This window comes from Ixodes scapularis, unplaced genomic scaffold (assembly GCF_016920785.2).
Source record: "Ixodes scapularis isolate PalLabHiFi unplaced genomic scaffold, ASM1692078v2 PGA_scaffold1__304_contigs__length_218370807, whole genome shotgun sequence".
In the NCBI taxonomy this organism is placed as follows: Eukaryota; Metazoa; Arthropoda; class Arachnida; order Ixodida; family Ixodidae; genus Ixodes; species Ixodes scapularis.
In genome coordinates, this window is record NW_024609846.1 from 47170551 (window position 1) to 47314729 (window position 144179).

Sequence of the window (144179 nt, forward strand, 5' to 3'; positions counted from 1 at the left end):
TGCATGGACCGCTTAATGTACTACTGATGGAGCATTTGATGAATCGCGTAATCATTGAGTCACAAAAAGATGGGAATGAAAGCCTAGATCTTTCTATGTGCCTTCGCAGTTTCCGCTTCGAGTATCGCTGATTTCCAACTCACAAATATAGTCTAGCAATATCAATTTCACAGGTGATGGAATGGGTAATCGTGCAAAAAGATGTTTTGCACGAGTTTTCCCGCGAGTGAGCCCGTGCCTTCCTCTACTCAGCCGTATGTGATTGTCTGGTGAATGAAGTAGAAATCACGGATTCGAAACTGCTTGGGAGTAATGTCAAACCGGTCATAATCTGCAATTAATTACCTTACAACTGTGTTTGTTTTTATTTGCATCTCCAATAAATGTAAATAAAAATATCGACCGTTTTTGTGAGTGTAGCCATGTTGAATTCTGGCGTTGCTGGTTTGGGGCAAAACACCGAACCAATTTATTTTCTGATTGCGATGCGCAAAACTTTAAGGGACTCGTGTCACTAGTTTTCTCTTTGCTCCTGACATAATTCTTTTTAATTATAGTTATGTCTAAATTATTTACTTCATTCTTTGTCGCCCAACTCAATTGCGCCGTATTTCAACATGGAAGCCGAGGCACGAAAACGATTTACATAAAGAATGAAAACTTGTAGTTTTGCGATCCACAGATCGGATATATTTTGAATGTAGCTCCAACATTACCCGAAAAGTCGTCTCCCGGAACTAACGCGAATTTCGCTTCTATTTCGAAGGTTCCACCTAACCGCCGAAGACGAACTTGGGAGCAGTTGTTACGCTCCTCTCTAGAAGATGGGGTCCCTCTGCATGTCCGGATTCTCCGATGCTCTGGACTGGAGGCCCCTCTTCTTCCAAGAGTCCTTCGTCGCACACAGCGCATGCGCCCTCTGTGGCCTGCTGTCGAAGAAAGCGGTCAGAATGCCCTGTGCCCACACGCTCTGCTTGGAATGTCACGAGGAGTCCGCGAGGCAAGGGGGGTCTTGCCCGCTCGATGACGATCCCTTCAACGACGATGACATTGTTCGACTCAATATTTCGGGTGGCTACATAGAAAAAAGCACGGTAAGAACATCTTGAGATTACGTTTGAGCAAACATCGATATAGTGTTGTTACTTTATAAACCCTTGAATAGCCGACTGCACTTCAGACTGTGACTTTAAAAAATTCGTAATTTAAAAAAACCTTTTTTTATTTGGCCAATTTACATCCCAACTCGTCATTTCTTTCGCCATTTTTTCTCCACAATAAGTGTAAACAACAACGGTGAAAGCGTTTAGCAGTGTCGGGTCTCAATTATAGATCATTCTTTTTTTTAAGTCGATCTTTTTTAAGCCAGCGTGTAGAGCGTCAGAGCTGTGCAGAGAGCGAGTCCTCTGCTTCCAGCGCAGAAGTTCCGGTGAAGTCAGAACGACGCCGAGCTTTGATTGGCTTTGATTGAATGGATAGTCGGTAGACCAAGATACCTTAAGGCCTACCCACTGTTTTTTTTTTTCAATCAGCCAATAAAACTAGGTGTTTTGACATCATCGCAACCTCTTTGCAAGAAATAAACATGCGCGCCGCATAAGAATGAATGGATGCTAACGGCTGTAAATTTTATATCCGGCGGTAGCTTGCGCCACCTAGCCTAGAGGTTAAGAACGAAAAGTATGATTTCTTTTCTTCGTCGATTTCTTACCCTCTGCAATTTCGTAACTATCACCAGGCGGTGTGGGATATCACCAGGATGACTTTCACCAGGCGGTGTGGGACATCACCTCCCCCCCCCCCCTCTTTTCCTTGACGAGGGGTCGACAATTGTTCTCATGTCAAACCTAGTCGGCGCTATCCCCAAACCGGGCCTACTGGGAGGCTGGGTGTTGACTTTAGGCAGGAGGCACGCGGGAGGGAATCTTAATTTTCCTCTGTCCCTGTCCCCAGCTATGTCAGTTAGTTGTACGCCATTCAATTCCCTTTAGATGATTTCCACAGTCTTCCAGTCCCCTCTTTGTTATTAAAATGCACTTATTATTCATTTTTCGACGGATTCGATGGATTTGGCAGGAATTAACGCTGTGGTCTGCAAACTCCTGCGTTCCGGCCAAATTTGTCGCCCACCCGGGGGGGGGGGGGGGGGGGGGGGGTGCGAGAAAGCCCTCTGCACCTCAACACCACATGTTCTATTGTCTCGTCTTCACCTTGGCATGCGGCACACCTCGTATCCAGTTTCTCATACTCCGTCCTATATGTCCTGGTTTTCTATACTCCCGTTCTAACCTCGAATAACAACGAGCTCCCCCGTGAATTATCACCAATGTTGCTTCCTTATTTTTTTGTTTGTTTTCGTCCCAAGTACATAGCTAAAGCTAGTTTTCTCTACATTCTTTACTCCCTCGTCTTTTTCTGGACTTCTTATACTTCCCTCTTCACACAGGTAGTCTGCTCTGCCCCATCACTTGACCGTAAGTATTTGAGTTTCAGTTTTCGAATTTGGTTTGTCCATTTAGTGTTCAAACTTCTCATGTATAGATACTTATATACCTTTCTCGTCCATCATTCACCCTCAATTGTGTCTAGCCTTTGTTAGAATTTCAACAAACTGACCGCCTCTCTTGACCCCGAAAGATGCCCAGCACATGTCTCCCTGCACTCCTCATTCGGTGTATTCCCATGTGCCCCCAGTGCCAGTCTGACCACGCTCCTCTGCCGGGTATCGAAGCACGACTGGACCTCAGATTTCCATGCATAATACCGCATGGCTAAAAAAACAAGCCCGGCACCATAACTCGTTTTTGTATCCCCCTAACAACTTATGTCTATTGTAGCCCCATAGAGTCTTTTGCTTCATAACTGCTCTATTCCGTTTTCGTGTTTTAGCACATTTTCTTCCTGCTCTTCTAAGTATTGTTTTCCCTCACTCAGCTAACCTCCTTGGTATTTATACTTCCCTAAGTGTTTTATTAAAATGACGAATTTTCAGTGGGTCCCCCATTCTCATCGTTATAAACAATTATCCCCGACTTGTGGGTACTGAATCCCAGGCCCATAGTCTCCTTCCTCTCCACAGATCTTAATCAGCTCCTGTAACATACCCCGGCTATCTTTTAACAGTACGATGTCGCCTGCGTAGAACATTCCTCACATAAATTGGTTTACTTCTCTCCCTCTCTCTATATGTGACAGATCAAAACCAAACTTGCACTTGTTTAATTTCTTTTCCATTCTACTGACAAATATTATAAAAATAAGAGGTGATGGGGGACGATCTTGCCTAAGTACTCTTTTTAATTCGGCCGGTTCAGCTATTTCTGTTTCCTATGTTATAACAACCTTATTATTTGTTTATACCTGCTGTAACAGCCTAAATTTATGTGCGCCTAACTTATACTTTCTCAACTGTACCCAGAGTTTTTTTCTGACTTACATAGTCCTACCTTTCTTTAATGTCTAGGAAGGCTACTGATAACGGTTTTGTACTCACCTGTGCCACCTCTATACATTGAGTGATAAATAAGTTATCACCTAATCGTCTCTCTTTTTGGAACCCGTTCTGTAGTTCATCTAATATATTTTCTGCCCATTCTTCTATTATTATTTTAGTATCTCCATCGCTAATCTGTACAGGACTGAAGTTTCTCTTATTGGGCAGTATGAATTTATGTCATCGTTAATTTTCTTGTTCTTATATAATCATTTCATTCTGCTTAGTTTCCAATCATTGGGTATTTCACCCCTGCCCAACCCCCTTAATATTTAAACAGTTGCCTGTCTTAACTTTAATTTTTTCGTTGTTCCTAGTGTCTTGACTAGTCTCATTCCTAGGCCATCTGGGCCTGTCGCCTTTCCAGCAGTTATTCTGCTTTCTGCTCTTTTCTATTTCCCCGTGGTCGTCTCAGTTGTCTCGTTAGTGTTCTCGTTCGGTTCAAGTTCTGCAAATGCTGATGTTGCCTCGATTGCTTGTCTAATAAATTCCCTTGCCTCCTCGCACTCTACACTTATCCCCTCGTGCCTTCGCGCGCGGTCAATGAACAATGGAGCCCTTCTGTTGTTCTCCCCTGCGCATTGATGGGCTCCTAGATTAGCACCTTTTTGCATCTTTCCGATCATTTTGGTTTAAATCCACCATTTACTGCACTTCAGCTCTATCAATCTTGGCCTGGATAAAAACAGATTCCTCTCTTTTTCATTCCTGGAATGTATTCCATTTCGATGCTACCTAAGCGGATGTGTCCCCCCTTTTCTTCGCCCATCTGTGTTCCCTTATAACCTGTTGTCGCCTCACTACGGCTGCCTTAACTTCACTGTCCTACCAGCTTTTTGGTGTATGTTTCCTCCTTCTTTCTCTTTGTTTGATTTTTGAACTTCTCGAACACTCTTTTAAAAGTGCTTAATAAATTCTCATATGTCCATTATTTCTCCAGTTGTCTAAATACTACAGTCTCGATTCGTTTTGATACTTATTGTAGTTGGGCACCGTTTAGAATCGATATATTTTCTTGTTCAAGAATTTGTGTCTCAGGTTCTGCTGTACCAAACTTTATTTTAAGGCGTTTATGATCACTTTTTAAGCTTTTCGTGTCTTCCTCATCCTGCTCCGTGCTTCTTAATCTGTTATACAATTTACTAGACATCAAACAGTAATCGATTGTTGAATCCAAATTGTTTTTTTCCCATGTTATTTTTCCACCGAATTTTACTTCTTCGTTAACAAGCGCTAGATCAAGAGTATCGCAAAATTCTTGTAGCAGCCTCCTTGTGAAATCTGTATATCCGTCGAAGTTTTCTAAGTGTGCAATCATATCTTTTAAAATAGCTATTTCCCGATTAGGGCCAATTTCTCCAACACCTTTGTAAATAGACGTCAAATGCTGTGTATTTTCCTCTCTTTAATCAGTTCCTGTTTTCACATATACAAATGCTATGAGCATGTCTAAATTTGTATTACCTTTTAACCACATATGTTATCTGCACCTTCCAACAATATTTCCCAGCCCTGTCCTTTTACTAGCACTCCCAGTCCGCTTCCTTTCCGTTCAAGTTCACATCGATTGCATTCCACCCGAAAATAACCTGCCAAGTAGGGTGGTTCCTCCATATCTCTAAGATGCGTCTCCGCCAATTCATACACAACAAAATCTTTATCAGTTTTTTGTTGCACAATATCTTCCCATTACATTATATTTATATCTCCCCTGCATGTTTATAAATTGATTATCAATTTTACATTGAGCTGCGTCTTATTTCTCTTTTTTTTGCGAGGCTTCTTGCCACCCTTCCTCTTTGCATTTGAACTTTCAGCTACCGGTGAGCTCTGTCGGCTCCTAAAAAAGCCTTTGCCATACAACCAATCCTCCGCCCCATCCTCGTCCACGTCAGTTCCCCATTCATAGTGGATGCCGTCTCGGCTGAACGGGTGGATCGGGCTCTCCTATTATATATTATACCACCCTGTTCACATTCATGACCTGATACTAGTTCTTAGAGCTCAGTCTCACGATAGTCTTGTTAGCCGCCTGGGCTGCTCTCTTTGTACCTACTCCTCGTCCCCTGACCTCCGGTGCACCATCCCAAAGGTTATGTCCCTCATCTGCTTCACATACCCTCGATATGTGTGGCCAGGTCCCTTCCCCTTCTACCTAGGACGTCATTCAATACCGCAAGTACCACAACAAGGTTTTCCTCCCCCTTGTCCAGAGTCACCATGTATTCTGCCGTGTCCATCACCTCCTTAGTCCCCCTGCCTGGTAAGGCTGCATCTCTTACCCTCCCATCTTCCCCGACATTGCTGGTGATCCCCGCTGTGCTCCTAGTCATATTAGAGCTGCCTTTGCGCCGTTCCCTTTTGTTTTTCCTGCATCGCAGGTTTGGCAGCTGTCGGAGTAGGGGTCTGCGTTGCACCACCGTACAGTACAACGCCCCGCCGCCTTTGCCGTCAGACTAGTGTATCCGTCCTCTAGCCTCTCGATCTCTACAAGCGGCACTGCATCACTTTATTCTCCCTCTGTCCCATGTCTTTTCATTTCCTGCATGTCACATCCCACCCTTTCTAGCTCCTTTTCCACTGCCTCTCGCCCTTCCTTCTCCTTCGTTGACCTGACCTCCAGTCGCCATTCTATTGCTTCATGTTTATTTTTGTTGGATTTTTGCGTCGCCTTCACCTCCTCCAGCTGCCCTTTCCAGGCCTCCTCTAGCACCTTTCGCTTTTTTCTCTTTCTGTTAAAGGGCCCATGAAAGAAATGTTGGGCTGGAATAAATCAATTTATATTGGGATTTCACTAATAGCACATCGTTCAGTGGGCCAAAAGAAAAAAGGTAGAAAGTCAAAGGCCTGATTTTGGTACAAAATTTGAAAACGCTGCGGACTATATCGTACCGCCTTCCCTTCGTAAGCTCTCTGCCTTTTCACTGGGATACATCCGCGGACCCCGCAGCGCGTCACCGACTCCTAACGCACGACACACGATACCGGACCTCACTTATTTTCTTCACCCCTAAACCGACATTGTGCTGGAAGCTACGCGCTTGCCGGACCAATCAGCCGCCCCCCTGTCATCACCTGACTTCATTCTCTGCGCGTGGGTATGCGCGAGAGAGCGAGATCACGTTGCAAAAGTGTGGCTGGCACAAGGAGCACGTAGCTTCCACAGCACTGTCAGCTTCGGGGTGAACGGGGTGGGGAAAACAACTTTTGTTTGAATTTTGAACGACGGGCTAATCTTCTAGGGGGAGAATGGCTAAATGGAACAGCGCGGAACATAGGACAGAAAGAACAGGACAACACGAGCGCTCGTGTTGTCCTTTTCTTTCTGTCCTATGTTCCGAGCTGTTCCATTCAGTCATGAACCAACTAGCCCATCAAAGCACACTGCTCGGGGAGAATGGATGTGTCCGGATTACAGACACGAGAGTCCGAGCGAGTGGAGACTCCCCCTTTCCGTCTTCTTGAAATGTTTGGTAGAATGCGCGATTTAGGAGTTGAGGAAGAAAGTTAAACAGAAAAATGTTGGAAAAGCGTTTCATGACTTCTTTAAGTTTCGCCTGCACGACTTTTAATTCCTCCAACTTAACCGCCCAGTTTCTTTTTACCCTCTTAAAACCTGCCCCTAGATTGTCGAGCTCGGCCCACTTTTCCCGTTCCTGCCTGAGCTCATTGTTCAGCTCTTTGATCTGCATCTCGAGTACAGCCCGCTTATCTTTCTCTTTCTTGAACTTTCCCTTAAGCCCCTCAAACTTAGCCGCCACTCTCCTTCTACCCTCGTGGAACCGACCTCAAGATTCTCACAAGGATCGCAAGGGAAGCTACCCTCCACCCCGTCAGCTAAGCTCTCCCAGTCGGTCTCTAATGTACTCTTCACAATATATCAACTCCGCTTCCCCCTTACCCTTTCATTCTTTGCGACTCATCTCCCGCCGGAATCTAAGAAAAGCCTGCCCACCTCCCGGCTGCCGGTGCCTCAGCTAACCTAAACAAAGCTGGTAGATGCCCCACCGAGTGACCTTCCTACCGCCTATCGCTTTATTGGGCACACAAGACCGTCCGATGAGGCAATTTACACAACTACTGACGCTGCCAGTTATCCCGCCAAATATTAAAAAAAAGAAACTGCCACGTGATATAAAGAACACGAGAGGTAGGAACTATAAGCTATTGTAACTTACTATCCCTAACGTTATATATATATATATCTATATATATCTGTATTTACTATCACATTTCCACGTAATCACGCGAGAAACGAAAAAAAAAAAAAAGAGAACGAAATTTAGTTTCGGAGATTCGGCGAGCTTCCAACAGCAGGTCCGATTAGTCCGAGAAGCGCTAGCCTCGTCGTTGCCGGTGATGTGTGTTTGGCGTTACTTTCTTAGGTGCTCACTTTTTCAGCAAGAGCGTCATTTTTTTTCTTCAACTCTCCCTGAATTAATCTTTATGTACGATGTATTCTTTCCCCAGGTATCCTGCTGGAATGCACCCAATGGTTGTCACTTCAAGGGTCCGACTTCTAGGCTCCTGGAACACTACAAGCAGTGCATTTTCCACACCGTGTCCTGCCCTAGGTGCCAGTTGTCAGTGTTCAGGAGGGAAATTGTATGGCACTACAAAGTAAGGTGCAGCGTCTCTCACACTGCACCTGCGGCTGATACAATCTCTGGCAATCTGGATTATCATGATATAAAACAGGCAAGTGTGGATCTGAAAAGAGGAATGCTCAAGATATCCGAGGAACTCTCCTGTCTGCAAACTAGTTTTAATCAGTGCACTCTTAGAAAAAAGGGTCAGTATAGTCCTCCCTAAAGGGAGGAACGCTCTTGACACATATGTTCCTTCAGAAAGGGAGAAACCTTCGTCCCTTAAGCAGGGGAGGAAAAGTTCCTCCGTCGACTGCATCTCATTATGGCGGCCACGAATCGAGCAAATCGAGCTCGGTAAGGCTTAACGAGAACACTAAGTCTATTGCACGAAGCGAGAGGAGCAGGAAATAAAAACGTAACACGAGCTTTCCGCGAACTGTATTTATTTCCGAAGTTTCTTTACCCCTGCAGGTAAAGAAACTTACGTTTCGAAAGCATGCAGTCACTCAGTCTTCTCATCGTCAGCACTGCGATGTTCAACGGAGACAACCGGCACTCAGTTCGCGCACTTTATGTCCTACCTTTGCTATTCCTCGAGCCACAATTCCTTCGTCAACCGTTGCGTCAACCGCACATCACGGAGGAGTGAAAATCATTCGCCCGCAAAACCAAAAGCCGCTCTCAAAAAAAAAGCAAATCCGAAGCAACCTCTTGGCTTATCTCAGCACGATAACACGAAATTATGGCGTAGCCGCGTAGCGTAAAAGGATGTTAAATCGCTTGCCACCAGATGGCAGGGTCAAGCAGAGTAATCGCACGTAGCTATGCTAGGTGGCGCTAGGTACCGCCCAATTCATGTTTTACAAAAAAATATTTTTATTTCCTTACGCCGCAATTGCGTTTTTTTTCTTCGGAATCTCTAACACATGTAGACACGTTGCGCACACTACAAACATCAGGTCAACATATATTGAACGCATACACAGGCATCGCACATACAAACATCAATACAACACACTACCCCAATCACTACTACCGAGCCCTGCGTTTCCGTCTTTTATAGTGGTCGTTTTGAACGTACGGAATTTTTCGGTGACTCCCTAAGCAAAAAAAAAATATTCCGAACATGCTTATTTTTTTACAGCAATGTCATACATCTGAAGCTATTTTTAATGGCTCAGGGGATGAATCTCTTATTAAAAAAAAGACGCTCGATCATGCCATAATTATTTGAAAGCCAATAAATTGAGCCGCTCCAATGTGGTTCCAAGCCATGAGTTTGTTTTCCCGCATGGCCCTTCGTAGCCAGTATTTATATTGTAGTGTTCGTTTTTCTATTTGTGCTGTTCGCGCAAAGCTGCAATTGCCGTCTTGAGTTAATCTCTGTAGAGCAGATATCCACTCAGCTGGAAGTGATGCTTCACGGGCACAGAAATCGCTTTTCGATCAACTTGAATGCAGTCAAAGCCGTGACTTGCGACAACTGTTAAGTGTACGGAGCTGCGCCGTTGCGAGCTCGAAAACTTCTAGCGCTCATCCCAGCGCGCCGCTTAGAGGGCAGTTTCTGCAGGAACCGTAATATATTTAAACAGTAAAATAAAGGATAGCGTTTTTTTTTTTTTTTCGATTTTGCCTGTTTTTTTTTTTTTTTTTATGCTAAACTTCCATTATAAATATACGTACTTTCCCTCATACTTTCGTAGTGTTGTCTTTTCCCCAAAGCGCAATCGCTCTCGGGGACCGACAGTCACATTGGCCACTGTACGATAGGAGCTTACCGTTCAGACCAGCGTTCCAACATGACTATCCACACGTCGATCGACTGCACCTAATCCCTCAAGTGGTTTTAAACTCTTTAATGTAAAGCGGAATGTCATCCTGCGACACTCCGGCCCCTCCGATAACGGCCCGACAAGCGGCATCAATGCCCGACAGTTTACGTCATCTCATCTTGTTGTTACACCACTGATACGCGAACACACGGTCACATCGGCGATAATTCCAGTCTTCTGTTCACAACCCACAACACTGCCATCACGATGTCGCTGACACGAAGAAATACAGAACCACGTTGACGATGTTGCTGACACGCAGAAGAATCACGTTGAACGCCGGTTGGCACTCGGCACGGGACAACGGAACCGAACTCAGCACGGAAGGCACCCAGGCAGCCGGCAGGAAAACCTGCCTTCCTTGGACGCAGTTCCCGCGATTTCCATAACGTCGAAAACGTCGAAACAGTTCCTCGTGGTTTCGCTGCTGTAGTTCCGCGTGTGTCTCGCAAATTGGAGACGGCCGTCTTACCCAGTGTATGTAGCGCTGCTGGCACTGCTCCGGAACTTCGCTGTTTCTAGCGGGTTCGTTAGCTCGTTTGATAAAATTAGTGGTAAAAACGTCAATGCAACCGAAATGTTCTGCACGTTTGGACTAGAAGACGGAATTACAGGCGGCCTTCGCTGCCGCTGAAGCTCAATCAACTCAACATTAATTTATTAAACAACGTGCGCGATGTTCTCGAAAAACGAAACCGAAAGAAGATGGGTCGGGAGGGCGAAAGCTTTCTCCGGTCTGCCTGGAGGAGGAAAACGTCTCGGAGAATAATAAGGACTTTAATTTTCCTTTCATCGGTCTGGGTTTGTTTATATGTGTTTTGGTAAACAAAAATAAAAAAAAAAACTTTACAAAAAAAAAAAGAACACTCTTCTGGGAATTGAACCGTCGACTACTTGGTCACTAGCGCGATGTTCTACCCCTGCGCCAACTGAACAAGGAGGAACTCGCCCTCCTCCTTTCATCTGAACTGCCGTTCCTCCCTTCTCTGGGCAACTTGTCCGCAACAAGGAGGAACAGTCGCTTTTGCTACCTTTCTCCTCCCTTTTTTCTTAGAGTCCCTATTGAAAAAGGCCAATATGAACTCGGCTTATTGGAAATATTGTATTCCAATGAAGTTGATGGAAACCAATAAAAACTTATTGTTATCCGATTAACCCAATACGCACGATGGGAATTCATATCGGAGCACAATATCCCGATATAGTATGTGGTTATTGGTATACAACAGGATATTGGAGCACAATATCCCGATATAACTTGCGGTTATTGGTATACAACACGATATCGAAGCACAATATCCCGACAGAACTTACGGTTATTGGAATAGAATACGACACCGCGTGCATATTGGTGACCGACATGGACATACTGTGCGGCCACACGATATATAAATATCGGTCGTCGATCACGGGCCCAAAGGAGAATACAATATCGCGTGGATAAATCTCAGAACGAATTCCAAGTTACCAACATGAATTACGTCGGCATATACCGCGGACTAAGAGGATACGTAACACAGTATTGATCGCCCGTGAAGCAACATGTGGATATCGGTACGCCCACATATACGACATCGCGTGAATGATATCGTAGAACAGCAGAAGTTACCATACGGCAATACGAGAGAGAACGATATTGGAGGTGGATACACACAGAACACAAACGTTCCGCGTTGCAAACAGATTCACATTGATCGAAAGCGCAAGTGTACGTACGGCACACAGTACACACAGCCTCGAACGCTTGAAATGCTAGACAACCACCAAACCATTCAGAATAACTAGCTGGGACACCCGCGACCTACCTTTCAATGAGAAAGCCCAATAACGACGTGCTCATTGGAGTGATCGTTTTCAAACAAATGTTTATTGCAGTTTTAATGCAACAAAAGTTAGGTTACCGATGTTGAAACCCAAATCGAACGCGATACGTGACAATGTCAGTTCGCACGATAAAATAATGAGGATTAATGGGCTTGACAGGTCACGTGCTTCTTACCCGCACATTTATCGATATTGACCCACCTTTCTGGGTAATCCTACGTCGTACACAAAATCCACAACCACACTAGTACACCATAACCACACACGAGCACATTTCACCCACCACTCTTCGTCGCCTGTTTCGCAAGATTCACACACTGTAAAAAACGACGGGAAAAATACGTGCATTTGCGCCATCAAACGATACGTTACAGACTCGTTTTATGAGAAAAGTTTCCATCGTCAACCCGCGCGCGCGAAAGCTCGAGCGCTCGAGCTTCGGAGGCAGTTCGAATTCCGAAGGGAGGCGAGCCGAGCGAGCCGCGAGTGGCCGAATCCGCCGATCCAGCCAAGCCTAGCCAAGCCGCCGAGATTACGCCATTGCGCAGCGACCGCGACCGCGCCAACCCGGCGAGACAGCGAGACGGCGAGACAGCGGCCAGCGGCGATGGCGGGACCGACGGATAACGGCTCGTCAAGTTCGTCGCGCACTTTGCTTGTGGATTCCAAGTGAAACCAACGCACTTCCAATCGCTTCGAAAGGTACTTTATTACTTGCAGCATTGAGTGCTTTGGTATACACAGAAAGTGAACACTGAAGGACAGAAGGGATACATGATGTTTTGAAATCGCAGCTTATTTGAACGCATGCGTCCCCTGCTGAAAGCGTCTGGCTGTGCTCTGTTGCAGACGTCATTTCGACTGCGTGTACTCTGATGTAACTTCAGTCAGTGTTTACACTCGGCTAGCTATCACTCGGCTTGTTATCTCGTGTGCGAAATAGACGTAGAAACCAGCGCCTCGTCTCTTTCGGATATTCAACCTCCAGCCCCCTGGCTCCCAGCGTGCTTACCGGCGCAAACCGTTCGACGTGTTGGATTCGTGGGCTCGTTCGAAGAGGCGTTGTTAAACGCTCACGAGTCGCCGAAGTGTTACCGGAGCTTCTCTTTACGAAAGTCGCGATCGACGCTGGGCTCTGAGCTCGTACTTTTTTCTTCCCTGGTAGACTAAGAGTACCGACCATTCATCTGTGGTGCCGACTGGCGCCGTACGAAGTTGAGAAAAGCTAGCGAGTCTGTCAGATTTTCGTGACGCCGCCCAACTGCTCTGCTACCGGCTGCGCTCAACAATTAATGTAAAAAAAAAAAAAACGCGTTTTCTAATTTTCAAATTTTTTTTTTGCCATGTTTCATTTTAGTCGCCGCAAAGTAAATCGCGGCCGTACGTCGGTTGACTCCCGATTACTGTCTCTACATCGTAGATTGTCTCACCACAATGGTGCCTCGTTGGTGTGATCTTATTCTGGTATCATTACATCTTGCTTTTTCATTTTGGCACACTTCTAGACGACCTTCTACACGTTGCACTCCTTGTCAACATGTCGCTGGTGTTAGAGACAAATCTGAAGTCGCTGTTTGCTCACTCCTTGGTGCACATATTTCATGTTCAACATCAGGTATCTGAAGGAGGCGCCATAAAACCCTGGAGTTTGTTTAAAGGTACCTCAACATACTGTATTCAAGTGTCGTTTTGTGTGTTATAGTTTCCTACAAAACCAAATTGCACTTTGTTCGTAAAATACCCTATAACTGTTCACTACAATTAAAGTTGCTATGAAACATTGGCCACGAGAGGTGACTCGGCCAACGCAGCCTGAAAATTCCTCGCATAATTTTCTTCATGGGTCATTTTGGACATTGACAAATTTTCTTGTGAATAATGAGTGTTATGCACATGTGTTCTACTTTTCGCACAGGTACTTCAGTTAGATAAACCCGAGCAAAGGCAGCAAGACAGTCTCATGGGGTCACACCAAGGGTAACTGCATTCCTGCTCGAGTCCCGAGTCTTGTCACCAAACTTCACTGAACATAATGGTACATTCCGTTTCCTTAACTTTTTCTTCTGAAATGTTTTTTTTTTTTTTATTGTTGCTTTTTTCTATTGAAAAAGGGGTAGTACAACGTTTAAACACCCAATGTTTTTTTTTTCTTTTTGTAAAATGTGTAGTACATCGTTTAAAAACCCAAGCGTTCATAAATGGTCTCTGTACCAGACAATAGGGTGTCTTATACTCTGTTTCATACTTAGCGTGCAACGCTGTCAAAGGTACTAAAGTGGTGCGCATGAAAAAATAGAAAAAGTTACTCCGCGCGTTTCGTAGACGAGTGGTAGAAGGCGCTGCTCTGGCGATATTGACGTCTCGGTGGCCGTGGCTTGAACCCATTTTACGCGCAAAGTCTTTTTGGTATTTTTTTTTTTTTCTTTTTTAGACATACTTTTTGTGCAAGATTGTGCGCATTGACGAAGTGCATATTTCAGTTCCTCCTTCTTGATTTTTATTTATAAGTCGCCGAGAGGCCAGATTTCTACCATCTGGTCTGCCGCTTTGTAAGTGTTATTTGCCTCCAGCACCGAGTTATATTTTCTTTCGTGCAGCGTGGAATGAGGAATCGCCCTGATAGCGGCCTTGTCCCAAAATTTATAATAAAACGTTAATCGACAATAGTTGTGGCCTGTACAGTTTATTTTGAAATAGCTGTCAAGGGTAGGAATCTCCCTCTCGGAGCACTTGCGATGCACCTTCAGGCGAATGGCGTTCTGTGTGAACTCGTCATGCTTGACGGTCCCCGTGCTCGAAACTTTCACGTTGTGAGGTCTTTGCTTCGGGGACGCCACCTTGCCAGATGGGCACTGCGCCTTGCACTTTGCGACAGTACAGGGCACACTCCAGTGTCGTTACTGGCCGTCTCCAGGACTTCACGACCGAATTCTCCGGGGAATGTGTTCTAATACTCCCGTACACATTGGCGATCATCTGCTTGCACTCTTTCAAGATTTTCGCACAACGAATCTTCGAAAACATCCGAGCAGGAGAGGTACTTGAGCTTGCTACATAAGACGCCATCTTCTCAAAACCAGCCAGTGCCACACAACCCGAAAACCCACAGCGGCTGCCACACGGATGAACACGAAAACAATTTAAGGTGGTTTACATTATCTTTTCCTTTTTCTTGAAAAACATTTGTGCTCCGTTGAAATCATAACGCCACTATCAGTTACTAGCCCCGAGGAGGCACATTTTCCGACTTTTAAAAAATTTTTTGCAGGGGACGCACTATCTTATGCGAACGTAGGCACGGTCAGCAATGCAAACCGGTGCGCTAGCTTTGACTGCGTTGCACTCTATGTATGAAACAGAGTATAGGATCGCTTCAGACGGGGCAACCTTTCCAGCAATTTTGGGGCTGCTGGCGGGTTGTTCCCTAGTTTTCCCTAGATCGACACGAATTGCTGAGATTGGGTCCGGCTCGAAGCGGACGAGCAACTTTGACTACTCAGAGATGTTTGAAGCGGCAGCAGCCAATCAGGAATGCAATATTTTCACGTGACACCCCTGTGGTCGTGATGATGAGAACTGAGGACTTAGTTCAGGTTTGAAATGGATCATTTTTGAAAATAAACTGTTTCAAAAAGATGAGTTAGTATTCTCAGCGCAATTTAAAGATATAAAAACATGTTTTTAGGATATAACTGTGCGTCTAAATACTGTAAGAAAAATAAAATTTTATGATGATGATGGCAAGTCGTAGCAATTTGGTTGCTGCATGTGAACGCGGGCGGCCCGTGTTGCTGGTGTTGCGACATGAAGTTGCTGGGCGAAATTGTTCTGTCTGAAGCGGGCTTTAGGGAACTGAATTCAAGGGCCGTGGAGCTCTGGGTGCAAGCCCACCTGGAAACATTTTTTTTCCTTTTTTGCCTTTTTTAGTATTTAAATAGATATATATACATATATACTTTTTTTTAAGTTTTAACATATAGACCGACACGCGGAGCGTCTCTGTTTACCAACACGGCCGGAAGGCCGCGCATGCGCGGTAGCTATGTGGGCAAAAGCAGCTCGGCTCTCCGTGTTTTCGCCATTGCGCTCTATGGCGTGCGCTCGTTGTTGACGTTGTAGGGACGCTTGTATCTTTATTTGTGCGTCGTATTTCCTCACAACGTATGTCGTATGCTATGCCCGACTATTTGAGCTCGTTGCCCGAGCCTGAACGGCAGCGGTATCGAAACAAACTGTGCGCGGACGGCGTTGACTACGAGGATCCGTGCGCCGTATAAACAAGACCTGCTGGACTTCCGACGTAAAGTTGCTGCCACCGACGTCGATGGCTCACGTGGTCGTTTATTTTGTTTTGTCGCCAAGCCAGTTCACGGCCGACACGGTGCAGGCGTACACGTCTCTCGAGGTCTACGATTACTTCGAGTTGGTTTCCGCACTGCCGGCGGGATCAGCAGCCTGTGGGTCCGCGGAAGTGTGTGTATTCATTCATTGATTAAATACCCACAGCGTCTTCAAGTCAAGGTATGATATTTTCCCTGCCCTCATGACCACAAGGCGTTGTTGGTAAGGCGTTACTTTTTTCAGTAACGTAGTAACCCACTCGTTACGTTTTTGACACAGTAACGGGTGACGTACTTATGTTACGTTACTCGTTACTACTTCCCAAGTCTTAAAGAAATTACACTTCAATTTTTTACGTGTTTTAGGCGTCAAGCCATGATTTTCTGTGCGTTTTTTCTCGTAAGTATTTATGTGAAACCGTAACAAGAGATAAAGTAATTATTTTCAGTTTCTGCATGAACATAATGTTTCTTGATATATTACCTGTATCGTCAAAACCGTAAAATGTGTTAAATCATAATTTAAATAAGTAACGCAGAATCAGAAGTAACGTGCGTTACTTTTTATCGGTAGCGGTAACGCGTTCCTTTTATTTTTAGGTAACGTAGCTCAGTAGCGCGTACCTTTTATTTGCAAGTAACGAGTAACGTATTTCGTTACTTTTTTTCGGTAACGCCTACAACACTGCCGTTCTGTCGCCGCTCCCCTTCTGCTGGGTGGTAGCACAGGCGTAACGAGCCTCCGACGAGCGCTTGGCCGGTGCTTTGTGCGCGAACACCATGGGAACAAAATCCGGGTGGTCTCGATCAGACAACGGTTTCCCTGCACATAAGCAAGCCTCGGGACGGAGATTGAAATGGAAGCCGCACTTGCCTTCAAGAACGTGTTTGCTGCACAAACGGTCGTTCGCGCGAGGCGACCATACTTTTCGATCCACGGATATTATCCACCTTCTATGCCTTTCAGAGTCTGCCGGGAACTTGTGGAGACTCACTCTGCTGCTTTTCTTGTACATTTCGGTGCAATTAACGGCAACACAGCTTCGCGGCATGCTGAAATGCTATGACGCCCATGCGAAACGTGCGCGCTTTTGCCCACACCCCCCGGCTCCGGCGCGATCGCAGCGCCGCCGCAGCTCCGTGACGTCAAGCCCGCGTGTCGGTCTATAGATGCATAATTTACACACTAATTCATTTTCAGAAGCGCTTTTATTCACACTCTGTGGCTTTCTAGTGCTTGCAATAGCTTCTCGGTGAGCTAATGCCAGCTCTGCAAAGGGAGAGGGATCTTCCCACGCTTTGCAGGCTGTAAAGCTGTGGCTTGCACAGCTCTAGTGTGTCACACCTCGCTCACTGGCTCCATCGCGAAGCATAGGTGCTTCATGAGTCGCGCCACACCGTAAGCCCAAAAAACGGTCGGGTGACAAACCTGGGACCATTTGTCACTGCACTCGGCTATGGTATGGTGGCATGGTCGGGGCATGAAGCAGGGGTACAGCTTGGAAATGCTGATCTTCATGACATTTTAAACACATTTTTCATTACTTTTGTGTCAAGTTGTCAGCATTCTAAAGGTGAGAAAGCAAGCAGCAGCGACAGCAAGAAAGGAAAAATTTAAGACCGCTTTCACCAAGAATCAATTACGAGCACTAGAAAGGCATGGAGTGTAATTAAAACGCTTCTAAAGGTGAATTAGCGTATAAATTAAGTACTTGTGCCTCAAAAATACAAAAAAACAATGTAAATATAGTTATAAGAATAAAAATATACACCAGGAGGACTTAAACCAAAACTACATTCTGTAAGTTTGAAATTTGACACCTTAAACCACTTGGTCACCACCCAATTTTATTTCCAGGTCGTTCATCGAGGTATATGAATTTTGTTTGCAGCTGTCGGCTAGAAGAGAGGTTGCCTTATTTTCATTTACTTTACTATTCCCACCAAAAATGACAAGTGATAAAGAATAGAACCTCATTTGGTTGGCCGAGGCACTGTGCTTGCATCAAGGCAAACTAGCCTGTCTTGCTGGGTTCATATTTTGTTTCATCACCTGTTTAGGATTCTGTTGTCGCTCATCAAAAGAAGAAAAAAAAACTGACTAATTCTGACTTATTCTGGTGTGCAGGTACCCTTGGCAGTAAACTCTGCTAAATGGGGCAAAATATAGATACTTTTTTTAGCAAATATGCATCGTTTTAGCAAAATGAGCTACACTATTTGACTAACGTGAAACAGAACGAGTCTCTCCACTTGGGTCTTTTTTCATCTCTCGCAGACACTATTTCCTGCTTTTTGTGGTTTGTATCAGACTTTTGTATTCTGTCCGGCCAAAGCATCTGTGTTACACTAAGACTGGGTTGTTTAGGATATCTACAGGTATTCTTTGCAGCAAATGGCTTCCAATCAGGAACACGAGTTTGTTCTCGGCCACCGAGAGCAAGTATTTTCAAGGTGAGCTATTGCCCGCCTATATGAGTTTTGTATTTCATTCCTCTTGAATGCCATAACCTATGTGTAGTGGTCTTGCACTAGTATTTTGTTGTCTCTCTTCTGCAAAAGCACCCAAGTTTAATTAAGACCGGGTTCTTTCTTACACATGCAGGTCTTGGTGGCAAGAACCAGCCAATCAAGGCCAGAAGTTTGTTTTTTGCCGCGCATGGCAAGTGTTTTCAAGGTGAGTGATTGATGTCTATCTGAGTTGTTTGTTTCATTCCTCACAGACACCCTATTTCCTGTCTGTATAGTGGTCTTGTTTCAGGCTTTTGTGTCTCTGTCCGGCCAAAGCATCTGTGTTAGACTAATCTTTAGGATATGTGCAGCAATTCTTGGCAGCAAGTGGGTGCCAATCAGGAATACGAGTTTGTTCTCGGCCACCAAAAGCAAGTATTTTCAAGGCGAGCTATTGCCCACCTATATGAGTTTCAGCATTCATCAAGGAGCGCAAAATCAAAGCCCGGGGGTTGTCCATTGCAAAAATGTTGACTCGGAAGCGCATAGGGAGGAAGCTTTATAAAAGTATCCACCTGCTTCTACAAGACAAACCAAAACTAAGAATGTGGGTTCCATTTGAAAAAAAAAAAAAAACACAACATTGTCGGCCCGCATTAACTAGGGAGCGGCACTGAGCAAACAAGCCACGGTACGAGTATGCTTGGTTCAGGCGTTTGTAAAGGTGGTAGATGACTCCGTGTTTTCTAAAAAAAAATATTTTTTTTTCTAAAAGTGTGGTGGTCGAATATTCAGGGATGGGCATTGAGTCGGGATGTTAAGGTAAAAATTTCATCCACATGCCGGGATTCATGTGCCTTGTCCCCCTAGCGAGCGGGACAAGGCCTTCAAAATTTTGGGTTCGCAAAAGGGGTGCGTCAGTATTGACGTCTCATTTTACATCATTCGTCTCAATTTAAAACGCACTATAAATGACATGCCTGAGATTTGTTTGGGTGTACTTCCTCTCAGCAAGTATATGGTTCTGTCTCAAAAAGGTCTAATCTGATGTTGACCGCTCCTCAGGTCTCCACCGACGATTCATCAGGACGAGACCCAACCGGGACCCTAGGGAGGAACGGCTTAAGCAAGGGAGGCTACATATATGACAGCTTCTTGCGGACAAGAAACGAAAATAGATAGATGGTGGGTGTTTCATTTGCTATGCCTTTTGGCGTGCACATTATGTTTGTTTTGTTTCAAGATTCCTGCAGAGTTCGGTTTCAACTATTGTAAAATACCGAGCATGCGCCCAGGTCGCAGAAGCGCCTACCCTCCGATTCGGAACGATCCGCAAATAAGCAAAGGGCATACCAGACACCCATCCACCTGTTTTGAGCCGTGCTCAAAATATTGAAAGAGCACATCAAGCGCCGGGTGCTGTGGCGTCTTTGCCACAATAGCGCCAGTCGCAGAGCTGACAGATCCGTGACTGGCGCAAGCCATGGCATGGCCTTTGGGAACCAGGGAATCGAGATTAAAGAAGTAGCGCAGAAATTGGAGGCGAGTGGTGAAGGTGAGCAGAGTTAACAGAAAACAAGGACGAAGGGAGTTCCGTCGCATGAGGCATCTGTGTCCCGTGCATGTAATTTTGAGTGTGCTGTAGGTGGCTACCCAAAAAAATTGTTACTTGGACGTAACTAATCGCAAACCTCTCTTGCAGTTTCCATGGCTTACAAGCCAGCCGGCGCCAGTTCGTTCTCGTTCAAAGGTGAGGATTCTAGATTTTCTAGATTGCTCTGAAGCAGCAATACTGAAGCCAGACAAGCGGTACGGCATATTTAATTGACAGAACGACTGGGGACGCTTTCACTGAAGCTTGTTTTGCTGCAATACACGTGTGTATTGCAGCAAAACAAGCTTCAGTGAAAGCGTCCCTACTCGTTATGAGCTCCGTCAATTAAAGGTGCCGTACCACTTGTCTGTCTGGCTTCAGTGTTGCTGTAGGCGACAAAACGTGTGCCCAGTTTTGTCACAAGAGGCATATTATGTCACGCACATGTAATTTTGAATTTATCCGGCTTAGTGTGCTGTAGGTGGCTGGTCAAAGAAATTGATACTTGGACGCAGCTAATCGCAAATCTTTCTGGCAGTTTCTACAGCCTAAGAGCCAGCAGGTCCCAGTTTGCTTTTCTTCAAAGGTAAGAATTCCAGATTCCCGAAGCAGGAATACTGAAGCCGAACGACTGGGAGCTCCTGCATGGAAGCTTAGTTTTCTGTAATACAAGCGGGCGACATTGACACGTGCCCAGTTACGTCGCAAGAGGATATCTATATCCCGCGCATGTAATTTTGAATCTTTCAGACTTAGTGTACTTTACGTGGCTACTCAAAGTAACTGCTACTTGGACGCAACTAACCGCAAATCTCTCTTCCAGTTTCCACGGCCTACAAGCAAGCAAGCACCAGTTCGTTTTTCCTCAAAGGTGAGCATTCCAGATACTCTAGTTAGGTGCGAAGCAGGAATAGTGAAGCCAGACGAGCGGATACGTATATTTAATTGACCGAGCTCAGAATGACCTGTGGCAGTGGGATTGAAGCTTATTTTTCCACAATCAAACGCAGACGTAATTTTGAGTCTACCCGCTTGGTGAAGGATTGCTACTTGTCGCGAACTAATCACAAATTTTTATTTTGCAGTTTCTATATGGCTACAGCTAGCAGGTGCTGTTTTCATTAAGGTGAGGATTTCACATTCTGTTTTCAAACATCAAGTTTTTGAATGAGAGTCCTAAACAATTAACTTTCTTTTGCAGTAAATGCCAGATCCTCCAGTTCAGGAATATGTTAAATATATTTGGTATGGATAAGTCCAGTGTTTTGCTTCTTTATTCACAATTTCACAACAGCAACATTTTTTTTAATTTATCACTCAGAAATACACACAAGAAGAGGCTGCGTTGCAGAGAAATGTTGCGCTGAACGTGATATTCCAACTCGTTTATAGTTTTATTGGTAGCCGATATAATATATTGGATTCCAATATCCATAATACGCTGAGTATATTGGAATCATAAACCCTTATTGGATCCCCATACGACACATGGGGATCCAATAAGGGTTTATACGGTATTGGATTCCAATATTTTCAGCGTATTATGGATATTGGAATCCCATAACAAATCCTTATTGTAATACAATACAATAAATGTAATGTTTTCCAATACACTGTCTATATTGTATTGCAATACAATAAAAAGATATTGTTTACCAATATCCATAATACGCTGTTTATATTGGAGTTTTCCAATAGGGGTGTGCCGTGAAGATCTCCGAACAACGGAGCGAAAGACCAACGAGCAGTTAGCAGCACAATCGGCGATACTTTCCGACCAGTTCACCAGAGCCTTCAATCAATGCTCCACCCAGCTGACTGGCGTCAAATCTGACATTGTAACCGCAATGAAGGCCCACGTGGCCGAAGATCTGCGTGCACAGAACGAAAAACTGATGAGCGCCACGCAGAGTGCGTGTGACGGAGCGATTAGTTTTTATAGGCCTGAGACGTATTACTGGTACTTTAAAGATTGGGAAGCCCTGAAGAAAAATGCGTCAAAAAAGGGAAAAGACGATGCTAAAAGTTCCCCCATGTATGCATGTGGCTACAGGTTCTTTCACTCGATCATTCTCATCAAGAACGATAGGCAGCTGTGTTTGGGAATTTACCTCGGTATAATCCCGGGAGCCAACGATTCGAGACTTGAATGGCCCTTCAGAAAGACTTACACGCTCGGTATCGTCAATACCAAGGACAAAGCAAGGAATATATTTCATAAGGTAGAGGCTAGTAAATTTCCAACAAGTTCCTCCTTTCAGAAGCCAGAGGCAGCGGCCAATCTTTATTTTGGGACTGGGGGCTTGTATGCCGCTGACAAGATTGAAAGTGATGGGTTTGTTAGCAACGACTCTCTGGTCATTTTCTTTCAAGTCGAACCGTAGGGGACTAACCAGATACGCCACTAATTATCGAGACAAAAACCAAACTTCAACTAGGATCGACGTTTGTTTCTTGTATAAATATTAAAGTAGGAACTACGATATAAAGGAGTGCAAGTGTTTTGTTCTTGTTTTTTTTTTTCTTTTTCGAAAAATAACAACGTCAAAGAACGCGGTGTTTGTGTTTTTGTTTTTTTCACTTTGTATATTTAAATATTCAAATAATAAATCGAAGCAAAGTGTCTTGACACTACGACGGAGCATGTCTGATTTTAAAACAGCGTGTAGTTCCACGAACGATCACTCGCACGGCGCGTTGAAGTGTTCATTGGCACGGAACTCCTGAAATGTGCAGCACCCTCTGCCGATGTGCGGCACGACAAGGCGCCCTCGCGAATAAAAATATCGATTCACGTTGGTCTGTCCTTTTGCAATTTTATACCACAAAAAAAGGCCGGATATGACGAAGCAGGGTACGTATCGGCTTTATGTATTCGCTTGGTTTTCTTTCTTTGTTTTTTTATTTTGAACTCTCAATGGTTCGAGAGAAGAGGTCGCTCAACTTCCAGAATGCACGGAGCGTCCTAGTCGGCTCGAGCGTACATCCGAACTGCCCCACAATTCCCCGCGCCGCGCACGGTTCATTGTAAGGACGCTGAGGGAACGTTGTGCGATTTTTCGAAAGGGTCTATCACGATGCGCGTCGAGTTGTGCATGTTGTGTATTGCCTCCTCAGATGAAGATAAAACCGCGTGTCGGTGAGAGCGACGGCAGTTGGCGACATGCGCGAGGATCGGTCTCTTCATATTTTCGTATCCCAATACTTGAGTATGAAGCCATTGTACGACCTATTCTAGAATATACGAATACAATGTGGTATTCCCACGTAGCTAGGAAAAGAAATCAAGGAACTTTATTGCCCGCAAAAGCTTTGCTGGCCGTTCTATATTTAATAATTTCCTATATGGCGTTTGTTCATCAGGTTTACTTGCAGAAGCAGATATAGAATCATTGCGGATTAGAAGAAAAAAAGGTTATGGCATTTATATTTTGTTTACAGAATCGTTAATGCCAATCATAACATATACATAATCTGTTTAAGACATAGCATAAGTCATGCAATGACTATAAAACAAAAGTTTAGCTATAATGTGTTCAGAGATTTCTTTTTTTTTTTTGCCCCTTGCAAAATATTTTATGGGACTCTTTTATAAGGAAAATAAACGGTAACCGTTCCGTCACAAGACATGATAGTTTACGCAATACCGCAGCCACGAGTAAAAACTGCTGAGTTAGATATGTAATTCTAAAGAGTCGTATCTATGCATAACCAGTGTTGATATGACTTTACTATACTATACTTAGTTTCAGCTTAAGTTTAGACGCAGCCGTCGCTACGAACTGAGGTCAATCAAGCAACGCGAAAGTCGCAAGTCAGTGGGCATCTTTTTATGATTGGTTCAGCCATGATAGAAGACGTACATAAGCCTAGCGGACACCGTGATGGTGCGCCTTTGGCGCTGTCTGATTGGTCCTATCAGCTCGTAGCGTCAGCTGCGTCTGGACTTAAGGTAAAACGAAGTATAGTCACTATTTTTATTCTTTGTTTTATTTACTTTGATTTGTCTTCAGGTCTTCGTCATTTTATGGCACTTTTTATAATATATTGAATCAAAGTCACTTTTTCTATGCTTTCTTCTCTACTTTGCTTCGCAATAAGTAAAAGCGCAGTCGAAAGCAAGATGACATGCAAACGCGGACAGGCGCACTAAGAGTATGAATTTTTGTCAAAAAAAGAAAAATCGCAGGAGCACGCTTAAGCTTCGCCTCTAAGAATGGAACGCGATAGCTAAACATGTAAACCCCCACTCGATCCCAAGTCTTGCAAGTGTTAAAAATTAAAAAAGAAAAAGCAGCTCAAAATGGTCAGGATAACGGACAAGCAGAAATTTAATTTTTATTGCCCAACTTAGATTCTTGTATAAACTAAAGTCAGACAGTCACGTGTTGTATTTTCTTACTAATCTGGGCACATCTAGTGTCTCAGTCATAAAAACACTTATAGTATCCTCAATCATCCGCACTGGAGCGTACCGGGGCACCGAGGTGCGCCCCGTCGCCTCCTGTGCTCCGCCGCTATTCGTTTTCAAGGGCCGCTCATTTCAGTGCTTCCCCGCCATTTCCTTTCAAGGGCTGCTCCAGACACGGGACTCGCGCACTGGCGCTTTTGACGCTACTTGCAAGACAAACGCAAACACGTCTAGGGGCTTTACGCAAATCAAGAATTTAGCGAAAGGTCCATATTGTCGGTCACTTCCGAACCGCCAAGCATCATCGCAGGCTTCCAGCGCCCTGAAAAGCGTGCACGACCGCAAGGCGACTCCTAATGAGGAGAAGCCGAACCGCACTGAACCGTTGGAAAATGAGGCGAGCGAGGTCGACCAATGGATTCCGCATTCCAAACCGCGATCCCACGTGCCGGAACGATGCGCCCGACGCACGAAATATCCGGCTTCGGTAATAGGGACGCCGCTGTAATGGCGTTCCCAACTCCCTTCGAGTACGGGGCACGGGAAATTGGCTGGGAAATTCTAAACGAAGCGGTGAAATGTATGTAGCTGTCCGAGACAGGACGCCCGACAACGATGTTATCGATGACTGCGGGCAAAACGTGCACTCTCCGCTGATTACTGAGGCCGGCCGACCCTGAGAAGTATTATTTCGGATGAGCAGGGAAGTGCTGGATCTCGACCCGCTACAAATGCGGGCGTGATTTCGATCGCGCAAGCCGCGCTTAGCAGACATGGGGGTGGGCTGTGGATGCATGCACGCGCGTTCGAATGAATACGCCTTGATTTGAACGCAACGCCGGAACAATTTTGAAATGGTGGAGCAGGCCCACGAACATCGATCGGCGCAATACAGCGTTTCAATAAAGGGCCTCAGGCTGGTTGCATCCTCAGAGTTCGTACATGCGACGAAAATATTGCTCGCTTTTTTTTCCTTTCTTTCTTTTATTTCAAATCGACGCAATAAAATTGTTATCTTTTGGTTCGAAATGTTGCTGAGAATGGAGTTAGAATAAAATGCCACTATTCACTGTCACCGTATGGTGTCAGCCTATTTCCTAGCTCTGCGTACCGGAGGCACTCCATGCGGTGTTTTATCAAAAGTATTGGGGGCCAGTTGAGCTAGTTCACATCGCCCAGGCACGTAGCCAAAAAAAGGGGGGGGGGGGGGGCTCTTCTTGCCCTCCCCCGGAATCTTTCATTTTGCTGGGACCTGATCCCCCCTCCCCCTCATACAGCATTTTGTCATGGGCACCCCCCCCCCCCTCCCCCCGAATCAAAAAGAAAAATCCTGGCTACGTGCCTGATATCGCCCAATGTAAAAATGCGGAATGCAAGGAAAACACTACAAACATTGCTTTCCTATGCCAGATCCGGTTAATGAATCAATGTGTCCTAGTACTTTGTTTTAAAATAAAGCGCGTACCTTACCGGGTAAGTTAACGAATTAGCGTAGGCACGAATGAGCAAGATGCTGGTGACAAAATTTTATGTTTTACCTTCCAACTTTAAAAGTGACGGCACTGAGGCAAATTCTCGCCTCAGTGCTGTCACCTCCGGTGTTCCCCAGGGGTCTGTTTTGAGACCCCATCTGTTTCTGATTTGTACTAATGACTTACCAATATTTGTATCATCCCCTATTAGCTTATTCGCAGATGATTGTGTAATATATCGTGAAATTACTAATGAATCCGACGCGGCACTTCTTCAAGCTGATTTAGGCGCAGTATCGGAATAGTGCAACTTATGGCAAATGACTCTCAATACTAACAAATATAAAACTATGAGGGTGTCTCGTCGTAACACATCACCATCATCATACTCAATATGTAATATTCAGCTGACATCTGTAACCTCTTTCAAGTATCTCGGTGTTCAGGTCACTTCTAACCTGTCATGGAAAACTCATTCTGATCATATAATCGCTAAAGCAAATTCAATGCGTGGATATTAAAAAAAAAACTTTTCCTTAACCCCTATGTCGCTAAAACTTCTTTCTATAAGCCTTTAATACGTTCAAAATTGGAATATGCCGCAGCAATCTGGGATCCAGGTCACTCAACGCTTATAACAAACATCGAAACCCTGCAAAATCGCGCCGCACGATTCATAGTCTGCAGCTATCATCCCACCGCAAGTCTCTCATCTATGAAAACCACCCTAGCCCTGCCTCTTCTTTCCTCACGTCGGAAAATATCTCGTCTATGCCTTTTCCATGAAATCTATCATTCCAACCCTTCACTGAAAAACAAAATATTCATTAGCCCCCCCCCCCCCCCCCTTTCATTTCTTCCCGCATTGATCACAAAGTTGGCATACCTCATTGAGAAACTTCAGCTTACACAAACTCATTCATGCCGAGGACGTCATCTGAACGGATCCACCTTCCTGTATCATAACTATTCCATCAATAGATTTATTTAGAAAAGCTGTAACTACTCACTTTTGTTAGGATTATGCCGTGATAACATTTATAACCAAGTTGCATTGTTGTTTGAATTTTATGCAGAGCCAATATTTTATGTCTACCCCCTGTGTAATGCCCCTGGACCCTGGGGGTATTGAATAAATATATAAATAAATAAATCACTAAGATTATTTGGAACCTCGGGTACTCACGGGCTCCCCTACATCTCCAGCTCGAACCAGAAGGGTCGTGTTATTCCAGTCGGTGGTCTCCTCGGGACGATTTGTCTTTTTCGCGTCCTGGGATCAACAAAGAGTCTGAACGAATAAAAAGGCGACGTCACCCAGGATTACTTTTTTTTTATTATTATTTTTTACGGAAATGAATCGACGACAACCGTTGTTCTGCACTTTATGTATTCACTAAGAATGACGCTAAACTAAAATTATAGATATATTTTAAAGTGCCGCAATAAAATACGTGTCTCAAAAAATCAAATTAAAAAGAAAAAACTTTTACTTCCAATATTTACGTCGTGAGGCTGATTTTCACTTACGAGTGCTTCCGAAACAGTACTTAATTGTGGGGTCAATGTCCTATAAGAAAAGCGTGTTTTGAAATTACTCATTAATCAAAATGTGTCTTGTAACGTAATCATCAAGCTAAATATTTTTTTTGTAATGGAGGGGGGGAGTGCCTGTCCTATCTACGCGCTTCAAAAAAATATTTCGTGATTTCAGTTTTTTCTTTAAACGAACTGTAAAAAAGAAAACGTCGCGAAACAAAACAATCTCGAAAAAAAAAAAAAAAAAGCAACGGAAATTATTTACGCATGTCTTCCACGCACTATATCAGATTGCCTGAAACGGATGAAGTCGAAACGTTGACAGCCGTAAAACTAAACTAGAATATGCGCGACACGGTTAAATGACTGACAGTGACCGTAAATTACATTGATTTGCTGGCTGTCGTTCCTAATTTCCGTTTTCGCGCACTATTTTCTATAAGCATTATTTGTGTGTGAAACACAAACACCGACGCGCGCAGAGTTACTGTATGAGTTAGATCCAGACGCGGCAGTTTTTCTATCGAACGAGTATACAAGTCCTACTAACTACCGCAAAGCAACGCTGAGCGACGTTGACAAGCTCGTACGGAGTCAGTACGTCCTCGCTAAGACCGATAATTAGAGAGGAAGAGTGAACTCTCGCTCAGTATATACTTTAGAGTGTATGGAGTATTCGTTGGCCGCCATATAGCCTGCGTGATTTCCCGTCGTATGAGTGCTGACAGCCCGAGTTCACCTAATTTATTTCGCACCGTCGAAGTTGTTACGTTTTGCGGAAGATAAGTTACTTAGACGGCAACTTGCACGCTTGACACCTTAGACGCCGAGATCTGTCAAGTAGAGAACAGCCCACTACGCTTCACGAGAACCAGTGACTCGAGACGTAACGACGCTTAAAGTGGTACTTCGGCGATTTTCCCAGCTACGCCCAACTAACTATATTTTCTGAATTCCCGGCGTTTACCCTCTCTGGTATGCTATTTAGTATCGCGAAATTCATAATAGTTGTCGTGAAATCGGCAAGCCAAATTGCTACAGAAAGCAACATTTAAAGATACCCTTACTTTTTAGTGCCGTGACGCCAGTGGAAGGCACGTTTGCCAGTCGAGCAAGCACAGTAAAAAATAGACTATGCCAAGCGTCTGTTCCCTGCTTGTGCCCAGGTACTGGAACGAGCTTTCAAATTAATCATTTGGCACCATTAAATTGTTTAGAATCAATTCGAAACAGAATCTACACTCCAAAAAGTGAACCCATGGCTTCCACTGGCGTTACTTTTTTGTTGTTGATAATAGAGACTTTCAGTTTGAAAAACACGGTGAAGACCAAAATTTTAAATTCAATAACTTCGCAAAAATATAAATATTTTTACCAAGTACTTGGGATACTACTTCAGCGATGTTCATATATGTGTTTAAAATTTTTCAGACATATCGGCGACCATAAAGGAAACGTCTGAGTACCCCTTTAAATATCTTGAAACTTGAGATCGTTTTGTACAATTACCTTAAGTTTTATCTGAAATCACAAGGAATTGTGTTCCGTCCTCCAGCAATGCTAAAGCAGTCGGCCACAGAGCAAACGATATCACCTGAGTTTCTCCACACTGCGTTTATAGCTCAGGATGTCGCATTTCGAAAAGTAACGGTCGCTAATTGCATCCACTCTGCACTAAACACCAAACAAAGTGGCGCCAAAATAAAAATTGGGAAAGAATATACGGATACTTTCAACGGATCCTATTCAGTGGCTCTAGGTGCCACTAAAGTCACTGGATCTTTGGAAACTAGAGTCATTGCTTTCCCTGACTGCTGGCCGTACGAAAACAGATGCTGACATACAGACGACGAAACCTCGCAAGGTGACTGGCCGATCGGTTTCTGTTGCCCTGGAAATCGCCATTTCGATCTATTCAAGTCTTCAAAGTTTCGAAAGGGTCGTTTTAAACCAGCCGCGCCAAGATAGCTATCGAACATCATCGTACTGAAAGCGTTCTTCGCCAATATTAGCGTGTTTGGCCCTGTGCACGCAATCTCCTTATCAGTCATGCTCATATCCCGAAATCTCTTACGATGATATTTTTCAGCGATAGCTGTAATGGGTTCTTCCGACCATTGAAAGTGACGTCCGTTGTTGATGTTGTAGTTACAGTTATTGTAGTTCGCGTACTATATTCCGTCTCATCCTACAATGAACCAAAGCCCTGTTCTACAGGTCGCCGGGTCCAGTCACGAGCCTGTAGGAAACCACGTGCTATATTTGCTCCGTCATACGTATCAGTGCGCCAAGACGCGTCATCCGGAGGCGAGATTTTCGACTGCTTATTGAGCACTCGCGGCGGCTCCGTCTGTTTGCTACTACTGAAGGCTACTGAAGGGATTCAATACCATCTGGAAGCGATGGGGCGAACAGAGCCCGGGATCAGAACCAAAGGCCATCAATCAGAAATGAAGATGAGTCGGATCGAATATTCGACGTTAGTTCGTATGCACGCACCACGTGCGAAAGCGAGATGCGGGTCGCGGTATGTGCACAAATATCGGATTGGAATGGATTGTTATGGCTGAGGCGAAACGACTTTATGTCAGTGTTGCCTGCGCGCCTTCCAACTTCTCCAAACAGTTGACATGCTTACGAAATATGGCCATGCATGTTTATGAACCTAAATACTATGTATGCGAAGCGCAAGTTCGTCTGCTTCTTGTGCAGGTTTTCCGATGATGTCAGGACGCCATCTCTTATTGGCAGATTAGAAAAAATAGTGAGTAGACCTCAAGGTATCTAGCATTGAGTCTACCCACTATCTTTTTAATCAGAGCCAATCAGAACTCGGTGTCATTCTGACGTAACCGCAGCCCCTGCGAAACAAGCAGACGACTTGCGCTCCGCATACCTTCACTTCACCAATGTTAAATAGCGCGTTATCACAACAGAGAACCATATGCGTAAGATTAGTGTTCTTCTTGCACTGCGTATCCTGATTTCTCTCGCGCACTCTTTTGCAATGTGGATGCACGTTTTTTTGTAGTGGTGCTCCGTCCGCCATCCTTGTAGTCAGAGTTTATCGTGGAGTGCGAGGGAGTATAGGGCGTCTGTCGTGGATGCTGCCAAGGTCTCGAGAAAGTTCGCCCGCCGCCCTCGGGAATCGAACCTGGGTCCTCTACGTGCGATGCAGAGGCGTTACCAGAGAGCTACGCCACTCTGTTAAAGGAGTGGTAAAATGAATTTTGGGATGATATTTCTTTTTAGGTTGAGATTTTACTGTTCGCTTATAGTTTAGTGGACAAAAAAATGAGTGTATAAAGTCAATAGCCCGCTTTTCAGTACGAAATTTTGAAAATATAGCGGACTATTTCCTACCTCCTTTCCTTGGAGAGCTCTCCTCCCTTTCATTATAATACAGTTGAATCTCGTTAATTTGAACTCGAGTGGGACCGAACATTTGTTTTAATAAAGCAGAGTTTGAATTACCGGGAGTTTCCGTCCATAGAGACGCATAGGATGGGACCTGCATGTTAGTTTGAATTATCTGCAAGTTCGAATTAAGAGAGTTTGAATTAATAGGATTCAACTGTACATTCGTACTACCCAAAGCACATCAGTCGGCCCAAACTCACGCAATGAACACGAGCACTGCGTCACTGGAACGTACGCGCTCGTCAACAATCAATCAGTCGACGGATATTTGGATTCGCTTTCTTGACCAATCAATGAAGTAAGGGCACTTATCATTTCTTGCGAATAACAACTTTCACAGTGTGCTTAAAAAAAACACGGTGGGAGCTTGAAGTCATCACACTTGCTGAACTACTAGGTCAAGACGACGTGATTTCTCATTTCTTTATTGAGTTAAGAAGGAAAGCTAAAGAGAAAGTAGTCTAAAATCCTTTCATGACCCATTTAACGGCCCGCTGTATAATTATTTTTTATAGTATCCGATGTTAACTGCACGCGTTTTTTTTTTTTTTTTTAAATCAACCGATTACAAAATGTCGTTATAGCATCGTCAATGCCAAGAGCCCTTGTCGGAAGACCCGCTTGCACGCGCTTCGAAACAAAAAAGACACAAAAGCGTGCGGAACCAAATGGTCAGATGTCTGTTTGTTCTGAACGATTTTGTTCATGCACCCCGCCGTGCGTTAAAGCGACGCCGATGACCAACGACTTCGCCTTGACATGTCGCAGTTATCGCTGTGACTCTACTGTGGATTAACACAAAGCTGCTAAGTTTTTTTTTTTTTTTTTCTTGCGTGTATCGGGACAGGAAAATTTATTTTTCAATGCCGGCAAACCGACGCCACATAAGGTGGCGGTTGCGAACATTTGCGCTTGCTTCGGCGGTGTCTGGATGGCAAAAATCATGGTATACAATAAAATTCTTTATAAAAAAAACTGTCATTAGGAATTCGAATCGTCTCACCGACAATGTAGAGGTCAAAAAGGAGGAACTGCTCATTCCGTGGACCGAAATGGCGATCACATGGGGAGTTTGCGCTACTTTCCGAGTATCCAGAAACTTTAGGTGCTACATGTCAGTGATAGGGGAAACATTCTGAAGGAAGACTAGTTTAAGATAGCGGCAGTGGTAAACATCGCGGGTGCGACGACTGAAGGTACGAGACCTCTAACGCACGCATTCTGACCGCAGATTTGTTTACCGCTTTGAAAGGTTGTGTTTCCCGCCAATGTCGACGTTCGTCCAACGTAGGGGTATGATGCTCACTTCGACACCAATGTCAATCACGTACTGAATTTGGTCTTCTGCTCAGTGGCGAGGAACAGGCAGATGAATTTGAGTCTCGCGAGTTGGCCGTACTCATTGAATAGGCGAAACGTTTTCCGAGAACCAATAGCATAGTTTATGGCACCTTTGGGCTTTGTATCCGCACTTCTGGTGGTACCAACATCACTTGTGAAATCTAGTTTCTATTATTTCTCACTTGCACCTCGCTGGAAGTCATATGGATACTTACAACGTAAATAAAATGCATTTATGGACAGGCACGTGAACCGGCGCGTCCCTTGGTTTTAAACTGGTAACGAGTGCAACAGTGGCGTATCCAGGGTGGAGGCTTATAGGGCTCCCTCCCCCCCCCCCCCCTTCCCTAAATTCAGCCGACCCTATAATATATAGATGCACTTTGACCCCCTCTCTTCCTCTCAGCGCCCCAGTTCATGGACATCCCAGTTACATCAACCTCCCCCCCCCCCCTCCCCCCGAAAAAAATTTCTGGCTATGCACGAGCATCTAAAACATGCCCGTGCGTTTGCTTTCCCGCACAACACTCGGAGAGCCAATCACCGCAACTTACGGAGGCAGCTCATCGAATGACGATGCCGAAACATACACTCTGAAAAAAGCCGGTAAGTTTGCTTTCCCGCACAACGCTCGGAGAGCCAATCAACGCAACTTACGGAGGCAGCTCATCGAATGACGATGCCGAAACATACACTCTGAAAAAAGCCGGTAAGTTTGCTTTCCCGCACAACGCTCGGAGAGCCAATCAACGCAACTTACGGAGGCAGCTCATCGAATGACGATGCCGAAACATACACTCTGAAAAAAGCCGGTAAGTTTGCTTTCCCGCACAACACTCGGAGAGCCAATCACCGCAACTTACGGAGGCAGCTCATCGAATGACGATGCCGAAACATACACTCTGAAAAAAGCCGGTAAGTTTGCTTTCCCGCACAACGCTCGGAGAGCCAATCAACGCAACTTACGGAGGCAGCTCATCGAATGACGATGCCGAAACATACACTCTGAAAAAAGCCGGTAAGTTTGCTTTCCCGCACAACGCTCGGAGAGCCAATCAACGCAACTTACGGAGGCAGCTCATCGAATGACGATGCCGAAACATACACTCTGAAAAAAGCCGGTAAGTTTGCTTTCCCGCACAACACTCGGAGAGCCAATCAACGCAACTTACGGAGGCAGCTCATCGAATGACGATGCCGAAACATACACTCTGAAAAAAGCCGGTAAGTTTGCTTTCCCGCACAACGCTCGGAGAGCCAATCAACGCAACTTACGGAGGCAGCTCATCGAATGACGATGCCGAAACATACACTCTGAAAAAAGCCGGTAAGTTTGCTTTCCCGCACAACACTCGGAGAGCCAATCACCGCAACTTACGGAGGCAGCTCATCGAATGACGATGCCGAAACATACACTCTGAAAAAAGCCGGTAAGTTTGCTTTCCCGCACAACGCTCGGAGAGCCAATCAACGCAACTTACGGAGGCAGCTCATCGAATGACGATGCCGAAACATACACTCTGAAAAAAGCCGGTAAGTTTGCTTTCCCGCACAACACTCGGAGAGCCAATCACCGCAACTTACGGAGGCAGCTCATCGAATGACGATGCCGAAACATACACTCTGAAAAAAGCCGGTAAGTTTGCTTTCCCGCACAACACTCGGAGAGCCAATCACCGCAACTTACGGAGGCAGCTCATCGAATGACGATGCCGAAACATACACTCTGAAAAAAGCCGGTAAGTTTGCTTTCCCGCACAACACTCGGAGAGCCAATCACCGCAACTTACGGAGGCAGCTCATCGAATGACGATGCCGAAACATACACTCTGAAAAAAGCCGGTAAGTTTGCTTTCCCGCACAACACTCGGAGAGCCAATCACCGCAACTTACGGAGGCAGCTCATCGAATGACGATGCCGAAACATACACTCTGAAAAAAGCCGGTAAGTTTGCTTTCCCGCACAACACTCGGAGAGCCAATCACCGCAACTTACGGAGGCAGCTCATCGAATGACGATGCCGAAACATACACTCTGAAAAAAGCCGGTAAGTTTGCTTTCCCGCACAACACTCGGAGAGCCAATCACCGCAACTTACGGAGGCAGCTCATCGAATGACGATGCCGAAACATACACTCTGAAAAAAGCCGGTAAGTTTGCTTTCCCGCACAACACTCGGAGAGCCAATCACCGCAACTTACGGAGGCAGCTCATCGAATGACGATGCCGAAACATACACTCTGAAAAAAGCCGGTAAGTTTGCTTTCCCGCACAACACTCGGAGAGCCAATCACCGCAACTTACGGAGGCAGCTCATCGAATGACGATGCCGAAACATACACTCTGAAAAAAGCCGGTAAGTTTGCTTTCCCGCACAACACTCGGAGAGCCAATCACCGCAACTTACGGAGGCAGCTCATCGAATGACGATGCCGAAACATACACTCTGAAAAAAGCCGGTAAGTTTGCTTTCCCGCACAACACTCGGAGAGCCAATCACCGCAACTTACGGAGGCAGCTCATCGAATGACGATGCCGAAACATACACTCTGAAAAAAGCCGGTAAGTTTGCTTTCCCGCACAACACTCGGAGAGCCAATCACCGCAACTTACGGAGGCAGCTCATCGAATGACGATGCCGAAACATACACTCTGAAAAAAGCCGGTAAGTTTGCTTTCCCGCACAACACTCGGAGAGCCAATCACCGCAACTTACGGAGGCAGCTCATCGAATGACGATGCCGAAACATACACTCTGAAAAAAGCCGGTAAGTTTGCTTTCCCGCACAACGCTCGGAGAGCCAATCAACGCAACTTACGGAGGCAGCTCAGCGAATGACAATGCCGAAACATATGTTTAGACCAAAAAACGCAGTCTGAGTTGTGACATTAGGCAATGCAAGCGTGACGTTTTGCATTGCTTAATGTCACAACTCAGACTGCGTTTTTTTGTCTAAACAGATGTTTTGGCATCGCCATTTGCTGAGCTGCCTCCGTAAGTTGCGGTGATTGGTTCTCCAAGTTTTGTGCGTGAAAGTAGACGCACAGACGTTTTTTAGTGTGTAGGTTTAGACCAAAAAACGCAGTCTCAGTTGTGACATTAAGCAATTCAAAACGTCACGCTTGCCTTGCTTTATGTCACAACTCAGACTGCGTTTTTTGGTCTAAACATATGTTTTGGCATCGTCATTCGCTAAGCTGCCTCCGTAAGTTGCGGTGATTGGCTCTCCGAGTGTTGTGAGGAAAAGCAGACGCACAATCTTTTTTTAGAGTGTGACAAAAAAAAATTCGATGAAAGTTGCGGTTTTCAACGTCACGACAGCGAAATCGCAAGGAAAATATGTCATGTGCACATAATACGATTTTGCTTCTTGCGAGACTGACTTATGAGTCAGTCTTTAAGTTTGGTTAAAGGTCGGTTCACACAGGGGCGCTTTCTTACGTTACGTTATGACCGCTCACAACTGCTTACGTTGCGAGTAACCGGGACATCCGTGCATCGAATAAGGCGTGGCAAGCGGTTTCAGGGGGAGCAGCTTTGTACGCGACATGCAACACACGAATGTCCCGGTGACTCCTCAGGTAACGTAAGAGGTCGTAAGCAAACGCCCTTGTGTGAACCGACTCAAGAAGGCTGGTTCATACAGCCCCGTTTTCTTCAGCTACGTTACGTTACGAAATCTTACGTCTGTTTACACCATAAGTCACCGGGACATCCGTGCTTTATATTAAGCGTGGCTACAAGTTCGAGGACAGCCTGGCATGTGATATGCGAGACACGAATGTTTCCGAAACTTATAGACCTTTGTCCGGAAGTGCTCTTTTTAGCCTCGACCGCAAGGAGCAAAATCGAAGAATAATCGAACCCAGACGCTCACGGGGAGGGGGGGCTGCGTCGGCCTGCGCCGCCGGTTCCCGTTAAGGGCTTCTTCGCTGGTGTGCCGACTGCCGTTTCGCCGGCATCGGTCCTGTTTACCGCGGCATGTGAGTATAGTGCCCGTAATGTGAGAGCCGTGTGTCCATACGCCACTTTGCCGCTGTTGGTTTTCATCTAGCCGAGCCAGAAAACATCTCGCGACGAGTTGACCGCGCCGCGAGTGACGAAGAAGAAGCAAACATGGCGACGGTTTGTGCGATTGCTTTGGTGGCTCCGGTGTTGAGTGTCTTCAACGTCCTCGTGAGAAGGTTCCCCTGCCCTTCGAAGTTATTGCAAGCACCACGAAAGATGTGGAATCATCGTCTCAACTACAAATAAGCAGGCCTTCACGAGCAACAACGGTGCCGAGCAGGCGCTCGGCACAGTTGTGTCGGGCTCACGCAGCCAGCGGCACAGTTGTGTTGGTTGTGTCGTCAGATGTTCAACAACGCCGAGATACTTTCATTTATCATTTGGAATGGCTTCAAGAGTGGGAAATAATCTATTTCGCGGATTGTTAACGCCGAGGCGAGTGCCCTCCGTTGCAGTGCCGTCGTCGCGCAAAGTGCAGAGAAAACCGGGTGGCGATGGCGGCGGTGCTCTTTGATCTTGCGCCGTCGGGTTCATGAAGTCCGGAGTAAACGTACGTACGTGCGTCTGCTGGATCGGTGTTTTGGACTTCCTCAAAACTCTTTCTCACGCGCATTTTCCTTGTGAAGCTTAGTAGCTCATTACACCTCATCGTCGACTGCGCTCATTTGACTACGACGGACGAGCCTGCGTGATGTGAATTTCACTGCCTAAGATCCTTGGTGTGCTGTAACGAGGGCTAATAAAATATCACCGCGAACTTCTGAACAAACGAGTCGAAGTTTCGTCTGCTATCATAACTGATCGCCTGTCACAATATTAATCAGTAGCGTTCCTAGACTCCGCCCCCACAGGCACCGTGCTTCGTTGCCGGATAGTAAGTGTCTCCTGGTACCTCGTAGAATTCCAGCTCCCACTTCAAGTAAGTACCATCCTTTAGAACTGGCAATTAATAGTTTCCAACCCAGACGCTCGCAGTGTGTGTGTGTGTGTGGGGGGGGGGGGGGGGGACGCGTGCTAACATACTCGGAGCCCTCGTTTACGCCGCTTCGCAGCGGCAGACATGGCACCACATTACAAAAGAAAGCTAATCCGAGCTGTCTATGTAACTAGACCTATTCGCTAGTCATTCGATGAAACGTCGTCGTCTCGTTTTCATTCGCTAAAACGGCGTTCGATCAAGTGAACGCCTCCCACTTATTTCGACTCGGCACGCGCTGCCGCAGAAAGGCAAGCAGATCGCGAAAATCGGTCTCAAACGTGCCACGAATGTAATGTCGTATACAAGAAGCCAACAATCAAGCATTTGAAAGCTACAAGAAAGCGGTAGCGAAATATTTACTACGCAATGAACCCGGACTGAAACGCGGATGTCAAGGGTCAGCAGACACCGAGAACATCTAAGACAAGAAAGGTTTTCCCTTATTTTCCTTGATCGAGATGGGTTCTCGAATGTTCACGACATCTTGCCTGTTGAAGAACGGGCCGCAGAGGCTTCTGGTGAAGACATCTTTCACGATGTGTCGGTGCATTCGGACAGCCTGCCGCATCCAGCTACCCAAAGCAACGCCGCCAACGCAGCCCCCCCCCCCCCCTCCCTGCCTGCCAATTCTTTCCGCGTGGTGGCGCGAGCGTAGATAAACATGGCGGCGCCCTGGAATTGGCGCGGACACTGGTCTATATGTAACGTAAGAAAACGTAAGAATACGGTGCTGCATCAACCAGCCATAACACAGCACCCTTTCTATACGTTGCGTTATGTTGCGGAAGCTTACGTCTGCTTATACCGTCAGTCACCGCAAAATTTCTGCTTCATATTAAAGAAAAACTGAAATAAAAAAAATAATTGAAAAAAATCATAAATTGTACTAGCATTTTTTTTTCAATTTTCCACAAAAAAAAATTTTTTACTGAATTTTTGCGCCGTTAGATGCAACTTAGGTGGAGGTCACGGTCATGGTGTAAGATACTCTTGAGGTAAGGACAGCGCGCTCCTCGCGCAGTGCTGATAAAGTTCGCTTTTCACTCTCTCTCTTACAATGGTTTCAAGCGGCGCCGGCAGATGACTCGTCGACCCATAGGCACGGCAAAGACGGCTCGTGCCGCCTTATGCTCCACACGCGCAGAGTCTAGCAAGGTTGTCGCTCGTTCAGAAAGACCACGGTGTACCGGGGTGTCGTGGCAACGAGATCAATTTTTTCGCTCTTACAGAGTTTCGCCATTTGGCCGCCGGCGATACTGTCAGCCGCGGGCACGGTAGCCGCGGAATGATGCAGCCTTTTGGATGCCTGTCGAACGAACACTATCTGATTCCTCGCGCCGCGCGTTCATTCCCGCCGTGTCCTCACCTAAAGAGTTTATCTTACACCGTGGTCACGGTCCACTCTAACCGCTCATTCCCACTGGAAGCGGATCCGCGTTCGCGAAGCGGTTGCGAACGCGGTTGTACAAAGATCCAGTAAAATTGCACACGCACTTGATGTCGTCGAGTGCGCGTGCAATTGCACTGGATCTTTACACAACTGCGTTCGCAACCGCTTTGCGAACGCGGATCCGCTTCCAGTGTGAATGAGCGGTAAGCCCCACCCACAGTTCGGTGGCACCGTCCATTACTACTGCATTGGCTTGGCTGCTCGGCCGACCACGCTAAGAAGCCTAGTGTCTCCCTTTCACGACATCCGGTGCGCCTAGTCTGGCGTCTGACACCGCCTGCAAATCGTGCAAGCAGACGCGCGGGAGCTTCCGGCATCGTCTGCTATTCCACCACCGTCCATCGTCGTCTGCAATGCCCATGAAAGCTACGCGTCAGCGTCAGTTTTCGCCTTCGTTCGTATGGTATTCCGTCCTAGTCTAAAAATGTCTGCAATGCTTGCAAGGTGCGACCATGAAAGCGGAGTTCTAGCATTGAATTGTGTACGAGCTACGTTCCAATACAAGCGTCTGTCAGCGTATGTCCATATGCGACAAAAATCAACCGAGAGGACTAAAAAATAATAAAAGGGATATGCCGTCCTTCCAGCTTTTCTCATATTGAGTTGTTTTTTTTTTGTTTTTTTTTTTCTCTCGAAAGGCATCTGCGAGCAAGGTGAGTGAGCGTGATGACGCACAATTGAAACGTGACCTAAAAATATTTTCTTTGGCAGGCCAGGTGCACTGCAAAAATTGAGCTACTTGCCTTCCAACGCGAAATGATCGGGACATACTTAGACAAGCTTGATGAGCGCGAGCGGAACGCCCAATTGCCTTCAGCCAAATGACTCGCTAATCCTTACCTGTGTTGGTATCTTCTATACTCTGTTTCACGGTATGATGTACCGCATGAAAGCCTACAAGCGCGAGCTCCTTTCTCTAGGACACATCTTGGCGGCACAAGCTCTCGTGCATTAAGAGCAGCTCCAACTTTATGAGCTCGTGCTTCTAGCCTTCTCTGCGGTACAACATAAGGTTGGCCGAGTGGGCTAGCGGACCTAAAGCTCTTTCATGTTTCAAAAGTAGCACAAGGTGCGTCGATGAATGAGGCACGTGCAACGTGCAGCCCTTGGTACGCTCATGGCGGCGCAGCACGGCACTGACACTGTAGCACTGAGCTAGGTTTCAGACGCCATGTTCTTCTCAGGAGTGGCGCGTGGCATGTGTCTCGAGCATTTCTACAACAATGAATGGCGACGCTTTTCCCAGGATAGAGCGTTTTTAAGCGCACCAGCTCGGAGCACGTGGAGCGAAAGCTCGCACTGCAGCACCCAGAGATTCATCCCCACCCCTGCCAGTTTCGATCTGGATGAGCATCGTACCGGTCTATGGTCGTGTATCACTACGGCATGGTGCACGTTAAGGACCTCAGGCTACACCCTAAGAAAAAAGGGTATATTATTATACCCCTTGTCACATGTAATACACCCCAAACCTTTAGTTTGACGTACAGCGCACTGACGCGGAACCGACAGTACCAACTTTAACGAGCGGATTGATAGCAGAGTTGTACAACCTAGTAAAATAGCTAACGTACGTGTGACTGACTGAAAAAAAAAGTAATCTGGATGCGCTGCAGCGCATCCAGATTACTTAGGACCGGACGCGCTGCAGCGCATCTGGTCCTAAGACGACGCAAGAGGCTTAAAAACCGGTCTGCTCTCTCTCGGTCGTACTCGGTTGCAAAGTGTGAACGGGCCTTAAGACTACACCCTTTTTTTTTCGGAGTGTAGCGGTTGTACTGCACTGGTTAAATTGCTCATATACAGCTGAGAGACAAGTCGCCCGTTGAGGCAGGCTAACTTCAGGTTGTATAAACACCTGAACACCTTCCACAAAAAAAGAAAAAAAACGCAACTCTGCTGTTTCGTGCCGGGGTGCTATGGAGGATACAAGTCGTGGGGAGCTAAGCCATCCGTTTTTCGAAAACCGAAAAACCCCGACGTGTTTCTGAAGTGGGCTCGCGCCATCCCCAAGGCGAGCAAGCCTCTCGAAGAAAACTCCGCCTTATGCGATAGGTATTTTGACGACAGGTGGCTACATCTGTGCACCGCCTCGCTCTAATAGAATAGAACCGCCGAAATTGCTTCAAAAGAGCATAAGTGCGCGTTTAAAGCACTAACGAAAAATAATACTCCAAATATTAGGTAGGGTGATGTAACCAAGAGCAGCAAAACCCACAAACAATAGCAGCCGTCGCACTCTCGCTCGCTGCCTTTCCTGAGACGTTTACAGCGCCCCCATCCAACACACCACCACGAAGTATCCGCGCAGATTTGGACCATGCCTCGGCCTTCGCTGTACACACCACCCCTTCTAGAACACCTTATTGCGGCCAAAAAATAGGTGTCCTTATCGCTGCCAACACATAGCTGTCCTTCAGTGACCGCCACTGAGGACGTGAGCGACGAAAAGCATCGTTGTGGTCGGCCCTCCACGATTGGCCCTCACTATGACGTCTAGAGGGATTATACTCTCGTAGACCAAAATAAAAGTGATGCCGGACTCTCAATTTGAACGGTGTTGATTTAGGAGCGCGAAAACTTCAAGCTTTCACCGTGCTTTTGATACACACCATCGAACTTGTCGTTCAAGAGTGACAATCCTAGTCGTGACATCATGCGTAGGATTCAAAAGAGGGCGCCGTCTTTGTCTAATTATACACCTAGAATTTTTTTTCAACTTGCTTCCGAAGAGAGTCAACACACTTTTTATAAAACTCTTGGCCCGCGTATTTGAAAACAGTTTTATTTAAGAGTGAAGAAAGAAAGCCCTGGTCAAATCTAGCGCTCCGGTGGAGTCCGGTGGAGAGCAAAGGGGAGTTGAGAATCAAGGGCTAGGGTTGGCATTCTTTCTCTCAGACTCTTAGCTAAGACTATGTTTAGAGTTACACCAGCTTTGTGTAGTTAGTATATTTGACAAACGGCAATGTAATGAGATACGCTCCTTTTTTCAGAACCCGTGATAATGTCTTCATATTTACTTACGTGTTACCACAAGTAAGTGCTGGTAATATTTTTTGTCTCGTTTTATATTTTGATCTTAGGCACCGTCTATTTCGTTTCTCACACACAACTGTATAAGACGAATTTGCTCACGCTTTAACATAAAGTTATTGGGTGTAGGCTATTTCGTCTACGCCTAGGCTACACAATGCTTCTACGTTTTCTTCTGATTTGCATGGTAGGCTACTCGAGGTATCGGCCCCTTGAGAAAGTCACTAAATCCTCTGTAAGACATTTGCTAAGCCGATATTTGTTGAGCAGCTTCCGAAAGGCAGCAAAACGAGCGTTATAAAACCAGAACCAGCGAAATAAAATAGGATCGAAGCAGGGATCATAATTATACTGTCTTGCGTAACAAACACATCTTATGGCTACGCTCGCGTGAATGTGTCTGAAGCACATAAAATCGAAAAGGGACCAATCACGCCAAAAATGATCTTCCTGTATCTAATCGTTCTCGTTGAATCTTATATCGACGCGCTATGGTCGCAATCATGGCTACGTGTACGTGACAGCGACCATGTAGTCTATGGAATCAATGTTTTATGACTGTGATCATCTAGAAGTGGAAAACGTTGGAGGACTGGGCGCATGTAATTTTCTTCCTGTTCGATGCGCTATGGTCGAATCTAGTCGTATGTATGCAAAAGAAACCTATAATAAAAAAGCGCTCTGTGCTGCTAAAACTATACTAGGAAAAACTGTGTGTGAACAGGTCTTGATTGGCGCTCGAGATGCGCGATAGCGCGGGTGTCCACCGCTCTGATATCATTGCCAACAAAAGAAGTCTGGGCATTTATTCTAACAAAGTTGAACCAATAAACCCGATCTGTAAACATACCGCAAAAGGAGCTGTTGCAGTTTGCTTCCCCGCGAACTTTCGGTCAAAAGGCCTCTCGATGAAAATCACGCTTCGCGTTTCCTACAAGTACCGACAACTATTGTTGAGAGAATGAGCGTGACAAGTGCCACGAGCAAATGCTTTGTCGATATTCGAACCCAAGAGCCGGGGGCACAGAGCAGGCGCCTAGTGCGTTGGCGGATTTGACGGCACTTGTTATGGGTAACGTCATTGGATACTCGGAAAGTAGCGCCAGCGTGGTTGCCATTTTGGACCATGAAATGAGCAGTTTCTTCTTGACCTCTTTATTCTTGTGAAACAGATAAAATTTCCGGTTACAGGTACACTTTATAAAAAAAAACATTTATTGTATAATTCCTAGATATTTTTTATCCACAGACTGGGGTGAAACAAGCGCACATCTTTGCAGCCACCATCACATGCGGCGTTGGTGCTTGACGGCATTGAAAAATAGTTTTCTTCTTTTGAAATACGCAAGAAGAACAATATGATTATGAGCGATCAGATGCATGATTGACATGTGTACTACATACAAGGCGCCAATGATGCTTATGTTGGCAAAAAAAAACGCATTCAGTACAATGACGCTCCGTAGCAATCTTAGTGCTTTAAGTTTAGAACAACCCTTTCGAAGCTTCGAAGGTTTGAAAGAACCGAAATGGTGATTGCCATAAAACGGAAACTGATCTGCCAATTGCCTTCTGAATTTTGAATCATTTGTTTGTTAGTTAATGAGGTAGAGGATCTTAGAGCGATAAACTGCTAGCTAAAAGTGACAACCACCCGGCCACTTCCATGTAGCACATTTTTCACCACTAGAAAAGTGACCTTATAGTTTTACGTCTAAATTTTATCAAAGTATCGCGCACAGAGAATTGCTTATTGATCTTTAATAACAGTACTGACGAGATAAGTATGTTGCGTTTGTTTTAAGTCCAAAATGTGCTTCTGCACCAAAACCTCGGGCAGCTTCGCAATGGCTCCGCTAGATTCCGTCAGCCGCGATGCTGCATTTTGGGCTTTTATCGAAGCTAGACACTGATCTCTGGGGATAAAAGTATCGAAAAATAGTTTACAATGTTTTTTTTTTGTTTTTTTACGTCGATCGCAATACAAATCTCGGCTCAGTTTTGCGTAAAAGCCTCAGGATTTGGTACGGTCACGTGTCTAGTGGTCAAAATGGTACATCATGGCGGCAGCCAAGTGGGGGTAATTTTCGCGTGGTGAACGGGATACCAGTTTATCTCTATAAGCCCCTCTACCTCGTTGATATCAGTATATGTTTGTGTCCGGCTAGCAGGAAGGAAAGGCAATGACGTCATTTTCCCAGGATCCAGGGACTTTTGTAATGGGGCATATATTGCTTTAATAAATTTTAAACGGTTTCGGAGCGCTTGTTTGTTGGTAACTTCTTACGCCTGCGAGCGAGCACTAGAAATTACCGCTCTAAAGGCGCGAGCATGGAGCACTTTTGCGTGCTCCAAATACACCAAGCAAATTCCCCAAACAAAACGAAATACACAACAAGGGGATTTACAAATGGCAGGGTAAACAATCCCCAAAAAACTTTGAACACCATCTATATCAACTCAAGAATAACGAAATGAACTAATGTGGGGCGAAAACGAATGAATCTATGACTAAGACCTGTTTGAGTTTTGTATTTTACTTTGTTATCTTGATTTTCTCAGTGTTTTTCGCTGTTAATGGCTTTGTTTTGACTTCTGGATATGCCACTAGAAGGGAGCAAGGGTTTCCGTCAAGCTGCTGTTACAGCTTTTTTCCCTCGCTTCCTACATTTATGTATCAAAATGAAAAAAGTCCCTTAATAAAAATAATATAATAATATATCAATCAGTGTTGGAGGTAACACGTTACATATCTAACGGCGTTATCGGGAACGTGTTCCTCTTTTCTGTAACGTAGTAGCCTGCTCGTTACATTTTCAAAACAGTAACGGGTAACGTACTTACGTTACTTACTTCCAGTAACTGGTATTGTAGTTACATTACTCATTACATCTTCTTAACAAGAGCTGATGAAGTATACTTCCTTTTTTTTCGTGTTTTTATTTTTGATATACCTTAGTCCAGACGCAGCCGGCACTACGAGCTTATGGCACCATTCAAACAGCGTCGAAAGGGCACCATCATGGTGTTCGTCATGTTTCTGTACGTGTTCTGTTATTGTTGAGTTAATTATAAACAAAAAAGACGACTGACATGCGCTTTTAACGCTGCTTGATTGGTCCCATCAGCTCCTAGCGTCGGTTGCGCCTGGTCTTAAGCTGAAACGAAGTATAAACCAACTCAACTCGCTGACGTCACACCGCTGCGGTGGCGCTGCTGTCGACACCGCGCATGCGCAGAAGCTTCTCTCATCCCAAATCGGGTTTCTGCGCGCCCGCAGTGCCCACACCGGTCTGTGGGCAAAGCGGGCTTGTTTGTAAACACTGTGTTGGTACATAGGCGCCGAGTCATTAATGATTGCACTCATTCCACACAGCTTCAAAATTTTGCCCGTCTTTTACCCACGAAAAAAGGTCCACTTTAAAGGAACCTTAACGCCCATGCCATTTTTACTTGTGTCAAAAAAAAACGCCGTCACAAAAAAAAACACTGTTACCGCCAAGTTGTAAACAAAGAGTAACACAAGAGGAACGTGCGTTACTTTTTATCGGTAACGGTAACGCGCTCCTTTTATTTTAAGGTAACGTAGGTCGGTAAAGCGTTTTATTATTATTAGTTTGCAAGAAACGAGTAACGTATTCCGTTGCTTTTTTTTTTTTTTTTTTTTGTAACGTTTACAACAATGAAAGCCAGGCACTGCGGCCTCGCTATGCAAGAGGCGTCGATTGAACACCCCAGATTAAACCTCTAAATTGGACATATTAGCCGCAATATTTTAAGGCAGAATATTTTCACCCCGTCTGAACTTTTATGGATTTTTTTAACCGCTTCTGTTAACACAAGATTTGCACATTCGATAGTGGGAAACAACTTGGAGTACTTTTTTTTCCCCCGCAGACAAAGCGACATGCAATCGCCTCTCATGACCTGATCCCGCTAAACATACTTTCGACATAACTAACTACATGGCAGATATGCGTACTTTTGTTAGCAACGCCGTGCTTCACAATAACCGCGGGGGGATTCTCGTAAAAATGCGGCGATGCCGAAAATTGCTCCCATCCGCAAGAATTGGAGTTAGTGATGTCGATGTGCCGTCATAATCATTTTTTTTTTTATCCAGGGACTTGATTAGAGACATTTATAGTATATTTACCAGGCAGTGTAAACGCATCGTCGTTTCTTGCTGGAACTAACATTACGCGGGCCGCAATAAGAATAGAGTAACAACGCAGTCACACTCGTACATTATACAAAAGGCACCATGCTCTCTGTGTATACATGATGACAGATATACTGAGGCCACGTCTCAAGTATATTCGAGGCGTATGTTTGCTTCATTCACATATATAGCTTTTGAACACGTCGGCAGACTGTCTTTTGCCCGATGTAGTAGAGGAGGAATCGCGGCCTACAAGTATTCTGCCATGCCGTTTGAGTGTTTGTTCGGCCCATTCCCCTTGGCGAAACAGAACAAAATAAAATTATACATGGCATAATATATTTTTTTCTAGACGTTGAGCGCACCAGGAGGATACCAGTGACTAATTGAGCACCAAACAGTGCTCCTACCTCAAAGCAATGTAAGCTGCTTGCATATTCATCGGAACACCGAAACAAAACTTGCCAGGGAAATAAATATGCGCGCGCGAGTCGGGTGTGGAATGGTCGTTACTGTGTGGCGCACAATGGCTGAAAACAAACTACAAAGTAATTAAATCGATTTTTGTTTTACCTATATCTGAAACGAAACCCCCTTGTGTGTGTGGATCTAGATACAAAAAGTGGGTTTTTGGTATTAGGATTTATAAAGCATTTTATGGTTTATTATCGTACCCCTGTGTACCCACGTTCGTACCTATATCTTGCAAACCAAAATACATAATCACATTGATGATGGATGCTGCGTGGTTATCTTGTAAATGTGTGTGTGTGTTTTTTTTCTTTTTTTTTGTGTCTTTAAACTGAAAATTAGTTTATTTTATGAAACGTAACGTTCGATGTAGGCCTTGTATGTTATTTTACAATTCCGGCCTTTTCTGCATGAGTTGTTAGACAAAAAAATTAATCTAAAATGTTCACAATAGTCATCGCTGCACATGAGTTGACAGTTCAACCATGCTCATTTTTCTGCGTGACATGCATCCTCATTCATACATGCATCCGGACAAACTCATACATACACAAGCTAGGTTATGCGCATAAATATGCACGATTTTAACGCTTGTATAAACACTGCTCATCAAACGCCAACCGCAATTGTTTTTCTATATAAGTTTTGACAAGAAAGTTAGTCTGGGAAAATCGTAACGTGAGTTCATTAACTTTCCCTGTAATGTACTGACTGTCAACACTGCCGCAAGGTTACTTATAAAACGCTTGTATTGAAACTCTAAAAATATTTAATCAAAGTTAGTCTTAAAAAAAAGGTATCCAAAATTGTGGGCATAACAAATAATCGTTACAACAGACAGATATATAAAAATATCCCAGCCATAATCCGATAACGTTTCCAACCAGTTTGCACTCCGCCACCGTCGAAAAAAGATGTGGTTACAAAAACTTGGATGGGGAAGCGATAATGATCATGAAATTACAAGCTGGCCGGCTGGTGTAGCGATGCAAGCAGTTTTAAAAATAAATATTTTACAAGACATATATAATAATATTTACTACCGGGCTCGTAAACGTCAGCTGCCCAAGACATGTACAGAAGCTTTACAACGTAGTACGCCTTCCCACATAAACCTTGTACCGTTTATTTTATAGGGTTACTGGAAACCCAAACGATGAGTAATAGTGCGAAAGAGGGGGAAAGAGGGAGAGAAAGAAAGAAAGAGTGAGAGAGAGAAAATGTGTTACCGTCGACTAGCAACAACGAACACGAGCAGGTAAAGTCCTCGGGTGAGAAATCAAACATTAAATGCTTAAAACGGTTTTTTTTTTTTTCGTTTTTTTTTTTACATTTCTTTCTAAGTCAAGAAAAAAAAGTAGTTGTCGAGGATTTTCTGAAACTCGATCCCGTACACTGGATAACTTTAAGAAACGGTGCCTAAAAATAAAAAAAGTGAAAATCGGAGAGTTGTAAAGTGTGGTGGAAATTTATTACTGGAGAAAGTCATAAACTCGCTCAACTGACCCCCCCCCCCCCCCCCCACCGCCACCTTAAAAAAAAAAAAAGGATATTGAAACTAATACAAGACAAATATAAACATGAAGTTTTACGGGATGCTGACCGGCAGTGTCCGGCTAGAACCATCCATCGCACGGAGATAGAAGATAATACGGATGTGATAATGCTTACAGCCTTTGGAATTAATGATGTTTTTAACATGGTTTGTATAGTTCAGCTTTGAACGAGTAAAATCAAACTTTTTTTTTTTTTAATTAGAGACACGATGGCTATCATATAAAGCAACCAAATCTGTCACTTTAAATGAAAGGTTCACATCCGGGTATGTCCGTTTACTGAGTCCTAATAGAATTCATCCATGCTTTTTTTTTATATATTGGGTCGGATGTTTCGCTCGATCTCCCGCCGTGGATTTTCAGTCCACATTTATTACCTTTTTTTAAGCACTCTGTGAGCACAGGTAAAGGGCTCTAATACCAAGAAATACTTTTAGGCGTTTTGCTTTTTTTTTCTGTAAAAATGTCAAAAACCCCCCTCGGTTAGTTGTTGACGAACTTTGACAACTAGGTACTGGCGATCTACTTGAGTAACATCAATATCTTTTATGTCTACGGAGAGCCCAAAACACGCTCTTTATATATATTATAAAATAACTCGGCTGTAAAAGATATCCTTTGCGGGACGTTTACGTTAATTTTATGCGAAAACCACAAAATACCAAATTTGAAATCGATTTTCTAAAAACAAAACTTTTTTTTTATTTTCTTAAAATATAAATATGACAGTTCTCTACTCGAAAATTAAGTCGGAATGTTTGTATTTTGTTTGTATGTTCTATATTTAAGCCTCAATATCGGAAAAGGCGTCTTTGTTTTGCAAGACCTAAGTCAGACATAGCGACCCGTGCGTTTCTATGAATTGTGAAAAAGCTTTCTTGAATTTTTGTTTGCGTTTTGTAATCAATTATAAACGTATTTTATGCTATTGAATAGTTATTTATGTTTTGATAAGAGCGGAAAACCACGAGAAACATATCTAACCAAATCAGCAGGCCTAGTAGACCTTCAATATCTAAGAAACACAGACGTTGTATTGTTTCGTTTTATACACCTTTCACAGTAAACTAGCATGACTAGCTATTAGCTGTCATATTACTAAGACGTAGAAAGTCACCACATCATTGATATATTATATAAAATTCTTTCCGAAACCAAACGCTAGGGTTTCTTCACCGCACATGGCACAGATCGCTAAGGAATATCCTTTCACTTCCGTAATACACAAAAATGATAACACAGAAACGGTCCGAAACACACGGAGAGAGTGTCACGGAGAGGGGTAGGGAATCAAAATAAACAAATAACAATAAAATTACCCAACTCCGATCTTAACTAAAATTGCGTTAAAAATAAAAGATTTAGGTTCGATCGGTGGCAAGGCGATAGGTGGAGAGTCGGACAACGAAGTCGACGGCACGTAAAGGTAAAACAAAAAGAAAAATGAAAATTTTATAAAGACGGGAAAACTCAGCCGCGCATGGCAAGAACAAAAACCAACTCCTCTGGGCATTCCCTAAACGGGACACAACCAAATGCGTGCGAACACGCTCGCTACAGCACCGTCAGGCCGCTACGCAATGCCGAAATAAACCCAACTAAACAATGCTAACAAACAGTTAATAAGAAAACATTAAAAAAAACGTTCAGCAAAACCGCATCCGAGAAACAAAGGTCAGCGAAGCGAAGAAGCACACACGAAATAAAAAAATAAAAAAAAAGTCTTAAGTGACCGACGCCGAGTCCAGTCCCACGACACGGAAGCCTGGCAGGATGACGGCATCCAGATGATGCTCGATTCTGTTCCTCCCTCTAGTACGCACATCCACGACCTCTGTGTCGAACAGTGGCTATGCGGAACAAAGTGAAGAATAGATTCGAGCAGGGATGCGCGCGAAGGTAAGCGAGACGTAACATGCCTCGAGCTTCATATCGGGAGAGGAGCTTTCGAGGTAGTTACTGCAGTTACTCAAACTTTCTCTTTCCCCTTTCCTTTTTCAAAAGAACACTTCAGCCGGCGCTAACTTTTCATCTCGGGAGAAGGCCACCCTTCACAAACGGTATATACTGTAAAACCCTTAATGTTCGCGAGCCCTCAATTTTCGCGAATTTCACGAATTGAAGAATTCGCGAAATTTAAGGGCGCGCGAAAATTTCGGTCCTTAAGATTTTCAATGCGGGCGTCTGGAATTCGCGAAATTTAGTGTTCGCGATTATGTCACCTGTGACCGACTGGCGAAAAATGGGGGCCGCGAAAATAAAGGGTTTTACAGTAGTTGACAAGGAGGCTGACTTCGACCCAACTATATCTCCGGGCAGAATAACCACAAGTACATTTACCAACACGCTTCTTTTTAATGTTAGTCTCCGGGCTTTGCTGTTTCCAAAAGAGAAAACCCTTTGAGGCTATCAGATCTCCGCGGAGAGAGAGCACGACCGTTTCAAGGGATAGGGCGCTCGAAGCTTGGGCAAATACGCGGTATCGTTTTGAAACCAGCCATCTGGTTTCAAAACGCGTTTCACGCGTTTTGAAACGAGATGGCTGGTTTCAAAAGTTCCCCACATCCCTAACGAAAACGGCCCATCTTCGTGTGTGCGTCTGCGGGATTTGTGTCCCGCGCCGCCGGTTTTAGCACACACGCGGCGTTGCTTTGGCCGGCAGAACTGTTGTTGACCGTCGATATTGTAAGCCCGTGGTGTCCTCATCCTTTCAGGCAACAATTTTTTTGCTTTCCCTTCTGCAATACTCTGACTGTCTGACTCCTTGTGGGTGGCCGTCACTGCTCGCCGCGTCACCCACACATTCGTACCATTTCACTCCTCGTGACACCAGGGTGTGCTGCTCGCTTTACTGTCACGGGCCGTCCTATCTAACACAACAAACACGAAATGTCGTGGTTATCTGCTGGTTCCGAAAGGGTGGGACGTTCACATAGGCCAATGAAGGCCCCGAATCAATACGACGTCTGCCGATTTCTACACATTAAAAATTTACGACGCCTGCTGGTCTGTTCAGAAGCGTTGCTTATTCTTTTGAACTCCTCCAATGTAGCTTGCCGCCTATAATAAAATTTAAATGATCAATATGTATACCAGGGTGGAACTACTGTATTTAATTTTTATGTGGGAACTTTGAAAGAAGGCAAAAATAGTTCCAAGTTCGTGAAGACGCGCAATTCGCAAGTCCATTTCGAGCCGTAAAAACACATTTTTGTACTATATTGATGCTTAACCATAGAACATACAAACAAACTACACACTTTCTCGTCTTGCTTTTCGTCATGACAACTGTCATATTTACATTTAAAAAACAATAAAAAAAATTGAAAAAAAAAATTTTTTTAGAGAGAAAATTGATTTTAAAATTGGTACTTTTTGGTTTTCACATAACATTAACGTAAATGTCCCGCAAAAGATACTTTATACAGCCGAGTCATATTATAATATATATAAATAGCGTGTTTTGGGCTCTCCGTAGACATAAAAAATATTGATGTAACCCAAGTATATCGCGAATATTTAATTGTCAAAGTTCGTCAACAACTAACCGAGGGGACGTTTTTGGCATTTTTACAGAAAAAAAGCAAAACACCTAGAAATATTTCATGGTATTAGAGCATTTTAAATGTGCTCACAAAGTGCTTGAAAAAGTTGATAAAATGTAGACTGAAAATCCACGGTGGTAGATCGAGGGAAACATCCGGATGTGAAAAACACTCCTTTCTGCCGCGGCCTCTTTTAAAATTCGTAAGTCGAGAACAAAAAATCCGTCAAACTTGCGGTTTGTGGCTACTGCGTCTTTAGAAACGACGCCATAACATTTTTTTTCAGCGAAATTAAAAATTCGACCCTTTTTGCCTGCCCAATTTGAGATGAAACCACATATATATATATATATATATATATATATATTTAAAGGAAACATAATAAACAGTGGTCATGCGCGTCGTAATCCCAAGTTTTCATATAGCGGTTCCAAAACAAGCAGGACTCAAATAAAAAAATTAACATCATATTGAAGTGATAAAATTTCTATTCCCTAATCCACCAAAAAGTACGCAGTGCACTCACGTGGGTGTTTAAAAACCGGAAATATTCTAACAATTACGAAGGTTAGCAACGCAAATATTAATAGGATTTTTAAACAATACCATTCTAGAAGGTCGAACTAGACTAACCAACAAAAATTAAAGAAGAAAAACACTGAGAATCGAAGCTTATGTGCGGAGGAAAAAAAAAACCTAATCACATCTGCAAAACGCATACTTATGAGACCAAAACGTCTGGCACTGTAACCACAGTGTGACTCCAGCCATGTTTTACATAACGCGGCGCTCCCTTTTGGGGAGTCATGGTGTGACCAATCTCTCGTTATCGACGGACCTCGTTACGATCTTGTGGGAGCACAAGGTACAAGCAGACTTTTTGAAAAGTCCAGGGTGGAAAAAGCACACACTCCACATTTCTTCACTTTTTTTTCGCAATTCCTCGCCCAAATAATACACACACACGCACACATACGCACACACACAGACATTCACCACATATTTTGAAACAGTGACCAAAAGAAAAAAAATATTTCTTCCACACATACTTCTTTCTTTTTTCTTGGTATACCTTAAAAAGAAACAGAATCGGGGAAAATGAGGAAGACCCTACTATCTATCTTTTGATTTTTGTCTAAGTTTGTTCTCATTGGAGGTAACCGGCAGAGTAACCCTGTCCGTACGCCATGGACAACACTTCCTCGGCTTCTTTGAAACACGAAATTAGGACTAGCAGCTGGTAAACGAGTCTGTACACGGAATGTTTGGCTTAAGTTGTTTCTGTGTTCACCACTGACCCGAATGTGGACACGAAGAAAAAAAGTGAGCTACCTACAAACAACCAATTTGCGCTTTTATTGATTTTGCTCTATTCTCGTTGTTGCGGTTGTGATGCGACGAAACATGCAATACCCACTAAAAAAACAGCTTATTTGTACACAAAAACAACGACGGTCATTTCGAGAGCATTCGACTTTTTTGTTCTGACTTTACAGCGGATCTTTCGCTGTAGAACAAAGTAGAAAAATCTGAGCCAGTACATATGAATCTCACACTTTTACCGAACTTGCCCCGAGCATGTCACATTTATAGTGTGAAATTTTAAGGCGTCATTCTCCCTGCAAAATATCAGAACAACAAATTCTTTGCCAAATTCAACGTCTAGCGCGTTCGCAGACAGCCGAGCCAACGACGCTATTGAATCTTGGCGCCACCTCGCGATAGACGCGGCGAGGAGACCTCCGTTTGCGCCGTCTGCTCACTACGGATATTGGCAGATGGCGCCACAAGTTAATAGAGTCGCTAACTCGGTCGTCCGCAAACACGCTCGCGACGTAGACTTTGGCAAATTTGTTGATCTCATTTTTTACAGGAAGAAAACGACGCCTTGAAATTTCAAAACGGTAAAACTTCCCTAATCGGTGGACATTTTGTGAAAATATGAGTTTTTTATGTGCAAAAGCCGATTTTTCCGGCTTGTTTCACAGTAGAAGATCCGCTTGTGTTCACCCTATAGTACAGAGCAGGCCATCGAAAACTCCGCGTCTGACAGACCTGGCATGGGCATGAAATGTTTCAAAATATAATCATCAATTACGCGCCATTTCTTAGATGCGTTCTTAAAGCAGCGCATTTATAGCCCGACAGGTTACCTGTCGTCTCCCGAAAGTGCAAAAAAACGAACACCCAAAACTAAAAAGAAAGTAGGAGGGTTCACTCTAAATCGAACACCTGTGACAGGGTTAGTATTTTGATTTGCTTCAATAAACAAAAATAAGTGCAATAGTCCCATTTTTCGCTATAAACAAAGCCGGTCTTTATTTTACATTCTTTTATATATAAAACTCATTTTCTTACAAAAAAATAACAGAGTGTAATGGTTACATTTCGGCTGCTTGATTTTTGTACCTAGTTCTGACGGTTCTTATAAGTAGTTAAAAATGAAAAGACTGATAATAATTTGGCTTAAAATATACGATGCGCGCCTATGTTTTGTTTAAATTAAACTGCACTGGCATATTCTATGCCAGAAATTAAAAATAAAAAATGACCGAACATCGTACCTTTGACGTTTTGGTAACATATTTTGAGCCTTGTATCTTAGGATTCCTCAGAAATGTCACTTAGTGAATACTGTACGCCTGTAGTCCTAAGCATGTGATATCGACTGGAACCCCTTTCATTTTATTTATTTCGTCATATTGATTTTTTATATCACAAAATTTAAACTTGGCTATATGCTAGACCCGCTTTCTTCCAAAATTATTTTACTTATTTATTTATTATTTCTTTTTATTACTCCAAATGATGTAAAAATATAGAAGGTGTTAGCATTAGCCTGATTAAATTGGGTGTCATTAGTAAGCACATTCGTGGCAACGTTCGCAGCTTTCACTTGTTAATTTCTTAAGATACACGAATGGAAAGGGTACAGCAATGCCGAGCAGTCATTGTTTGTACCGATGCGAACACAGGAGCACGGTCTAGGGAAAAAACACAACCTTGGTCTTCGGAAAATGCCTCTCATCAATCACCGGACTCTTAAAGTGATTACTGTTCTGTTCCCCTTTCAAGCTATTTAAATTAACTGTAAGATGTACTTTTTTTATCTTTAACGTAATACACTGATACAAAAACGGGGACTCAGCACTTGAAGACCACAGGACACGGCGCAAATTTCAAACGAATTATTTAAAGAAGACAAACCTATACCCTTAAAAAAAAATGAAAGCCGTTTACAATTCCCTGTAACGCCGGTTAGAGCGCAGCTCTTGAGGAGGAAGATGGAAGCGTACTGAGGGATAGGTGACTCCTTGAGGTCACGTGACCTCAAGGGGGTCACGTGACCTCAGGGGGTCACGTGACCTCAGGGGCTCACGTGACCTTTGGGGGTCACGTGACCTCGGGGGTCACGGGACCTAAAGGGGTCACATGACCTTAGGGGGTCACGTGACCTCAAGGGGGTCACGTGACTTCAGGGGGTCACGCCTTCTGAGGGTCACGTGACCTAAGGGGGTCACGTGACCTCGGGGTTTCACGTGACCTAGGGGTGTCACGTGACCTAGGGGTGTCACGTGACCTGGGTGGGTCATGTGACCTCGGGCGAGTCACGTGACCTCGCGATTACGCCGACGGCGACGCCGACGCCGCTCAAGCCGGAACGGGCCATTAAGAGCTGCGCTCTAAAAGAACTAGTGCTTGTAGAACATACTAGAGACATGGTAATCAAATCAGAGGCTACTTCACTCACGCATGCTTTCCATATGTTTCCGTCTCCTGCTGTTAATTATTCTTTCTTCCCGAATATTTTTCGAAGCTTCTGCGGTTTCTTTTCGTGATGGTCGCCAAGTTGTTTTTAATGACTTTGCCGCCTCGGGAAAACATATCAAATTGCTTTGCAAGCCGATTGAAAGGCAATGAAATTCAAAGGACTCCTAAGATTATAATTTATGGTTTTAGTGTTCTTGCTTCGCCCAGCCAAACTATATAGGCCTCCTGCGCTGAAGCTTTGAACAAACTGTAGCGCCCTCAATTTGGGTAGTACGAGCTTACCTGATTGAGCCTCGCACTACTTATGGCACGTCGGTTGAGCTTTTTTAATTTTGTGTGGTGCTGAAGAACGAAAAAAACATCTTTGGGCGCCAGAAATGGGCCTGACTCATCGTTGCAACGCAATCGAAAGTGCCAAATTCATGACACCACCGCTAGGGTACGCGTCTCTTATCTTTGGGTGGTGACGTGAGAACACCTGTGTCGCGACGTTTCATTTTGTTTTCATTTTCATGTCTACTTTAGAACGCGTGAAACGGCATCTCTTGGCTCACGCTCTTAGCGTCTTAGCTTTGACGGCGTTCGAATTTTTGTTGTTTCCTTGTATTTTCATCGCGATCTCGCGCTCCGCACCAGTGCAGGTACGCTTCTGCATGCGTGCCAGTTTGAGAGGCTAAAATTTGTACTACCCAAAACAAGTCCTAACAATTCCCTTTTCGCAGCACCCCCTGGCCAACGCAGGAGGCCTATATATTCAGCTTAAACGGGGCGGTCGTCCCGCGAGACTGGTAACCACAGAGTCGAGCCTGTAGCAGCCATAACGTAATCTTAGCCAAGGTTTCTGCTACAAAAGCGCCAATGCAATAAGAACCCTTTTCGAAACTACCCACTCGCGCGTGTGCAGAGCGCGACACTGTTAGCGCGAACAAGCGATCGCCGGGTTTTACAGTTTTTCTCTTCTAAACCAAGGGATGTGATTCAAGTTCTTATTGCTACGGAAGGAGCTCATTTAGTTCTATAAAGTAAGCTAGAAAATTTCCTGCTCGCTAATGCTATTTAGAAGTAAAATGCGAAATGCGCCGACGTCATGTTCGCGCTAACTGTGTCGCGATGTGTACCTGTTAACATCATTCAGTGTTCATTAACGTTTACGTTAAAGCCCTTCTATCCTAGGAAAAGTGGCGTCATTTATTGTTGTGGAAATACTCGAGACACGTGGCGCGCGCCACTTCTGGGAAGAACATGGCGTCTACAATCTAGCTCAGTGCAGGCGCGGATCCGGGGCGGGGGGCGCGACGGGGGCGGTTGTCCCCCCCCCCCCCCCCTTCTCCCCCAAACAAAGTCGACTGCCCCCCTCCCCCCTTCTCTGAGGGCGATTTGACATGGGTGGACCCCCCGGTACACACTAAATAAGAGAATAGTATCCTTACAAATTTCCCGCCCCCCCCCCCCCTCCACGAAACGGATTTCTGGATCCGCCCCTGGCTCAGTGCTGTGCTGTGCCGCCATGATCTTTCCAAGGGTTGCACGTTGCACGTGCCTCGTGCATCGGCGCACCTTGCTCTACTTTTGTGACATGAAGGGGCTTTAGTTGATATTGGTTGATGTTCACACATACGCAATTGTACCACCACATCCCAGCACGCGCGTGTTGGCATTTTTGCAACACGAGCAAATCGCGTGAAGAAACATGAATGAAAGAGTGCTGGAACAACAACACTACGTTTTGCTTGCTCCGGCTGCAGGTGCACCACCATTTTGTTCTAAGAACTGCGGGGTGCACACGCACCTTGTGCAGTGACGCATTTGTCGCCACTTGTAAAAAAAAGAAATGCACCGTATAGCCACGTCAAATGAACCAAAGTTATACTAGATGAAAGAACGATGAAATGGACCATGTGTTTGATGTAAATTACTGGATAATAAAACGCAGAGCCGTTTATTGAGAGAGTTTGGCCATACGGTTGGTTTGAATAGGCGAGCATCTCGGAGCCAACCACAGGCCGCGAAACAGCCCCTTGCGGTGGTCGTGTGCTCTAAATATGTGACACGACTAATTTGAGCCATTTTAGCGTCGCTACAGTGAAAAAGAGTAGCTCTCGGTGACTGAAAACTTTGTGCATGTGAGGTTTTAGTCACGCCAAGATCCAAGTGTAGAATAAACGAACGTGCGCTCCAAACCAGGGCTGACTTGCTAGAAACCACCGTTAGCTAGAAACAGCGTCTCAGCTGAGGCAGGGAAAGAAAGCACTGCCAAAGCCAGCGCACGAGGCGAGCGGGACTCCGCGTCTGAAGACGCTCGCGAGCCCCAACCTTTGCTCTGTTTTCTTTCAGCCAGTCTCAGGACGCTGTTCTAGCAAGCCGGCCCAGAGCGAACAAACATTTGCAGACAAAGGCATGGGCACGAGCGCGTGGCTTTAGAAAGTGTTTTCTATGCACGAGTTCTCGTTCAAACAAAAGCGTTTTGTTGAGCTAGGCGCACGCGCCTGTGCCTTTGTCTTCACTGCAGACATTTGTGAGATGGAGTAGGGAGGCCGAGATTGAACGCTTCTATTTCACGCTTTAAATGTCGTCTGCACTATTGTGACGTCGCGGTCTCCTGATTGGTCGACGCTGTGTCACAAATTTAGTTTACGCTCTCAGCGCGGGGGGAATATTCGGCGCTGGCGGCGGCCTTTGCCCCGCCTATTGGCCAAACTCTCTCAATACACGGCTCTGATAAAACGTAGACTGCGACGCCATCTACTAAATAACGCGTGAGTTAACCTTTCTTACATAAGGACGACACCAAGCGACGAAAACTTGAAGTGCGATTGGCGTCCGGTTGAAGAGTTGCGCTACCTCTCCAACCTCCTTCGCGACTAATCAGAGCCCCGGAGGAGGCAGGAGAGGTAGCGCAACTCCTCGTAAGCCGCAGTCACGCCGCTCGAATACAAAAGACACAGACAACCGTAGTTCGGGCTTCCGCCACTGCGTGGAGAGAGTCTGTACATGCGAAAATTCTTCATAAAAGGGTTCATTCGTGTCATGCTCACATGTCCACAAATAGGCCTGCCAAACACGCGCACCGCAGCAGAGCGCCCCAGATGTCGAGGTAAGAGATAAACTCTGCCAATGTATGCATAATCCAAACAAAGATATGCTCTGATTAGGGTGCCTCCATGATTAAGAGCTTTCGCAGCCGTATTTAGCCCGAAAACAAAAGCTTCCGCGAACTCCCCGCGCTCGATTAACTACGGGGAAACAAACAAATTTCGCGTCTGTCTGCGAGGGGCGACAGGAAACTAAGTATACGGGGAACTCTTCCGAATTGATCGCGCACCTCAGAAAACGTTTTTCCTCTCGAATAATATGAGGCGCGTTTTCGGTTCCGTTCTGACATATCTCGGAAACCTTCAAAGTGTGCAGGAGAGGCAATTAATTGTCCAATCGTTTTTTCTTTTGCTTATGCAACTTTATGATAGCCACCTGGAATGTGTTCAACCAATGAAAGCGTTGCTATAAGCTCGACAATTTCGAAGGCTCCCTGGGGCAAAGGTGGATGTTTGTTTGACCCGTTTAAAGGCTTCATCCCAAACGTATCTCATTCTCACTCACTTTTTCGCGTTCTTTTTTTTTTTATCAGTATCATTTATTTTGTGTTTTAACATCAAATATAAACGGAGAGGGGTACACTATTGGTTAGGTCAAACTCACCTTTTGAGCATCGGTTGAGCACCAAAATAAAAACAGCAATCACGGGAAATTAAACTAAAGATGATATTAGTCCATAAGGAAAATCAACCCCTTCTCTTGACTTGTCGGCATTGGCGTAACGCTAAGCAGAATATGTCACGTGCTAAGCATTTCAACAAAAAACAAATTGTGATTAGCTAAGCCGTATATTACCTTTAGATCATCACTGACTAACCCAAAACAGTACTGTAACAAAGGAACTCAAAGAAAACAGCGCGAAAACGAGAACGAATGAAGAGAAAGGCATGCCCAAGCTCTCGGTCTCGTCCACCCTCATACCTCGCCTTCGATTTTTCACGTTCGTTTTACGAAGCAGTTAACAAACTATACAGCTTTTCATATCTTGTACAAAGAAGTTCACGTGTGAGGATGCTATCTTTTTTTTTTTTTTTTAACTCAGTACCGAGTATTTTCAGTGAGCACCAACCGGTGTACCCGGGCTGTGTTTGACTTTGATAGCACGGTATCTGCGTGATAATGGTGTCAGACGTCGTCAGAGCTGTCACCATGTTCGGTGAACTACGCTTACACCTCTTACTCTGCGATTCGTTACGGAACTACTCGTATCTGAGTACTCATACTTGCATCGAACTTCGGGGTGGTTAGCTTTCTCATTTAGTTTTAACGTACCAAATATTACAGAATATTGTATGAAATAGACGGCGACAAACGAAAGAGAAAAAAAATCCACGCGAAATTGCGCCGCGAAAATCAATAAAGCAGAATTCTGAGCAAGACGCGCTATTGTAATTTTTGTTTTGTTTCTTTGTTTTGTTCGTAAATACAGCCAACTCATATTAGTGTATTGTAGGAGAGCAATATTGTTGTTTTTGTTCGTTACATCGTTATTGTATTCTTTTGGTGCCTACTGCTATACTGATCAAAAGTCCGGACGCAGCCGATGTGACCATCCGAACAGTGTCAAGGGCGCAACTACGTGGCGTTTAATCATTTTCGTGTACGTGTTCTGTTATCGCTGACCGAATCGCATACATGGAAGACCCCGCGCCTGCCGCCTGCGACGCTGTTTGATTGGTCCCATCAGCTCGTAGCGTCGGCTGCGTCCGAACTACGGCGCCTGGAACGCGTCTCCGACAGGTGCGTGTTTTAGCGTCTTATGCGGATCGCAAGTTTTTCTGCTTCTGGCGCAGGGGCTTCGGTGACGTCAAAACTCCGAGCTGGAATTGGCTCTGACTGGAAGGACAGTGGGTAGACATCAAGGCACCTAGCCATGCAGGCTGCAGCTAGCATTGAGGTCTGCCCACAATCCGTCCAATCAGAGCCAGTCAGAGCTCGGCGTTCTGACGTCACCACAACCACTGTGCAAGATTGCTAGATTAGCTCAGTTACGGAACTGCTCATAGACGCTGCTTGCACGAGCAGTACCCACCTCACTCACCACGACTCGCCTCCCGTCGTTCGACGCGCCTGACGGCTGCTATGGTAATTGCAGTGTACCCTATGGAATACGTACGTTTCGAAACACAGCGTCTAGATGGCGTTCCACCGTACTCTATGGAACACACAGTTTTGAGACGGAGATCTATATATGGCGCTTCAAAGAACGGGAGGACAGAGCAGGCGGACTGAAATGGGTAAGGGGGGTGCTCCCTTCCTCGGGAGTTCCACAACTGAGGTAATCTAGTAACGTTGCCCCTGTTGCAAGAAGCAGACGAACTTGTGAACAAAAGGTAAGGGCACAAACGAGCTGGTGGTGGTTAAACATTTCGAAAAGACCCCGAGACCGGGACAATAAGGGACGGACAAACACAACGAATACCACCCAAGCATCGAAAGTGGTTCCAAAGTGGCAGGAAATGACGTCAGAGAAGCTGGAGGGGTACGCTGTCGAACGTCGCGATCCTAGCGGTCGTTCGTAGGAATTCCGGCAAATAGCATGAGAAAACGCGAGTGCCGCCGTCGTTATGGCGTCCCGACTCCTGGCTGCGAAAGCTTCCGTGGAATGTCAAGCTGGGGCTCTAAACTCGTCCAACACAAATTTGGGACTGAAGTTGACGGAGCGCATCGATTGGTCTATCACGATGATGACTTGGCGCTTTTGTCGCCGGCGTCGAATCGGCGAGCTTCGCGAACTTTCGGCTCCAACTTTGTCTTTGACAAGTTTAGGAACTCTAAATAGCGACCTGCGGCCGAACAGGCGTCGGCCACATCCCCAACTGCTGCTGCAACACCGCCAGGATCGCGGCCGGCGACCGCATATGACACTTTCATGACGTCATAAAAAAAAACATCAAAAGACCAATTTTTTTTGACGCGTTAATTACGTCAAAAAACCCCAAAAGATATTTTTTATTATTATTTTTTGACACGGTAAATACATTATTTGGACACGCGGGTTGTGGAACGGCCTCCGATTTTGCGAAATATTGGACACCACTCATACGTCCATATTTTGCAGGTGTAATAAGCGATAAAAAGTTGTACGTATTCACTGACCGCTCGAGAAGCGCAAAGTAGGGTGAGTCCCGTGGTCTTTTATGTCTGGTGTCAGCCCACGAACATCTGCCAGGTATACACCCAGGACACCGCAACGCTTAAAAAAATAGCACAAAAAAGATTTTAAAGAACTTCACAATTAGTTTGTGCCGTACCGAGATCTACCGTTAGAATACGCTTCGTGAAAGAGCGATTATAGAGGCACATGAAGTCACTGACAGAATGAGAACAACGGGGTTCGAACGCCCGCCTTCAAGTTCGTGTTCCGTGGCTTCCGCCGTGCTTGGGCTGTGCGTGCGCGCGCTCAAAGATGCAGGACGACACACCGAAGCGTTGTCAAATGAGCTCGCGCTGGAGGCGGGTCGACTGAAGCTCCTTCGTGAAGTTCTCATCTTGTGTGTGTCTAGCGAACGTGGCACATACAGCATAAACAGTGCCGTGTCCACAGTAAGCGGGTATCTCCCTGTCTGGTTCGAACTTCAGAAAGATATAAAAAAAATGGGAAAACAATAAAAAAAAACGATCGGGGCAGAGAAGCGTCCGCCCGGGGCTAGAGCGAGGTAATCCGCCGAAGCATTCGCGCGCCGCAAACGCAGTTCTTTCAAACGTGGTTATTGCAAACGAGATTTGCGGTCACGGCAGCTAGCAAACGAACTTGAAAGAGAGCGAGAAGCTAAAACAGAAAATCGAAAAGCAAACGGTTTTCGCGGGTCTGGGAAAACAGCGCACTAACGGTCCAGGGTATAGCTTTCCTCTCCGGGTTAACGACGAGCCACTGGCCATCATCTAGGTTAAACAACCCTGCTAATGAGGTGGGCCAAAAAACAAAGGGTGTAATAACCGAATCAGTGTACCTTGCTAGTGCTGTTGTTGTTTTAATTCGAGCATCTCACTTTCCTGCCGATAATTTCGATGCGATCGTTTATTGTGCGTGTTATACTGTGACCTTTCTGTGTAAGAAATTTTTAAAGAATAAATAAAAATTACACGAGCTCAATTAGGCCGAAAAAAGTCGGGGGGCTCAGAATATATTGACCGTAGTGTTGTCGCCAACGCGTTACTTTTCTCTGTAACGTAATAAAGTACTCGTTACCTTTTCAAAACAGTGACGAATAATGCACTTACTTTAATTGCGTTAATCTTTTTCCCAAATACCTTTTAAAAACTTACACTTCATTGTTTTGTATTTTGAGGCGTCATGAATTATTGAACGTATCCCGCATTCCTTCAAAATAAAAACCGTAAAAAATAGGGTAGTTATGTCAAGGTTATGCATGGACATAATATTCCTGGAAATATAGTGCAATTATGCATAATTGTCGCGTCAAAAGAGTAATATGCTTCAAAGCACTTATGGAAGTAACGCAAGAGCAACGCGCGTTACTTTTGATTGGTCAAAGTAACGCGCTCCTTTTCTTTTGAGTAACGCTGGTCTATGGGTCGAGAAACTTAGGGAGAGGAGGAAACGAGGGAGGACGGTCGGAACGCCGAGCTCTGATAGTATAGATTAGGGGGTAGACCGAAAGCTAACTGCTTTTGTCTCCACCGCAATCGTTCAAAGCATTCGAATACGAAAGCCAAACGCCGGACGCCGGCGTTACGCTTTCTAATGCGTTCGATAAGTGCAGGGGAGACAAAGGCAGCTATAGCTTTAGGTCTACCCACTAATCTATCCAATCAGAGCTCGGCGTTCCGACCGTCCTCCCTCGTCTCCTCCTCTCCCTAAGTTTCTCGACGCAAAACGCCTTCCTTCCTTTTTTACAAGTAACGGGTAACGTATGTCGTTAAATTTTATCTAACGCCTAGAACACTGACTGAGCGCTGACTAGTAAATACCACCTCGCAGAACCACCTCGCCGAAATTGACGTCACGTGCCTTGAAACCGCCCGATGTGATTACGTCCCGTCAATTTTCCCGCTAGATTTAGCGGGAAATTGACTTCACGCGAAAAAACAAAATTACTCCCCCAAATTTAGGTCGGGAAATTGACGCGAAGGATTTTCGTGACGGTTCTTCGTGGATGTTTTCTCGGGGAATCCGTCCGATAAAACCCATTATGAGTTAAAATAACAGCCGTATTTCCATCTATCGATCGCATTGTGATACTCATAATTACATTTTATGAGGAACGCAGTCAACGCTTACGCCCAGTCTCGACCTTCCTAGCACGAGCCGCCGCGTCTTTTTGATCAGACGCCTCGTCGTCCTCTCCTAATTAATTTTCTTTCTTTGCGACGACTCAGAGAATGCACAAACTGAGGCGGAGCAATGTCGTGTCGGGCGATTCAGTCGGCGCAGATGCTTGCCAGTCGTCAACTCTGCTTCCTCCTATATACCTCTCCCGGTACCACAGCGCGCACGTACGCGACATTTTCAGTGCCTTCGGTTCGAGTATGACTCGGCATTGAAATGTTGAAGCCGCTGTCGCATTGCTCACACACCCTACGAAAGACACTGTGCTTGTTGCAGGCAGGATGGCTGATTTATCCGGCGAAAACGACTCTAAACATGTTTGAAGTGCGCTTGCTTCGTAGATACGTACGCTTCCAAATTCAAACACACCTCGGGCAGCGCCTGCGGACTGTCTTTTTATATTATGTATGGACTGTATGACCACGGCCATGGCGGCATGGCCCGCAGCTCTATTGACGTAGCACCACTAGCGCGTAGAACGTAAATTGGTGTACGACAAAACAAATTGAGCATTGAAAAAAATGTACCATCATGACACGCTTGACACTCTTGCAAGCAAATCTTGTTCATATTTGTTTTTCCATCATTGTACAAAGTACGTTACAGAGGGGAGTGAACGCACGAAAATAGATGGCAATTAAATCAACTAAGGATGCTGTTAGTAATAGACTGCTTTTAAAAAAAAGCACCCCTAAGATAGGGGGCTCGAAGTATAAACGAGGCGTCGAATATGTGAAAGCTGACGCTTACTATGCCAACATTATAAATGTTGCTCTATAGAGCTGAGGTCGTCAGCGACCAACGACAGAAGTACATATTTGTGAGCCAGCTGCATTGCCGAACTCGTGCGGTAAATCAAAATATTGGTAAGCGGCAATGCGGTTGGTTTTTCCCCAGGTATGACCAAGTCATAAGAAGAAACTTGACACTGCTTATGCAGTAGTATAAAATATCGCGAAGGAATGGGCGGTGGTGATAATTGGAGGGAATTCATAGGATATTCTCAGAAATCTGGACTGAAAAAAAAACATGCAACCGTAACTAGCGCCTTCTTTTTTTCACCATGGTCATGTTTGTTTCTGGTTTTTAATAACTTATTTTTCTAAGAAAAGAAAGTAACCTTTGTGCGTTGTCTTGGTTCTCGTAGGCGGTATAAAAATCAAGAATTCTAGAAACCATGTAACGAAAACGCGATTACATAACATGGAAAAGAGTAAATCGCGGTGACGTTGACGCGCGATAGCGCAAACATGAAAAATCGTGTGGAGATTAAAATTATATTCAAAACTAGCCACTGTTATGCTCTAGAGCTTAGAGAAATAAGTCGACTTCTTTGGTACATATAAAACAATTCGACACATTATGCAACTCGGCGGAAAAAAGGCCATGCTCTAACCACCTACTAAAAAAGTCTATAGAAGTCACCCTTTTTGAACTCAAGATGTGTTTTAAAACAACCCGAGACTGAGGAAAGCGAAAGGCGACACCAAGAGAAGAGGAGAACGTATCCTTCTCTCCTCGTGGTGTCACCTTTCGTATTGCCCAATCTAAGGCTGTTTCAAAATGTTCAGTAACCACCAGCTCATTTGCGCCTTTACGTTATGCACCTTAAGATATGTCCACATACGCCTGCGCTGTATTCGGAACAAAGACGTCTCGCTTGATTTCGTGGCCTTGCAAATCGCAATTTCGACAAAGTTATTTAAATAATTTGCTTACAGAAAATCCCAATTTATCAAGGAAGTTATAATATGTCACTAGATCATTTCAGAATATATAAAGTAATTAAAAAAAACATATAACTTTTTTTTTTACACTTTGACGGCAATTATGGTGATAGTAATTTTGGAGCTAAGCACTGTTTTGACGCAGGTTTAGAAATGCGTTACCGTTCTAAACCTGTATAAAACCAAACTGCTATTTCTATAGATTTTGTTTTTCAACAATACTGAATAATAAGCTTTTGCTCATTGGTAGGCGTGTCTTAATTTTGATCTTTTGACCTGTTATTTTGCTTTTTAATAACATATCTCGCTCTAAAAGAAATCACTTGTTTGCTCTCTCGTTAATTATTGCACAACGTGGCGTAAAAACAGAGAGCCACTCCAGCGAACATAAAAACATAATGAAAATATAATTCCACAGTGCCGTGCACTTCATTCACGCACAGTCTCACAGCACAACCTCAATATGGGTTTTAAATGTCTAGCATCAGACGCCTTAGACTTTCACCCGGTGCCCCGACAGGCCTCTTCTTGTTACTGTATAGTGAATCCGACAAAACATGATATTTAAAACAATTTATTTATTATTTTCTACAAAGCTAATGCCACCAGCAAAAAAAAAAAAAAAAGAATGCTTGGCTGTCTTTGTAATAAAGTTGAAATCTAAGCTAGTTGGTAGTCGTTATACATAGTGAGCAGATAGCACAAAAGACAACGATAAAAAAGGAACATACACCGACAGGAGAAGCAAAAAAACTCGTAGTTGCGAGTCAGCGCTTGTCCTGGCGTGTGTGTTCCTCTTTTGTTCCAGTCTATTTCGCTGTTTTAACGTGAAAAGTAATTCGGCTAATTGCTCCGGATTTCGAGAAGTCGTGGCCTGTCGCGTCCTATAATGCAACGCGCGCAGTGTTGCGTTATGGGACGTCATAGACCTACACACCAACTCAGTTTCTCCGCTAACTTTGGCGGAGAAGTTGATTTGCTGTGTAGGTCACGTGACGTCAATTTTTCCCGCCAAGTTTACCGGGAAAAATTCACGTCTCGTGACCTCCAGATCAATATACACTTTCCCCGCTACGTTTAGCGGGGAAGTTGACTTCATGTGACCTGACGTCACGTGACCTATGCGGCAATTTAGTTTCTTCTCTACATTTAGCGGGAGAATTAACGCCACGCCACACACACACCAATTTAATTTCCCCGCTATATTTAGTTGGGAAATTGACGCAAAGTGGACCTCATGCAGGGCCGGCCTTAGTGCAGCAAGCGCCCTGGGCAAACTGCGGCCATGGCTCCCCCCCCCCCCCCCCCCTTCTCCTATTTTCGCACCCAGCATCACGTTGTTAGTAAACATGCCGGAGTGACCTAGCGCGAATGGTCACAATTTCGTCGTTGTCAGTCGAGAACCACATGCTAAAAACAAACGACGCTGCTCTCTCTATTCGAAGGCCCTTGGCTGACTATGGCGTCCCGGATTTGTGGTGTCAGCTTTGGTCATAATGCAGGATCAGACAGTCCGTCGCTGGCGGCCTTCATCTCATTCAATGTGGCATCTCTATCTTGTTTAGTGTCACAGGCTACACTGGCAGTGGAGCCCTCGGCGTCGTCGGGATATTGCTGCGGCGTCTCAATTTCTTTTGTTTGGGAATAATCTTCGCTTGTCGAGCTCTTTTCGTGCAATGTTTCTCCCTCTGTTGGTTCACCTGAACTTGAGGGGCCCTCGTGTACTTTCACACACTTTTTCAGGGCATCTGCGCTCTTCCAGGATTCGCCGTCTTGTTCTAATTTTCGTTTTCTGTACTGCGCTCCTGATGGTTTCTTTCGAGGATGTGGCATATCACTGAAATTTTAACCAACAGACTAAATATAAATTTTACACCAGGCATCCTGACCCGTAATGTGTATTGTACCAATAATTCAAAAACAAGCTAGATGGTCGTGATTTATAGTATTAAAAACGCGCGACTTATAAACGCAAAAAAAAAATTATCGTCTAAAAGAAGCCGAAGGCGCACCTTATGGGACCTTAGTAGATCCCACAATATTTTGAGCAGCTCGTGGCACCTGTGTATGCAGTACCGTAGGCATAGCACCAGATTACGTGATACGGACCCCGAAGCTCAAAGTCAACGCAAAGAACAGTGGCCGAACCGATGAAAATTCACCCAGTTTACATCCAGCAACACGTGCACACTGAGCAATAACAATTAGACTCTAGAAACTAGCAGTCGTTACTTAATAATATGCTCGTGCCACGACAATTCAGTTTCAGCTACTCAGGTGTGCACGCAGTGGTAAGGTTACGCAATGATCACTTCACTGGAAATGGAACAAATGCACTTCAAGATATTCGTGCAAATAACTCGAAATCAATTATGCAATGTCTTACCTTGACAAATGAGACGGTCAGTTTCTCACCAACAGAAAACAGCAATAATAGACATCGGCATCAGTGTTGCCAATTTAGCAGTTTTCGTGCAGTTTTCCCGCTGACATCTTTTTTTTAATACAACCTGTTGTCACCAGTTTTAGGTCAAACAAGTCGAAGAAGTAGTAAAGTAAAAGAAGAGTACCTTTAGCAATATTTTTTTTTAAATATTTATACATGTTCTAAAATAATCAAAGAAATAAAATGTTTTATAAAGTCATTCTTGCACAACACTATAAATTTGGCCGTTTTCGGAATTCTTGCGGCGGGTTTCTGAATTTTGAGTTGGCACCACTGATTGGCATTGCGAGTCCGGAGTCGTCGCTGGTCGCTCACACACACAATATTATTTTCAGTCGGCGGCCCTTTCAGCGCCCCCAATGAACGGCGCCCTGTGCACCTGCACAGATCGCCCACCCCAAAAGCCGGCCCTGACCTCATGTCACGTGATACTAGAAGGTTTCACGTCCGCAACACAATTGCCCAGCCGTTTGCCATACAGTGTTTTTCTTACCATGTATTACGCTTCATTATTCATAGAAATACTCAGGATGTGGTAAAAAAAATTATAATTTGTTTCTCACCAACTATATTGCTGTCATTTACGACGGCTGAAAAACAAATAACTTCGTTTTGTATTCTTCTTCTTATTGTCGTGCTTTAAAATCGCTCACGAATCTGAATCAAGCAATGCATATTTTACTCGGCCACCGTCAACAATTCCCCGGAAAGCAGCCACTAGAATGCATGTAAATGTTCGCATTCGCTGTTGGTTTGCCACTATGTCGAGCATTTATTTGTTCGTGTTTCCCGGAAACGTTTTATAAGCTCGCACTCGCATCTCGAGCCTCAAAACGCGTTCGACGTCCCCACCCTCCCTCCGGCACGACAATGCGTGTACAGCCGACCACCGAAGCAGCAAGCGGCAAGAAGTCGTCGACTGGGGTAGTACAAACAAAAGGTCGTCAAGAAACTACAACATAAACAACCGTTGCTAAAAAAACAAAGGCGGCGACGACAAGGCAGTTAAATAAAAAAAAAGGAGGCAATAAAGTACGTACATGGGTAAACACGAGTCAAGAAAGTGGGGATAAATTGGGGAAGTGCTCGGGACGGTATAAGAAAAAGAAAAAAGGAACGAGAGCGAGAAAGAAAAATAATGGCCCGCGGCGTCCGCAGGGGAAGTCGTTGTTTTTGTTCTTTTGGGGCACGCTAGCGCTTCGACGACGTGCGATGGGCGAACGATTTGCCGGAAACAGACGAATAACGCGGATGCGGGTCGCGTCCGCATTTCCTAGCGCGAGTACAAACCGTGTGCAACGGAAAATGGCCGGATGAAAAAGAAAAGAAAATCCAACGCGCCGGTGTACGTCTAGGTGATAAGGAAATCGGGCACTAAAAGAAAAGGGAGGAAGGCAATCGGTAACTTTGGTGGTAGCCTCGACCGCGCAGGCATTCTTAGTTATTAGATTCCTTTTGCACCTATTTCTTCTTTTGTTGCCGTATGACAAGGAGTTCACAGTTTTAAAGGCCGGTCCAAACCCAACCGGACTGCGGGTTGCGGAAACCGCGAAGACTGCGACTTCCGCTACCTGTTGCTGGAGGCAGTTCTGCTGTTTTCTTTGGATAGTAAGTACTAGCTAAGATTGCCATTGCTAAGACGGCGAACCGGCAGTATGCACCTCTTTCCCTGTGGGCATCGATGACCTTGAAGGCCTGCCGCTAGAGTGCGCAGTCGCGGCTGTCTGTTAGTCCAGCGTAAACGGTGACAGGACAGCGCCCATTACCGAGGAAACTGTTATTGTGCTAAAAATTTATTTTTTCGAGAAAAGAAAGACCTTTTCTTTCTTTTTTTACGAGAAGGCACGCGACGGAGTTTTGGATCAGGTGTCTCGTCATTGTGACCGAGCAAGCGAAGGAAGGAAGTTTCTTTGTAGCTGGATTAATTCTCCTCTCGACGTTTTGTACCTGGCTTTCGCTGATAATGTTCGCTTCCGCAGAAATTTGAGAGGTCGTACGCGTCCATTGTCGACGTGAGAATTGCGATTATGATAGAGACAGGTGGCCCCACCTGAACTGCAAACATCACCTCGCCATTCGAGTGGTGTCCATGCTGTAGTCACGCGCCTGCAAGTCGAGGATCGTTAGAATTTCTAGGCGCGTTTTCGGATATCTTAAACTGCGAATTACAGCCTCGGTAGGATGTTGACCAATTTTTCGGTGTGCTCTTGAGCAGCGGATTGTGCTTCCCCACGGCCCCCGACCAGCACGCCTGTGCCTTTTGGCGTACAGGTGAGCCTCATGACCTACGGAGATAAATTTATCACGGTAGACACTTTTTTATTTGTTTAACGAAGCTCGATTTTAGTTAAACTTAACGAAATATTTCAGTTTATATTTGTCGTTATGTTCCTCTGTCTGTTTATACACAGTGATAAATGCAAATGTCTCATTCTGTAATATCCTGTCTTCCTTTCAATAAATGCTAATTTCTCTTCTTCCAATAAAAGAGAACATATACGGCAGAACAGGCTATGGAGTTCTTATTAGAGGTAATATCTCATTTTAGGTAGAAAGTTGGGGAATTTTATTGGACGTCTTTTTAAGTGTCTAAGGTTGTTGAATACATAAAACGTATTTAACAACCTTAGACTCTTTTCTTTTTTCTCTGACTTTTGATTTTGTATTTAACTGCTTACCTAGGATTATTTATTTAGCGTTTCTTCATTTATATTCGTTTATTTTCCGGCCTTCGAGACAGTAACGGATCCCCAATCTTGCCCCTTAGCCAAAACGTTTGGAGACACCTGGACTCATATAGAGAATAAACGAATGCCTAAATAAAGGAATGCCCAGCAGCTACATCTCAGGACTGCGTGACGTGAGCAAAGCTCCCTACATCCGTATGTGCATTTAGGCGGCGCGTGTTCTTTCCGTCACTAATCCGTGAACAAAAGAGAGAAGTGATCCCAAAGCGTCGGGTAGATGTTCATTAAATTTTTGGTTACAGTCCCTATTTTTCGCTTCATGTCTATTCCTAACCAGGCAGAGGGCTGCCGAACGTTTGCCTTCAAATAAATATAACTGTCAAGAAAATATCTCTGGAAACGAATAATCGTGGATCATAAAAATAATGACACTCGAATCTATGCGCAACGGTGGTGTGGTCACGTTTGGTAGTAAATGAGTTCAGTAATAACGTTATCAAAACTTAATTAAGTTTTAAAAAGGATGTATAAATACACATAAATTGTTCTAAATAATATTGGTTTTCAGTTACGTTACGTGAGCTTTATAGAACTCTCAAACATGACACCATCAGCAATCGCAAGCGAATTTCTGCAGGCATGTATTTTAATATATATTTCATCAGATGCTCGACATTCTTACCAAATATCTTTCTAAGATATATATATAACATATATAAATTTAAGGTTTTATGTTTGAAACGATTGTTAAGATATTACATAAATCATAAATGTAAGGTAAAGCTAATCCCAATTTACAATTAATATTCTTCGCATTACTATTTTTAGGTGTGGAAGTTCTAACAATGGTTGTTTCTTGATCGATTATTCAGGCACGCGAATATGAAATATAGTAAATTAAAAATGATTACCTAACAACGGCAGCACTATCTTTTTTTAGAAACCATTTCCTGTAAAGCTGGCGTGTAATCTGTATTAAATTTAATGGGGTTCACTTTTGCCGCCCTTAATGTAGTAATTATTTCATTAGTTATTAATATTCACATTAAACTAATAATAATTTCATTGTAATTATTAATTTAATAAATTTCAAAATCGAATAGCGCCCCGTGTAGATAGAAAAAAAGGGGCTCCGTAGTGGGGATGTATCTCCTTCCCCGTTCTTCTGATGCAAAATGATTCCACGTCGATGGAGGCCGATACAGAGTAAAAATGTTTCAACTGTAAAAAGGGAACTAAAACTAATATTTTTATCGGTATATATTTTTTTCTTTTGTTACTTCTGTACATGGGTATTGAAGAGCGGCAGCCACGCGGATGCGTCAAATTCTTTTCTGATTTCTGGTGCAGATGTTATCTGCAACCGGCACACAGCCTCTCTTCATCGGAACATGATGCGTCAGCAAGTTCGCCGATTCCTCGGCTGATGCATGGCGAAGATGCCACCTCCGGCAGGCCAAGGTTGCCCGCCATCTGCTCCTTTCGGTTGCGATTTTTCTACGGCATCTTCTTTAACGTGACAACCGTGAATGTGATCATCCAGCTCAGCTCTTTGATTCTACGGCGTCGCGTAGCTCAAGAGGAAAGAAGATAGAAGTTCGGCTGAGTTATCGCTTCACATGGCTTGCACGTAGCGTCCTTGAACCACACCGGTGTGCATCCTAGATCCTCTTGCAAAAAAGGAAAAAGCGATAGTGTACAGTTTACACTGCAAAAGATACCAAGGCTATACTTTGTCTCGTCCTGCGATGGACTAAAGGCCAAAGCTACGGACCGCCTGATCCAATCACGAGCCACTTAGAAACTGTTCGGTATTTCGCTTCGATACACGTATCAGTGCCCGCGTCTCGGATCAGTGATGGGGATTGGCGGACACTGGTTCAAATAGAATAGCACTGAGTGATTCAACAATTTTACACTGCAAAAAATGCCACGACATAGAGGCTCTTGCAGTGTGTAAGCTATTGAAATGATGCAGTGCTTTTGGGTTAGGAGCATTCTTCGTCCACCCCTAATCAACGCTAACCATGTCATAGTTTAGTGAGGAAACCTGATTTGTCCTAGCGGCCCGTGGCTTTGGCCTTTAGCCCATCGTAGGATGAGACAAAGCATTAAGTATACTAGAAAGGACGAGTGGGGCCACCGGAGTACTATTTCGGTACCTTCGCATGCGGAAAAATAAACAACCAATTCAATTCACTTCGCTCGTAGCGCCCTCTCGGGCGCTACGAGCGAAGTGGCTTGGATTAGCTGCTTTTTATGAAAAACGCGTTTCCTTCCAACGCCAAGCTTGACCGGTGCACTGGTCAAGGTTATAGAAAAGATAGAACATCGGACTATATTTCTTTGTACAACCTAGACGACACGCGTCACGTACATGAAGTCACCGCGACTTGACTTGTCGTCACAACGCCATGCGACATCAGGACGACGCCTTGACGTCAACGCCGTCATTGACTTTGGCAACGTGCGTTACACGACATTAGGACTGCGTTCTGACGTCATATTGTGTTGACAACGACGATGTCAAGGTTGACGTTGATGACGACGACGACAACGTCACGAGATGTCAAGATGACGGCGTCCTTGTCAGTGCAGCTTCATAAGGACGCTTGGTGACAGTTCGTTGACGTCGTTGTCGACATGACGCAACTCGACGTCACGAAGACGTCCTGACAGCTTCACGACGTCGACGTCATCGTCGACGACGTTACACGACGTCAAGACTTCGTCGTGACTGCGCGTCTACGTTGATGCTGGCGAAGGCGACGACGTTACACGCGGTCAAGACTTCGTCGTGAAGTTGATGTTCACGATGACGTCTGGACGACATTACCGTGACGTCATAGTGGTGTTTGAAGTTGCGTGGGGCGTCGACGTCAACGTCGGAATCGACGACCACGTCCATGTCGTCCTCGACGTGGCGTGCGACATCATGACCGTGTTACAACGGCGACTTGATGTCGCGTAACGGCGTCGTCCTCTACGCGACGCGATGTCACGACTGCGTCACAACGGCGACTTGATGTCGCGAAACGGCGTCGTCCTCGACGCGACGCTATGTCACGATTGCCTTACGACAGCATCTTCGCGCCGCGTAACGTCGTAGTCGACGATGACGTCGTAGCGTCGTCGTAAGATCTCGTCATCGTGCCGTGGTTCTTTGACGTTACCTCTGACGTCAAAATCATAAAAAATACAATATAGCCCCTAAGGGGCTATATGGCCTCTATGACTTTGACCTGTGTCGTTGCTCGATCGCCGCGAGGGTGGCGCTGCGATCGTAATGGCTTGGTCCCACCTGATCGCTCTCCACATTTTGAGGTGCAACTGAAAGCATAAGCGGAGCCTGTAGCTCGTCCCACTCGTACCTTAGAGTACACTCTATACCAAGGCCACCATAATGGCAGCTGGTGGGACGACTCACTACAGGCCAAAAAATCAATGCGCTCGAGCTTCCGGCTTTGCTTGCACTTATGGTGAAATAAAGCCCTGAGTACATAGACGCTTTAGACCACGTGCTTTAGACACGCGCCAGATTACAACCGCCATTGCTGACTTTGTTTTGTCCACGGTCACTGTGGTCTTGTCTTACCGACATACCAAGCCACTGAAACGGGCATTGACAAGCCTCTTCACTAAGGCCGATGCTGGAAGAGGGACATGGTAGAATCGAAAATGGCAATAACCTGACCTGCTGTGAAAAGGAAGTGAGGTAATAGGAATAACAGGAAACAAAAACGCAAGGTATATATTAGGGCGGCTGCCATTCACAGTTGCCGAGAGATGCAATACTCTGTTTAATCAGCAAACACATAAAAAGGCTCCACTGCAGTAGCCGAGACGCATCATGAGGACGCTACACGCCATCAGAGTTGATCCAGCACTGAGGGGATGTTAATGTCCGGGTTTGCCTTGCGATTCCCGGATACCCATGTCAGGTGGTGCTGCATTGGCTGTTATAGTTGTTCTGGAATAGCTCGCGGCCCCGGCCGCAGTCATATGCTCTTGAAAGTGAAAGACAAGCGCGCGGAAGCGCTAACAAGGCATTGCGCCTTGCCATGGCATCACTACGTCCTACATGCATTGTCTCAAAGCCATTCTCAAAGTCTAGACGGCAATGATATCTCGCAATTCTCCAGAAAAACCGCTGGGCAAAGCCGATCTCGGCCACATCCGGTGTCAAGTCAGTCAAGCAAACGGCACGTGTCGCACGCCGTATACTTGACACCACTTTCGGTGGCTATGAAGTCAATGCATAATCCAATATAATAAGAGGCTATTGCCAAATCTTTTGGCGTACGTGCACTCGCTCAGCTTGAGCAATGCTCAAATCTGTACGCTTGTACCCTTGCACTCTTCACTTTTCTGAAATGACATCGAAAGCAAGCTGGATTGGAGGCCTGGGCCACTCTGCTCGGATGGGTCGCTGCCAAAAAGGAGTTGCGCGGCGTTGAGGCATTGTCAACGTTCAAATGGGACGTTTTAGTGCTTATGCAGCGTAAGGTCGGTCTGCCAGGATGGGGCGACACTGGTTTACACTGTAGATGAGCAATTTTGCCAGTGCAGTACGACTGCTAACCTGGGGTCTTCAACGTGCTCACGCAGTAGTGATGCACGACCGCAAGCCGGTACGATGCTCATCCAGATTGAAACGGGCAGGGCTGGGACTCAAATCCAGGATCCCTGGGTTTTGCAGTGCGGACCTTCGCTCCACGCGCTTCGAGCTGGATGTGCACTTTAGCCCACCGGCCACCAATCTCCCATTGACAACGTTGGGCAATGTGCGTTGTCACGGCATCACTACGTCATACATGTCTCGTCTCATCCTCTCAGACTGCTGTCCCACACAATCCTGTGAACAACTTCGTCTTCTTCAACGGTGCATCACCACACTCGAATGGCGCCCGCTCACTAATTGGGCCGAAGCCCGACGCGGAGCATCCTTCGACAGGCTGACTGGACACAACTTCCAGTCGAACGTTGACGCTGCGCTCATGTCCAATTTGTATCTGCGTTGAATATCATTGGGATGACATCAAGATTTCAATGCGCAGGCTTTGATTAATTTATGCGGGTTTATGCAGACCCATTCTCAAAACGGCACTAAATTCTTGCAGTTATCCGCTAAAACCGATCACACCTGCGTTCGGGTTCAAAGTATACGGCGCGTGACGTGCACCATTCGCTTGGCAGAAATCAGCGTTACTAAAACACCCAGTTGCGAAACTCCGCCTAGAAACCTGGGCCACTGGCATCCACCGAGACTGGCTAAACACGATAACAGCAAAACCCTTTAGCGACGAGTTAAAACATTAAATTTGCTTTATATGGCACTGGTAGAACCACTGAATGTTCCCAAGGTACCGAGACTCCCAAGCTCAAGGTGCCGAAATGACGGCTCAATCTCTTTTTTTACTGTGGTGACCATGAGCTTTGAGAAAGCATGTTTTTGCGTGAATCCAAGCGAAAAAATCGCTTTTTGTAGGAACTTTTATTGGAGATTGGTACATGGCAGGAGCGTGATGTTTGCGCACAATTTTAGTTTACGGGAGTTTCCGGCACAAGCAATATTGTTTTTATACAGCCATGTCTCCCCGGTGACATCAGGTAGCGCGTCCCGACCTGAATGCGTCCTAACTGCAGTAAATAATTGCGTAGCGTCCGCTTGGGAGACTGTGGTTGGCAGCGCTCTGTATACGTTCCGGCGCCGAAATTGCCGATTAAAACCAAAATAGTAAAGTCACAGCGGACACAATCGAGTGCAATACTCCCGAACCATTACAAGTAGCCGTGCAGTTCCCCGAATGGCCACTGCGGGAGAAATGGCGGCGTTGCGATCACTATTAGTTCGGTTCTCAAGTACAGATCGGTGCAACTTTTTTTCAGAATAGGCTCTATGGCAGTTTTTCCAACCGAGTTGTTCTAGTAACGTTGGCACAAATCTAGCACAAGTTTCCCTGGCTATGAGGCCAATGCTACAGGCACCCTGCAGTCGCGCAGCTGGTGTAGCGCAGCTTTGAGCATCGCTCAAAGCTGTGCACGCGCGCTCTTCGCTCCTACAGAATCGTCCTGCGGATCAGCACACTCGCTCACGTTGCACGCGGGCGATAAACGTGAAATAAAATGAATAATTCTGCAAAAACAAAGGCGAAAGGAAACTACTGTTATACTCTGTTTCACCTTGTGTTGTACCGCAGGAGAGGCTACAAGCGAGAGCTCCTTGCTCTAGGGCACATCTCGGCGGCACAAGCTCCCGTGCACCAAGGGCAGCTGCCAACGCTATGAGCTCGCGCTTCTAGCCTTCGCTGCGGTACAACATAAGGTGAAGCGGAGTATAGCGTTTTGACAAGACGCTAAATCTAATGCACTGTCTTTTTTTTTTTTTTTTTACGCTTTATTAGCGCTGATGAGCAGATGCCGAAATATGCTCATCAACCCTTTCTATGTTTACAAAATCACAGTCTGCAGACTGCTATAATGTTTCGTGGTTTTGAAATGCGAGCAAGGCACCGTACATACGCTCGAACGCTGAGGTTCACACCGGCCAGACGCTTTTTGTTTACAAAAGGCTGGGTTGTGAAGATCGCACTGCTGAGCCTTCGATTTTCATAGCTCAGCACGCACATGTTCGTCAATTCCTAAAGGGAGCAAAGCAGGCGCCGTACGTACGAGCCGTGAAAATGGCACCACGGTCAGAAGCTATTTTCTACCTTCGACCGTGACTCGTGCATTACTGACTTTAGTAAAGCGCTGAATTTCCTGACTTATCCAAGTACCGCCATAGCTTGATCGCCGCGGGCGCTCCTATGAAACGCGGGCGAAGCGTCGCCATTTTTCGCTCATGACGCACTCTCCTATTGGTATGCTCTGGCTGCCGGTGACGCGTTCCAATTTGCGAGCAAGCCCCGATTGGTCTACTGATGCCGGCGCCGCGCCAAACTAGATTGGCGGCGACGCTCCGCCATTTTTGGCTCAAGTGCTGCCCAGCATGCACCAGCTTGGTTTGTCCCTAGGGGAGCCACAGTTGCGCGATCACGTGAGGAACCGGATCAAGTGCCGTGCAGGAAAGTAGACGTTGCACGCGCCCCGGCGTGCGTTCCCCTGCTTTTGAGCGCGCCGCGCGCCTCGAACGTGCGGCGCCGCTGTTCGCCGAATTCAGTCACGTGACGAGCGGGATCAACATGCCGTGAAGAAAAGACGGCGCTACGGAGATGAACGCGCAACTCTGGCTCCCGTAGGGAGATAATGCAGGAATTTTGGCTTGGCTGTGCATGCAGCGCCTTAGTCGCTAGTCATTACAGGCTCGCACCTAAAGGCTGAACTCAGTGTAGCAAAGATTAAGGGCAAACTTAGCGCTGCAAAAATATACTACAACACGCCGCTGCGTACTCGTCGTAAACTAAATTCCATGCGACAAACAAGCGATGAACGCCGCCAAAGCCAATAAACGATGTCGAGGCGTCAGATGCATGAGCGACTTCATCTGCACACAAATGACGCACTTGCAAACGCTGAAACCTCGAGTGCAAACCAACGCACACAACATCAGCAAAGAGGGTGTTCACTAAATACGTTTGAATGGATCGGAAGTGGTTCCAACTCCAGAGGCAGTCGGAAATCGGAGCCATTTTCCTACTTTATTGCTCGTACTCCGCGCCGGTCGTTGACCCCTTCCGGTAGTGGCAGACTACGGGGGAACAATATCTACCTCGCCAAGATCGGCGGCGTACAGCCCGCGGCCCGAGCTCACCCCGAGCGCCCGACTTGCATACGCAGCTGCGAGCATGCAACTCGTTTGTTCTGGAAAAAGCCTCCGCCATGTATGAGGAAAAGGCAACAAATAAATCGGGGGTGAATCCCCCTTAGAATGCTAATATTCAACTGGCCGTTACTGCGTCTGCCTTTTCTCCGCCGGTACCAAAATGTGATTGGAGACTGTATAATAATAGCAATTTGTGAACACTTTAATCTGTTTATAGACTATTCAATATTCACATTAAATATACACACCGAGGTAGCACAGTTCTTCGGGCCAAAATCAGTCTTTTGTGGACCCTGAAAAGCGAAATTGTAACTAACATAACGCCCATAAGATCAAATCAAGCCCTATAACACGTTTTGTATTAAACTAAAAAAAGAAAAAAAAACGAAACAAAACTTACCGTTTTTGTTTTTAATTATTTTTTTAATCTCTTTTCCGTTGTACACGTACATCTTAGCGCGCACATGCGACTCAAATAGTCGTGTAAAATCACATGCCCTAGATATATTTGCGCAGGGACGACTCGCAAACCTGTGATATTCTCCCGCAGCCTCGCAGCGAAAATCGACCTGGAAGCCATGTCCAACGCTTCACGCTTCTTCGAGGAACGGCTCGCTCTCGTAGTCGGAGGTGGCGGGGGCATTGGCAGATGTGTTTGTCTCGCCTTCGCCAAGGAAGGCTGCCGAGTCGTTGTGGCTGGTAGGAACTTGGAAAAAGCAACGGCTGTGGCCAAGTCTCTACCGGGTAAGGATGATGACGGCCCCATATGAACATCTTGTTTGTTTTGTTTCGATTTACTTTCATATTTGCCCCTATAGACCTTTCCAAAAATTCACCTCCTGCGCTCAGCCATCTTTGTCTGCTGGGCTGTGGGACGCCTTCTGAGCATGCGCTGTTGCTCTGCTGCGCGGTATATCAGACGCTGTGTATCCGTCCACAGCTCGGTGACTCAGCATTTTTCACCCCCCGTGATAAGATATGCGAAGGTCTATACTCCGCTAGCCGGCGGTACACGAACCGACGAGCCACGTTTCCTGCGTAGGCAGCGGCCTTTTGAATACCACAACGCTTCCCGGAGTGTATCGAATTCCTGCGGCCGCGCTGGGTTGGGACGGAAGCTCACCTTTTTCATCCGACGTCTACGAGTGAAAGTGACCCTGTCCGATGAAAAACAATCTCACGACCGCAATTCGGGTCTTTCTTCGGTTTTGAAACCCAGCCCAGGAAGGAGGAAAGCCCGTGGCGGCCCTTTCACCGCTCCTCTCTTGACCTCTTTCAGCAAAACGGTCCATAACAGATGAAGGAGCTTCCGTTTGTGTGACGCCTGAGGAAAGAAGACTAATCTCTTGAGCGCTCTTACGAGTAGCACGACGTTCGTGAAGAATGCAACAGGGTGTACGGATGCGTGTCGTCTCAATTGGTCGTTTCAAATGCGCAGGTAAAGGACATGAAGCACTTCAGGTAGATGTGGGCCAATCGAAGTCAGTGGCTTCGCTCTTCGAGGACATCTCCAGGTTGTGTTCTCAGCCTGCAAGCATCGTGGTCAACTGCGTCGGCATTGGAAACCCTCCGACCCCTCTTGTTGACTTGCCGGAAGCGATGTTCGATAATGTCATCCGAGTAAATCTGAAGGTAATTTCGCTAACTTCGAGACAGATGAAAGTAAGCTGGTAATGACTTTGCGATATTGGACCTTTTTCTTTCTTTCCTAAAATACGAAAAAAAAATACGGCGCAATAACCACATTGATAATTCGTTGTGTTTCAGTTCAAATATAAAATAGGACTACAGTTATGCGTTTTACTCGCAGCCGCAAAAAAATATCTAATTATCGGCCACCTTCGGCTTGAATTAAGTATGTAGTCTCGCGCACTTTTTCAAACACAGAACTTGTTTGTGGGCTGCATTTTATTCGAAAAGTGTCACGCTCGGGTGTGAGAAAATAATTTTTACGCAAAAGCCAAGACAACATATAACACAGACAGATCCCATAGAAGGCAATGCACAATCATCCAGAAAGGACAGAATCTTAGTTAATGTTACGTACTCATAATTAAATTTAATTAATTGTAACAATCGAGATTTAGTTACCGGCTCAGTAGGAGTCGAACTCCGGACCGTAAGAACCGCAACCCGACGCCATTGCTTTTTTTTTTTTTTTTTTTTATTGCGGCGTCGGGGGTGAAGGTAACAGAGAGCAACAGCAAGGCGAAATATGTTTCACGGGAGCTTGCGCGAACATGCGACCGTCGGCGAAGATAAGAGAAGCTCCTCGCGTGATCCTATGAAGTCAGGGGGCAGATCATAATGCACCAAAGAATAGCGCAGCGTGCATATAGGACGTCACGACATAGCAGACATTACAGATTAGTGGGTGTGAAAAACTTCATCCACTACTTCTGTTACCACAAGGAGATCCTCGAAATCCAAAGGTGCAAAGTACTCAAGGCGCTACACGCACCCTCGGAAAACGCAGAATTGTAACACTTTACTAGGAGAAGACGTTCTACTTCGGTCATGCATGTGTATTAGACAGTGGGCCTTCAGCGCCACATCTTTCCCGAGCGGTTTGGAAAGCCACCGTAAGAAAAAACGCATACGCATTGCGCTATCGACTCTGTCTAGCTTTCCCGCTGCGCCAATGGAGAGGGCTACCGCTCCGACGCACCAGGATACCGGATTTGCCAAGTCAGCAGACACGGCTGTTTCCAATGTCTCGACGGGTTTACACGGAGATACATGGCGACGGGCACCCCTCAAAATTTAAAGTAGAGAACTTCGAGGCTGTGAGCCTCTAGCCGTTCCTACTAGGCAAAAGCAGTCGTGGGGTAAGATGTATTCCTTAGTAAAGTGTGGGGTGTCTGAAGTCACCAGGCTCAATCTAAAATGGACCGCAAAAGTTGACGCCTGCACGAAGCAATCTAAACTTTTCGTCAGAGGTGTATTACCCAGGTCCGTTTTTTTCTTGTAAAATTGCAAAGCGTAGCTCCCTTTCTGTAAAAAGTAGGGCCAAAAAACTTGCCAGCGTCAACGGCGGGCGGTGACTCAGACGACTGAGTCGAGCGGCAGGGCGCGTTTGGTGCACGTATTGATAGATGGCGTCGGGTGCAGCATCCGAAGGTGTAGCCGACTAGCGAAAGGAAGCAGACGACAGGCAGACAAAATCCATCGGCAGCAAAAGAAGCCGTTGTTATGCAACCGCGTTCTTTTTTCTTTTTTTTTTAACTTTAGGTTTTGCTTTTATTGTCCGCTTTTATTTTTAAACCAAAGCTAGTTTAATTCTAAAGTTCAAGCTGATATATTTACAAGTATGTACCAACAAGCTCAACTCTTAACCGTTATTCAATGGAATACACCTTCGACGAAAAGTTCAGATTGTTTCGGGCAGGCGTCGATTTTTACGGTTCATTTAAGATCGAGCCTTTGTTACTTCAAACACCCTATATATTCAGAATCCGTGAAAACTTCTCAGTGAAAAGTACTCATCCAACAGTCCACTCCTGAATATATGTAAGCTTGTCTTTATTATTCTCATAAATCCGGTCAGCGCATGATTGTGTCCTGGGTGCAACGAATTAAAAAAAAAAGAAAACTTCATAACCAATTATGACTAACCCTTGACGCAGGCATAATGCATGCACGACAAAAACTATGCTTCCCAGGTTCCTGAAGTTATCAATAAAAGATTAATGCTCGTAAATGCAAATATCTATCTAAGGTATAATTAGAGCCAACCGTTAAAAATACACATATGCGATTGTCATTAAGCGATACTACTGATCGTGTTTTACTCATTTCTGAACGTTAGAGGTATATCTCGATTTTAACATACGTATCCCTTTAATTTAGCGGCAATCACGATACACTTGACCAGTTTTCTACTGGAAAAAGGACACGACTAAACATCAGTTTACGTGCTATTTCTTCATGCTCGCAGGGCACATTCCTGATAACCCAAGCAGCGGCGCGGGCTATGATTGCAGGAAACGTTCGCGACGGGGCCATCGTGAACGTTTCCAGCTTCGTGTCAAAGCTGTGCCTTCCCCGCCGTGGCGAATACGCAGCGTCCAAAGCGGGGGTGGTGGCACTCACCAAAGTGGCGGCCAAGGAGCTGGCCTCGCAGGGAATCCGTGTCAACAGCGTCCTGCCGGTACTCACGACCACGCCTATGGCCGGAGGGAATAGAAAGCCTGAAAAAGAAAATAAGGCGGTGCAGGACATTCCTCTAAAAAGAGCCAGCCGCCCGGAAGAGGTGGCTGACGTCATCGTGTTCCTCTGTGGCTCCGGAAGCTCTTTCATGACGGGCGCTGCTGTGGACATCGCAGGCGGGCTGTAGCTGACGCGCTTCGCCGATGCCTCTTAGATGTCAATTCGTGTGCCTTGAATCTCCAAACGTCCACATTTGCGAATCCACGCAATGTCGCCTGGCTTGCGTCCTCATCGCACCCAGCCAAGTATCAAAAAGAACGTCGTATGTTCACGCGCTGCGCGTGCTGTCCTCTTCAGCTGTAATTGTCCGAAAGAAAACACATAAAACAAATGGCATTTCGCACGCGCGCATCACGAACGCTTTATTTTGGTTATTTACTTCGAATCTTTGGTGTAGGGAAGGCGAGCGCCTGCAGCGCGTGTACCTGCGTTCCCAGTATTCGTTTTGATTCTTGGGTAATTTAGCGAAAGGTCTATTGAGACGCCAGCACGCTTCGACGCCAAAAAGGAAGCGTCTGCCGCTAGGCAGGGTCCCTCGTCGAGCCTCAGGGAGTTTGCCGCTTGGAGCGCATTGGGGATTCACTAATAATGGCGTCGTGTGCACGTTTTGTCTCCTATGTGGTATTGGCTTCACTCTTTTAGCGCTCGATTGTTTATGTCGATTACTAAATAAAGTCTACTTCATAATGAAGCCAGTTTCGGTCATTTGAGCTAAGTACAAATTATGTTTGAGTTCCAGTTGAGCAACGCTGATTGGAAATTCGAGAAACGCGGAAAGGGACGACTTCTGCGCATCGAATTCTCGCACAACACTCAATTAGATTGTTGTATCAGCATATAAAAGCACCGAGCGAATCACAAACCGCGAAGCAGTATATTAATAGACCACGCCCCGTGTTGTTTTAAACTTCCATTAAATTTAGACGCCTGCATTATACCAGCTGTAACACCGTGCAGCTATATAGAAGCCCAGAAAATTTTTAAGGCACTTCAAACCAGACATGTACACGTTAGCCAATTAAAGTAAGTAAAAGCGTTACTCAATACTCGCTTAAAAAGCTACTAAACATGTCACTCGTTGCCGATTCTCAATAAGAACGCGTCAATTTACCTTAAAAGTAGCGAGTTACTATTCTCGTTAACTTGACGACGAAATACACAACTGCATTTGTTTCGTGGTTTATTGTTTTCTTTTCAGTAGTCGTTGCACTGAAGCAGTAGATGCCTCTCGAATTTTTCATCAGTTATGTTTCCCCCTTCCTTAAGAATACACCTCCGGCGACGCTGAAGAGTCGTTCTACTGACGCGCTCAGATGAACGGCAGTGTTGCGCTTCTGGAGGAGCTGGTGAACCAGGGATTCCCTTCTCTGTGTTATTCTCACTGCTTCTATAAAGTTTCAAGCCAACTGGGTTCTGTACCTTCCCGCGTCCACAACCTCCGCGTTTACATTCGGTCTCAATCAAGAAGGTTCAACCAACGAACCTTAGTGTTCGCTGGTTGAAGGACATTCGTACCTGTGAAGTTCGACTGACGTTTTCTTCGACAAACGTTGCCATACTGTCATGCTATTTAGTTGTTTTTCGGGTTCCCCACCTTTTTCTGTCGCAATACACGAATACTCAGGTTAGAATTAAGGATTATTCACTTGCTCGTCACCTCTCCCTCCGTGTCATCCTCTCCCTTTCTTTTTTTTTTACCCTTGCCGCGTTGGGGGTTTGGGCGATCGGATATTCGCAACTTCGCTTGCTGGTCAGGCAAAATGGCGGGCCAAAGGAGGTTCTTTTCGTCGTTCAGCATGCGGACCACCATAAATTTCGTGCACTGCAGCGTAAAATCGGTGTTATATGTAAAAACAAAAGGATTTTTCGACGGAAAAAATCTTCTAGTCAGTGCATAGGAATGACCCGGTGGAAGCATGAAATAAATTGCTAAGAACGATGTTCTTTTTTTTTTTTTTTTTTTTTTTTGCTGCTTACGAAAGCCAAGCAGCACCGGTGAGGGGCGGATCCAGAGCTCCGTTTGTGGAGGCGGCGGAAAATTTGTAACGATACTATTCTCGCATTCTTTCGTGTTCGCCAGGGGGTCCACCCATCTAAAATCGCCCTCCGAGAGGGGGGGGGGGGGGGTGGTCGACTTTGTTTGGGGAGGGCGGCCGCTCCCGTCGCCCCCCCCCCCCCCCCCCCCCCCCCCCCCTTGGATCCGCCCCTGTCACCGGTACGCCCGCTTCGCCGACGGTGCAAGCAGAGCCGTGTATTGGGAGAGTTTGGCCAATAGGCGGAGCAACGGCCGCCGCCAGCGCCGAATATTCCCCCCGCGCTTAGAGCGTAAACTAAATTTGTGACACAGCGTCGACCAATCAGGAGACCGCAACGTCACAATATTGGAAACGACATTCAAAGCGTGAAATAGAGGCGTTCAATCTCCGCCTCTCTGCTCCATCTCACAAATGTCGCCAGTGAAGACAAAGGTACAGGCGCGTGAACCTAGCTCAGCAAAACGCTTTTGTTTGTACGAGAACTCGTGCATAGGAACCACTTTCCAAAGCCACGCGCTCGTGCCCATGCCTTTCTCTGCACTGCTGATGTTGGCTTGTTGGAACAGCGTCCTGTGACTGGCGGAAAGAAAACAGTGCAAAGGGTGGGCGCTTGAGCGTCTGGAGACGCGGAGTCCCGCTCGGCTCGTGCGCTGGCTTGGCAGTGCTTTCTTTCCCCGTCTCAGCTGAGACGCTGTTTCTAGCAAGTTGGCCCTGGTTTGGAGCGCACGTTCGTTTATTCTACACTTGAATATTGGCGTGACGAAAACCTCGCACGCACCAAGTTTTCAGTCACTGAGAGTTACACCTTTTAACTCTAGCGACGCTAAAACGGCTTGAATTAGTCGTGTCCCAAATTTAGAGCTCACGACCACCGCTAGGGGCTGTTTCGCGGCCTGTGGTTGGCCCAGAGATGCTCGCCTATTCAAACCAATGTATGGCCAAACCCTCTCGATAAACGGCTCTGGGTGCAAGCGTCTCGGCGTATGTTCCCCTGCTCTTACCTCCTCCTCCTTTCCTGTATTCTAGGAAAGGAGGAAAAACAGCGTTCCTCGCGCCGCGAACGCGCGGCGCCGCTATTCGTTGAATTCAGTCACGTGAAGAGCAGACTCCAAATGCCATCCAGGAAAACCGGCAAGCAAAGCAAATTGTTGTGTGTATGTTTATACAGCCGAAAGTTAGTCTGTCTCAGTGGGCGTCTAGTGTCTCAGCTGCAGATGAGCAATTTAGCCAGTAAGATACAACCGCTAGCCTGGCGTCTTTAACGTGCACCACGCAGTCGTGACACAAGACAGCACGCCGGTACGATGCTCCTCCAGATTGAAGCGGGCAGTGGTAGGGGTCGAACCCAGGATTCCTGGGTTCTGCAGCGCGAGCTTTCGCTCCATGTGCTCCGAGCTGGTGTGCGCTAGCCCACTCGGCCACCGATTCAGGTTTTAGTAGCAATAGAAAAGTAATTTTGACGAATATGCGGGTATGTAATATACGTACTTTGCCCCACTAAAGCGATATTGTATATTCTTCGGGTTGAAATATGAGTTTAGATGACTAGTTATTAGCTGAACTGCTGAATAAAGGTATATTTGACAGACAGAGAGATACTACTTAAACTCAACCAAATGGTTCTAGCCGGCAGCACGGAGACGAATGCGGACAAACGGAAGAGAGTTTTCATCGTAGATTCGCGCAGCACCTCTCCGCACAGTCATTTCCGTACACCCACCCACCCTCCCCCTCCCTGTACGGGGGTGTATTCCCTCCCCCCCTGGTTTTTCCGAAGGCACCCCCCAACCCCCCCCCCCCCCCCCCCCCTAAAAATGTAGATACCTCCCTAATTTCAATTCCTGGAGAAACTCCTGCGGCTCTGCATTGAACTTGACTTCGAATCCTGAATGGCGTAATTGAGCATTTTTTTGTGGCCAGACAACTTGAGCAATGTAGACATATATTTCTGCTGGCTTCGACGGGGGTATAATATAAATATTGGAGGCGCGATAGATCATAATGTCATGATAGCTTCTAACTTTGCGAGACGCGTCCCCCACCTTTTGAAAGCAGACAATTTCCCTCATTCATCGTATGCAACGAGCAGGTTTTCCGGAATCAAGTAATTGCGAAATCAGCCGAACTCCTTCGGTGTGGTTCATAGGCTTTTTCGGCGAAAAGCAGCCAAGATTAACGCACCGACCGGCGTGGGTGGCTCAATCCTGGAGCTAATCGAGCACAACCAAACTCAAGAAAAGCAGCTATCGAACCTTCCCACTCACATGACTGCAACATTGGTGTTCCCTCCAGTGAAACACTTCGTCTGTCGTCCTCAGTCCACTGCTCTACGATCCTTATAAAGACACCACTTATCAGTTACCAAGTAGTCGTCAGTTTGAATGTGATTCGAGACAGAAAAGACATCAAAACGTTGTTTCCGTGATTCCTCCCCATCCAAGAAATCGAAAGCACGCAAAAAGTGTGTTGTGGAGTAAACGGGCATTCAAACACGTGATGGAAGGAAACAATCTACTGAGTCTTCACCACACTAATGAACACTCAGGCAAACTTAAGAAATATTCGGAGCTTCGTCAAATTACATTCGCCACGGCGCCGACAACACGTTTCCGCGAAAGCCGCCAGAGACGCGGAGAGGCGCAAAACGACCTGTTCCGGCTAGTTCCCGGTTTTCCCGCTTGGTGGCTTCCGTTTTGCTGGAGTACGTGGCTTGCGCATGACGTTATTCCCGATGCCCTCCAGAGAAAAGGGGAAGAAGGAGCTCCCCTCTTATCAGGATCCTCCTTTGTGCCTCCCGGCTTTGCACAGGCGTCGCTATTCTCCTCCCAGAAGATTACAGAAGATTAACCTGTCACTCAAAATTCTTACAAAAGCAGCTTCCCTCTCTTCCTTTTACTTGGTGTTCAAAAGTGTGCGATATGACGTCAGTGCAAGAAGCCTATAGACCGTTTTACTGAAAGAGGGCGAGAGAGAAAAGGGGAAAGGGCTACCGGCGCTTTCCCCCTTTCTGATTGTGTAGAAAGAGTGAAAGTCCCGGATGAGAGCCTTCGCCGGTGTTGGATGTCTGCTGTGTCCGAACTTCGTTCGCGCTTTCTTTCCTGTTTTAAACTCGCAAACTTAATTAGAGCCAGAGACTTCGATGGCAACAGTCCCCCGGTCATCGGGACACCATTGCTGGGTCATAGGGTGCAGGAATAACGACAGAAAGCGTCGAATACTGTCCGAGGACATATGTAGCTTGCAAGGAACCCGGCAAGGCGAGAGCGGCTGCAATGTCTTGGAGCTCCATCGCTTTCCGCATGACCCCTGTCTCCGGCGGCAGTGGATTGCGTCCGTAAACCGAAAAGGCGTTTCCTCCACGCCATCCTCTCGACTTCGCTCGGAACATTTCGTGAATGGAGCGCGCACCGAACGCTGTACCGCCGATGAACATGGGGTACGCTCGCAATGTGCGGGCGAGTTTTCTCATGATAACTGCTTTTTCAGCTTGTAAAATTTTGTAACTGAATTTATCTTAATAGTGATAATTTGCAGCGCTGACTGACTCGATTTTATCATCTACAACACTTAGTTAAAGGCTCATTTCCGCCGCCGGGTGAGGCTGGAAATTGTTGAAAACGTAGTTCTATTGTTTGTTTGTTTGTTTTTTTAATCGCAATCTCCTGCGCGATACCAGAGAGCCGACAAAAGTGCTCCTTGAAGTGCCGCTGGTGGGTTGTTTCCGTTGACAAAGGCGCTTTGAGGCGCTTGATAGTCGCTGCAGGAACGTCTCGTGTTGTGATCTGCGTTTTCGAGCCCAGTGTGCACGTTTCTTTGTTTAAGTCATGGCATCCGCCAGTGTGGCGACGGCGGGAGCAGCGTCAGCGAACGTGACAGCGATAGAAATTGGAGACGAGTACTTAAAACATTGCATCGAATAGTAAAATAATTCGTAGCTGCTTCGAGGCTTTCTGCGGTTCGATAAAAGTACATCTAGAGCGTCTTTGTCGTTCATTCGCAAGGAGATATAAGAACAGGGACACGAAGATAAAAACAGCACAGCAAGACGATATGTAGGAGCTCCGGGCGTTTACAAAGTTAATTGAGGTTCCCGTTTCGTGTATCGCTTGTTGATTACAACTAAAAGCGGCTATGTTGAAATAGGCCCATTGCAAGCAAAAATGTATAAATGGTTCATCATTTCCAGTCATGCGGAAAGCAATGGAGCTTAAAAACATTCCAGCCGTACTTGCCTTGCCGGATTCCATGCAAGCTACATAGGTCCTCGGACAGTATTCGACGCTTTCTGTCGTTATTCGTGCACCCTATCATCCAGCAATGGTGTCCCGATGACCGGGGGACTGTCGCCATCGAAGACCATGGCTCTAATTAAGTTTGGGAGTTTGAAACGTAGAAGAAAGCGCGAACGAAGTTGGGGCACTGCAGACGCCCAACACCGGCCAAGCCTCTCATCCGGGACTTTCACTCTTTCTACACAATCAGAAAGGGGGAAAGCGCCGGTAGCCCTTTCTCCTTTTCTCTCTCGCTCTCAAAATGGCGCTACCCACGATAAAACGGTCCATAGGGTCGGCTAGATTTCAGGGGGGGGGGGGGGGGGGGGGAGGGCTGAAGCCTCGCAAGTGGGCTTATTTTCGTCTTCTGCGCATGAGAAAGGAAGTAGCGGTGACGTCAGAACACCGAGCCCTGATTGGCTGATCGCGACCCCTATCTCAGCGTCGTCTGCTTCTTTGCAACGTCGTCTGCTGGCAACATCGTCTGCGTCTGTCTTACCTTTCCTGCGACTTTCGAAAGTGCAGGTCTTTACGAGCGGGCTCGACTTCGCCTTTCAGAGAGGGAAGACGAAATAACTCGAGCAGTACATTGTTTTGTCTAACAACTAGCAGACGCGCATCAAGGAGGGAAGTCAAAGAACTCACTGGCGAGGTGTCCTGAGGCGCCAAGGTTTGTTTGCTAAGAACCGAGTTGGGGTGAGCGTGTTAGTGTCCGCAAGTTCCCTCCCAAACACTTTTTCCCTCCTTTCGTGTGCGGCGAGACCCCCCATTCTTTAACGGCGTCGGCGGGTTGGCGCAGTTAACGTCGTCTGCTATACGTCTGCTAGTCAAAGCGATGGCTGCTTTACCTTTCCTGCGTCTGTCGGAGATTCACCGCTTTTTCACCGGCGAGAGTCACCGTTGCCTCGGGAAACAAGGAGATAACAAGAGGAAGAAATTGACCTCTTAATCTAAAATTGAGGTCAGCGATCAAAGCATAATACGGGAAGGGTTCACAAGGGTCGCGCGGGCATATTCCATTCAACACGCCAGCCGGTCGTGGGCAGACGGTCGCCGAGTCGCGGAGTGCCTGCTGGGCCTAAAGGCCGAAGCTCGCTTGGTCGCGTTCGGTGGAATCGTGGCAGTTAAAGCTTTTCCCGGGTGTTTGTGGATCCAGCGTTCTTGTTCGTCATGGTTTGTTTTAAGTACTTCTTACTTTTTTCTTGCTGCTTGAAGTGGGGACGGGTGAGAAGCGCACGTAGAAAAATAGACGTCCGTGGGTCTTCGCGACCGCGGCGCTGTCGGCCATGCTGATTTGATCGTAAGAAGTGCGTAAGACAGCTTCGGAGCTGTCGTAGGATTTCATCGTAACCTGCGCAAAACTTACAAAAATTTCGTTTCGTGAATACGAATTTGTTTTCAAGTTTAGTCTTACGCACATTTTTGGCGCAAGATCGTTTCGTGAATCTGGCCTCTGCACTTCCGAAAGTCGCAGGAAAGGTAAGACAGACGCAGACGACGTTGCAAAGGAGCAGACGACGCTCAGATAGGGCGTCGCGATCAGCCAATCAGGGCTCGGCGTTCTGATGTCACCGCTACCCCCTGCGCAAGAAATCAGACGAACTTGCCCTCCGCATAGGCTTTCTCCCTGACTACGCTCCTGGCAGCAAGCTGTTGAGAATCGCAGCGCGGCGGCCGGAAATCCAAGAATCGGCATCCCTGCGACTAAGCAAGGATGCACATGCGTCAAGCGCTGGTCTCGACAGCAGGCGCCGTGCAATCAGGGGGCGCAGCAATGCTTATCGGCTGCCGTCTGTACAGGTCAGTGATACGCCTCCATTATATTTCTTTAAATTAAATTCCGAAATTGTCTCTTCATTACAAATAGTCAACTTCATGCGTTGGAGAAGGGCGATACAGCTGTGAACGTGGACGCGATTAAAGGGGTCTAAAGCTGTTTCAAAGTGTAAATCGAAAATTGCGCATGTTGCAGGATTAGCGCTAGCCCTAGGCCGCACTACTGAAGAAACCGCGGAGCTCCTTGCTGATGTGTTGGCTGCCCGAATCCCGCCACCACACGGATACAGGGACAAGCCTCCAGTTCCACTAAAAACAAATCCTCGTTCAGAAATGGACGCTGACTTCACCATCACTGAACTTGAAGTTGCCCTCCGACGCTCGCGCCGTCGAACCGTTCCGGGACCGGGCAGCGTAACGTTTCAAGTACTGAGAAATCTTTCCTTACCGCATAGAGAGGCCTTACTGGAGTCTATTGACACCATATGGAGAACAGCAAAAATCGCTGCAACATGGCTCACCTCTGTAGTGTTTCCCATCAGAAAGCAAGGAAATCCCGATGATCGGATCAAATCCTACCAGTCATTTTCTATCACCAGCTGGGTCGGGTAATTAATGGAAAGTCTAGTACCGTATTCTCCGGACTATAGTCCGCACCCGGTGTATAGTCCGCAGGGGGAGATTTGGGGTCAAAAATAAAAGATTTCGCTTAGATATCCCGCACCCGGTGCATAGCCCGCACCCAGTGCATAGTCCGCACTTGGTGCTTAGTCGACACGAAAACCTTCTCATAGACGGCACACGTTTACAAATGTCTGCTTTTTAGCTCACAATAAAGCCTATAATGTGCATAAATCATCATTAGCATACATTTTCGAGCACAAAATTCGTCACGTCTCGTCATAATAAACGATCTTGAAAAACATAATTCCTGTATAGTCCGCACGCGTAGATAGTCCGCACAGCCAGAAATTTCAACTTTTAAACATGTATAGTCCGCGGACTATAGCCCGGAAAATACGGTACTTTCAAGACTTACCTGGCTCCTCGAATCCGAAGGAGCCCTGCCAGATCAACTCTGCGGATTCCGACGAAGCAGGTGCACCTTCGACGCCATTGCTGATCTAGTTTCGAGCCTTGAAAAGGCACGTTCAACTCACCAAAGAGTCTAGTGCATATTTTTCGACATATGCAAAGCTTTCGATGCCCTGCCACGCCATACTATTCTGGGTCAAATCACACGGTACGGAATTGGAGGACGAACATATGACTACATCGGGCAGCGTTCCTCACAGGCCGCAGCCTAACCGTAAGAGTTGCCGAATGTCTTCGCACCTCTCGGTCGGTGACACAAGGCGTTCCCCACGGAAGTGTACTGAGCCCGTTTCTGCTTAAAGGAGCGATGCAACAATTTTTGTACTTTGCACAAATACCGCTTAAAACGGATCCCTAACGTTAATGACTTATGAAACACGCGTTCGTTTTTCACCCCACGCAATAGAAGTCCCAGAAAAAAATTAAAGACAAACGAGCAGCGTTCACCCCCTCAACTCGCAGCTAGTACAAGCGGCCACGTGATCTGAAGCCGATTATATGCCGCCAGTGTTGATCATAGCCACGCGCTGGGGTTGGCAAAGCGCAGGACACGCGCTGAGTTCCAGACATTGTTATGGCTCGGCTGTTGTCGTCGTTGCAGCGATTGGACACGGGTCACTACCCGAGGTAGCGATTATCACGAGCCCAAGTCGAGTGCCCACGCAATGCTCGGGACCAATCTATGAACCCCATTCAAACATCGTCACTTGGGTGTACTGCGATCCCCACGGTACGTCACCAAATTTTGCGAAGGAGAGATTGAATGAAAATGATCGCTTTTGTCCTTGAAATTACACCGCAACAAAGGAGTTTCTTGGCCAGTGGCGTTGCGTGCGAGTATCCTTGAGTCCCAGGTGTGCCAGTAAGCTCGTGTCAAGTGAAAAACATTTCAATTGAATATCGTTGCACAGCTCCTTTAACCTTACCACGGTGGAACTTCCGCCCTGCATAAACTCGTCAGAAACGTCCAGTACAACAGTTCACATGACGATATGCGCGTCGACAATATGGCAATTTGGTGTGTCCGTCCGTCCAATCTCTGTAGGACCATCGGCAAAAGGCTTCAGAAAGTTCTTGACAGCACGAATTCTACTCTAGAAGAACTAGGACTTACTTGATCTACTAGCAAAATGGCCTTCCTTTGTTACCGCCCTGGTCGACTTCCAAACCGCAAAGTTGCAAATACGCCAGCCATCAAAGGAATACCGAGCCAGAGAGTCTCAACGTACCGATACTTGGGGATAGAAATAGGTAACCACGTGACCTGGAAACCTGAGATAAAACGACTTATAAAGTAGTGCACGAAATTATGAACTATGCTTCGTCACTTCCATCGCTAGAAATCTTAACTACCTCCTCAAGGTCTTTTAGAGCGCAGCTCTTAGGGGCCCGTTCCCGGCTTGAGCGGCGTCGGCGTAACAAAGGTCACCCCAAGGTCACGTGGCCCCCTAAGGTCACGTGACCCCTCCCCCAGGGTCACGTGACCCCCAAGGTCACGTGACACCCAAAGTCACGTGACCCCCGAGGTCACGTGACCACCCCCAGGGTCACGTGACCCCCCTGCCGAGGTCACGTGACTTCCCCGATGACGTCATCGTCACTGATGACGTCACCGGCATCCGCATCGTCATCATCACTGATGACGTCATCAGTGACGTCACTGATGACATCATCTCATCGTCACGTGACCCCCCAAGGTCACTTCACCCCCCCCCCCCTCCAGTACTCTTCCCTCAACCTCCTCAAGAGCTGCGCTCTAATTCGGTGTTACAGGGAGTTGTAAACGGCCTTCACTTTTTTTCTTTTCAGAATTTGGTCCCTGCGTTGTAAACAACCGTACGAATCATACGCGTTTCTTTTGTGGTTGTAAGTACGGCATTTATCTGTGCAAGGTGTAGGTTTCGTCAACGTTAACAACAAAATAGGAACGGCAGAGCCCCCACCAAGGGCCTCCTCTTTTGGCGGTCCGAAGGCGCTCCGAAGCGTTGCAGCATAAGTCCGCGGCTGAAGCGGCTCTGCTGATCGTACAAAGAGGAGCCGCTTTTACGACGGTGCGACTTATAGACCGTAGATTGCGATAATTTCACGCCAACACTTTGCTAAAGACATAAAATGTTTGGAATGCCGTATGCGTCTACAGACGTACTATATACGTGCGATCTGGGGACCTGCAAAGCCAGGAGTTGAGATAGGACTGACGCGTACCGCGCCTCACTGCGAAGTGAAAAACAGTCGAAGCGGTCGCTATCTTTTGGGTGATGTTGCCCTGGCACCGCTAATGTAGTTTCGTTTGAGACCAGAAAAAAGACAGCAACAAAAAAGTCGGATGACTCGATTGATACTTCTGATATATCTGCGCCTCGTTACTTATGTCTGTTCGTTTTTGTTTTGTTTTTTTGCCGCTACATGTTTTTGCTTTGCAAACGAAAAAATCAGACTTGCCTTGATGTTCTTAGAAACCAGGGGAATAGAGAAATTGTCATGCGTGTATTCTGCGCGCGTTGCGATTTGCCATGCTCGATTGTGGAGAGCTTCGGGTGGTTTCGAATGCGCTCCATAGACCACACACTCTGGTGCTCTCCCGGTTTATCTGAATTATTGAGGCAAGTTTAAATTTCTTGGGGTAGCGTGTGTCACGAAAAATGTTTTAATGGGAAGTTTTCGTGAGTTCTGCTTCTTTGGTGGGTGTGTGTAAGGGCCTGAATTCTATAAGCACACTTGGATTCTTAGAAGCCGCTTAAATGGAAACTAAAGTAATCGGAAAGGGTGGAGGTTTATCGCGCTCTTTGATCTATCAATTTACTTTTGTCTGTAGTACTGACGGCATACGCCCGCTCCGCTACCCCTTAGTGCGTCATGATTCACTCCCGTGATGTCGTGAGTCCACGTGGAAAGCTACGCTTCGTCGGGAATCGGCTGCGTGCGCCGACGGTCGGCTGCGGACTACACCTCGTTTCACCCTAAGTCCAGACGCTGCCGACGCTACGAGCTGATGGGACCAATCAGAGGGCGTCAAAAGAGCACCACGTCTTATTTCTGAACTTGTTTTACAATCGCTGAACCAATAATAAACAGAAAATTTATGGTGACCTGTGCTTTTGAGGTTGATTCATTGACTCATTGATATGGCAAGAAATCATGCCATATTCAAGATATGTATGCAAGTGTTCGACGTGAGCTCTCACGCTGGTGCAGCTGTCATCAAGTTGAACCGAATGTACGCGGGTCCAAAGAAAGGTACATATCAACAATGTTCGCGCGTTGAAACTATGACGCGTACTTTATCTAAACCTAAACTTATCGGTCTGCGGCTACAAACATTTTCGTTGACGTTGCTTGGATGATGTAACCATTCAGGCCTCGCATTAAAAGGTGTTGCGAACTCTTCGGTTGTTCTATTTAATTGTGCTAAAAGGCGGTTGGATGGAAAGTATGACAACTACAGGGACGATTGAGGTCTTTATCCTGCGTTCTCTGTATCGAAACATCGGTATCCTTGGTGTTATATTGCGATCAGCTGGTCGCCGATCGTCCTGTTTTTACGCATAATGTAAACAAGCCCCGGAAGCGCCAATCTATTTTCGATGTGCTTGTGCACCCCTACAAGCCTCGTTTTGGCTCTTGTGGAAAGCTTTATTGTAATAGCAATAGTCTCATCGGTCATTCCAGCTGTATGTCCCACGGTGATATCTGCTGAAAAACAAGTCTGTATTAAATGCGAGAAGGAAAAGGAAGGTAAAGCTTTTTTAACTGTTTTCTTTTTTACAGAACAGGGCAAAGCTTCTAAAACAAGAGCAAACTAAGCTGATATTTGAGTGTGCTCAAGATTGAATGCCAAAGGTGCTTATGCTAAGTGGTAGATGTACGCAATTGATTTTCTGTTTGCCTCTGCATTGTAAATTGGAAGATATGTATCAGCAGAAGACACGTGTCCTTTTGAAAATGTCTTTTATTAGGGCGAAAATAGGTTTTCATACACAACCGAAGAGTTCGCAACACCATTTAATGCGAGGCCTGAACGGTTACATCCTCTAAGCAACGTCAACGAAAATGTTCGTAGCCGCAGACCAATAAATTTAGGTTTAGATAAGTATGCATCATAGTTTCAGCCTCAAACACGCAACATTGTTGATATGTACGTTTCTTGATAACTGCACCAACGTGAGAGAGCCCACGTCGTCGAACAATTGCACACATATCTTGACTGTGGTATGGCAAGATTTCTTGCTTGAAGTGAAGATCATCTCGCTACGACTAGCTACGACCATCCACCGCAGCGATGCAGGCGTCGAAGGGGCGCAACGCAGTCAGTCGGCGTCACCTGACGCTGCTCGTTTGGCATTCACGGCTTTCCGCCCAGGTGCTTCGTTTGTACTTGGCGCCGAGTGTTATTTTCTGTGCTTGTGTGTGCTCAGTGGCTAGATATGGGCCTCAAGAGCAGTTCTTCAAGCTCAATAGCGTTCGCCGAAGAACTGAAAAAATGCCACCCAGGAAAAAAAGCACTAAGACGCAACGCACCATCTTGGCGGACTATGCACTGGGCGCGGAAATCGGGCCCTGCGGATTATACACCAAATGCAAACTATCTAAACAAAACAAAAACATTTTTAGGTACAAATTAGCTTCTGCGGACTATACGATTGGACACTAGTGCTTCTTATTATGCATTGTATATTCACTGCAGTTTGTTGTGGCTTGAGACTGCCTTCCTGTAATGATGCAGAGGGGTCCACTGAACCTTGAAATAAAGATATTTAAGTATCTATAGATGCAATGTCCCTTAAAGCCAGATGGTCAGGAAAAAGGTTTGCAATTACCTAATTTGCCAACAGCACACCAATGGTCACGATCAAAACTCACCGAGTCAATGGGCAGTTTTTCACCACATTATTGCCGTGTAATCACCAATTCGGTCCATTAAAAATTTTGAGGCTGTAGCCTATAGCACATCCATTCTGGATGTGCAAAACTTATGCTGTAGACATGCATCATCACATGAGCATCTTTCTTATCAATCTTAAACGTAAAACGCTAGTTATGCAACGAAATTCCCATATCACCACATTTTTAGCAAACTGAATAGTCTCACCTGTCATACTGTTAGCTTTGGAAGTAAACCAATTCACAATACCACCAGTGGCATACATCGTGCCAAGCATTGGTGCCCCATGTAGCACAAAAATGTCTTAACTAGGGAAGCAAACTTCATCGATCGTGTTGATTAAAGCACTTAATTACGGGAGAAATTATCAATCAAAAGGTCCCTCGAAACGGAAGTTTTCTCGCTGAACGAATATGACTTTTTATTGGGCTTTCCGCAATGTAAGGCCGAAGACATTCACTCCGTGATCGGTACAGAGGCATTTGCTTAGCGGTCGGTCGTGCGTGCTAAAAACAAAAACAAAGGTGGATTAGAAACGCGATAGATTTGTCTTTGCACAGAGTACTTACACTCAAAATCGTGTCAACATAAAGCGACTATGGCCACCTTGCTAGCAGCAATCTTAAAATTTATCCGTGTAGTCGTCGCACCCGTGCACCAACCGAAAGCGTTGCTGCAAGCCCTTCCGCCGTCAACTTTGAGTCGCTGTTGAGTCTGAAGAACTGCTCTATGAGGTCCATATCCAGCCACTTAGCACATACACAGGCACAGGAAATAATACTCGGTTCCAAGTACAAGCGAAGAACCCGGGGCGGAAAGCCCTGAATGCCAAACGACCTGCGTCGGGCGACGGCGACTGACTGCGTAGTACACAGGTTGCGCTCCTTCGACGCCTGCATCGCTGCGGCGGGTGGACGTAGCTAGTCGTAGCAGATCGTGTCACCTCTGTTGCTCGTATACCGAAACACTATAGAGCCGCGTAATATTCTTGCTGCCGAAGTTTATAAGCCTACGTTCGCGGCCAACGCATTTACACAAAGCCAACGCCCAGCGAACCTATCCCCCTCGTTCTCTTTCGGCGACCGGCCGCCAGGGCGGTGACACCGTCGCTAGAACTCCTCAATATCGAGCCAGTAAAAAGGACGTAGACGAGCCTCCAGAGAGGCCAATACTGGCCAGTAGGACACAATGGAATATAAAATGGAAATATCCTATCCTGTTGTGGTAACGGTGAAGTGAAGTAAACAAAATGAAAGGAAGCAAACTGAAGGTCGGTTAATGCGGAGCCCATGCACAGCTTCTTAAAAGCGCCTATAGACTATTGCAAACAGGGCATCTGGAGGCCGCCATGCCTCTGCTCGCGCACTCTGCACGTTCACGCACGCATGGACACCAGTCGGGCGCCGTGCTTGCAATTGTCTATTATGCTAACCTTTTCGCCAGATGTTTTACATTGTTATAAAACTCAAGAGCGGACCTGGAGCGGACAACACGAGAGCGCCGCCTGGAGCGCTCGAGACACTAGAGCGCCGCAACAGGAGCGCGCAACGAGACCGCACGTGCGCGCTCTGGAAAGTTTCGAGAATTCTATTCGCGGTTATAGAGTTACCCAAGGGGTCACTGCTCAATCAAGAATGCAACGTTCATGGGGTCGAGCTCTTCGGGTTCATCAGAATTCTTGGGACAGTCCTTAATGCAAATTCGGGACAGGTTTTTTTTTTTTTTTTTGTCTTTTTCTTTAGTTGTTTTCCTCCCCCTTCTCCTCTTGCGACTTCCCGTCCGGCCCCCTTCGTGTCGGTTTCGTGACGACTCGGCCCGCCACTGGAAACGTTTGCCGACCCCTGCCTTAAACAATGTTATCTAGAAAGAGGGGAGATACACCCGCTACATCGGAATCTGCGTAGCAGACGGCTAGAAGAAAGGCATATCCGCCACCCGACGCACTCGCAAAGGTGCCCTTTAATGAAATACCGAGCTCAGCATAAAACAAAAAAACAACAAATCGTATAATATATATGACGTAGGCAGCGCAGTGTTCGTGAGAGGCTTGTTGCCCGCCAAAGTAGCAGAGTCTCTTGAATTGGTGCATGCCGTAGATTTTTGACCAGTTTAATACAGATTTAAGCAGAGTTACATCCTAATATGGCAGTTGCGGCATTCCTCGCCCTCACTGAGGAAAGTTCATATTTAAAAAAAAAATCTAAAATTGAGCGGAGTTTTATGTTAATATAAAATATGCAATAATATACACGCTGCGGCTTCGTTTGGATGCTGGCTTACTGTGGCAGCCTGTCGCTCCCGTCCACGCCCTGCTCCTCTGCAATTCGCGTTTGGCTGTCCGAAGGCGGCCTGAAGCTTGGTGGCGTAGGCTGCTGCGACTCTGCCGACCGTCCATTTAAAAAGATATATCATTTTTTTAACAGCCCTTTATAGGGAGGTGCGGCTTATAGAACAGAGCAACTAATAGGCCGAAGAATACTGTAGTTTCAGGCCAACATCTTTTTAGAAGACATAAAATACTTCGAACTGCGTACGTGGAGTACATATCTGGGATCTTGAGATCCGCAAAGCCAGGACGTTGAGATAGGACTGACGCCCACTGCAGCCCACCTTTATCTCGCGGGGTGCACTGGCTGCGTTCCAGCAGATTTTTCTGGAATCGGCGATATCAGAAGAGTGGGAAGCCACGTGATGCGGCCCATAGCCAGCCGGCAACAGTCAGGCGGCGCCGGCAGAGTGAGAGCCCTCGGTTATGCCCTGTCTCGTTGTAATTCGGCAAAGGGTGAACGATAAGCCCCACATAACGTGCCAAAGTCTTCGAAATGCGTGACATATAAGAGCGTAACGCACACATATTGGAGCATGACGCAGCGAAAGGCCTGATACTTCTTCGGAGATGAGGCGCGCTCCGGTGATACGCAGTCACGTTCCCATTGGCCCGCCAGGGCCGTAGCTTCCGCTGTACTGGCACGTTACGCGATCATGGCTTCCTGGGATACCCAGTATTTCTTGCTTCAGACACTAGGATAAGCGGCGCCACCAGAGTAAAAGCTCACGCTTGAACAATGCAGCCGCCACTCCCAGGGATACCCAATATTTCTTGCTTCTGTCGCTAGATGGCGCCGAACCAGACAGCATTGCAGGTTGCCTATACGTCTGATTTATCACATACTTGTTCTGTAGTAATCTATACGCGTTTTTATGCCGCTGCATTTATCTTTTTTGCGTAAGCTCCTTTCACGCATCTCGTAAAGCATATCCCCGACAGCTATTATACTGTGAGGACCGGTAGGCAGATAAGAATATAAAAAGGTTTAATTAAGAGAGAACTGGGTAAGATGGCGGCATAACGCGCCGAGGCGACCAAGAACAACTGCACGCGCCAGTCTTTGAGCGCATGGGCACGATGATTGCCAGACCGAATTGCGGGTTTTGCCGTCTGGCTCACATCCCACCCCTCTTTTAACCAATCCTGGTTCTCTTCAACTGTTCATTCCTCATGGTCATCAATCCATCTAGGCTGCTGAATGTGGCCCCGCACACTACTAGAAGTTGACGTTGGCTCTTCTTCGCCTGAAGGGATGTGGGAGGTAGGGCTCACAACAGTTTCAACGATGGCTTCTTTATCACTCGTTCCACCAGGTTGCGAAGTAACGGGGATGAATCTTTCAAGGGGGAAGAGCGCAGGGTCCATGTATGGCGGACAGAACAGCTTAAGTTGGCTCGAGTGCACAACCTTCTCATTCCTGGATGAAGTGCTGGTCGCATGAGCAGCAACGCGGCGGACCACATAAGTGACCGGGGTCCTTTGTTCCGTAATTCGATAGAGACCCTTGAATGCTGGGGCCATTTTTGTCGTCCCGTCGGTGATGGGCTCTTGGCGCTGAAGCCATACAAACTGGCCTACTTGAAAGGTGCCATCACGGTGAGTTTTATCGTATCTTTTCCGCTGCTGTCTGGCTTGAGCAGAGTTTTGCTGCGCTTCGCTTCGACGTCCTGCGAGATCTAGTAGCCTTGTTCCAATGGTGGTAGCTTCTGGGCGCCGAAACTTCTCCATGGGAAGTTTGGGGACATATCCGTGCAGCAGCTCAAAAGGCAAAACCTGCAGGCTGGTGTTCATGGTCGTGTTTACAGCGAAGGCCGCAGCTCTGAGTTTGTCTTCCCACAGGAATGGCTCGTCGCTGCACAGTTTTCTAAGCACCGATACAAGTGCCGCGTTGCTTCGCTCGACGAGTCCGTTACTGGCTGCACGGTACGCAACCGAAAAGTGTTGCTGAATGCCGTGAAGGGCCAGAAACCGCATAAATTCCTTGGACTCAAAGGCACGGCCATGATCCGAAAGACAGTCGTCGGGAACCCCGTAGAGATAAAATATTGAGTGCAAGTGCTGGATCACTTCCTTTGTGCTAGTTTTTGAGACTGCACCAGGCACTATGAAGTGAGTGGCAAAATCGATGACGTTAAGGATGTATTTCCATTGTCGCTAGCGGGCATTGAGACGTGGTCCAGCGCAACGGTGCTAAACGGGACCTCAGTTGTTGGCATGAAGCCCATCTTCCCAACACCTCTTGTTGCAGGGCGGTTGCTTATCTGGCATGTTTGGCATCCGCTGACATACGGCGTCACTGTGGGGCTCATCTGCGGCCACCAGTAGCGGTCTCGCAGCTTCTGTAATGTGTGTCTTGCATCCATATGACCGCTGTTGTCATGCGTTAGCTCGAGCACAGACTGGCGCAACTTACGGGGCACAACAATTGTGTTTAGACTTGGAGGCTTGCGACGATAAAGTATGTCATCTATGACAAAGAAGTCTCTGCAAACTTTGCTGTCAGTCAGGAGGCTCTGGTGTATGGCCAAACACTCCTCGTCCTCTTGCTGAAGTTGGCGCAGTGAGGTCAGGGGCTCTACGATAGCACAGGCTAGACGGGATAACATATCTGCAACAACGTTCTGTTTGCCTGGCTTGTGCTGAACCGTAAAGTCAAATTCAATGAGGTCCATGAGCATTCCAGTAAACCGGCGGGACGGCTTCATGTTGCTGGTGAGGCAGGCTACGGTCCAATCGTCTGTTAGCAGGCAAAACTTCCGGTTCAGGAGGTAGTGGCGGAACTTTTGGCAGATCGCCCAATGGACAGCCAAGCATTCCCAGACATTGCTGTGTAAGTGTTTCTCGTTGGCGGAGAGTGCTCTGCTAGCATACTCAATGACGACTTCACGGCCGTCTTGACACTGCGAAAGAACAGCACCTAGTGCTACAGCTGATGCATCCGTGGTCACTGTGGTCGGAGCTGAAGGGTCAAAATGACAAATGACTGGGGCTGAAGTGAGCGCTTGACGAAGAGCTTGAAATGAAGATTCGCAAGCAGGTGTCCAGTTGTAGGTTGTGGGAACCATTGGGTTCCCTCTATTCCTATCCAGGCCTAGCTTCGAGCAGGCCGTGGGAGCCGTCGTCACCAATGGCGTCGGCCTCCCGGATACAAGGAACCACGAGGCCGAATTCCCCGGAGGGGCCGGCTCTCCCTTGCCCATTTTGGGTGAACGCGCCTTCGGCACACCCTTGAGAGTTATAATGGACGCGACTGCTAGTGGCCTCCCCGGGCGCGTCCATTCTCCGAGGCTACATAAGCTGGCCCCGAAGGTGGGCCAGAGGCTCTCGTCGGCGGAGGCCCTGGCTCTACGGAGCTCGGTTTTTCTTTGTGGGCCTCCGACTTCCCGTGAATCTGTCTAATGCGGCAGCGCGGGAAACCGACCGGGTGATACTGGCAATTGAGCCAGCGCCCAGACTTTTCATTGTCTAAGAGCGAAGCGTGCTGACATTGCAGTCAATAAACACGTCTTTATCCGGACCCATGGAACCTTTGTGTTTCTAAGTGGTAACCCCCAAAGGGGAAATCCCACATCTGGCGCCCCAACGTGCGGCTTTCCGTGGACTGCAAAGGCAGCAGCATCCATCTCCTTTCGCTAAGATAGCGAACCAGGTCAATTTCCGGCCAAGGATCAAATAGGTGGACAATGGGAGAGGCGAACGCCCGACACCCGACGCCACTCAACGGCTTAGTGGCCACGTCAGCCACGCACGGACACAATGCAGTGTCTTTTCAGCCGAGCTCGCTTCCAAACGGAGGTGACTAAACGCCCGGAATACGTCCGAGGCATTCCCTTTCGGGACGACGCCAGCCTACTTCGCTGGGGAGGCGCACCTGCCCTTTTCGAGGTCAAGCCCGTTCTCGAACAAAGCACGGTGACGCAACACGAAGCAAGTGCAGCTTTTTGCCTTCGAGACGGCTCGCGGGGCCCACCCAGAGTGGACACCCCGTCAGCGCACAAACTAAAAGCGTATCTCGGAGCGAGAAAATGCGCTGTGCCTGCAACACCGGTCCCAGTCTAGCGAGGTTGCGGAGACCGCCGATGGTGCCCTTCGTCGCCGCGTCGACGGACCAGTAGCCATCAGGTTGACCAAGCGACCCCGGAACAAAGGCCCCCGGGACAACTGAGTGAGTCAAAATGATTTCCTTTTTACTCCGTCTTTCCTTCCCGCTATCAAGGGACAGAGGACTGGCGTGAGCATGGTTTTCGGCTACTAGAATTGAGTATGTTCCGTTTACCCGCAATCGACTCCGGCCAAAAGTCAGTGAGCGTCGCACGCAACAATAACGTTAGGAACCTTTGAGGGCCACCTATCAAGTTGCAACCCCGTAAAAGCGACGTTAAACGTGAAAACGCCGCGGGGTCGGGGAGCAGTTCAATCGTGCTACCGGGCAGTGCAACAGGTTGAACAGCGTCCCGAGATGATTGCGTGTCCGATTAAGGTGACCGCCATGCGGTCACTGGACGAGATCGTGAGCCGCGGAACTCGAAGTGTTCGTTGGGAATCGACGGTAGCACCGATGAGTTTTTGACGCTCAGCAGAACGATCCGGGGTGTAAATATGTGAATAGTTGTAAATATTTTCGCGGACTCTGCGGAGTCGGGCGGTGCGTCCGCCGGGCGGTACGCTCGCCACTAACGTCGCTACGCAACTCGTATTGTTGCAGACGGGCTTTTGGCAGCCGGGCAGCGTACTCGCCGGGTCGAGCAACTCGTGTTGTTGCCGATCGGTGCCGTAAATAGTCTGGTATTGCTATTGGCACGGGGTTTCTTTTTTATTTGGGATCGGTTTCTGTTCTTGCTGATGCGGATAAACTCGTGCTACGGCGCTTGGCCTCTACGAACATTGCAGTTCAAGGGGGCTGTCCCGCGCGGCTGGGAATTCGGTGCTCGCCTTTGTTCGCGTTGGCCAGGGCAGCACGCGGCTCCAAGACTTTTCGAAGTTAGGTCGCTGTGCTATACCTGGCCACGGGCATTTGTGTTTTAGCCTAAGGTAAAAGCTAACATGTTTGAAAAATAACAATGTTGGCGAGCCTGCCCGATTGCAGCCCTGCATCGTTTCAATATCTCAAGAAAGGACAGGGTGGCGCATTTGACATTTCATTGCGCCCGCAAATCGAAGCGATTAGGCATCGTTAGCAAAAGCAGCTACAAAGAACTTTGCCTAGTCGATCAGTCACCAACAAATCTATTGTCCGGGGTGACGCGAGGCAGCTTGGTATGTGGACATCCGTGTTCACATTAAGCGGAGTCGTGGAACTATTTTCACAATAACTTCGCGAGCCGAGCCAGTGCGACGCACGTGACTCACGGCAGAAAAGACATCTTTGTCTCTGCCTCTTTTTATCTCTGGGGCCTTGTGCACCCAGAGATTGGTCGAGTGTCCTCAGTTGGACGGCTCCACCTTGCTCGGAATTTCCGAAGCTTCCTTCTTGGGGAACGAAACGGGAGAGGGGGGCAGAGCGCAGGCGGCATTCCAGTTCCCGGCGGTTCCCGGGTCATGGTTCCACACCGAAGCGGCATTGACGCCAGGGAGCGTCATCGTCGCCGTCCCCGGCCTGCCGTGTCCAGATCCGGCTCCTCGGCTGCTGGCCAAGATGGCGGCAGCCACCCTCCCCCTGCCTGGACTCGTCCCCAGGCCAGCAACACGTGGCATCTCGTCGCAGACCCAAGCTGTGGACCCGTGCCGACAGCAAGCAGCTCGCATCCGCGTCACGGACCCGGTGACAGTGCCCGTGCCACTTGGTGCGTCCCCCAGGAGAGACGCCCAGCCGCCGTACTTTCTGTGACCCTTCGAACATTTCGTCATGGGGTGTCCGGGCCGTCCTTCCTGCGCAAGCCAGGCCACTACACGGACATTGCAACGCTACTCCCGGTAAGCCTGCCAAGAAGCGTGGGCTGCAGAGTTCGGCTGCACCCGGGGTCCACTGTCAAGCAGCGAGCTAGAGTTTTCAGCATGTACCGCGCTGATCGTTTTTTTTATTTCTTTGCTTTTCTTCGCGGCATGCTCTTTCGCTCTAGCGTTTCGTTTTTTTATTTTGTTTTTGAGAGCCGGTAGGCCATTTTATTTTTAGGCCTACCTTAGCCTTGAGAAGGGGGGAGTGTGGGAACCATTGGGTTCCCTCTATCCCTATCCAGGCCTAGCTTCGAGCAGGCCGTGGGAGCCGTCGTCACCAATGGCGTCGGCCTCCCGGATACAAGGAACCACGAGGCCGAATTCCCCGGAGGGGCCGGCTCTCCCTTGCCCATTTTGGGTGAACGCGCCTTCGGCACACCCTTGAGAGTTATAATGGACGCGACTGCTAGTGGCCTCCCCGGGCGCGTCCATTCTCCGAGGCTACATAAGCTGGCCCCGAAGGTGGGCCAGAGGCTCTCGTCGGCGGAGGCCCTGGCTCTACGGAGCTCGGTTTTTCTTTGTGGGCCTCCGACTTCCCGTGAATCTGTCTAATGCGGCAGCGCGGGAAACCGACCGGGTGATACTGGCAATTGAGCCAGCGCCCAGACTTTTCATTGTCTAAGAGCGAAGCGTGCTGACATTGCAGTCAATAAACACGTCTTTATCCGGACCCATGGAACCTTTGTGTTTCTAAGTGGTAACCCCCAAAGGGGAAATCCCACAAGGTTCCACTCCTAACAATGTTCTGGAGGGGCGCCGATATTTGGGAGAACTCGGGGATGAAACGTCGGTAGAAACTAGCTGTCTGTAACCAGGACAGTACAGACTTCGCAGTTGTCGGGGGGGACATCTTCAAAATGGCCTCTACTTTTGCCGGGTTTGGCTGTTTCCCTTCCTTGGAGAGAACATATCCCAGGAATGTAAGGGACGGCACTGCAAACCGGCACTTTGCAAGAGAGACTTTAAACCCACTCGACTGCAGCAGCTTGAGAACTTCTTCGAGCAAATCGATGAACTTACTGAAGCATGTGGCGAAGAGCAGGACATCGTCCAGGTATACCCGGACTCCGCACTTTGGGTGTCGGGCCTGGAGCTGCTCAAAGATAGTCTGCATGGCTTTCTGGAAGGTGGCAGGAGCATCTTTGAGTCCGAATGGCATCCTCGTCCACTGGAACGTTGCACGATGTGTAATAAAGGATGTCTTGGGTTGGTCTTCTTGGCGCATTCGAATTTGCCAATAGGCAAACTTTAAGTCTAGGCAGGCGAAGAGCGAACAACCTGCAATGTCATCCATGATGTCATCGGCTCGGGGCAGGGGCTGTACCACGCTGATCGTTTGTTCGTTCAGTGGAATGTAGTTGACACACAGCCGTTTCTTGCTTCCACGAGAAACAACCACCACCGGAAAAGCCCAAGGGCTGGAAGAGGGCACTATGATGGCCTTCTTCAGGAGCTCTTCACACTGTTGTTCTATGAATTGTCGGTCATCTGCCGCGTACCGATATGGTTGACGACTGTAAGGAACAGCGTCTGGAATAAGGTCAATGACATGCTCGGTTCCTTCGTACAGGCCCAGGTCGTTATCATCGGTGGCGAAAAGGGCAATGTGTTGATGCAGGACATATTGAACTGCGGCGGACTCTTCTGGCTGTAGCTGTGTTCCAATCTGGGCATCACACAGAATGGAACTCGTCTTGTTGGTTTGAAGGTTACTTGTGTCAGACGTCTTTTGATGGTTACTTCCTTGCTGAAGCAATCTTTCATGGCACGCCAAAGCTAACCACGATGGCTGGTTGGCATCTGGATGAGGTTCAAGCTGGAGACCTCCTGTCACTGGGACTGTCGGTGTAGCTGATGGTAGTGTCGTGGTGTAGAGAAGAACAGCATTGGACATCCTCGGCAACACCTTCTCTTGGCACAACAAGGCAACGCCTGTGCTGGGATGACGAATCTCAGTCGGGTTAGGTGGTCTCATGAGAAGTTCTGCGTGGGCTGCTTCAAACCACTCCTCGCCGAGGATCAATGGCAGGGGATTGCGTGCAAGAACCATCACCTCAACGATTGCAGAGATGGGTCCTACAGAGATGCGGGTGCACAGTGTACCCGATGGGACGACCGTACCACCACCAACGACAGCAATGGGTGGCTTTGTCCACGGTAGCAAGGTTGAGGACTTGACGACATCGTGCGACAGTATGGTCAGCTTGGACCCACTGTCCGGGAAAGCGTCAATCTTGCCGATGGCAGGAATGTCGGCTTGGATCACTGCACACTGGACCAGTGAGCCCTCAAACGAATTAGGGTCTTGAAGGCACGACATGGAAGGGATATTGGCCTTGGAGTTAGCTGGCTGACGGTTACGCTAAGTCCTTGCTTCAGTACACTTGGCAGAGAGATGACCCTTCTGTCGGCAGTTGTAGCATACGGCGTTGCTCAAGTCTTGGCCGGGACGGTAGGCGGGGGCTCCATGTCTGGAAGTGATCATACGGTAGCGAGCATCCTGTTCATCTGGTGGGAGAGATGAAATGCGTGACGGCGATGCGGGCATGTGGTCAGCTCTGTCTGAAATGCTTGCTCTGAGTGAACTCTGCGTAGATGCCGGATACGGCTTGGCAACTGGAGGCTTGGCGTTTGAGTTCTCTGCGCGGCTCGGTCGAAGATTGGAGTGGCTTAATGTCCGGTCAAGTTCTGTGACAATGTCCATGTACGTAGCGACTGTTGGAGGGCGTTGCGCAGCAATGGATGTCGCCAAGTGTCCGTCCTGAACCCCTTGAATAGCATACTCAATACGTTGGACGTCGGTCAGAACGACTGGGCACTTGGAGATGAGCTTTAATTTTGCTTGACAGTAGTCCACTAGGCTCTCTCCACGTGACTGTACTCGAGAGGTAACCTTCTGCTGCCACTGCAAGAGGGATAACCTGTCGTCGAACTGCGCTTTGAACGCGATCTTGAAACTATCCCATGTTGGGCACTGACGGCCAGTGACGACTTTCCAGTCGGCTGCCGGGCCACGAAGCTTCCCGAGGGCGACTGCGAGCAGCGTCGAAGGTTCCCAGGACGCCAGTCCTTGTGTTCGTTCCAATTCCTCAATCCAGTGTCGGGCGGAGATGCCTCCGCCGCCGCTAAAGGTCGGCAGCGACGCGGACAAATCTGGGAGAGTCGTTACTTGAACGGGGGCCATTGGGCGTTGAGACATGTTGAGTAATTGTTGCAGCAAACTTGTCAGCAGCTGCGTACTTTGCGCTGGGTCAAGAGTCTGAAGAGGCAATGACTCTTGCGAGCAATGCGCGGAAGTCGCAGGGTCGGGAAGGAGCAATGCTGGTGGCGTTGGCGGTCTGTTTTAAGCGATGTCAGCGAGGAGGCGGTGGATGATGTCCTCCTTGGCTTCGGTAACTTCGAGGTTGCGACGAAGTAGCTCATTTCGGAGAAAATCCACCGTAAATCCGGCGAGGTCGTCGGCCGTAGCTTCGGCCCAATTTATAAGTGGCATTGTGGCTGGCTGGCGCTAGGCGGGCTTGCGTTTGCGGGCAGGTGAAGAACGAAGGCAGGCAGGGCGGGTTACGTACTTCGGTCTGTAAATTCAGGCAAGGTGAGCAGGCGGTGCGGTCGGGCGAGCGGCGGTCGGGGTCCCTGGCATTGTTGGCTGTCGACTGCGCCAAATGTGAAGACCGGTAGGCAGATAAGAATATAAAAAAGTTTAATTAAGGGAAAACTGGGTTAGATGGCGGCATAACGCGCCGAGGCGACCAAGAACAACTGCACGCGCCAGTTCTTGAGCGCGTGGGCACAATGATTGCCAGACCGAATTGCGGGTTTTGTCGTCTGGCTCACAATACTATTATACTAACACTAAAAGCTCTAAAGTAAATATCTTAAACCACATTGACTAAACGCCAACGCGACAGCTCCCGCTGTATATCGCTGCACATTTTAAATGGTCGTTCACAATCTTCTGTTGAATTTTTAAAAAAATTTATTTTCAAAAGTTCATTGAGCAACATCGATGGTCGCCATTTCTTGGGCACTATGCTCTGATTCAATCCGAGTTTACGCAGAACTCTGATGCTGCCCTCGTGTCCAATAGATGCTCAGGGTACGTGATCAAGCAATGGCTGGCAGACGATGGCGCCGACTTTTGAAAAGAGTCTTTTCCGGATGGTCCTTCGTCCTCCCCATTGTGCAGCATCACCTAAACAAAAGGCCGTACCGATGCGAAGAGCAAGTCGTCTGCTTGTTGCTCAGGGGTTGCGGTAACTTCAGAACGACGCCGAGCTTTCATTGGCTTTGACTGGAAGGATAGTGGGTAGACGTCAATGCTAGAAACCTCGAGGTTTACCCAGTATTTTGTTTCGATCACCCATTAGGTGCTTGGCGTTCTTACATTATCGTAAACCCTGTGCAAGAAGCGGACGAACTTGCGCTACACATAAATTTCCCACATCACCATGGGTCGTCCCTTGCGGGGCACAAATCACTCGCGACCTTCGCGTCAGCGTTTGGCTTGGAGTCCCGTTCTCACGGATTGGACACAAGTCCCGACCCAACGCTCACGCAGCACTCGTCGCAACTTTGTGGCGCGCACTGGCCCGCTGTGCGCATATACTGACTTACGTCCGGACGAAGAGGACGCTACGAGCTCTCCTAGCCAGTCCCGCTCTGTGGACGTGGCCTGGGATATGCTTTCCGCGCGTCGCTGTGCCCGTCCCCATTCGATTTCCGACATTTAATGTCGAGAAATAAATGCGAACGTCGTGAAAATCGCGCGTGCCGGGGTCACAATGCGTCATTCCCTTATCGCGATCAGCGGTAGTGCGACCAGGGCGGGAGCACCGACCGCCTCCTCCGCTTCGGCGTCGTCCATCATGTAGTCGGTTTGTTCGACCATCTTGCGGTCACGGGCCATCGAGGCATGGATCTTGACCACGGTCTTGACGCAATTGTCTGCCTCATGCTAATAACGGTGGCATTCAGAGCAACGGGGGGGGGGGGGGGGGCGGAACAATCCCGCCGAATGTGTCCCGTACGGCGACGGCAAAGGCAGAGCGGTGCACGTCCGGGGACCACGACACGTACCTTGCACTTCTCCAGGCGGATCTCGTGCGGGAGGCAGTTGACGATGTAGACGTCCTTCAGGGTCAGGCGCACACTGCGGGTGTTGGATTCGACAGCCTCAAATCACTTCTCACGGAAGAGGTCCCTGGTGACCTCGGAGACCTTGCCGTCGCGTTCCAGTTCCTTCTTCACCTGGCTGTTGAGCACGACGTACGGCTGTGTTCACGGCTGTGTTCTCCGGGTTGATAAGGAGGCAACGCCCACCTCGATGGTCAGCTCCTTGGCGTCGACGAGCCTTTGCTTCGCCGCGAGCGAGTGCAACCGGAAAATCCAGGCTTGGTTCATGTGGTGGCGACCGGCGCGTGTCAGGTCCTTCATCACATTCAGCCTCTCGACCTCCTGACCAAAGTCTTCCATTCGGTGGGGTCGTCCGTTTACGTCGCAGTGCAGCAACACAGTATTGGTAATAACGTGTCCGGTTGGCAGTTGGGGCCTAATTATCTGACAGGCGACAGCGGTTTCAGAAACAGACGTAACCACGGCTTGATGCGGCCATTTTCACCGCTCCGACGGAGCTCATGAAAACCCGTCCATCTGGTTCGAGTGACAGAAGTGGCGTCATGGCTAATAAGCATACATTCGTAGAACTTTGTTCTGCAGCATTGAAAGCGGTTGTAGAAGAAAATGGTCCTGGAAATATTGGTCTCATGTGAAAGACAGAGCAAAATGATCCCATATGACGATCGTGGTGAAAATCAAGTACAAGGTGAATCCATTGTATTAAATTTAAGCAGCTTCGAGTAAAAAATAACTACAGATATTAGGGGCGAAGCTCCTTAGCGGCTAGCCATGTCCGTATGTCCGTCCGCCGTCCACCGTCGGGTGCTCGTGCTCCCGCTCGTGAGTTCACGTGCTGACGTGCTCGTGTAGGGCAAAAAAATAAAAAAATAAAAAGATGAAAAAAATAAAAAAAAATAAAAAGAAGAAGAAAAAAATGTAGGGGGTTCTGAGATGCCATCCCATCTGTCTGCTTCAAAAAAGAAAAAGAAGAAAACCACATATTCTCCTACTGACATGAATGAAAACGGCACCATCAACACTATACTTCGTTTCAGTTTCGGTCCGAGCGCGGCCGATGTTATGAGCCGGAGGGCCAATCAAACAGCGAAAGAGGCACAACGTCATGGCGTGCTCTCTGCAGTTGATAGGACCAGCCGGTATTCGCCGTCTTTCTGTGCGTGCTCCACCGCCGGCTAGTCTTATCAAGCGCAGAGAGTACGCCATGACGCTGCGCGTTTCGCGTTGTTTGATTGGCCCTTCGGCTCATAACATCGGCCGCGCTCGGACCGAAGCTGAAACGAAGTATACCTATGACCAAAATCAGTATCATCAGCACCACCCGAGCTTCGCCCCAATCAACATCATTCACCGCGTGAAGATGCGGATTACTTTGTTGCGAAATCATCAAATGACATTTTGAGCCATTAAAGGCCGGACGCACCAACGTCGCTTACCTTAACCCAAAGCGGCTCTTTCCTAAGTCGGCTTAGCGCCCAAAACCGAGCTTGGATAAGCACGGGTTTACATTCCGGTTGCAACGATAACTCGGGTTTACAGACGCGCCCGTACCTAAACGCTGGATTTACGTAATGACTTTAGGAACAAACAAAGGGAATTAGGGAACGCTCAGAGGGACGAATACGATTGGCGGAGAGGCATCACGTGATGTAAACAACACTTATTGCCGCGGTACTCGGCGCCGGCGGTTGTTCTTTGCTGTATTTTTTTTTCCGGTGATTAGCAGGTCAAACATTGTTTGATTCAACAACTCTGACACCAACTTTTGTAAACATGACAAAAAAATTTCTTGGAAACTTTAAATAAATAAAAAAATATCTGTACATTTGTCCACGTGTGGTTTATTGTGGATGCTAGCAGACGACTGCCACTGAGAATCGTTTTCGCTGTGTTCCCCAACTCGAAGTGAAGGAACGACGCGTACCCGGGCTCCAAATTTCACTGAACGCGAGAAGGATGCATTATTAGACCTAGTGGAAGAATTTAAATACATTTTCGAGAGCAAAACAACCGACCAGATTACTACGAAAACCAAAAAACTGGGTATGGGACCAAATTACGCTAAAATTCAATCTGGTCATGGGTGCTAGAAGAGAGGTGCATCAACTGAAAATTTTTTACGAAAATATAAAGATGAAGGCCCGGAAAAAACTTGGCCGCTAACTGGCTGGCCGTGATGGCCACTGGTGGGGAACTCTGCCCAAAGCGTGTCAGCAGAGCAACCGAAAGGTTGACAGCCTTCATCGGATCGCTGCTGGAGCCTCTGCCGAACCGCTTCGACTCTGACGCTGTGCCCTTTGACGGTAATTCTATCTTGGTCATTTCTAGCTTGTATGCCCCTCCGCTGGCACGTATCTAATAGTTTTGTTTCTATTATTTTCCATCCAGTGTACGAAGACACAAAGGGCATCACAACAGAACAGTACCACCTGCAGTGGGACCCTGAGTTCGAAATCTCCGAACCCCAGTTCACAAATAAACATATACTTGAGAACACAGGACAACGAGGCCGCATTCTTATTCCTAAGGAATTAAGACTGAAGTTGCACATGTATTGTCCCCCCCCCTTTTTCAATTTATTTTGTTCTAATAATTAGAATTGCTTTAGCAAGTTCAATGGCATGACTGTGGAGTTTACAGAGTAAGCCAGAGCAACTCCATAGGATGATATCCTAGGCTCACATTTTCTAAGTAAAATTTAATTTTAGACAATGACTTAATATGGTGGCTATACTCAGAATTAATTAAGACATATGGTTCAATCTGTGCATAAGTAGAAGGGACAAAAGCACACAGTGCTTGTGTCCTATGTTTTCTTTATCACTGATATTCTTTGTCATAACCTCTCTTTGTGCTGCTTTCATGTTATTCTTTTTTACTATGAGTTTTGATATATTTCAAACATGCTGAAACATGAAGTAGTACAGATCTTTAGGAGGGCCCTATCACTGAACAGCACAAATAAATATTTGTCCCTGGCTTTGTTTCTCTCAAGGTAACCATGGGGTTTAAATTAACACAATGTATGTTGTGCATAACTAAATATTAGGAAGTAATTTAAATAATACGTCCCTGTCATTATATGTCTTCTTTTTCTTTTATTTGGCTCCTGTAGGTTTTTTCCTGCTTTACGTTTTTCACTTTCTGTATTCAAGAGATAAGGATCTCCCTCTATGTTTTTTGTTACATAATGATTGCGTAGAATATGTCACATTTCTTTGGTATTACTGAGTGTTATACTGCTGAAAATTGTCTTAGAAAGGCTTTTCCTTGGTAATGAAAGGGGTTTTCGTAACTCTTTGCTTGGTTTATTATCATCATTACGTTTACTCAACGTTCAACATATCACTGTGCGAATAAACCATTCTAACTAAATTATTATAACCAATTAATTCAAGCCAAAATTTCTTAAACAGCTGTATGTCTGCAACTGCAGCAAATATTGGAGACCTGGAAGTGAAACACCAAGTCGTGAAAATAGGTGCTTTCCTAATGCTTATTCCTGGTGTTCCACTTAAATAACACGCCTGGCTTTCTTCGGTCTGGCCTATCAACTCTTGACAGCACCAGATTTCACCAATATCTATTATTTGAAAGTGGCCAAATACCACTGTTTTTATAATAGGAATGAAAATTCTGGCACTTGCCAATTTATGCAGTAATCTAAGGAGATTGCATCATGGCTGATGTCCCAAGTGTGCAAGCACGTGCAGCGTATATGCACGTGATGATAAATCTGACATTCTTGCGGTTGTGTGTACCTGCTCACATGAGGAGAAACACGGTGGCAGCATGATGGCCTGCTCGCTGCTCCATATAAATAGAATCAAGTTATTTTGCTCGCTTTGCCTCAGCAATAATTTTTCTGCTACTTTATAATCCTTCAGTTTCAACCATCTTTTAACCTGCGTCGTCCGATAGAATATTTTATTGCAGTACCATTGTGCAAAAGCATCTATGATTTCAGGAGAGTGACCAGCAGGATCAGACGCCAATGACTCCTGTTCCTTGTGGAAGCAGTCCAGTGCACTCTGGTCGGTGTCCTGCAGGCAGACCCAGCCTCGACAGGGACCCAACAGGTTCGTGAAGAGGAGCTCCGTTGCTGCAGATGCCACAGCTATCTACAACCGCGTAGCTGAGGCAAAACTTCGCTTGCTAGAGGCTCAGACAAAAGCGGTTGAGGAGAGACAAATGCTAGACATGGAAAGACAAATATTAGAAATTGGTGTTCTTGCTCTCCAGCGAGATCAAGAAATCCTCAGACTAAAACTACTACAAAAATAATTGGAAAAATTCAATCAGTAATTAACACTGCTCATTAAAGTTTGTTCTGTACTGGTAGAAGCTGAGGAAGGGAAGGAGACAAGAGCACGTGGGTACGTCAGAACCCTGAGCTCTAGTTCGAATGATTAGTGGGTAGATGCAAAACTGTACTTATTGCTTGCATGCATTGGAATGCGAAACACATGCATCTGGTGTTCTGCGCTGGCTTTCAAACAGTGAGAAGAGACAAAGGCAACTTTCTCTGCGTCTATCCACCAATCATTCCATCTAGACAAAATTTCACAATGGTGTGTTGATTGGCAAATGGAGATAGATACGGATAAAACGAAACATATGACGTTCGCTACAAAAACCAACACTACCGAGCATACTTATCAAATTAATGGTGTAGATATAGAAAAGGTGCAATCATTTAAGTACTTAGGTGTTCACCTCACAGTAGAATTATGTTGGAAATTACATATTGAGACAATATTACGAAAGGCTAATCCAACCATCCAACCCTGGGATTCGTGAGAAGAAACTTGTTTTTATTTGACGCAAAAACAAAACTAATGGCATATACATCCCTTGTAAGAAGCCAAATAGAATATGCGTCAGTTATTTGGAATCCCCACCAAGCCTATCTAGTTAATGAATTAGAGTCTCTCCAAAATAAAGCATCCCGGTTTATAACACGCAATTACTCAACCGTCTGTAGTCTAACAAGTATAAAAGTGTCCTTAAATTTAGCATCTCTCGAGAACAGAAGGCGAATCGCCCGTTTTTCTTTATTTCATAAAATATATCACTCTTCTACACCTTTCCGTCAAACACACATTGTTACAGCTAACCGTATCTTCCCACGGCTAGACCACCCCAACAAAGTAACCCCAATTTTGCACGCACTAATCTATACAAATGCTCCCATTTTAACCTTGCCGTTTCTGAATGGAATGCCTTACCGTATGATATTGCAGTGACACAGGATTATCAGGCTTTTTTAAACCTCCTGATTCGTTTCATTTCACAAAAAACATGATCGTGTTTGCCCCTTTTCGCAGATAAGCCATAGTTCTGCAGTGCGTCGTTGGTTTTCTTTTTGTATTTGTATAATCTTACCATTGAAGCCCATCAATTGAACTTTGTGATTATATGTACTGCTTTTTTGTGTGTCACGGCGTTCTTTTTTTTTTCCCCTGTTTTCTGTGTATCACTACTGTCAACGTGTTATTTTGTATGAATTCCCCCCTATGTAATGCCCGAAAGGGGCCTTAGGGTAAACGAATAAACCAGAGCTTGGTGCTCTGGCATCTCCGCTCGCTCTCATCTCCTCCTCTCTCTCAGTTTCTACCTGTATACTTCTTAATTCAATAAAACTCAAAATCTGTTCATTGATGCTGCTTTTCTGTTTTATAATCGCTGTTGGATCATCACAACAACCAACATGCAATAAAATTAGTAATAGCTAGGGTTTAGTGGCTTGCTACTTGCAAATCCTTTGCTTAAAGAGTTGCAGTAATGAAGAATTTGAATAATCAAGTCAGTTTGTAAAAGCATTCAGTATGTTCATTAGTGACATAAGGTATTGTGTTACGAATAAATTGAGCGTAGCAATCGTCAATGAAGTGGGTCATGACCCTCAGGCTCTAACATATTTACAGCATAGAAGGTGGGGCTGTGAGGTTAATGGGAGTATAGGCATTTTTTTTCATCCTGACATTGCCTGTTCAGCTATTTTTTCTTCTGCCAGAGCCCAGTTGGCCAATTCATTGCATAGATATGGCAAAAACACTTTCTTAGCAATGGCTAAAAGCTTGTCAATAAGTGAAAATGCATAGGCATCAGATATCATTATTGAAATATTGTAGTGGGGTTTACAAACAATGATATTGCCACAGCGTATAGGTGTCCCAATATAAACCCGGTTCAGAGTAAATTTCGTTATGGATCACAATTCGCGTCTCCAGCTCAACGCTCGCCCTCCCGCGGCAGAAATGGGAAACGCTCTAGTGAGGGTCCCCCGATTCTCCTGCTCAGCGGGAAAGGCGGAACTGCTCGCGATCATGGCTCGCGAAATCTCATTTCCGAATGCAAACAACACTCTTCACTGTCCCAACGTGGTACTGCAGCCGGTATAGAATGGCACTTTATCAGAGAGTTTTAGTATTGCGCATAGAAGCAAACGCAAGCGGTGTGCTTTTGCGTTAGAATTGTAAGTCCCACGTTGTGCGCGCGCCTCGTCGCCATGCGCCATTCAAGACCGCAATTTTGGGCTCCGCGCACGCGCAGTGTGGAACACGCAAAGCTAACGCAAGCACACAACACTTGCATTTGCTCGTATACGCAATACTAAAACTCACCAGTGTTTCACCGACTTCCAACGCCAACGAAACGTGCTCCAGGTATCAGTCGTGCAAGCTCAAGTAGGCGTTCCTTCAAACTGGAAAGGCTGAAACTGGAAACAAAAATGAAAGAGCGTAAAAAGGAAAGTAATTAAATGTGATAAAATGTTTTTTTCATCTTTTGGGCATTTAGTTTGGAAGGATATTGGCGGCGACTTATGTTTTGCTGATTGTCAAAAGTAGCGATATTGATAGAAAAATATAATTTAACCACAATGTAATTTTATATGGATTACTCACATCAGCTAGAATGTTTTCATTTACTTTAGACTATTTTTATTTTATTACTTGGTAATTAAAAATTCTGCAATTGGCACCAGGGGTGATAATTAGCACACTTTTGGTTGCCATATTTGTTCGCGCGTTTGAAATTAGATCATATAAGAAACGCTTGAAAAATTACGTATTACAATAGCTGAATTTAAATATTATTATTAATACCAATCGCGGCAATGTATGCCCCAATTAACGCCAAGATCACGAAAATATGGAAAATATGCCATTTGACCGTATTAGTCTATCCAGAAAGGTATAATTTTGTTTTTGTTTTTAGCATATGAAGAACTCATACATCGTTATCAAGATAGACAAACAGTCAAACACTGGATGTAATATAAAGTCCGATGCGTCACGCGTTGCCCCCTATAAAACACACACACACACACTTCACTGTCTGACTCGGATTCCGTCTTTGGGTTGTTGCAGTGAGAACAGCGTTTATTAATTTATACGTATTGTGGACATTTGCAAAAATTGGAATTGTTTTCTTATTACTCTTAAACCAATTAATCTACTAATTACCCAAAAACCCATTAAAAGGCCTGCAGTTCATTATTTCCCGTGACAATTATCTGAGCGAGAAAAGGCAACGAGAACGCACAAATATCAGCACTGATTTTATCAACTACAGCAACTACAAATATCCGCCTGGTTTGAACATGTATGTCACAAAATAAAGTTTTCGCGAACAACTTCTCTAACTAAATAATTACGATGTGAGACACATCTTGAGGTAGGAAAGAATCCGAAATTAAGACCTATACCGAGAAATTTAATCCAAACTGGAGGTTAGTTTCGGGTTCGCTCCAAAATTAAAACGCGCATTCTTGCGTAAATATTACGCTAAACAGCGTTATCGTTTTGAGGGTAAAGAGGTGACCTGCGCCCGTAACACCCTAGCTTCCTCGTATTACCAGAAATAGTTTGTGTCGCTCAGTGAAGCAAGCACACTAGACAGGCTCAACAGCGGCACGCATCTCCGACCCTCACTAAAACCGCCATTTTGGAAAATGAGTGGCGCCACCTATAGTTAGTTGCAGTCGAGAATAGGAGTCAAATATTTAGAGACTCCATGTTATTGGCAATCCTATGAGTGGTGTAGCTGTTAATGGTCAATGTCTATGACCTTCCTTTACCAGTTAGTGACTGTAAAAGAATTTATGGTTTTCCAGCATTGAAACACGGGTCTCAAATATATCAATTGTAATCATATGTTTTTATCACTCTAGCTGTCCCGTTATTGTTATGATGCAATTATTGGAAGACAGGTTCCAGCGATGCAGAAAAATGGTGCACTAGCCTAATGTCACAAATGCTACTTTTTAACAGAGAAAGGTCTGATGGATGAAAATCGTCAACTTGGCCACCATTTATAAGTTTTGCATGTTTCTATGGTTGATTCTATTTACGTTGTATACTAGGTAAAAAAAAGGAGAATATTATAATATATATAGCAGATTGAAAGAAAATTTGAAGCCACAGCAATAATTACACTCGGTATGTAAATGTCAACTAAAAGTCAATACCTTTGCCTTGTTCATCACTGCATTACCTATTAAACACTGTCACATGGTTAAAGATATGCGTGACTATAACCGTCGCATTCAACATACTCGGAAAGCCAAATCTTCTATGAGGTGACAAGAAGCAAAGATGCAGAACTCAGTTCTTGTACAGCACCAAACATGTTTCCCCTTTACAAAAAAAATATATTGTTCGGCAAAACATTATTTGGTCACAGTTGGAACATCTCATCTATCGCGAACTTTAAAAATTATTCGTATTTAAGATGTAAATGTGGAAATTATCATGAAGTGGCATTTCAAACAATTAGGGCGAGCTTGAAAACCAGCTATTGAGTGTACCGACGGCTCTTTTTACTGTTAAAATTAAAAGTACTGAACCCCTGGTCCTATTTTTGTTTATAAGTATATTATTCGACTGCGTTTGTGAATATATATTTTACAAGTAGTACATTTCAGACTATTTACATCTTATTTTGAGATGTTGAGACGACAACTGAAAAGTGTGACCAGCGAGGTGTGAAATGAGGGATATTTTTCATTATCACTATTTTTTCACAACATTGCACTTATATTTTGGTAAGAAAGAAAGGTGCTAAATAAGAAGTTGTGAGGTCACTTGCCTATAAAAAGGTAGAGCCACTCTCCACTGTAGCTGCAAGCGGGACAGTCTCCGAGAATCAAAATCACCGAACTTCAACAGCACTCACGCCTCACAAGTGGTGCATTAGTCATTTTACACTTCCTAAGTGTTAAACCCGTTAAAAGCCGCGATCTTCCTGATATAAAATGTGGGCTGCACATGCCCTCACAACAGGACAGAAACAACTTTTACATGCCAAGATATGCAAGAGAAAGTCTCATATTCTATTGCCCTAATATTTTCTTCATAAAAATGGCGAACTTCACATGCTTTTTCAATAAATCGACCTTGTCACTGCAAGTGGACAATAAGGATTTTTAGGGTCATGTTTGTAGATTCCAGCTAAGAAAAAAAGGTACATCTAATGACCATGCAAAAACAGGCTTACATGCCTAGAAGTTTTTGAGTTTAAAGTGTGCATACTGTCCTTACAAAAGATTGGTCTAGTGCCGGGGTTGTCAGACAGATATAAACAAAGAGCCATAAAAAGAAAACCAGTTCATTAAAGAGCCACAGTGAAAAGGGGACGTGTGAATTGTTTAACACAAAATTTGTTTTATTAGGCAAATTTTAGGAGCAAACCACCATGAGGAACTGTCACGGACTGACATTGCGTAATGTCATGAGGTCATGTGACTCCGTGACGCTGCATCCCTGCTTCACGTCGCCTGACGTCCCATTCATGTGACCTTATGATACCATGTGACATCTCACACACACCTGGCATGTGCCCAGCTTATTGAGAACAGGGATTCTGAGCTCCGCAGTCATTATAAGCATGATCAGGCTAGTGTTTTTTTTTTTCTTTCCTTTCAGCTTAGTTGGCGGCCACAACGAATTGCACTCATAAAGCGACTGCTCATTAAGTAACTTCATTGTGCATCCCCATTCGCGAAACAAGCACCATGAAGTTTAGATTTATGTTGTTGGGGTTCTGAGAAGCTCAGTTAGGTTTTTGTACGTCAGGCGCATGTTATTGTAGTCTTACCTCCTCCATTGTTGAAAGAGTGCCTCACGGCAGTATAGGCATGTTGGCACAAGTGTGCCAAAACGCAAACGGTTTTATTTGATACCTGTATTTTTCTTACCTGAGCAGGCTTACCAGGAAGTTGTGAGCAACACTTGGAACCTGAGACAGCCGTCACGTGACCTCGGGGGGAGGGGGGTCACATGACCTCGGGGAAAGGGCCACGTGACCTGGGGGGCCACTTGATCTCGGGGGGTCACGTGACCTCGGGGAGGGGGCCACGTGATCTCGGGGGGTCACGTGACCTCGGGTGGACCTTGAGAGGGGTCACGTGACCTTGGTGGTCACGTGTCCTGGAGGTCACGTGACCTTGGGGTGATCTTGGTTACGCCGACGGCGACGGCGACGCCGACGCCGCTCAAGCCGGAATTGGGCGCCTAAGAGCTGCGCTCTAAAAGGAAAATGTAAAAACAGAGCGTCGCGGCCGTCGAAGGCGGCGAAGCAGCAGGACCGAACGCTGACGCGAACTAACTTCGGATCGCCACACGGAGCCCCTTATGTACACGCGTTGGTATCTGGAACAATCGACCTAGAAATTTCGGCGACTAGAACATTCGTACCTTGAAGAAGCAACAGAGTTTTCGAATGTACCAGAACATTAAATTGCAAGAATAAATGAAAGGCCTGTCACCCCCAGGAATCGCGCGGGGGAAGCAGCCACGGCCGCGCTGCCTACTTGGCCCGCTGCGCGCGCGGCAATATTCATCACCGTACACTTTCAGGTACAATTCATCGAGCACTCCGGAGATGGTCGGCATGCTGTTGAGAGCGATGCATGCTCCGGAAGGCCCTTCATAGCCAAAATACCTGGCTACCTAAAGCGCGTGTGAGCTGCAATCAAACATAACTACCGAATGACCGTAAGAGGATTAGGAGACCTGGCAATTCCGCAGACAACTTTCAGAAGTTATGATGGAGGATTTAAGCATAAAACGTGTGATGAAAAAAATTAATTGTGCGGTTTCTTTGACAAGATTGGTGGATGGTCACCCTATTTTTAGAGCGCAGCTCTTAGGCGCTCGTTTCCTGCTTGAGCGGCGTCGCCGTCGCAGTTGGCGTCGCCGTCGGCGTAACCGCGCGGTGCATTATGGGTAAATTTCCCCGCTAAATTTAGCGGAAAAATTTCCCCGCTAAGTCTAGCGGAAAAATTTACTCGCTAAACCTAGCGGAAAAATTTATCCGCTAAATCTAGCGGGAAAATTTCCCCGCTAAATCTAGCGGAAAATTTTCCCCGCTGAATCTAGCGGAAAAACTTCCCCGCTAAATCTAGCGGAAAATTTTCTCCGCTAAATCTAGCGGAAAAACTTACCCGCTAAATCTAGAGGAAAAATTTCCCCGCTAAATCTAGCGGAACAACTTCCCCGCGAAATCTAGCGAAAAATTTTCCCCGCTAAATCTAGCGGAAAAACTTCCCCGCTAAAGCTAGCGGAAACAATTTCTCCGCTAAATCTAGCCGAAAACTTTACCCGCTAAATCTAGCGGAAAAAGTTACCCGCTAAATCTAGCGGGAAAATTTCACTGGGGGGTCACGTGACCACCCACGTCACGTGACCGTCCCCGAGGTCACGTGACACCCCCAGGTCACGTGACCCTTTCCCCGAGGTCACGTGACCCCACCAAGGTCAAGTGACCTCGAGGGGTCACGTGACCCCCCCTTCCGAGAACACGTGACCCTCAGTACCCTTTCCTCCTCCTCCTCAAGAGCTGCGCTCTAATTCGATGTTACAGGGAGTTGTAAACGGTTTTCATTTTTTATTACAAAATATGCCATCGGTTGTGCCTTCCCAGGTGGTACCTATAGAGGCATGTTATTTTATATTGATGTTTTTTCCTCACCCCATTTTGTGTCACAAGAGCAGAATGCTGTTCGTGCTAAAGTGGCACATGAGTAGATTTAAACCAACAACAACCCAGTTTCTAAAGAAAGTTATAACTAGGGCTCGACATCGATTAAAATTTTAACCCGATTAATCGCCGCCTTTTAATTGATTAATCGTTCTCGTTCATTTTCATGCACAATGTTATAAAAAGCCAATCGTTTTATGCTGCTCAATTTGTGATAAACGGTGCAATATAGAATTCGATTCTAAATCAAACTTGGTGTGTAGTTGAGAACACTTGAAGGACACTCATTCTCCCAGATGAGGCCAAGAAGTTCATTTATACTGTCTGGTAATAGAGCGATTTTCTTTGATTATTTACAATAGTCTATGGCGCACTAAACGGACACTCGCACGGCATTGAAGTGGCCGAGACGCTTGAAACCTTCTGCATTTGTCTTGAGTTTTTATTTTTATTTAGAGGATACTACAAGCCATCGAAGGCCCAAGTAGGTGTGGGATACAACGTATACATTCACACATACAACGAAAGCAGATAACGCGACATTAAAAGGTTTACAACTAACTAGCAAATATGCAGGATATATTATTTTAAAAAAAGGGGAGGGGGGAAGCAAGCATCAAGCAATATGTAATTCCATCATGCACTAATACAAAATGACCTACCCAGATGTAGTATGAAGGTTTATACAATCCTAATGTCCATGCGAAAAAGATGAAGGTGCAGCAATGTACAAAGCAAAACATGTTAGTTCGACACCAACCTTCTACAAAGTTGGTGTCGATAAATAGTTCGAGATTTAAACCGTTCCAGTCGCTAATAGTGCGAGGGAAAAAGCTAAACTTAAACATATTAGTACGCGCAAAAATGGGTGTTAGTGAAAACTGATGTCTGTGCCGCGTAGCTCTTGATGCTAAAGGGGAAATATATTGCAATGGGTCTATGCGAGTCTGTCCTTGCTGAAGATGAAACAAGAATTTCAACCGCGCTAGTTTCCTTCTGGCCTGAAGAGTCTGTATTCCGTTAGCCTGCATAAGTTGAGATGGTGAATCCAGCCTTCTATACTTTCCGTAAATAAACCGAACCGCTCGACGTTGCACCATCTCCAACTTCCGGATATCTTTCTGAGTGAATGGATCCCAAACAATATTTGCATACTCCAACTTGGATCTGACTAATGAATAATACGCATGTAGCTTAACCTGAATCGGAGCGTCGTTCAACTTTCTTTTAATGAAACCCAACTTCCTGGATGCCGAAGTACAGATATGTTTTATATGAGGAGACCAAGAAAGTGTGTCCGATATAATTAAACCGAGATATTTACATTCTCGCTCCACAGTAACCGGGGTGTCCGCGATATTATAAATGTATTCAAAGGGCAAAGCCTAGCCTCCATCTCTACCACGGGGCGAGATCCGCCAGGGATAGTTCATCCAGCTTCCAAGAAATCACCACGCACTACCCCCTCTCCCGTCAGGTCTATTCCCCAACCGACACGTCCCTTACCCAGCAGGCCCATAGTTGACGCCGACTACAGAGGGGCGCTTTTCATAACCCCGCTACCGTCACCCACATCTTCACCTTAATGTACCCTACCTCGGAATGCACCGTTTGTGGAGACAAAGCAACTCTGCCCAACATAATATGGGCTTGCCCACAAGACCCTTTTCCCTCAATCCCATCCCATGATGAGTGGGAGACCTCGCTCCGAAGCTCGGACCCTGAGCTGCAAAGAGCCTTGGGGGAAGGGGCTAAGGAGGTAGCCGCCACCACGCCACAACGAGGACCGCAGTCTAAGGAATTTTTATATTCCGCCAATAAAAGCTTTTTCTCTCTCTCTCTCGGCAAAAGTACGGCGAAGGTACCTCTCTTGCCGAGGCGACGCAAGCGGACACGACCTGTCGACCGCTCACGTCGCATTCTCATGTTTAAACAAATCTAAAATGTTACTCTAGACCAAAATCTTGTTTTTCCTCAAGTTACAGCACTTCGCGCGTGAAATAAAAATTGTGACGGTATCTTGGTGCGTTGCAAGCGCGAGATGCTTGGGCTTTTGCGTCGCGGCGGAGACACGCTATTCTAAAACTCTCTTGCGTAGCGTGCACCAACGCAAGCGCTAAATTTAGCGCTAGTGTGCGCTAAAATTGCGTACGTTATTCTAAAGTTCCCTGATGGTGCCGCCGCGCCAAGGTCTCAAGCATGGAACACATGAGCGGTGAAAGCGGGGGCCGCGCTGCGCTCGCCTCCAGAGAGACCAATGCTGGACAGTAGGACAGAATGGAATATAAAATGGGAATAACCTATCCTGCTGTGGTAACGATGAAGCGAAGTAAATTAAATGAGAGGAAGCAACCTGAAGGTCGGTTATGGCGGAGCCCGTGCACAGCTTCTCGAAAGCTTCTATAGACTATTGAAAACAGGGCATCTGGAGGCCGCCATGCCTCTGCTCGTGCGTGCAAGTGCGCGCAATTCCAAGCCTGCCAAAAGCTTCGTTCACGCGCACTCTGCAGCTACACGCACGCATGGACACCAGTCGGGCGCCGTGCTTGCAATTGTCTATTTCACAGATACATGCTTACCTTTTTGCCAGATGTTTTGCATTGCTGTTTTATACCCTATTCACATGACCAGCATAAAGGTACCTTTAACACAGGTCCCTTTCCAATCGACGAATCAACCAGCGCTGGTGGATCGCGAGCACATGCCACGCGCGGATGATCACGAACGGATTCGCCGCTGGCCATAAAGGTCCCTTAGCTAAAGGTACCTTTATGATCGTGTGAATGGGGTATAACTCAAGAGCGCACAACACGACAGCGCCGACAGGAGCCCTCGGGATTCTAGAGCGCCGCGACAGGAGCGCGCAACGAGACCGCACGTGCGCGCTCTGTAAAGTTTCGAGAACTCGCGGTTATACAACTACCCAAGGGGTCACTGCTCAATCAAGAATGCAACCTTCAAAGGGGTCGAGCTCTGCGGATTCATTGGAATTCTCGGGACAGTCCTTAGTGCGAATTCGAGCCAGTGTTTTTTTGTGTCTTTTTCTTTACTTGTTTGCCTCCCCCTTCCCCTTTCACTCTTGCGACTTCCCTTCCAGCTCACTTCGCGTCGATTTCGTGACGCCTCGGCCCGCCACTGCAAACGTTTGCCGACCCCTGCCTTGAACAATGTTATCTTGAGAGGAGAGATACACGCGCTACGTCGAAATCTACGTTGCAGACGGCTAGAGGGGGATATCCACCACCCGCGCACTCGCAAATGTGCCCTTTAATGAAATACCGAGCTTAGCATAAAACAAAAAACATCGAATCTCGTAATATATATGACGTAGGCAGCGCAGTGTTCGATGCGAGGCTTGTTGCCCGCCAAAGTAGCAGAATCCGTTGAATTGGTGCATGCCGTAAATTTTTGACAAGTCTAAACCAATTTTTGAGAGAGTTACATTCTAATCTGGCAGTTGCGGCATTCCTCGCCCTCACTAGGAAAGTGCATATTAAAAAAAAAAATCTACAATTGAGCGGAGTTTTATGTTAATATACAATATACAATAAAATACACGCTGCGGCTTCGTTTGGATGCCGGCTTACTGTGGCAGCCTGTCGTGAAGAGAAGTCCTACCTTCCATATTATACTCGTATACTCGTAGCTGCAATGAGATTATCAGTTTTGGTTACAGTGCACACAGACGAAATTCCTGTTTCCTGCCGATAAATACACCGAAAGGGGTGTGTCGCATACTCGGAACGCGTTTTTTTTTGTTTTTTTTTTTTTATGAAGGAGAAGAAGGAGTCATCCCATCCGTTTTATATTTAATTGAATCAGGTACGCGGTTTTTTCCAGGCAGCAGAACATTTTTTGCTTCTTTCGATAATGAATTATTAACCTACCGGGAAAAACCTTAGGGCTCAACTTGGAGAAAACAGTGAAGTGAGTCGTCATTAACAAACCCATCCTGTTCGAGCCGGTTAACGGTACTCAAAATGATTGTTCCAAAGACAAAATTACCGCCTTCTGCTGGCATCTGGAAGCCCCGGTAGTCCGAATATTTACTAGCCTCGACTATATCAATTTTTCTTTTTGCTTCATCTTTGGGATGCATGACGCCGAGCGTGAAAGTCTTGCTGAAGGGCCATTCCAGCTTGGAATCGTTGACACCTGGATCGATATGCATAAACATATCTAACATGGTATGCCCCTGGATGTCTGCCAACCGGATACGGATGCGCACATTATATCCACACACATACTGTAAGGGGCTGTCAGCCTCCTTATACCCTGTGTCTACTGCACTCTTTTTGAAGTCTTCCCAGCCTTTAAAGTACCAATGAAATTCCTTGTCTGCGCCAATTCCACGCACGCAATCCGATACACTCTTCGTAACATTCATAAGTCCTTCGTATTGTACACGTAACTCCTTAGCAATGTACATCTTCATTGTGTCTTCAATAACAACTTTTAGGTCTTCTTTTGCTGCAGCAAGAACTTGAGTTTCGATTCTGACCAACTGCTCGGAAAGTCTCGACGATTGACCTTCCAGCTGCTCTTTGGTGTTTCTGGCCGCTTCCCTCGCATCTTCTCTGCACTTTTCCACACTAGTGTGCAGACCGGAGAGATGGTCAGAAATCTTGAGTGTTGCGTCATTCAGTTCCTTGTTTGTGTTTTTCTCCAATGCTCGGACTTCCTGAAGGCACTGGTTGAGGCTGGTTTGAAGAAAAGAGAGTGATCCTGGGATATCTTGAGCATCTCTCTTTTCCGTTCACTGCTTGTAATATCTAAGTTGTCATAATTCACGTTCATATAATATGGAATGGGCACGGGTGTAGTGGACGCAGAACTGCAGCCGTCTTTACAGTGACCCACGAGCTCAGTCCTTAGCACTGATGATTTGCACCTGGGGCAAGGCACGACGTGAAACGAGCACTGCTTGTAGTGATCCAGAAGTGTGGAAGCTTGACCTATGAAGTCGCAACCATTGGGCGCATTGACGCAGGCTACCTGTGGAAAAAAAACAAAAAACGAAAGAAATGTTCAGCCCTTATATAATTATAACCTGAAAACGAAAAGACGGCACAACAAGCGAATATCCGAGTTGGAGACCGGAGGCAAATCTCCGAAAATATGTGAGTTGTTCACATTGATTATTTGAAACGATTAAGAAAATATGTGTAAAAATATTTTTTAGAAACTAAATACATGCATTTTTTTTAAATAAATATGAGTGGGCTATAGAAAGGGTGGCGTGTTTTCGAATAAATCCTAAAAAATCCAGAAACAAAAAAAAAAACTCGCCGGTGAAAGTTTCTTTAATTCAGATTGTGGGAAAGTTGCCTTGCTGCGTGCCCAAACCGGCGAAACAACACGGAGTCAGGATTTCGGAAAACGTGAAACTACATTTATTAGTAAATTGTAAACATGAAGTTAGTAATAACAAGGTCGTTGGTTGACACCGCCGCAGCGTGTACCTTTCGCTCCAGGCCCCGCTTCTCGCTCCTCCGTTGGCGTCCCCGCTGTTGCTCTTATGCGTTCTTTCACGGGGGGTAACGCCCCCCGCGCTTTCTACACAGTGGCGCCCCCTATAGCGTCCACAAGATTTATTCGAAAAATTCAAGAAAACGATGAGCAACAAAAAAAAAAAAGTTCAGTTTTCTACGAGAAAGTTTAGTCACAGCACCTGTTCAGTGGTCATCTGGGAGAGGCGATGGACATTGTATTTCTGGGCCACGACAGACACCACTGTTTTGGTTTACAGATTGAACTTCTTAACTCTTAAGGCTCATCCACACAGTTGCGTCGGAGTGCGACCTCCACCATTTGCGTCTTTTTAAGACTGTTGGCGTTGAGCTGTTGATACGGCGACACTTACGACGAGCCAATGGAGAGGCGCTGTGCTGCATGGCGCAACGCAAAGCAACGCACTCGACGCAACTTCGTGAACGAGCCTTTAGATTCCATAAGAGGGACAGCTGGGGCTTCTATTTCACCACTCCACCCACCGCAGCCGCAGGGAGAAGCGGTAGAAAAGGATGAAGAGAATACGAGCTTTCCAACGACTGCGTCAAGGAGTTCATTTATATTAATATTACATTGCTGACTGGAAAGTACAGTAATCTTTGCCTCATTGCCCCTTGCCGCGATAACAAGTTTGGCGGAAACATATTATATAATTATGAAATTTCTTAAACGTTTCTTGATTGCACACCGAAAGTTAGCCCACTCCTTATCTACTCCCAATTTTCACTGAATTTTTGGGTGGGCTATTTCTTATGATTTTATAGTAGTACTACTAATGGCAAGGGCGCTAATGTCGCGTGGTACACGTGCGTTCTTATAAATCTAGGGCAGAGTTATACCCGCCGGCTAATATATATTTTATTTTCAATTTTTTAAAATTTAGGAACATAGCATATATATACTACCTACTTCAGAAAGTTGAGAATCCAACAAAAATAATTTCCGATAAATTCCTAACATTCGGTAATAAAGAAAGTTCAAAAAACACCCTCCAAATTTCACGATAAATAAACTCCAAAAACGCGGAGTCCTGGCTATAAAAAAAAAAAAAAAGAGAAAAAATATTCAAGTGTTGAAGGGCTTGTAACGCTCCAACAACATATCTATAATTTCTGCAGCTTCTTTATTTAGATTTACTTACCGTATGGCTCAGGATGTACCCTCCCGAGATATCAAGGTGAAGAATGTTATCGTCGGCGAAGGATTCTTCATCCAGTGGACAAGTACTCCCTTGCCTCTGGGAATCCTCGTGACATTCCGAGCAGAGTATGTGGTCACAGGGCAATCTGACAACATTTCTCGACACCACGTCACACAGGGAGCATACAATGTGCGCAACGGAGGACTCTTGGAAGTACAGGGGCCTCCAATCCAAAGTGTCGAAAAATCCCGATATGAAGAAGGACTTCATCTTCAAAAGATCAAGGTGTCCAGTCACAGGATTGTGCCCGACGACCAGAAGAAAGCTGCAGAATGAAGGGCCCTTGACCTTAGAATAAATACTGCCTACACAACGGACAGAAGAGCAGCGCGGATAAATGGTGGGGACGCCACCGACATGCAGCTCGTGCATGAACCCCCAACATGTGGTAAGTATGGATAACCTAAAATGGGGCTGCAAGGGCCTTGAGACAACACGGAAGAAGTGCATGATGAGTGGGTGACTTACGTGGCGGATTGGATCTTTAACCCAGACTTCCTGATTAATAACGCAAAACTGTACGGACGTTTGTAGGTTTTATTCACGAAGCTGGCTTTGAAATGCACATATACATCCCCCCACACTCATACTGCGAGTCTGCCATGAACTCCTTCCCCTACCTCCATCCCCCTAAGAAAAAACGTTTTTAGTACTACTACTTGGTAGTATTCTCAGAGAGTGAAAAGGGTGTAATACAATATGTTGTGATGACTGGAACTGCACACAGCACAACTTTATATTGAATATATCATAGGTATTTGATACAAAAATATTTTGGCATAGTGTAAAGAAATTACTGTTTGAACATAATTTATGGCCAAAAATATCTGGTTCCAGAACTATATCTAAATCGCAGGCGGGCCCATCTTTGTCGTTAACATTGCTTTACATATTGCATAGTGACGTAGACTCAACATGGCTACCCAAGAACATTGCACACTGCTGTGAGAGGCACGACCGTAACATGCCGCTTCATAAAGAGGCCTTCCTTGCCCGATCAAGACGATGTCTTTCATAACCATGCACATAGTTTTTGAAGTTCAGCTAAGCACCCAGCAGACACTTAATAGTACAAATAAAGATAAGGGTTATCATCCCCATTCCTAGTTTTGTGTCTCAGAATATTTACGTCCTTCATTTTCGTATCTTCCTTGAGTAATCCTTTAAACGGATAATAGTATGGACACTCAATTATAGAAACGCCATTTTTTTGTTGTTTTGCCGCATAACATAAATTTTCTTTTGTTAGGTCTCACAAATGTGCACTGTGCCTCCAAATTTTTTTTTTCCCTATTTTTGAGCCCAGTTATTGACGCTGTCTTTCTCACTTGGTTCCTGTATTTTTTTGCGCTGTAACTTTGTTCTACCCCAGTTTTAGGGTCTACCATCGTGCAACTTTTTTTCGCCGCAAGTTGTTGAGTGAAAATTAACTCGCACATCGGGCAAGGTAAGCTTGCCCCAAAGGGCGTCAGATCTGTCCGCTAACATCCTAAATGTAAGCAGTGCAGTAAGACCTCCAATCTGAAGTGTTTAACGTGCATCCCGCTGAAGTGATACACGAAAGCGCTCCTGTACGATACTCGTCCCAATTAAAACACGCACGGAATATCCAAGTTCTAAAAAAAAATGAAAAATAAACAATTTTGAGGCACAATAACGCTTTTCGTATAATGACACTCTTACGTACAAAGAGATCGTTATGTGTTTATTTTTAGCATCAAATTGTAAGGCAAAAGAGACAACTATTACGGATACTATTTTAAAACTAATGATAGGTCGTTTCTGTTATTCTTCTTTTTTTTTAAAGCTGACTGATGCCTATTCGATCTAAATTTTTTAAGACACTAGATTGTAGAAACCCTTGACAGCCATCTGTGTAATGCCTAGGTTCACTTGGTCCGGGGAAATTGAGTTAGCTGACTCTAAAATAGTATCTAGATAAAACATTGTTAAGACATTCTTCATTCACCCTTAAACTGATACTTGAAACTCCGCCTTTAGCGCGAGCTCGCTGGCTTCCGCAGTGCTTTGGTTGCGCGTGGCTGCGCGTTCACACTTGTGTCAGCAAGGGCAGAAAGCTCGCGCTGAAGGCGGAGCTTTATAGTCTCTGCTTAAGGGTGAAGGGAAGATAGGTTTAGACTCTCGCTCGCAAATACCTTAGAAATCTGTTTCCTTGAGATGCATAGACAATGTCGATTGATTTCGGTTCGAGCAAGCCAACCCTGAATAGTGGGAAATGATGTAGGAAAGTTGCGTTCAAGTTATCTACAAGTTTCACATATAACGAGGATTAAGTGGCCACAGTGTCGTTCAAGTGAGATTTGCAGGTTTTGATGGCCCAATATTCTTCTTTATTCTTTTAAATAAAATGACACACTTGTTACTTTATAAAAAATAGTGAACTTTATGGGTTAGAAAAGGAAAGTGAAAAGTTAGTTTTAATAATTGAAATGTACACACGACTTCAGGCATCTGAAGCTGTTTCAAGACATAAAACTAATATGGTGTATGTTGAGCCTCCAGGGTTGCAAATTCGAAATAGCATACTGTTAACGGAGGTGATCACCACTGTACGGTGAAGTCTGTTGGTAGTACAGGGTGTTCCACAAAAAAAAAATTACAGGGTTTTTTCTCCTAGCAAAAATAATCTACGCATGGCCGAACTCTCAATTTCTGACCAAAGGTAGTACTAGAGGTCCAAACCAGATGCCAAAGTTTTAGCAAGAACGAATATCTTATTCAAATCTTATAGGTGATTCAAAATTCAAACACGAGAGAACCAATTCCGCGCAGAGGCTATACAAACAGTAGCGGACTAATCTTTTATTGTTATGTGTATATCCCTTCTGTCAACAAGCGAAGAGCAGCCTGATAAAATATTAAGTTGAAAACAATTATTGGGAGAATACACTATTTTCAAAAGTCCACGCCAACACCTTTCCGCCATTGCTTGATCACATAGGCTCCCAGCATGCATTGGGCACATGGACTGCGACAGGGTTGGATCCCATCGCGAGATTCGTGTCTAAGGAATAGCGACCGCCAATGTTGCCTGATGAACGTTTCGATAGTGTCTATTCTTTCAGTCACTGTCCCTAGCGGCTCTCAACCTGTAGTCATTCAGACTGTCGAAGACACAAAAATATGGCAGAATCACTTACCAGTGAAGGCTTCCTAAACACGAAAGGAACAACAAAGCTAGACTAGGAGAGTGTTTGCGTGTTCGCCAGGCAGTTAGGCAGAATGTTGTCTGACTATAGGAAAGCAAGTCGGTGTGGCTGTCCGCCAGGCTGCAACACGTTTGCGGTTATTTATGTTTGCCGCAATGTGTCAAGTTCTAATAAAGCAAGTTTAGTTCTTGGTTGAAAGCAAAATTCACTAGCATTGTGTATCGCATCGTTCCTTAAGGCACAACGGATGTAGTGATCGGCAACTACCCCTCATTTGCATCGTTCGCGCAAGTAAACCTTAACTTCATTGCCGTTTTTATTGACGAAGTCTTTGTTGGTGTATCATATCCGGCGTGCATTTATTCTTTGTATTACAAAACTTATTTCTGCTACATATAGGCTGCATGATTACTTACAACAAAATACGGACGGCAAAACTCCCGTCTGCGCCCTGCAATTTGCTTTTGGCTGTCCGAAGGCGGCCTGAAGCATGGTGGCATAGGCTGCTGGGACTCTGCCGACCCTACAAAGAGCAGTCTGTTTACAAAGATATATAAATATTTTTTTAACAGCCCTTTATAGGGAGGTGCGGCTTATGGAACGGAGCAACTAATAGGCCGAAGAATACCGCAGTTTCATGCCAACATTTTTTTAGAAGACATAAAATACTTCGAACTACGTACGTGGAGTACATACCTGCGATCATGAGATCCGCAAAGCCAGGACGTTGAGATAGGACTGACGCTCACTGCAGCCCACCTTTATCTCGCGCGATCCACTGGCTGCGTTCCAGCAGTTATTTCTGTAACCGGCGATATCAGAAGAGTGGGAAGCCGCGTGATGCGGCCCATACGTCTGATTTATCCCCTACTTGCTCTGGGATAATCTATACGCGTTGTAATCCCACTGCATTTACCTTTTTCTGCGCAAGCTCCTTTCACACATCTCCTAAAGCATATCTCTTACAGCTATTATACTGTTATACTAAGCGGAAACGCTGCTAAAATAAATATCTTAAACCACGTCGACTAAACGCCAACGCGACAGCTCCCGCTGTCAATCGCTGCACCCTTTAAGTGGTCGTTTGATATCTGTTGTTGAACTTTTAAAAAGCTTTTCTTTTCAAAAGTCCATTGACCAACATCGATGTTCGCCACCTCTTGGGCACGAAGCGCGGATTCAATCCGAGTTTACGCCGAACTCTGACGCTGCCCTCGTGTCCAATAGATGCTCAGGGTACGTGATCAAGCAACGGCGGGCAGACAATGGCGGCGACTTTTGACAAGAGTTTTTTCCGAACCGTCCTTCGTCCTCCCCATTGTGCAGCATCACCTAAACAAAAGGCCGTACCGATGCGGAGAGCAAGTCGTCTGCTTGTTGCTCAGGGGTTGCGGTAACTTCAGAACGACGCCGAGCTTTGATTGACTTTGACTGGAGGGATACTGGGTAGGCGCCAATGCTAGAAACCTCGAGGTTTACCCACTATTTTGTTTCGATCAGCCAATAAGAGCTTGGCGTTCTTACATCATCGCGAACCCTGTGCAAGAAGCGGACGAACTTGCGCTACACATAAATTTCTCACATCACCTAGGGTCGTCCCTTGCGGGGCACAAATCACTCGCGACCTTCGCGTCAGCGTTTGGCTTGGAGTCCCGTTCTCACGGATTGGACACAAGTCCCGACCCAACGCTCACGCAGCACTCGTCGCAACTTTGTGGCGCGCACTGGCCCGCGGTCCGTATATACTGTTTAACCCTACGTTCGGACGACGAGGACACTACGAGCTCTCCTAGCCAATCCCGCTCTCTAGACGTGGCCTGTGATACGCTTTCGGCGCGTCGCTGTGCCCGTCCCCATTCGATTCGCGACATTTAATGTCGCGAATCGAATGGGAACGTCGTGAAGATCGCGCGTGCCGGGGGCAAAATTCATCAATACCTTATCGCGAACAGCGGTAGTGCGACCAGGGCGCTAGCAGCGACCGCCTCCTCCGCTTCGGCGTCGTCCATCATGTAGTCGGTTTGTTCATCCGTCTTGCGGTCAAGGGCCATCGAGGCATACGTCTTGACGCTGTCCTCTGCCTCATGCCAATAAGGGTGGTATCAGGGATGGGCAGTATTTCAAATACAAGTACTTAAAATACGTATTTCAAATACTTTGTGTATTTTGCATTTGTATTTAATTACAAATTGGGTAATGTATTTGACGTGTGTATTTAAATACTAAAACGGGGGTATTTCAAATACAATTGTAATTAAATACAATTTTGTGGGCGAAAATACCTCCCTCAAATTCATTGTCACTGTCCAGAGCAGGAAGAAAACTATGTTCTGCATCGAGTGCAGCGTCTCTCAATCAAGCACAAGTGTTTAGTGACTTTGTGATTACGGTGCTAGTCTAGGGAAAGAATAGGGACGAAATCGACGTTCACAGGCAGACTGGCTAAAGAAGTGCCGGTGACAACTTGTGATGCTTTTCAGCCTAATTTCCATCCATATTTTTGCCTGGAACATTCTAAATGGCGGGTCGTCCACATTTTCGTAACTGGTGCGAGTTGCAACAACAGAACATTCTCTAGCTAGTGCTGCGCGTCTTGGTCGACTAGGTTCTTTGTTGGTCTATACCAAAATGTAATCGACAAAAAAACCAGCTTGAAGCTCTGTACTTTTTTCGCCTATTACGTCCAAGCAGATTACATTTTTTTTGCGATTATATTTCTATTACGTTACTAGATTATTACCCCCGAGTGTGCGATGCATAATTACAATGAGGTACCCAGAATCCCGTTCCAGGTACCCTGAAGTCGCAGACGCAAATTTTTAAGAATGTATCTGAAAAAGTATTTGGAGGAGACCAAATACATTTGCTTGTATTTGTATCTTGTACTTAAATACTTTTTTGGAAATGTAATTAGACTTGTAATAAATACATTTTTGACGAAGTATTTTGTATTTGTATTTCGATACATTTTTGCATGTATTTTGCCCATCCCTGGGTGGTATTCAGAGCAACGGTGGGGCGGTACAATCCCGGCGAATGTGTCCCGTACGGCGACAGCGAAGGCAGAGCGGTGCACGTCCGGGGACCACGACACGTACCTTGCACCCGTCCAGGCGGATCAGGTGCGGGAGGCAGGTGACGGTGTAGACGTCCTTGAGGGTCAGGCGTACACTGCGGGTGTTGGATTCGACAGCCTCAAATCATTTCTCCCGGAAGAGGTCCCTGGTGATCATGGAGGCCTTGCCGTCGAGTCCCAGTTCCTTCTTCACCTGGCTGTTGGGCACGTCGTACTGGACCCACTGAAGCTTCAGTTTCACGGCTGTGTTCGCCGGGTTGATAACGAGGCAACACCCCCCTTTGATGGTCAGCTCCTTGGCGTCGACGAACCTTTGCTTCGCCGCGAGCGAGTGCAACCGGATAATCCAGACGTGGTTCATCTCTTGGGGACCGGCGCTTGCCAGGTCCTTCATCACATCCAGCCTCTCGAGCTCCTGACGAAAGTCTCGCATTCGTTGGGGTCGTCCTTTTACGTTTCAGTGCCTGAACACAGCATTCGTAATAATGTATCCGGTTGGCAGTTGGGCCGTATTATCTGACAGTCGACAGCGGTTCCAGAAACAGACGTACCAAGGCCTAACGCGGCCGTTTTCACCGCTCCGACGGAGCTCATGAAACCCGTCCGTCTGGTTCGAGTGCCGGAAGTGGCTTCATGGCTAATAAGCATACATCGCAGCACTTTGTTCTGCAGCATTGAAAGCGGGTGTAGAAGAAAATGGTCCTGGAACAATTGGTCTTATGTGAAAGGCAGAAAAAAATGATCCCATATGACGATCGTGGTGAAAATCAAGCACAGGGGGAATTCATTGTATAACAATCTCAACAGCTTCGAGTAAAAAAAAACTGCAGATTTTTGTTCTTGCTAAAAGAATTTTTCGTTGCGAAATCATCAAATAAGTTTTTGAGTCATTAAAGGCCGGCTGCACTAACGTCACTTACCTTAACCCAGAGCGGCTCTTTCCTAAGTCGGCTTAGCGCCCTAAACTGAGCTTGGATAAGCACGGGTTTACATTCCGGTTGAAACCTTAACTCGGGTTTACATACGCGCCCGTAGCTAAACGCTGGATTGAACGTGAAACGTGAATCTTAATAGCAGATGTGAGATCTGGGCTATCAATTAATCCATGAATACATTTATACAGGAAAACAAGATCGTGCTCACGCCATCTGGAACTAATAGTGGGGCATTTGCATCGTTCTAAGCGTCTTGCATAAGAATAATAAACAGTACGACCAATGTAACGATCGTAAACAATTCGAAAAAAAAAACGCTTTTGAACATTTTCAATCATCTCTTCGCTCGTAGAACTAATACAATTCCAGACTACAGAGGAAAACTCCAACTTGGTCCGGATTAACGAGAAATATAACTGAAGAATACAGGTTGATGTGGAGAACTCACGCGTGATTCTAGAAATTACTCCCCCACCTTACGCAAAGAGCCATTTATAAGGTTGTTAACATGCACAGTAAAGTATAACGAAGAGTCTATATGTACACCAAGATCACGCGTGCACTCGACTCTTCGCAGAGGATCAATGCCAATATGGTAACAAAATTTAATTTTTTCTACCTTTCTAGACAAAGACATAATAACGGTTTTAGAAGGATTGAGGGTTAGCATGTTCGGACGACACCAATTTCACACACGCCTAACATCCTCTATACGTTTTTCACAGTCTTGCAAGGATATGATCTGCCTAATTAACTTGACATCACCTGCATATTGCAAGACGACCGAATTGCGAACAATCGAGCTGAAATCATCAATAAAAACATTGAAAAAGATCGGCCCAAGTATGGAGCCTTGCAGCACACCCGAAGAAGAAACTTAAGGCCGGGAGTGATGTCCAAGAACACGAACAAAATTGTGTCTATTAGACAAATAATCTAGGAACAGGGAACAAAGGGAGGTACTCACGCCGTAGGATTCTAGTTTGTGTACAAGGAGCGAATGGTCTACTAGGTCAAAAGCCTTAGACAGATCAAAATATACAACGTCTACCTGTCCACGTTGACACACAGTAAGCGAAACAAAATTAAAAAAAAAGGCACCAGATATGTCTGAACAGACCTTCCACGCATGAAGCCGTGTTGTGAAGGGCTTATCTTATGCTTAAAAAAGTTTGAAATGCGCTCAAATAAAAAAAATTCATAGATCTTAGCAAAAGGAGATAGTAACGACACAGGTCTGTCATTTTTTACGTCATCCGTTTTGCCATTCTTATGTACTGCTACAGTAACAGAGTACTTCCACAGGGAAGGAAATGTAAGGCTCTGCAACGACAAGTTAAAACTATGCGTTAAGACGGGAGCAAAAATAGAGGAGCATCCTTTCACAATGAAGCTTGGAATGTCGTCAAATGCAACTGATAACTTTGGCTTCAGTTTCCTGATAGCAAGTTCAATATAAGTAATTTCAAAAGATAGAATTGACAGGTGATCACTGGCATTATCGCTGACGCCATGCACAGGCAGTCCAGTTTGGCCGCAAGAATAAACCGAAGAAAAATAACTCGCGAATGCATTTGACACATCTTCGGGCTCAGACAGCATATCACCTAACGAGTCAGCTATGTTTATTGATGACGAAGTTGTAGTTTTGCGATTGTTTACATATCGCCAGAAAAGCATTGGGTCACGATTTAAGCTGCGCTCTACTGACTCATGGTGTAATATTTTATCGCGCTTCAACAATGTCTTAGCTAGCGCACGCGACTCAGAAACTTTTAGGTTTTAAAGAGCGGAATTCGCAACCTTATATTTCCTATGGTAATGCCATTTTTTTCTTAGAACTGATGTAAACTCCTTGGAGTACCAGTGCCGATAACGACTTGTGTAACGACGCTTTTCGGGAACGAACCTTTCAAGTGCATCTACGATATAGTTTGTGAACACTTCAACGGCACGATTTACATCTGTCATCCTATATATGGAAGCCGAATCTGCATTATCTAAATGTTGATAAAGGCTAAAGCAATCGCCTCTTGAGAAAGCAAGCGACTCACGGTTTTTGTGCTTTACTTTCCCCACAGAAATCATAAAGGAAACAGAAAAAGGAACGTGCCAAACATCCGGCAAAACAAGCGGATTGGAAACAGTCGTCAGGCTGTCGATAGGAAAGTTGGCTAAGGCCAGATCGAGCACATGTCCTGCTGAGTTATGAAGACCGTTCATTTGGGTAAATCCGAGAAGGATAACAAATCAAAAAAGGGCATTCGCTTTAAAGGATGCACTATGAGCAGAAAGTGCAGGATGTACCAAATTCCAGTTTATTTCAGGAATATTGAAATCGCCAAGTATGAGTATACGAGGTTGATCCACATCCAATTTATCCCCTATCATATCTAATTGGTCCGAAAACTTAGATCCGTCTACATTAGGAGGAAAATAAAAAGTGCCTATAAGTAAGCTATTGTTATCACGAACACGTATTTCAATCCAAACGGACTCGCAATCGAACTCGAGATCGAACCGACGAATAGCCGGTAAATGTTTCTTAACTGCTATTAGCACTCCACCACCGAATTTAACGGAAAGTTTTTCGTTATCGCGATCCCGACGAAACACTGTGTAATCGGGAGGGAAATAGTCCAGGGATGCAAATGGGCTATTTAACCAAGTTTCACTTAAAGAAATGATATCGTAATCACCTAGGACAACGTTATTCACTTCTGTTCCCCAACTCGAAATGAAGGAACGACGCGTAACCGGACTCCAAATTTCACTGAACGCGAGAAGGATCCATTATTAGACCTAATGGAAGAATTTAAGAACATTGTCGAGAGCAGAGCAACCGATCAGATTACTACGAAAACCAAACTGGGTATGGGACCGAATTGCGCTCAAATTTAATCCGGTCATGGGTGCTAGACGAGAGGTCCATCAACTGAAACATTTTTACGAAAATATAGAGATGAAGGCCCCGAAAGACTTGACCGCTAACTGGCTGGCCGGGAGTGCCACTAGTGGGGGACTCTGCCCAAAGTCTCGTAGCAGAACAACAGAAAGGTCGACAGCCTTCATCGGATCGCTGCTGGATCCTCTACCGAACCGCTTCGACTCTGACGCTGCGCCCTCTGAAGGCAATTCTACCTTGGTCATTTCTAGCTCGTAAGGCCCTCCGCTGGCACGTATCTAATAGTTTTGTTTCTATTATTTTCTGTCCAGCGCAGGAAGACACAAAGGGCATCACAACAGAACAGTATTACCTACCGTGGGACCCTGGGTTCGAAGTCTCGCACCCCAGTTCACAAGTAAACATATACTTGAGAACACACGACAACGAAGCTGCATTTTTTTTCCTAAAGCATTAAGACTGAAATTACACATGTATTCCCCCCCCACCCCTTCTAATTTATTTTGTTCTAATAATTAGAATTACTTTACCAAGCTCAATGGCATGGCTGTGGAGTTTAGAAAGTAAGCTAGAGCAACTTCATAGGATGATATCCTAGGCTCACATTTTCTAAGTAAAATTTAACTTTATACAATGGCTTAATATGTGGCTATACACAGAATTAATTAAGACATATGGGTAAATCTGGGCAAACGTAGCAGGGACAAAAGCACACCGTGCTTGTGTATTGTGTTTTCTTTATCACTGATATTCTTTGTCATAACCTCTATGTGTGCTGCTTTTTTTTTCTTTTTCTTTATTATGAATTTTGATATTTTTCAAACATGCTGAAACATTATATAGTAGAGATCTTCAAGAGGGCCCTATCATTGAAGAGCCCAAATAAATATTTGTCCCTGGCTCTATTTCTGTCAAGGTAACCATATGGTTTAAATTAACGCTATGTATATTGTGCATAACTCAGTATTAGGAAGTAATTTAAATAAAAACGCGCCTGTCATTATATGTCCTCTTCTTTTATTTACCTCCTGTAGGATTTTTTCCTGCGTTACCTTTATAACTTTCTGTCTTCAAGACATAATGATCACCTTCTATATTTTTTGTTACATAATGATTGTGTAGAATAAGTTATATTTGTTTGGTTTTACTGAGTGTTATACTGCTGAAAATTGCCTTAGAAAGCCTTTTCCTTGGTAATCGATGGATTTTATAACTGTTTGCTTGGTTTATTATCAGCATTACGTTTGCGCAAAGTTCAACACCCTCATATGTAACGTATATCACTGTGCAAATAGACAATTGTAACTAAATTATTATAACCAATTAATTCAAGCCAAAATTTTTTAAAACAGCTGTGTGTCTGCAACTGCAGCACATATTAGAGACCTGGAAGTGAAACACCAAGTCGTGAAAATAGGTGCTCTCCTAATGCTTATTCCCCATCTTTCACTTAAATAACAAGCCTGGCTTTCTTCGGCCTGGCCTATCAATTCTCGACAGCACCAGATTTCACCAATATCTATTATTTCGAAGTGGCCAAATACCACTGTTTTTATAATACGAATGATAATTTTGGCACTTGCCAGTTTATGCAGTATTTTAAGCACATTGCATCATGGCTGGTGCCCCAAGTGTGCAAGCACGTGCAGCGTCTATGCACGTGAAGATAAATCTGACATTCTTGCAGTTGTGTGTACCTGCTCATATAAGGAGAAACACGGTGGCGGCATGATGGCCTGTTCGCTACTGCATATAAATAGAATAAAATTATTTTGCTCGCTTTGCCTCAGCAATACTTTTTCTATTTTATAATCCTTCAGTTGCCACCATCCCTTAACCTGGGGCGTTCGATAGAATATTTTATTGCAGTACCATTGTGAAAAAGCATCCATGATTTCAGGCCAGTGACCAGCAAGATCAGACGCCAATGACTCCAGTTCCTTCTGGAAGCAATCCAATGCCCTCTGGAGCGGTGCCCTGCAGGGAGACACAGCCTCGACAGGGACCCAATAGGTTCGTGAAAAGGAGCTCCGCTGATGCAGTTGAGGACAAAGGCAGTTGAGGAGAGACCAATGCTAGGCATGGAAAGACAAATATTAGAAATTGGTGTGCTTACTCTCCAGTGAGATCAAGAGATCCTCACACTGAAACTACTACGAAAATAATGGGAAAAATTCAATCAGTAATTAACACTGCTTATTAAAGTTTGTTCTGTAATGGTAGAAGCTTAAGAAGGGAAGGAGACAAGAGCACGTGGGTACGTCAGAACCCTGAGCTCTGGTTGGAATGATTAGTTGGTAGATGCAAAACTGTACTTATTGTTTGCATACATCCGAATGCGAAACACCGGCATCTTGTGTTCTGCGCTCGCTTTCAAACAGGAGTAGAGACGAACGCAACTTGCTCTGCGTCTATCCACCAGTCATTCCAACCAGAGCTTGGTGTTCTGGTATCCCCGCTTGCTCTCATCTCCTCCTCCTCTCTCAGTTTCTCCCTGTATACTTCTTAATGCAGTAAAACTCAAAATCTGTTAATTGCTGTTGTTCACCTGTTATATAATCGCTGTGGGATCATCACAGCAACCAACATGCAATAAAATTAGCAATAGCTAGGATTTAGTGGCTTGTTACTTGCAAATCCAAAACAGTCAGTTCGTAAAAGCATTCAGTATGTTCATTAGTGACATAAGGTATTGTGTTACGAACAAATTGAGCATAGCAATTGTCAATGAAGTGGGTCATGACCCTGAGGCTCTAACATACTTGGAGCATAGAATGTGGGGCTGTGAGGTTAATGGGAGTATAGCCATTTTTTCATCCTGACATTGCCTGCTCAGCTATTTGTGCTTCTGTCAGAGCCCAGTTGGCCGATTCATTGCATAGATATCGCAAAAACACTTTTTTAGCAATGGCTCAAATCCTGCCTATAAGTGGAAATGCATAGGCATCAGATATTATTCTTGAAATATTGTAGTGGGGTTTACAAACAATGTCATTGCCACACCGGTGGGGCGTCATAATAGAAACCCGGCTCAGAGTAAATTTCGTTATTAATCCCAATAGAAGACAAATATTTAGAGACTCCTCGCCATTGGCAATCTTCAAGGGGCCCTGCAATCATATTTAAGCGTCTACCTTTTATGCGGTTTCCACGTCTCTTGGGGTTCGGGCAAGGCAGCGGGCACGGAAAGAGTAGCTAAATATCAGTGCGCCATATTTTAACCGGACGACACGGAAACCTCGTCTACCGACGAGGGCGACCCGCGGTACCGAAAGCGCGCAAAATGTGACGTCTTTGGTCCTCGGCTTACTACTGGTCAGAGCTACTGAAAACTTCTTTTTGGTCGAAATACAAAATATAAGTGGCGCGAACCGTTTCAATTATTTATGAAAGTAGTTTTTGTTCACTATTATAGATGAAAAAAAAAGAGAAAGAAATGCAGTTTATAAAGTACTGAAACAAGGAATGACCCGTCAACATACCCGCCGCCAAGCGGTGGAAAAGGTGGCGCATACTAGAAAGGAGTAGTGGGATAAGGCGCCGACACGGAAAAATCCCGGATGTACGCGGTGGTGCTGCAGTCGTCTGGACAGGAGGATCCGACCAGCTCCGAGCGTTCCGAAGGCCTTCGGCGAGAGGCTTTGTCTTGCGGTTTGGCCGTTTCGCGGTATGGCAGCGCGAAGTGGCTCCCATTCTGAACTGATCTTTACCCCGTGTTTGCTGTCGTTTGTGGCCAATGAAGTGTCATGCCGAATGAGTGTTTAATCGCGCAGCAAACGCAATGAAAGCCGCTTTGGCTGCCCGCTGCATACAGCCTATCCAGAACATGCTTTAGTGGCGCCCTCATGCGCCGTCGACACGGAGTGCGGTGGCCGTGAGCGCTCGATGAGCTCACTATTCCTCCTCTAGTTCACGGCCACTCAAGCCAGGACCTACGACGTCATGAAGGAGGTTATTTTTTACTTGTTTTTGTAATTCTAAATTGCCTATAACTTTTAAAATAAAGCGAATTTCGCGAAAAGAAAAGTTTCACTAAGGTACTACGTTCAGTGCGCTCAGGTTCAGTGCAAATTAAAAAACAGTAAAAAGTCCTTGCAGGCCCCCTTTAAGAGTGGTGTAGCTCAGTTAGTGACTGTAAAAGAATTTATTGTTTTCCAGCATTGGAACACATCTCAAATATATCAATTGTAAACATATTTTATTGATCACTCTAGCTGTCCTGTTATTGTTATTATACTATTATTGGCAGATAGGTTCCAGCAATGCAGAAAGAGGGTGCACTAGCCTCATGTCGCAAGTGCTACTTTTATCAGAGAAAGGTATGATCGACGAAAATCATTACTTGGCTACTATTTATAAGTTTTGCATGTTTCGATAGTTGATTCTAATAACGTTGTATACAAGGTAAGAAAAATATTATAATATTGCCGCGCGCATGGCCACGGACTTGTTGAGGGTTCTCGTTTATTCTCGCTCTGGACATAACTTCTATCGTTTATCCCTGCTGCTGTTGTTCAAGAAAGCGCGTGTTCATTCTCGCCCCCAGAGCGCTACGCTCGAACCTTCTCCGCCGAATCTTCGAGATAGTGACTCACTCTAGATAAGAGGCCGCCCGCGACCTTGTCGAGTCAGTCTCGCCCCAGCGCTCGATCCTGCGATTTCGCCCACATCGACGCCCGCGACGCTCTGCTGTTTTCTTCCCTTTACTTTTTGTTTTGGGCACAAGTTCGCCCCATTAAGCTTTTAGTTTCTTCAGTTATCATCGCCTCATCAATTGTCATTTGTGACAATATATATAGCAGAATGAAACAAAATTTGAGGCCACAGCAATAATTACACTCAGTATGTAAATGTCAACTAAAAGTCAATAACTTTGTCTTGTTCCTCACTGCATTACCTATTAAACACTGTCACATGGTTAAACATATGCCTGACTGTAACTGTCGCATTAAACATACTCGGCAAAGCCAAATCTTCAATGAGGTGACAAGAAGCAAAGATGCAGAACTGAGTTCTTGTACAATACCAAACATGTTTCCACTTTACAAAAAAAAAATATATTGTTCGGCAAAACATTATTTGGTCACAGATGGAACATTTCATTTATTGCGAACTTTTAAAATTGTTCGTATTTAAGCAATAAATGTGGAAATTATCATGAAGTGGCATTTCGAGCATTAAGGTGAGCTTGAAAACCAGCTATCGAGTGTACCGACGGCCCTTCTTACTGTTAAAATTAAAAGTACTGAACCTTTGGCCCTTTTTTTTTGTTTATAAGTATATTATTCCACTGTGTTTGTGATTATATATTTTACAAGTAATACATTTCAGACTATTTACTTCTTATTTTGGTGTGTTGAGACGACACACCAAAAGCATTTCACACCTCGCTGCTCACACTGAAAAGTGTGAGCAGCGAGGTGTGAAATGAGGGATA

At 45.9% G+C, this 144179-nt stretch overlaps 1 protein-coding gene and 2 pseudogenes across 1 annotated transcript; 2 read left to right on the forward strand and 1 right to left on the reverse strand.

The window, feature by feature from the left end:
• The first annotated feature begins 824 nt into the window (after positions 1 to 824).
• Positions 825 to 11837, forward strand: LOC120837718 (annotated as a pseudogene).
• A 10133-nt stretch (positions 11838 to 21970) lies between these two features.
• Positions 21971 to 82630, forward strand: LOC8026524 ((3R)-3-hydroxyacyl-CoA dehydrogenase-like). Its single transcript, XM_002404013.4, has 5 exons — positions 21971 to 22324; positions 22385 to 22458; positions 78845 to 79038; positions 79733 to 79926; positions 82232 to 82630. The coding sequence occupies exons 1-5, from the start codon at positions 21971 to 21973 to the stop codon at positions 82628 to 82630; spliced, it is 1215 nt and encodes a 404-aa protein (XP_002404057.4).
• Positions 82631 to 125740: 43110 nt separating this feature from the next.
• On the reverse strand, positions 125741 to 128938 carry LOC120836210 (annotated as a pseudogene).
• Positions 128939 to 144179: the final 15241 nt, after the last annotated feature.

Bases quoted from the DNA above. Each gene is read 5' to 3' on its own strand.
- LOC8026524 (XM_002404013.4), top strand. From the start codon at position 21,971: ATGAAGGCCCACGTGGCCGAAGATCTGCGTGCACAGAACGAAAAACTG. The intron at 22,459-78,844 runs GTTTGTTAGCAA...ATTCTCCCGCAG, and splicing joins GACAAGATTGAAAGTGATGG to CCTCGCAGCGAAAATCGACC. The intron at 79,039-79,732 runs GTAAGGATGATG...TCAAATGCGCAG, and splicing joins TGTGGCCAAGTCTCTACCGG to GTAAAGGACATGAAGCACTT.